This window comes from Tachysurus fulvidraco, chromosome 18 (assembly GCF_022655615.1).
Source record: "Tachysurus fulvidraco isolate hzauxx_2018 chromosome 18, HZAU_PFXX_2.0, whole genome shotgun sequence".
Taxonomy (NCBI): domain Eukaryota; kingdom Metazoa; phylum Chordata; class Actinopteri; order Siluriformes; family Bagridae; genus Tachysurus; species Tachysurus fulvidraco.
In genome coordinates, this window is record NC_062535.1 from 11,925,297 (window position 1) to 12,059,397 (window position 134,101).

At 40.5% G+C, this 134,101-nt stretch overlaps 5 protein-coding genes and 1 non-coding gene across 8 annotated transcripts in view; 5 read left to right on the top strand and 1 right to left on the bottom strand.

Annotated features, from left to right (window-relative positions):
* Positions 1–8,753, top strand: part of zc3h13 (zinc finger CCCH-type containing 13) — a 17,518-nt gene extending 8,765 nt beyond the window's left edge. For 2 of the 3 annotated variants that reach the window (XM_027179247.2, XM_027179246.2), the window contains exons 8-21: positions 199–401; positions 839–1,039; positions 1,141–1,296; positions 2,624–2,964; positions 3,061–3,495; positions 3,594–3,821; positions 3,949–4,465; positions 4,574–4,686; positions 4,818–6,020; positions 6,156–6,719; positions 6,841–6,981; positions 7,172–7,372; positions 7,561–7,724; positions 8,274–8,753. In XM_027179247.2, coding sequence (XP_027035048.1) covers positions 199–401; positions 839–1,039; positions 1,141–1,296; positions 2,624–2,964; positions 3,061–3,495; positions 3,594–3,821; positions 3,949–4,465; positions 4,574–4,686; positions 4,818–6,020; positions 6,156–6,719; positions 6,841–6,981; positions 7,172–7,372; positions 7,561–7,724; positions 8,274–8,426 — 4,620 coding nt within the window. In that variant the 3' untranslated portion in view covers positions 8,427–8,753. The remainder of the gene's footprint in view (positions 1–198; positions 402–838; positions 1,040–1,140; positions 1,297–2,623; positions 2,965–3,060; positions 3,496–3,593; positions 3,822–3,948; positions 4,466–4,573; positions 4,687–4,817; positions 6,021–6,155; positions 6,720–6,840; positions 6,982–7,171; positions 7,373–7,560; positions 7,725–8,273) is intronic. The other variant, XM_027179248.2, reaches the window with a different exon arrangement.
* A 506-nt stretch (positions 8,754–9,259) lies between these two features.
* Positions 9,260–24,766, top strand: tm9sf2 (transmembrane 9 superfamily member 2). Its single transcript, XM_027179249.2, has 17 exons — positions 9,260–9,577; positions 12,245–12,312; positions 14,087–14,180; positions 14,787–14,914; positions 15,026–15,155; positions 15,700–15,824; positions 16,208–16,319; positions 16,473–16,552; positions 18,264–18,372; positions 18,908–19,040; positions 19,562–19,681; positions 20,004–20,061; positions 20,216–20,375; positions 20,684–20,835; positions 20,988–21,099; positions 21,457–21,628; positions 23,457–24,766. Exons 1-17 carry the CDS (start codon positions 9,407–9,409, stop codon positions 23,522–23,524), a joined length of 1,992 nt encoding a protein of 663 aa, XP_027035050.1. The 5' UTR covers positions 9,260–9,406; the 3' UTR covers positions 23,525–24,766.
* Positions 24,767–43,217: 18,451 nt separating this feature from the next.
* On the top strand, positions 43,218–45,758 carry zic2b (zic family member 2 (odd-paired homolog, Drosophila) b). Its single transcript, XM_027179256.2, has 3 exons — positions 43,218–44,325; positions 44,834–44,997; positions 45,106–45,758. The coding sequence occupies exons 1-3, from the start codon at positions 43,503–43,505 to the stop codon at positions 45,286–45,288; spliced, it is 1,170 nt and encodes a 389-aa protein (XP_027035057.2). The 5' UTR covers positions 43,218–43,502; the 3' UTR covers positions 45,289–45,758.
* Positions 45,759–46,886: 1,128 nt separating this feature from the next.
* On the top strand, positions 46,887–89,383 carry pcca (propionyl-CoA carboxylase subunit alpha). Its single transcript, XM_027179300.2, has 23 exons — positions 46,887–47,021; positions 49,103–49,180; positions 50,553–50,600; positions 51,418–51,486; positions 54,887–55,000; positions 55,173–55,226; positions 61,416–61,547; positions 63,994–64,030; positions 66,339–66,417; positions 67,702–67,804; positions 68,406–68,500; positions 68,725–68,875; positions 69,017–69,160; positions 69,711–69,785; positions 72,927–72,995; positions 73,081–73,156; positions 73,913–74,126; positions 75,957–76,059; positions 79,718–79,816; positions 79,945–79,998; positions 84,301–84,441; positions 86,873–86,950; positions 88,519–89,383. Exons 1-23 carry the CDS (start codon positions 46,968–46,970, stop codon positions 88,585–88,587), a joined length of 2,136 nt encoding a protein of 711 aa, XP_027035101.1. The 5' UTR covers positions 46,887–46,967; the 3' UTR covers positions 88,588–89,383.
* Positions 89,384–89,388: 5 nt separating this feature from the next.
* marchf4l (membrane-associated ring finger (C3HC4) 4, like) lies at positions 89,389–114,466 on the bottom strand. Its single transcript, XM_027179302.2, has 4 exons — positions 112,591–114,466; positions 98,926–99,081; positions 97,850–98,042; positions 89,389–91,109 (listed from the first exon to the last, which is right to left on the bottom strand). The coding sequence occupies exons 1-4, from the start codon at positions 113,005–113,007 to the stop codon at positions 90,688–90,690; spliced, it is 1,188 nt and encodes a 395-aa protein (XP_027035103.2). The 5' UTR covers positions 113,008–114,466; the 3' UTR covers positions 89,389–90,687.
* A 7,062-nt stretch (positions 114,467–121,528) lies between these two features.
* trnat-agu lies at positions 121,529–121,602 on the top strand. Its single transcript has one exon. It is a non-coding gene; the product is annotated as a tRNA-Thr (tRNA).
* The last annotated feature ends 12,499 nt before the right edge of the window (positions 121,603–134,101 follow it).

Below are 134,101 nucleotides of genomic sequence, written 5' to 3' on the forward strand. Positions count from 1 at the left end.
GCATTAATTAAAAATTCAAATTTTATGCAAATTTAGCTCGCATCCATTCGTCGGAAACTCGTATCCTGATCTGAGGCCTGGAGTTTTGTTTGAATGGCACTTTTACGCATTTCTTAACATTAAGCCCCGTGTCTTTTAGTGGATCAGCATGTGCTTCTTGAGGTTATTTTGTGTACTACAGAGTGTCTTGATTTTTAGGGGTCTCCTGATCACTCCAGCTCCAAGAATTCCCCCCTGTCCCGCAAGTCCAGCGGCTCACCGAAACGAAAACCTAGTGGTTCTCCAAAACGAAAATCCATTGGGAAAGGCAGCAGCTCTGGCAAGAAGGAGAAGAAATCTTCCTCCTCAGTCATCTCCTCCCCAGTGGCGGAGCAGAACAGAGCAGAGGAGGCTGAGAGCAGGTACGTTTTTATCTCTGATCCTCACACGGATGTGAGGATGAAGGTTCCTTGGATAACTCTTTAGTTCGGATAAGACAGTGTGTGAAAACGACATATTGCTTATAAATTAGACGTAGTTAAAAAGTCCAGCGTTGTACATGGTTTCCAGTGAAACAAAGTTTTGGCCAAATTGGCTAAGCAAGAAACAATAACTGTGTTCTAGCTGTTGTCAAAACATGACTCTCGTTTTATGTCGTTCCAGAGTTCTGTGAGTACGTAGCGAAGTGTAATAGCACATAAAAATGTTGTTTATTCTAAATACAGCAATTAAACAAAAAGTGTTTCATTCCTGGCTCCAGCCTGCAGCAGCCCTGATTCACGTCCATGATGAAAGTCATCCTCCTAAAGCTTCGGTTGATCAATTGAATAGAATTAATTTGACACTAATCTTTTATCAGATCGTCTAAGAGTGGACACAGCAAGAAGAAAGGCCCACGCACGCCAAGCCCCCCTCCCCCCGTACCCTTGGATCTGCCCGTAGGGGGGAAAAAGCACAAGGGTAAACACAAGAATAAAGAGAAGAGTGAAGATAAGCAGAAAGAGGCCAAGGAAAGGGGCAGGGACAGCGATAAGCACAAGGAGAAGAAAGAGAAGCGCAGGTATAAAAATCTAACTTGTAATGGTTGTTGCGGAAAAAATAAATGGCCCTTAAATAAGGTTTAATAGAATTTAATTCTTAAGAACTTGGTGTGTATTGTAGGGACCGCTCAGACAGTTCCCACAAGGCGAAGCGATCAATGACGTCAGAGGAACGTTCTGGAAGTGTGTCGTCTCCCGGGAGAGAGGTGTCACCTCAGACTAGGAGGAAGTCCTCATCCCCCAAGGCAGCCACCCAAAAACAAAGCTCACCACAGAGGTAAAAGAAAATGACTGCAGTGTAACCAGGCTGAAGGTTTGGCTATACTAACTGTTTTACTTTGCATTTAGAATATCTAAACATTTCTAACACATTTAAACGTTCGACATTTGTTGGATACGTTTTCCCCAAAAATATTATAATGAAAAGTGGAGCTCCTCGTTAGACTACACCAGGGGTATTCAATTAAAATTCCAAGATGTCCAGTTACTAACATTTCCTCCCAGCAAAGGTCCGAATCTTATATTGTCACTTAAAATAGTGTCCCCTCATGTTAATAAAATCAATAACGCACATACGTTACTATATAATTTATTGTTAAATTTCAAGTGTTTTCAGTCTGAACTTGTATGGCACTTGAATGGAAAACAATCCTGTAATTGTCTTTACTACATGTCAAGTAACAGACAACAGACACTGAATTTCCTCTGAATAAAATAAATAAAAAGTACAAACACACTTTGCTTTGAGCAGCCTGAACTTAGGGCCTATATTTCAAGTAATGTAAAACATTCAGAATCTTCTGAATAAAATAAGTGCTTTTAATCTTTAAGAAAAAAATTAAACAAAAGACTTTTGAGCTGCCCCTTTTTTTAAACATTAACTACATTAATAACACAGGAACCTTGGGCAAAAGGACATTTCAGGTCAAATAGAACAGGGCAGAATTTACTGAATAAAAGAAAAGTGCAGAGCTTTGAGCAGCTCCCTTTTTCCTCTCTCCTTTCCACCTCTCCTTACTCCCTTTCCATCTTCTGTTCCTAGTGAGAGAAATGGGCATGTAACTGTCCTGCCAGCAGTTTGAATCTTAATTGTCCTGATAGCATAATTAGGTGCATTACTGCCACCTTCTGCTCTGGAGTATGGAACAGAAACAATCTGTTTTTGGCTTGGCTTTTGATGACGCTCCTGTCGTAATAGCTAGATTAACTGCGCATGAACGAAAGATTTATCTTTTTATTAATATCAAAGATATATATATATATATATATATATATATATATATATATATATATATATATATATATATATATATATATTATATAATCTTATAATATTAGATTATAATAAGGAGATGCTTAATATGATAATATTAGAATTTTAACGGGTTCCGGGCAGACCAGTCACTCGGTCCGGATCCAGACCGTGGTCCGCCATTTGGTGATGCCCAGACTACATGAATGTGGCATATTTCTAAAAACACAAACCCTACAGGAGATGAATTAAGTGTGTGTTTGCAGGTTGAATTATGGAATTAAATCTGGAAAAGATATTTCACTTTCAAAGGTAATATATTTTATTTTTTTGTTTGTTTGTTCCCTTCTAGGTCTCGTACCCCACCACGTCACCTCCGGAGCCCCTCTCCTACGTCCCGCACACATCACTCCCCCTCATCTCACTCGGGGTCTTCCCACCAACGAAACTCTCCATCTCCTCGGCGTCGCCGTGGTTCTACCTCCCCGTCCTACCAGCGGGACCTGCTCCCCCCCTTGGCTTCTTCGCCCACAACTGCACAGGCCTCACGTCGTTCCCGTTCACCCCCCACGCCGCAGAGGTCAAGCCCTGCCTCCCGCAACCACTCGCAGGGCCGCGATCGGGAAAAAGAAAGAGGACGGGGAGAGAGGGAGAGGAGCCTCACCCACGACAGGCGTCATGAACGCAGAGATGGTATGAGTTTAACATACTTTCTAATCTATAAAGCTTAAACCCCAGACATGTAATCTAATAGATCACCATCATTCTCTCTCTGTCTTTGGGATCCAGAGAGCCGCGGGAAGAGGGAGAAAGACAGCGGTCGGGATGATCGCAGCTATGAGGCTGATCAGAGCTCCTCGCGGGATGAACGCGAAAGCCGTGATCGAGACCGGCGCTTCGATCGAGACCGCCGAGACACTCGTGATGATCGCCAACACCGCAGCAGTGATGCAAAGGACGTGCGGGACACCAGAGAACGTTCCGGCCGGGAGTCAGTGGAGCACAGGGAGCGAGAACGGGACAGGGAGAGAGATCGTGAAAGAGATCGGGACCGAGAGAGGGAAAGAAACGATGTACACAGAAAAGATGATTCATCAGCGCAGGACGAGAGAGGTTACGGAAGGGGACATGGAAGAGAAGAGGGGCGGAGCGAGAGCAGGAACGAATCACGTACAGAGAGAATGGGAAGAGGAAGGGGACGTGCATTGGACAATGCTGAGAAAGGTAGGGATATGGATCTGCAATGTTAGACTTTTCAGTTTTCAGATGCGCTTAATAATCATGTATCATGACAGTTATATCATGTTAACCCTCCTGCACAGGATCAGCTCGAGGGTCTCGTACGACACAGGCAGACAGCGGGGGCCACGATGGATGGGAGTCTCGTGGCAGTGGCCTAAGAGAAAGGAGCTCTGAGAGGAACACAGAGAGGGGGACAGACCGTGATCGCTATGATGGTGACCGGCAGCGTGGAGAGCAGGCCCGAGATTCCTCTTACGACCGCCGTGGCAGTCAGGCAGACAGAGATCGACGGGACCACAGGGACAGAGGTTAGAGTACATCTCCGTCCAGGAAGGTTTTCAAACCGAAGACCCTTAATGGCATTTAAAAATCCCCATCTGGTTGATTGTACGGCTTTTTTACTAATTAGAAATTTGTCCATGCTTTTATGTTCAGCAGAGCAGAGGGCGTCCTCACCCGGTCGACACCATAGCCGAAGTGAGGACACAGAACGTGAGGAGAGGAGAGACGAGAGGAGGAACGACAGAGGCGACGACAGACGTGAGGACAGGGGTCGTGAGCGAGAAGGCCGTGAACGAGAGAGAGAAAGGGACAGGGAGAGGGAAAGGGAGAAAGAGAGGGAGAGAGAGGCCGAGCGGGAAAGGGTCAGGGAGCGAGAACGTGAGCGGGAAAGGGAGAGGGAGGAAAGAGAGAGGGAGCGAGAGAGAGAACGGGAGAGGGAGGAGCGTGAGAGGGAGCGAGAACGAGAGGAGCGGGAGAGGGAGCGAGAACGGGAGAGAGAGGAGAGGGAACGGGAGAGGAAGGAGAGGGAACGTGAGAGGGAGCTCCGAGAGAGGGAGAGGCAGAGAGAATGGGAGGAGAGGGAGAAAGGCAGGGAGGAGAGGCGGGAGAGAAGAGAGGATGTGCGAGAAGATCGCCCGGCCAGAGATTCTCATGAAGAGCGAAAGAACAGGTTAGTTTCAAAGCTTTTGCTAACAGCTGCTGCCAAACATTTATTCATCATGTTCAAGTATGTTTATCATCACTGAACACTTAAAGTAAAACTTTACATCTGTGTTAGTGGGCGCAAGAGGCACCGTGTTGAGAACACTCCCAGCCCTCGGCCCTCTCCTAAAAAAGTGCGGGAAGGTAGCCCTGCAGACAGCGATGGCTACAATAGTACAGAGGAGAAAGGTAACTACTAGTAAAAGGTAGTAAATACAGTATGTAAAAGATACCATAGAGTAAAATCGGACAGATGCAAAGAACCACAAAGCATCCTTAATTTCCTGATTTTCTCACTGTGTGCGCTTTGTTTTGCACAGGTGATAAACACAAACTCCTGAGTCAGGTTGTCCGTCCCAAGGAGCCAAGCCGCTCCCCTCCCCGCGTCTGCACCGAGGACACGAAGCCCATTCGCTGGAGGGACAATGAACGTCGCAGTGACAAGAAGGATGGGCGGGGTCGGCATGAAGAAGCAGAGCCTCGGAGCGAGGGAGCTGCAGGTAGAGGGATGGAGCGACGTGGGGATCATTCATCAGAGAGTTCTCTGAGTACACAAGCATCCGAGTCTCGAAGGGGTAAAGAGCAGAGAGACGCCATTACGCCACCTGTCGCCTCTGCTGGTGTCCCTGACGGACGAGATTCTGCGTCGTCCATCCATGAGGAAGGCAAGAAGAAAACAAAGTCTCAGAAAAAGAACCTGAAGAAAAACAGGAAAGAGGACGAGAACACTAGTGCTGGTGGTGACCGTTTTAACCCTGAGCCCCCACCACCACCACCTTCTTCAGTACCCTCTGAAGCTCCACGTCTAATTCTCTCACCCCCTAAGATGGCCAAAAAGAAAGTATTGGATCGGAGGCGGAAACGCTCCCGGGGCGCCGAGTCCGACCAGTCTGAAGATGAGCAACCCATTAGCAAGAGACGCCGTGGACCTCAGACACCTCCACCGATCAACAAAGAAGACTTGCCTTCTCAGCGTGCGCTGCTATCAGGCCATACTATAGTGGCACCGACACGTGAAGACACTAACTTTAGTGACTGGTCTGATGAGGAGGTCCCTGAACGCAACGAAGCTTCATCCGAGCGAGCTCCAGAGCCGCTGCAGCCCCGCAGAAACCCACCCTTAGCCCCGCTGCTCCCAGACCCACCCATGGGCATCCATGTACTCCCACTGCAGCCACTGCTCCCGCTGCACATGTTGCGCAAAACGCAGTCGGCCGACCAAAGCCAGCAACGCAGTAGCAGCATGGGTAGCAATCCAAGCCGGGCAGGATCGCGCCGGCTCCGGTCACCCTCCAATGACTCAGCTCAGCGCACCGAAGACACTCAGCAGGGGTCAAGAGTACGCAGAGCACGTGGACAGGGTGCCAATTCCCGGGACCGTGACAGAGAGAGGGACAGGGAGAGAGAACGGGAACGAGAAAGAGAGAGAGCGGTAGCCGCTGAACCGATCGGAGGAAGGGAGGAAAGGAAGTCGAGGATCGACCAATTAAGGAGAGGAGAGCCGAGTCGCAGTACTTCATCAGGTACCAAGTTCCTGTTGAAAAATAAAATATGCCTACATTACCTGCAAAAATGTTTGGTTATAAATATAATTCTGCATGAATTCGTCTTCTGATGGGTGATTTTAGAGCAACTGCGTATCGTTTGTTATTTTTCAGACCGGCAGGACTCTCGTAGTCACAGTTCTCGTCGCAGTTCTCCAGAGTCAGAGCGGCAGGCGCGCTCTCGTGCTGGTTCACATGACAGCCGTGAGCGTGACCAGTTTGAGCGTGACCGGAAGGAGTACCGGCAACCGCAGAACCAGCCGTTATCACAGCAGCGTGATTGGGAACCAGAACCCCGTGAATGGGGTGTTCGAGGTCGTGAACCGCTTCTTCTCCGGCCTAACAGGGATCCCATTAGGGAGCGGGACTTGCGTGAGATGCGTGAGAGGGAGAGACTGCTGCCTGAAGGACTGCTATCACACGAGCGCCTTGAACGTGATCGTGGTGATAGGGAGCGAGACCGGGACAGAGACAAGGTAGAACGAGAGCGCATGCTGCCCTTTGACCCCTCGCCAGTGGGGGAACTCAAGAGCCGAGCCGAGTTGCGGATGGATCGAGGAGATTACGAGCCCCTGCTGCCTAGAGAAGCCCTAGTGGACATGGACAAACCCAGTACTACAGATGAGCCACATGTACAGATAGAACGCTGCGAGACAGAGAAGATAGACAGCCTTGACGGTAACCCCTTTTTATATTGTACACTATTTTGGACCTGGTACATTTCTAAACCCGGGCTTAGGTGGGTTTCACACTGAACATGTTAGCTGCAGTCTGAATCAGAATGTAATTGTTTCCATAGAGGATGAAGGGAAGGGTGAGGATGCTCAGTCGGCAGTGTCTGGTGGGGAGGAATATGAGCCTATCAGCGATGATGAGCTGGATGAGATTTTGGCAGACAGCCAGAAAAGAGATGATCAACAGGATGAAGAAAAAATCCCAGGTAAAATTTGTGCTATTGGCTGCAGTTAGTACTTTATGACTATAAAATCTTGATAATAAGATATAAAATGATCAGAAAATGATCAGAAAATCTTGTAGCTGATATCCTTTAAAAAATCTAAGAATAAATAGTTATTCACTATAGATATCCTTGTTCACAAATTGGGACCTGTAATATTTCGGCCCTGCAGGACCATTGGATGTGATTGACGTAGACTGGTCCAGCCTGATGCCCAAGCAGAAACAGGAAACCCGGGCTCCTGGGGCTGCACTGCTTAGATTCACACCCGGAGCCATGCTGCTGCGCTCGGGCGTCTCTCGACGTCTGGCTGGTCCGCAGCTCCTTGCACGTGTGAAAGACGTCTGTGCTAAAGAGCTAGAGGATTCTAAAGGTGAGGAAACCGCACTGATGCCTCATTGTAAAGGGATTTTATGGGAGTAGATGATGTTCGAAACACTTGTCAGTGTATGGATATCTAAAGAGGCTTAAAAGCCATAACCCCTTTCCTTAAATCCATGCTTCATTTTTAGCCTGGTGCCCAGCTTTATAAGTTAATCTCAATCCTACTGCTGTTTTCAGATACAGAGAAGCTGTTCGAGCATGACCTTGGTGCCCTGAACATGGCCACCTTCAACAGGAGGACAGAGAGAACAAACCTGCTGAGAAACCTGGGGCCATGTGGCAAGGCTCTCTGTGCACGTCGAGACCTAGCCATCCGTAGGCAACTCCTCAAAAACGATAAGGTGAAATAAATAACCTGTGACAACCTGAGTTCAATTCAGTTTAATTAGTATAGAGCTTTTAACTGTAAGCATTGTCACAAATTAGCTTTACAGACATCTGGATGCAGAATCCTAATGAGAGAGCCAGAGGTGACGGGAGAGGAAAAGTTTAAGGATAAAGCCACAAAGTTGTACCTGTATTATAGAGTTTAGAGTTTTATCAGTTACTTCACCATGATTTAAAACCTGATGCACTTCTTGGTTTGCTGGAGTGATCCGAGCTGAGGGGTGCAGTTACGTCAGCAGTGTTTGTGTTTATACTCTTAACGATGCAATAGTCATTCTATGCTGTTATACAGTACCTACAGCCTCAGAACAAACACTTTTTTGTTTACACGTGTTCATTAACTCCTTGTTTGCATAATAACTCTTCTAGGTATGTTATTTTAACTATGTATCAGTATATCATTTGTCAAATGCTGCATTCTAAACAAAATTAACATTTCCAGACAAAGTCATCCTTCTTTCTTTTTTTTCCTATTACCATATGAACGCTTGTCTTGGTCTTAGGGGACGACTAAGCAAATCTACACCAGTGCTCCTGTGGTGGACCAGGAACTGCTGCAGCTCAGCATACGTCTCTTCAAGAAGAAAACGGCCACCGGGCAGAAAACCGACCCGGTGCCCACGGCTAACACCCCAGCTGAGGTGTGTGTGTCTTGAAACACCCCTGTAAGTTCAGTGCATGGATACCGATCACCCGGACTTTACAGTATTGTGCTGTGAAACACTGAAACTGTTTATGAGGTACCGGAGATGCAGGACTGAGAGATAAGGATCATAGAGACTGGAGATACGCTAGCCTATGAAGATACTGTATAAATTACTACAGCCAATGAACTTTCTATTCTGTGTGGCAGAAAGCTGTTGATGAGAACTGGCTCATTTCATTTAGTTTTAGAGAAACTGTTTTTGTTTTGTTTTTTGTAATGTCAGTTTATTTGATGTACTACATATTAGAGTCGTGCATTAAAATGGTCTTTGTCATTTTGTCATGAGTCTTTTTTCTTTCTTTTTTTTTTGCTTTAATTGCTTTAGTATTTCAGTGACCTGATCACGGGGTTTCTAATAAATAAATAAATAAAATGCCTCTAAGTAACAAAGTGAACAGTTCAAAGTTGTCATTTGACCTTAGGACATTTTTCCAAAAAAAAATAGCTAATTAGAATTTTTAAAAATAAATCAAGCAAAATTTAAAATAACTTCGTGTTAAGTTATTAACAAAAACAAAAAACGTGCTTTGAACTCTAGTTCATATCTAAAAGCTGTCCCAGAATTCCACCGTGTTCCAGATGACGTGTCTCTCCGCTCGTTCTTTTTTATCATGCCCGTTTTGAGGAAAATCCCGCCCCTTTCCCCCTAGTTAGACTCGCTTCCCGTATCCTCATTGGCTGCTACTTCATCTAACTGTCCAATCGCTGTTCTGCGTGTGAGTACGAGAGACGTTTTAGCCAATCACAGTGCTGCGATCGAAGCTAAGACGTATTACAGGTAGGAAAACGAGTACAGCAGGCGTCGAGCTAGAAAAAGTAGGTTACGCACGCAGGCAAGTTCGCGCTGCTGTAGGACGATCACAAATGATCCGTTTGTGATCTCGGCGTTGTGTTTTATTTTCCTTTTACACGTAATACACGATACACCGAATGATGTCGGTGTATTTGCGCGTCCGTTTGGTGGCGATGATATCCGTGTTTTTGTGCGGATCCCCGCTGCTTTTCCTTCAGGATGCTGCGGCTTTCTATCTTCCGGGTTTAGCTCCGGTCAGCTTCTGTGAAAAACCCAAAGACGCTAAAGATCCTCAGAGGGAGTGCCAGGTAACACGTTATACACCATTCAGGCTTTCGCGTTTGCGTGTTCTGGCTGGATGTTAAACGTGTGGCGTGTTTGTTATTCACAGAAACCCGCTTGCTAGCCTCTTGCTAGCTAACATGCTAACATGCTAATCTGCTAAAAGCTAATATCGGTTTAAATGGCGCTAATAAACATCACGGGATGTATTTTCGTGTCCACGGCGGTTTAGCACCACTGTTCATGTCTGAAATGTTAATAGTTTGATGTTTGTTTAAACCGAAGTCTTTAAGAGTTAAATTTTTTTGTTGCCAACGTTAGCTTACGTTACGTCGCTAAGCTCAATGGAAGAAACCTTCGGGTCTGTTTACTGACTGCTGTGATTCCTATTCGTCTTCCTGTTACAGTCTGTGTGTAGTCAGGATATTAGTTTATCTTATTTGTTATGTAGTGATTCAATGCGCAGCTTTGTGCCTGAGGTACTGATAAGTACTGTGTATATGATATTAATCATTTCCTTACATTATCTTATTTTTATATAAGGGCCTTGCTCAGGGGCCCAATAGAGGACCTGGGATAACATTTACAGCATTTGGCAGACGTCCTTACGTGCTCGTTTTTATACAGCTGAGCAATTGAGGGTTAAGGGCCTTGCACAGGGGCCCAACAGTGGCAGCTTGTTGGACCTAGGATTGAACTCACAACCTTCCGATTGGTAGCCTGACAAGACAGACGAGAGAGTTTGGGACAAGACAAACGAGACAGACGAGAGAGTTTGGGACAAGACAAACGAGACAGACGAGAGAGTTTGGGACAAGACAAACGAGACAGACGAGAGCGTGCAGGACAAAAAATATACAAAAGACAATACACAAACAGCGCTGACCAGCGTAAACACTGTATGTTCAAACATTATTTCGTGTGCAGTAATACGTGAATGAACACAGTGTCATAGCAGCAGGTCCCTGAGATAACGTAAAGGATTGTGAAACCAGTTTTTATAAAGCGCGCTAAAATGAACTACCGGTAGTGCAGGTTCAGGAAATAGACATGAATGAACATGGTATAGTTACGGAAGAAATGTCATACTTTCAGTAGCCAAGATTAGAAACACGGGTCTGTTGGGCGTTTTGCTTCATGCTTATTGTCGATTTAACTAATCCCGCTTTCTCAACTTCCATAACCAGCAGCTGTGATGTGATCAGTGAACTTTTCCTATATACTACATGTGGACATCTGACCTTCACATCCATATGTGTTTGTTTCTCCCCTGTTGTCTTCGTATTATGTAGAATTACAATTTCACCCACTGGAATTAAAGGACACAAAGTGAGCTCCATGTCAACATGGTCAACTCTGGTGTCCTTCAAAGCCCTGACTCTGACTGAACCCCTTTGGGATGAACACTGACTAAACCCCAGACATGCTCACTCATATAACATCAGTCTGATCTCCTGTAGCTGAATGATCACAAGTCCCCACAGTCACGCTCTAACATCTATTGGAAAGCCTTCCCAGATGAGTGGAGCGCATTATAACAACAGTCGGGGATTGAATCAAGCATGAGTTTGATAGTCAGCTGTCCAAAAACAGGTTGTGTCTGTGTGTAAGATTTGTGTCCGGCTCATCCCCATCACGCTTATGCGTTAGTTTGGAGACGATATCCTTCTAGTGCCTTAGGCCAATATTTGATCAGTGCATCCTTATGATCCTTAAAACACGCTATGCCTGTTGTATACTGTAACGGCTTGGAAAACTGTGACTAATTAAAATAAACAACATATATCATCTTGGGTCATGCACTGAGATGGGGGTTTAAAACGTATAACGTGACCTGCTCGCTGTCAGCCACTTTAGCAGCCAGTGTGTCACAGAATCTAAATATATTTGAATAAAACCTCTGTAGTAACTCTTGTCCCAAAGCCATGCAGAAGATGAAGAACTGATAGGGCAGTAGAGACAAGGCTGAAATGTAAAGCAGCTGTTCGGGGTTTTTTTTTATTTTCGGGGGGGGTTTTTATTTATTTATTTTTAAATAAATAAAAAAAAAATTTTTTTTTATCCCCCCCCCCCCCCCATTAAAGGCTAAAAAAAATTTCACTCACACATCTCTACATAATCAGTTACCATCCCAAAATATTAATTTACCAGCAATTCATGAGTGTAATTATTTCCAATGATTTACAAACCATTCTTTTTCATGAAATGCTGAAATTAATATTTTGGGATATATATATAACAAAGTTGATTGGCATTTTTTTAATCCTTCCGTATTTAATTTTAACAAGTTCCTGTTTTCACGTAGGTCATAGCAGCTTTAACCGTCTTTAATTCACCAGACTTTACTTCATCTCTCTCTGAATGAATAAGACAAAAAAATGCAGCTTGCTGTGTTAGCAAACCCATGAATTTCTCTGTCCTGAAGAATTTCCTGTCTCGGAAAACTTAAGGCTATAGCTTAAGTCCTAAAAAAATGTTAACTAAATTTCTGACAGAACCCTTACTATGATTGTCAAATCATTTGAGTCCTCTTAATAATAATAATAATAATAATAATAATAATAATATTACTTATAATTCATCTATAAATGCGATAAATTGTGTCTGGGACCTTCACCCATCTTGTTCTCACAGCATTTGTGTTTTTTCTTGTCTGGGTAACATGTGACATGGACTTTTGTTTTATTTTGCAGGACAAAATTGAGCTCTTTGTGAACAGACTGGATTCGGTGGAGTCAGTTTTGCCGTACGAATACACAGCGTGAGTAGAATAAAAAAAGAAACCTCTGACCTGTTCTGTAACATTGCTGATGTTTCGCCCATGCATTGTGTCACTTGCTTGTAAAGAAGTCCTGGTTTGTAAAACATTCGGACACCGTTGTCTCAGTCATTAAACTGTGAAATGGTGACCAAATGTTTCCTTCAAATCTGACACCGGAAAAACCTGCCAAACTGCTCGCCGGTTGATCTGTTGACTCTTTTATGCACCAGTAAGCAATTATTAAGGTGTGTTTGGACCAGAGTCAGGGGCAGAAAAGTGATTTGTCAAGGTGTGTGTGGGTGAATGAGGAGGTTGGTATGAGGTCTTACTGAAGGACCGACGCTCTGTGTAACCCACCAGCATGTGTGATGTACCACACACACTACACACAAAGGATGAACCAGATACCTTTTACCGCTGTAACCTCAGGCCTCGTTCCAGTGCCAAGTGAAAATAAATCCTGACACTTTATGGCATTCAGGCGAATATGTCGTGTAATAAACAATAAACTCTCCTGGGAGAAACTACAGCACAGAAGCAGTGAGATTTTATAGTAAGCATCTATAAAAGGAAGAAAAAAAAAGAAGAAACGACGTCATTTACTACTTTAACCAACGCCGAAGTGTGAAGTCTCATCACAGGGACTCGCTCGGCAGTTTGAGTGCAGGTTCGGAGCTTAAATTAGAACCAATTCTTTCTTTTTCAACCGCCAAAGCACTGGCTCTGACGCAGGAAAAGTGGCTCTTATGTAGAACCAAAACTTTGTTGGTCTAGACTTCAGAACCGCTTGTGTAAGGGGCTGTGGGCGGGGCTACTGTTAGCACCTGTGGGCGGGGCTACTGTTAGCACATTTGATAATGTACCTTAAGTATACTAATGTTTAATACACTTTTACTTTACTGCGATATGATACATTATCAGCACACATGATAGAAGGTAGCTACATTCTAAGGCTTTCTGTGTTAACGATAAAATAACGTTATGTACTTTATCGATTACAACCTCCGTTTATACCGATTACATGGAGCTGCACGTACACGTTGGATACGCCGCGTTTGGATGCCGATGTCGGTTCACAAAGCCATGAGTATTAACAGTAAAGCGACATCCGCCATTGTTGTTGTGTTTGGGTTTGTCGCTGCTGCTCTAACGTTGCTGTGTAACTTGACACGTATACAGTGACGTCACACTCGACTCTGTGATGCTCTCTGACCGATGGAAAGGCAAACCATTTCGCCAGTGGAACCAACTTTGAGCCAGCACTAGCTCTGAACCAGCACCCGGTACTTTCTGGTGGAAAAGGGGTATCTGAGGAGGGGAGGGACGAGTGTTCCTGAGGTGATCTGATAGTTAAGGCATGTCAGCAGTGTGCTGCAGAGCATTGTGTTTCAACATGGAATGGAAAAAATAATAATAAAATTCGGTTAAATTATTATTATTTTTTTATTTAAAAAAAAAAAGTAACTCCAAAAGTATTGGAACACTTTTCTGTTTCGTGTTGAAAACGGATATTACACCCCGAATAAGCCTTCTGTTATGACTTGATCCAAAGAGTCAGGAATGACATGTCTGTAGTATAAGCGTAATAACATTGTATTTTTTCCTTATGAAGCTTTATTGAATACGTGCTTGGGTTTCTTTACACAATAATCAATTTCTAGGAAATATAGTGCAGCTTGAACATGTTGGAAAGATCATAACACACACAAACATAAAAGGAACGCACAAAAATATTTAGATGAATTACTGGTCTCTTAATTATTTTTGGTTTCAGGTTTGATTTCTGCACTGTGGATGCAGAGAAGCGGCCGTCAGAAAACTTGGGCCAGGTTCTGTTCGGAGAGAGAATTGAGCCATCGCCTTACAAGGTAACACACGCACACACAAAACACCCCTTATCTTTAAGGGTTGTGATGTGTATATCTTGCTCTCATACACAGATTGACACACAGCACTACAAATCCAGATTTCAGCATCATCCCGTCAGTTTTTCAGTCACTATCATGCATTTTTCTTCTATTGCTCTTAATCTCTATTTAGATTTGTTATTACTGGCAGATTTTATTGTCATTAATATATATGATGTCATATCCTAGTTTATATCCTCAGTACACTCAGACCGCAGTAAGTTCTCTATAGATAAAAGCTACAACAAATCGTTTTAACACAAAGTCTATTAAATCAGCGCGTGTGTTTATACGTGGATGCTTCGTGAAGACGTTTACCATCTCTGCGGTTTATACAGAGCTCATTATTCTCCTCCTACAGTCGTCTAGCTTTTTATTTTTATTTTTTTTTAGCGATGTCGTTTTCTGAGCTAAACGTGAATAGAGAAATAATTCAGTTTAATAAATGTTATTAATTATTAAATGTGCATGGATGAGTCGGCCACAGGTAGCATAGCGTTGGGTCAAATTAAGTTGCGGATTTTTATTAATTATTTTGTTTGTTTGTTTGTTTGTTTTTTGTTACAGTTTTCCTTCAAGCAAAAAGAGACATGTAAGCATGTGTGCACTAAAAAGTACAGCACCAGTAAAACACAGGACAAAGCCAACCTGGATTTCCTAAAGAAAGGCATGCTCCTTAACTACCAGCATCACTGGTGAGTCGTCCTTTTATCTGCCTTTCTTTCTCACCCGCGTTGGGAAGCACAGCAAAATGACAGCTACCAGGTTCTTGTCTTCTTCATGTTTCTCTTTTGTGCTGACTACAGGATTGTGGATAACATGCCTGTGACCTGGTGCTACGACGTGGAGGACAATCAGAAGTTCTGTAATCCCGGCTTCCCCATCGGATGCTACGTCACGGAAACCGGCTTGGCCAAAGACGCTTGCGTCGTCAACGTGAGCTCCTTTTTGCCTTTTTAGATGCTCGCCGATCGTTGGTACTCGTCACTGAACTTCGCCACGTCGTCATTCGGTTTTAAGTCAAGAAGCTTTTATCGTCATTTCAACCATATATAGCTGTTACAGTACATAGCGAAATGAGACAACGTTTCTCCAGGATTATGGTGCTACATAAAACAAAGACAGGGCTAAGTGGTCCTAGCCATATAAAGTGCAACCTGGTGCAAACAGTGCAGAACAAGACAAACAAGACAGACAAGACAGTGCAGGACAAAAGACAGTGTTGACAAAACGTTACAAGACAAACAAAAAGTACAAAAAATACAATACACAAAAAGAAAATAAACAGTAACAGGAACAGCCAGTGTATATACTGTATGTGAATACTGAATGTACAAACAATATTCCGTGCAGTAACATTAGAATGAACAGAGTTTCTTAGCAGCAGGTCCGTCCTGTGTTTAGTTAGTAAACGGTCAGAGAGCTTTTTCATCACTGCAGTCGATTCTGCCTGTTCATTCGGTTTCTCTTCCTCACGCAGTCTGAGTTCAATGAGAAAGATTCCTTCTACATCTTCAACCACGTGGACATCACTATCTTTTACCACAACGTGGAGAACGAGGCCCCGGACTCCAGACTGGTCGCTGCCAAGATGGAGCCGAAAAGGTACCAGAGCTGTTTGTAGCACTGATGTAATAACCGCCTCGAAACGATCCTGATCCTTACTGTGGGCTTAAAATACCTTACAATCAGTATTTAATTTCTATTGCACGTTATAACAAAAAGTAGTGTTTCTGTTTACATCAGGGTCTTTTTCTATTCTCGTAAATATACAACGTTATACAATTTGTTAGCAATATTCTGATAAAAATGATAACCGTCCTGTTTGCATTACATACACACTGTAGTATCGATCTGCTTCTTGTTTCATCCATGATTTCCATCCGCTCGATCCGTTTAGTATAAAGATAGACCCTCGTGTGAACTCCCATCATGCTCAGCGTCTAGCCTCGTGTATTCGCTGCTAATGGATGTTTCTGGTGTCTTAGCTATAAAAATACCAATCCGGATGCTCCAGACTGCACAGGAGTGCCCATGAGGCTCGGCAACAAGGACACCGGAGATATCGTCATCCCCTATACCTACAGTGTACAGTTCAAGGTCAGTCACTTTACCCCAGATTAATCCAGATTCTGATGTCGAGACTTTTTAATTAAAAAAAAGTAATAGAAAGCAGGTCAAGTAAGGAATTCATTTTGCTTTTGTTTGACTTTAGTGTGTAATCAGTTGTTTTTTTTCCTGTGGTGTCTGTAGGAGGAGCCAAACATCCGATGGGCCTCTCGGTGGGATTATATTCTGGAGTCCATGCCTCATACCAACATCCAGTGGTTTAGGTGAACATGCATGTACACACACACACACACACACACACACACATGCACACACACAATGTTATGCAATACCATTCTGCTTGTATATGCATGTACACACACACACACACACACACATAGTATGTCGGGCGATACCATTCTATTTGTTTATGCATGTACACACACACACACATACACACAATGTTATGCAATACCATTCTGCTTGTATATGCATGTACACACACACACACACACACACACACAGTATGTCGGGCGATACCATTCTATTGGTTTATGCACACACACACACACACACACACACACACACACACACACAGAATGTTATGCAATACAATTCTGCTTGTATATGCATGTACACACACACACACACACACACACACACACAGTATGTCGGGCGATTCCATTCTATTTGTTTATGCATCTACACACACACACAGAATGTCATGCAATAGCATTCTATTTGTTTATGCATCTACACACACACACACACAGTATGTCGGGCGATACCATTCTATTTGTTTATGCATCTACACACACACACACACAAACACACACACACACACACACACACACAGAGTATGTCGGGCGATACCATTCTATTGGTTTATGCATGTACACACACACACACACACACACAGAGTATGTCGGGCGATACCATTCTATTTGTTTATGCATGTACACACACACACACACACACACACACACACACACATAGTATGTCGGGCGATACCATTCTATTTGTTTATGCATGTACACACACACACACACACACACAGAGTATGTCGGGCGATACCATTCTATTTGTTTATGCATGTACACACACACACACACACACACACACACACATAGTATGTCGGGCGATACCATTCTATTTGTTTATGCATGTACACACACACACACACACACACACAGATAGTATGTCGGGCGATACCATTCTATTTGTTTATGCATGTACACACACACACACACACACACACACACACACACAAACAGTATGTCGGGCGATACCATTCTATTTGTTTATGCATCTACACACACACAAACACACACACACACACACACACACACACACAGAGTATGTCGGGCGATACCATTCTATTGGTTTATGCATGTACACACACACACACACACACACACATAGTATGTCGGGCGATACCATTCTATTTGTTTATGCATGTACACACACACACACACACACACACAGATAGTATGTCGGGCGATACCATTCTATTTGTTTATGCATGTACACACACACACACACACACACACACACAGATAGTATGTCGGGCGATACCATTCTATTTGTTTATGCATGTACACACACACACACACACACACACACACAGATAGTATGTCGGGCGATACCATTCTATTTGTTTATGCATGTACACACACACACACACACACACACAGATAGTATGTCGGGCGATACCATTCTATTTGTTTATGCATGTACACACACACACACACAGAGTATGTCGGGCCATACCATTCTATTTGTTTATGCATGTACACACACACACACACACACACACACACACACACACAGAGTATATTGGGCGATACCATTCTATTTGTTTATGCATGTACACACACACAATATTGTACCCATGTTGTTCCTATACAAGATGCATAAACTAATCATTAGCAGAAGTAACTAGTTTGTATTTACAGGCTGTTTGTTGCTCTCTTGTTCCCATGTGTTTGGCTGCAGTATAATGAACTCCCTGGTCATCGTGCTCTTCCTCTCCGGTATGGTGGCTATGATCATGCTGCGCACGCTGCACAAAGACATCGCCCGTTATAACCAGATGGACTCTGTGGTGAGTCTAGCACCTAAAAACAATAACCGTCCAACAGTGAGACATTAATCCCTCACTGTGTATTACAGTAACAGAGCTAATATCTCTTCATTAAACCATAACTACTGCCACGGCGTCTGACCCACACAGAACCGTGAACGATTCTTTACTACAAATATAAAGATGTATTATTTTTGCCTAAACATCTGTCCTGTACAAACCACTTCATTTTCCTTTTGCTCATTTTTCTTGTTATTTCCGTGTCTAGTTGTTTTAAGGATCCTGTCTCTCTGATATTAAGACTCTCTCTCTTTCTTTTACACACATGCATGCTTCATACTCATTAACCAAACTTGGGGCTGATGCAGAGTGACAGCATGCATTCTATTTTTTTTTCCCTTTCATCCCAATTAAACTCTATTAGACGTGTGAACCACAAACCATCTCTGAAGGCCACATCCAGATCTCTCAGCCCTTTTGTGTGTGTGTGTGTGTGTGTGTGTGTGTGTGTGTGTGTGTGTGTGTGTGTGTGTGTGTGTGTGTGTTTGTTCTATAGGAGGATGCTCAGGAGGAGTTTGGCTGGAAGCTGGTGCACGGTGACGTGTTCCGACCGCCGAGGAAAGGAATGCTGCTGTCCGTTTTCCTCGGCTCGGGAACACAGATCTTCATCATGACGTTCGTCACTCTCTGTAAGTGCCACATCTGATACACACCTGCTTTTACTCTCACACACGGCTATATCGTGAAGGAGTATTCCTTATTTCGGGGCATGTGGTAGCCTAGTGGTTGAGGTGTCGGGCTACCAATCGGAAGGTTGTGAGTTCGATCCCAGGTCCACCAAGCTGCCACCATTGGGCCCCTGAGCAAGGCCCTTAATTGCTCAGCTGTACAAAAATGAGCTATTGTACAGTAAGTTGTTCTGGATATAAGGGAGTCTGCTAAATGCTGTAAATGTAAATTTCATAATTATTAGATCAACACTCAACATAATTATACATAATTATAACACATAATTATTATATCAACACAAGCATAACTATATATATATATATATATATATAAACCATAAAATAATGTAGTACAGGTGTGTCTCATCTTTGTGCTCCTCTCTTATGGAGGATCTTTTAGTGTATAAAGGCTTTATAAAGAATGCTTCAGGTTCAGTCACCTGAATGAGTCACACACTTTGTCTCTCTCTGTCTCTATGTAGTCTTTGCGTGTCTGGGCTTCCTGTCCCCAGCTAACCGTGGTGCTCTGATGACGTGTGCCGTGGTGCTGTGGGTGCTGCTGGGAACTCCAGCTGGTTACATTGCTGCCCGATTCTACAAGTGTGAGTACGCTGCTGAGACATTAATCCCTCACCTCTGACCCCAGGGTTCTGTTAGAGCCTCATGCAGGTCGTTAGTCCTAATCAGTGTCCGAAAGGGGAACGTTCTAGCTTCATACACACTGCTGGTGTTATAAGCAACGTGTGAAGTTAAGATATACAAAAAGGTGTTTTTGAGAAGTACTTTGTGTTCTTTTGTTTGTTTGTTTATTTAATAAATTTGTAAGCAACTGCATGGTTTACTAAATGGATTTTCCCATGATGCCTATTTGTAAGTAATCTTCACATGTGTTGATGTGAGCTTCTGTGTGTTTGATGTGTGCAGCGTTTGGAGGAGAGAAATGGAAGACCAATGTGCTACTGACAGCATTCCTCTGCCCCGGGTGAGTTTTACACCTCTTGTTTCTTTCACACATCAAGCTTTTTTTTTCATGTTGGATCGGTTAGACACGTGTATACATTTCTTCTGTATAAATCCACATCACGCTTTGTCGTTTGTTTATGACCTTGTTGTTAAAGCCTCTGTTCTTCCTGCAGTGTGGTGTTCGCTGATTTCTTCCTGATGAACCTGATCCTGTGGGGTGAGGGATCATCCGCTGCCATGCCCTTCGGCACTCTGGTGGCCATCTTGGCTCTGTGGTTCTGCATCTCCGTCCCTCTCACCTTCGTCGGAGCCTACTTTGGCTTTAAGAAATCTGTGAGTGCTTGTAATACTAGATCAGGAATATTTATGCGTTTAAAGACGCTCGAACGTTAGCGGTCCCATGTGTAGTCTATGGTGGATGTGGTAGCCTAGTGGGTAAGGCGTTGGATTACTGACCGGAGGGTCATGAGTTCGAATCCCAGGTCCATCAAGCAGCCGCTGCTGGGCCCCTGAGCAAGGCCCTTAACCCTTAATTGCTCAGTTGTATAAATTGAAATAAATTGTAAGTCATGGATAAGGGTGTCTGCTAAATGCTATAAATTGTGTGTGTGTTAATTGTTTGTTGCTTCTGTGTGATTCAGGGCATCGAACACCCAGTGCGCACCAATCAGATACCTCGACAGATTCCAGAACAGTCTTTCTACACCAAACCTCTCCCAGGCATTGTGATGGGTGGGATCCTGCCCTTTGGATGCATCTTCATCCAGCTGTTCTTCATCCTCAACAGCATCTGGTAAGTTCTGTTTTATTAAGGTCTGTTATGTGCTGTAGTATTAAAGATGTGTGTTAGTTTGGAGGAAGCACTGAATAACTGAACTGTGTTATTATAGCTTCTAGAGTTTTATAATAATATAAAGATTGTGTGTGTGTGTGTGTGGTCTTTAGGTCCCATCAAATGTACTACATGTTTGGGTTCCTCTTCCTCGTCTTCATCATCCTGGTGATCACTTGCTCTGAGGCCACCATCCTGCTCTGTTATTTCCACCTGTGTGCTGAGGTTATTAAAACACACACACACACACACACACACACGCACACACAAGAGAATTATGACATTGGTGAATCCCATGGGTGAAGATTATTATTTACTAGTCTCCAAAAAATTCCCATTAAATTCCATTTTCCTTTTAGGAATAATATTGGATTCATTCTTGAGATTCAAAAGAAAAGAAAAACTACAGCCTCCTTTTTTCCTGTGGTTACTAGATTTTAATCAAAAGTATGTTACTGTAGATGACCCCTAACAATAAAAACCATACTGTCACCATTTTGGTGTAGGATTGACTTTAGGTACAGCTCCTCTCGCTGTTCAGTCCAAGGGATGCTGACACTGGGCTTTGTTTTGTATCATCAGGACTACCACTGGCAGTGGCGCTCCTTCCTTACCAGTGGCTTCACGGCTGCATATTTCCTTGTGTACGCTGTGCATTATTTCTTCTCCAAGCTGCAGATCACCGGCCTGGCTAGCACCATCCTTTACTTTGGCTACACCACGATCATGGCTTTGATCTTCTTCCTCTTCACAGGTGTGTCTGTGTGTGTGTCTGTCTGTGTGTGTGTCTGTCTGTGTGTGTGTCTGTCTGTGTGTGTGTCTGTCTGTGTGTGTCTGTCTGTGTGTGTGTCTGTCTGTGTGTGTCTCTGTCTGTGTGTGTGTGTCTGTCTGTGTGTGTGTCTGTCTGTGTGTGTGTCTGTCTGTGTGTGTGTCTGTCTGTGTGTGTGTCTGTCTGTGTGTGTGTCTGTCTGTGTGTGTGTCTGTCTGTGTGTGTCTCTGTCTGTGTGTGTGTGTCTGTCTGTGTGTGTGTCTGTCTGTGTGTGTGTCTGTCTGTGTGTGTGTCTGTCTGTGTGTGTGTCTGTCTGTGTGTGTGTCTGTCTGTGTGTGTGTCTGTCTGTGTGTGTGTCTGTCTGTGTGTGTGTCTGTCTGTGTGTGTGTCTGTCTGTGTGTGTGTGTGTCTGTCTGTGTGTGTGTCTGTCTGTGTGTGTGTCTGTCTGTGTGTGTGTCTGTCTGTGTGTGTGTCTGTCTGTGTGTGTGTCTGTCTGTGTGTGTGTCTGTGTGTGTGTGTGCCTGTCTGTGTGTGTGTGTGCCTGTCTGTGTGTGTGTGTGCCTGTCTGTGTGTGTGTGTGCCTGTCTGTGTGTGTGTGTGCCTGTCTGTGTGTGTGTGTGCCTGTCTGTGTGTGTGTGTGCCTGTCTGTGTGTGTGTGTGCCTGTCTGTGTGTGTGTGTGCCTGTCTGTGTGTGTGTGTGCCTGTCTGTGTGTGTGTGTGCCTGTCTGTGTGTGTGTGTGCCTGTCTGTGTGTGTGTGTGCCTGTCTGTGTGTGTGTGTGCCTGTCTGTGTGTCTGTCTGTGTGTGTGTCTGTCTGTGTGTGTGTGTCTGTCTGTGTGTGTGTGTCTGTCTGTGTGTGTGTGTGCCTGTCTGTGTGTGTGTGTGCCTGTCTGTGTGTGTGTGTGCCTGTCTGTGTGTGTGTGTGCCTGTCTGTGTGTGTGTGTGCCTGTCTGTGTGTGTGTGTGCCTGTCTGTGTGTGTGTGTGCCTGTCTGTGTGTGTGTGTGCCTGTCTGTGTGTGTGTGTGCCTGTCTGTGTGTGTGTGTGTGTCTGTCTGTGTGTCTGTCTGTCTGTGTGTGTGTCTGTCTGTGTGTGTGTCTGTCTGTGTGTGTGTCTGTCTGTGTGTGTGTCTGTCTGTGTGTGTCTCTGTCTGTGTGTGTCTCTGTCTGTGTGTGTGTCTGTCTGTGTGTGTGTCTGTCTGTGTGTGTGTCTGTCTGTGTGTGTGTCTGTCTGTCTGTGTGTGTCTGTCTGTGTGTGTGTGCCTGTCTGCGTGTGTCTCTGTCTGTGTGTGTCTGTCTGTGTGTGTGTCTGTCTGTGTGTGTGTCTGTCTGTGTGTGTGTCTGTCTGTCTGTGTGTGTCTGTCTGTGTGTGTGTGCCTGTCTGCGTGTGTGTGCCTGTCTGCGTGTGTGTGTCTGTCTGCGTGTGTGTGTCTGTCTGTCTGTGTGTGTGTGTGTGTGTATCTGACTGTCTGTGTGTGTGTGTGTGTCTGTGTGTGTGTGTGTGTCTGTCTGTGTGTGTGTGTGTGTGTGTCTGTCTGTGTGTGTGTGTGTGTGTGTGTCTGTCTGTGTGTGTGTGTGTGTGTGTCTGTCAGTGTGTGTGTGTGTGTGTGTGTGTGTGTGTGTGTGTGTGTGATGAAGATTTAGCTTTGAATTACATCACTGATTATGTTCCTATACCATCACACTCAGGGCTTTAGTCACCAATAAGCCAAAATGAAATGCACATCAAATTCAGTATTGATTGTGAAAGTCTCTGTATGTTTGAGTCATTTTTTTTCTTTTCAATTAAACTCCAATTCGACGTTTTCTCTTCACAGGAACGATTGGATTCTTTGCCTGTTTCTGGTTCGTTACCAAAATCTACAGCGTTGTGAAGGTAGACTGAAATCGACCAATCAGAGCCTGGACTAAACTCTCCTCTGCTGAACAAGATGTCTTTAAGGGAGGCATAAGAGCACTGTCAAAGATGCCGTTTGTTGCCCCAGTTAACCAACAACTCGAAATACATTCTTCAGATCTTAAGCTTCCATTGAAGTGTATGTGTTTAAAAAAAAAAAAAGTGCTTTTTTAATTTTATTTGTGCGTGTTCTTTCACATACATGTATAAAAGAGCACTCATATATAAATAGCAACACGCTGCAGCCCAGAACACACAAACCACAGCTACGTCATAACCTTAATCTCAAGCTCACATTTGTAAATATCAAATTTTTCCTTTTCACTGATATTAAAGTGCATCCAGTCCATGTGTAGCTCACTGACGTATGTTGCGGTGTTTGAAGGATGAATTTGTAAATATCCCCCCCCTTTTTTTTTTTTTTTGCAAGTGCTGAAACATCCAACAAAAAAAACCCTTGAATGCGATAATATAGCCGAAGCTCTATCGAGTTGTTTTTGTTTGGGGGGAGGGGGTGGTGTATTCCTCTTAGTGTTGTTGTGGTGTTTTTTTCTTTGTTTGTTTGTTTCTGTGTGTGTATCATCAACCAGCCATCTTTCCTTGCTTTTATTTATCTTTAATCATTTTTAATTCGCACCTCACTGCTTTGTTTGTGCCTCGTCGTTAAGAGGGAAGAATAAAGACGTGCTTCACCTTAAAAATCCAGCGCTGCTACAGATTAGCGAAAGCTGGTACGTTCTGTTTCGCAAACATCGCTAGATTTTTGGTGTGAAATATTTCTTTAAAAATCCTGAATGCGGATGTGTAAAAGAGCTGATCTTCTGTTTGCTCCTGTCTGTCCAACTCGGTTTGATGCATGCGCAGGAGCTGATCGGAGATCAGCAGTCTAACAGATGTTTTTCTTCTTATTAACTTCTTTGATTCTTGCTTATTTCTTTTCTTTTCATAAGCTTTTGAGTGGGAGGTTATTTGGAGGGGGTTCAGGGAATCCACTGGTATGTAGGAATACATGGACCGAACGGTTTCTAGAGCAAGGACCATGTACTTAGTGACACTATGTAAGCTGATACATGTGTACATTATGTATAAGTTAATGGTTTGATTTACACTGATCAAGGCTTTTTCTTCACTGATTTAAGGTAATGAGAGTGCAAGGCGTGGGATGAATAATGAAAATAAAATAAAAAAAAGGATTTTCCTGTCCCAAATAAAATATGACTTTTTCAATTATTCGGTGTATCTTTTAAGTTAAAAAGGTGTCGTACACTCGTCACTCGGTTTGCCTCAAAGTTTTTGCCACGTGTCTGAACTCCAGACTGGCTTTAGTCTTTAGATCTCCAACAAGGGTCTTCTAGATGCCTTTAGAGGTTCTGAAGTGGTACTGAAATTCTTTTATTTAAAAAAAAAAAAGCAGTAAAAAAAAATCTTACACACACAGCTATTGCCTTAAATCACTCCAGTATAAAAGAGTTCTGTGGGCAGTTTGGTAATTGCATCCAATCACATGGAAACCTGAATCGAGGATGTTCAATGAAATGCATTGCACCTTCCTGAGACGGTAATGCTGTAATCTATAAACATGAACAAAACACTTAGTTATCCAATGAACTTCTTCATTGTTTATAGCACTTTTACACGATGAAAAATACCACTGGTAAATGTTTGTTTTGTTGTAATCTCTGACCGCCACGTGCATAAAAAACAATACTATAATCATTTTACAATTTTTGTAAAGCGTTAGTTTAGCCGCTGTGGCGCCGTGTTGTCAATAGATGGCGCAATGTTTACCTTGTTTCACAGGTCTTCTGTCTCAGATACAGCTGATTACTTTAGTCTTAGGCTGATAAATGTTTATCTAGACACCTACATCTCTATAATTATATTTTTATATTATAATTTATATATATTTTTTCTGTTAGCTCAGTTAACACTGCTCTGTTAGCAACATACGCTAAGTCTACTTCAAGTGTAATTCATATAAAGGCTTAGCTTAATATTTTACTAACATATCTGAGGAAAATGTTGGTATTCCTGACAGTTTAGTCTTATTTCCACATATAACAGGTTTAGCAGCAACATGCTAGTTAGCTAAATCATTATTGTCTTGTAATCTACAATGCAAAGGTTGCCTGGCAACAATGTTTTCATGACTTTAACAACTTAAACAGGCTTCATGAATAATTTTTTTTGTTCCACATGTTTATGGTTGTGTAGCTATGAATGTAAATAGCAGTTTAGTTCTGTGTTTAAATGATAATTATTACATGGATTAGGGTGATTCTGGTGGACTAAGAAAGAGTTGTTAGATTGCTATATGGTTTAGACTGGGAAGCGTCTCGGACATGAAGCAAACAGTTGTAGCTTTCTAAACAGAACCTTTAAGAGTATTGAATTTAGCTTTTTTAAGTTTGTGTAAGTGAAATGATATGCGAATCCATATTAGAAAATAACATATTTAGCAGAGAAATCATATAGCTTTGCATCATGTTCTTCATATCATCTATGATTATGATTTTTCTTACACCATGCCACACTGTTGGACGTCTTAAATAAATAGCACACGGTTTTAAGAGTGTGATGTAGAGGTTGTCCTGCTCAGGATGGTGTATGATACCGAGTCATTTGTGAGTAGAAGTTGAGTGTGTGTTCAAGAAAGTGACGACACAATCTCAGTGCTGTTTCAAGCATTTTTTGTCCTCTCTGACCCTTTACAGCCAGAAGAGCTGGTAGGATCAGAAGACCAGCTCTTTACTCGCTAAACTTTAATGATCTCTTCAAGCAGTCATGATGAACACAGCTGATCCCGCAGAGCAAAAAAAAAAAACCTTATTATTCTCTTTTAAACACCTCAGCTCTGAGTCACTATGCTGAGTGTGTGTGTGTGTGTGTGTGTGTGTGTGTGTGTGTGTGTGTGTGTGTGTTCCCTGTTGAAGTTCCAGATGGCAACTTCACTCACTCTTTTGTTGTGTGGCCTTCCTTTCAAAAATAAAAGAGAAAGAAAAAAAGAGTTTTACTGCTTCCCTTAAATTGGCTTGCCCTGTATCTGGATGAAATGGGAACAGCCTTTGAAAATCCACTGCTAGCTGTCTGTCCATAGCAATAACATTCCTTCAGCATCGCAATATATACAATAGCAAAAGAGATACCAGCCTTATTGATGTGACTCATGAATTAACACTGATTAGCAACAAAATTAGCAGTGTTTGACATTGTGTATGAACGCTTGCTTTACATACTTTGGAGATCACATGCTTGCATTGGGGGGAAATCTATCTATCTATCTATATCTATGTGTGTGTGTGTGTGTGTGTGTTTGTGTGTGTGTGTGTGTGTGTGTGTGTGTGTGTGTGTGTGTGTGTGTGTACACACAAATACATATATTTGGATAGTTTTTCCAATTATAATTATTGATTTGATTCAAGCTTCAGAACTTACCTGTATTTTTATTATATTTAATACTATTAATGAAATCGATTGTTGAGATCGATTAAAAGAGATCATTGTGGTATCATTGCAAAACTAACAAACTAAACATTACCTCAAACTTGTTTGATGTGGAGGGAAAATTGTGTACATGTCTTTCTACCTTTCATTCCTGCTAAGAGTTTAAATGACAATCTAAAGCATATTTACGAGCTTGTTTCGTTTCACAGTGTTTGAGGATTGTATCTATTGCTTTCTTCATCTCCATCATCCCGCCATTCTATAGACTCATCCTATTGTGTGTGAGTCAGCTGCTGCTGGGAAATGAAGGAGGAGGACAGGCATTAAGACACCCCCACACACTCCTATTCACTACAAATGAGCATCTGGAGCATTTTTTTTTTACTCTGATCTGGAACTCTTAAGTAGCTACTAAAGCTGATTTCAGATCAGCTGTGAGAGTTTCTTCAGCTAAACCTCAGTTTGAATGTTTTTTTTTTCAGTGACTGAGTCACTTGTGTGTGTGTGTGTGTGGGTGTGTATGTGTGTGTGTGTGTGTGTGTGTGTGTGTGTGTGTGTGCGTGTGTGTGTGTGTGTGTGTGTGTGTGGTAATCCTTCCTATTAACGCCGTGTTTGGCCTGGGATTCTTGTACCCACACACTTGAATGAGTGCGAAACTATTCATTGGATCAAAGGAATGAGCGATTTCCTTTAAGTGAAGCTCAATAGAGGAGGACCTGTGCGGAAGCATCAGCAAGCAAGGGCAGTCGGGTCAGGGGCTCTGGTTCACATGGAGCTAGTTCACTGCATTCAGATTTATTCATTTGGGGATTGCATTCATCTGAGGCAGCTAACAAGTGACACAGAATCCAACCCAAGCATGTTACACTTCTGCACCATGGTTACAGTTCTGTGAAGGTTCTGCCACCAAGACTATAAACAATAACCACTGTTCATTAAGGTGAACTTTGGGAAGCTTGAGCAAGACCATTAAGACTTTCATCCTAAACAGTTGAACAGTTAAAGGTTAAGAGTTTTGAGCAGCTGCTTCCTTGAGCGACTTATCTAACATTTCTCTAGTAGTCCTGGGACCTTCCAGCGACTAGCCCTGCAGCTCCCACTGTTTGATAAAACCCTTGAGGACCACTTGAGCAAAACCTTTAATCCAACTTTGCAGCTAGGCAGCCAGCTTACATTGAATTCTGCTTAAGCACCTAGCTAAACAGTTGAGCATTTACGGTCTTGCTGAAGTGGTTCCTCAAGAGGCTTTTTAAACAGTGATTAGGATGATAGTACTGGGACTTGAAGCTTCTGGTGACTTTCACAGAACTACAGCTACCAGTGCTTGTGATTATCATGATCTGGTGGAAACATGAAACTGTCTTCAATCAGCAGCAGGAAATGATGCTCAAATATCTGACCTAGCATTAAAGGGGGGGTACACGGTGGCTTAGTGGTTAACACGTTTGCCTCACACCTCCAGGGTTGGGGGTTTGATTCCCGCCTCCGCCTTGTGTGTGTGGAGTTTGCATGTTCTCCCTGTGCCTCGAGGGTTTCCTCCGGGTACTCCAATTTCCTCCCCCGGTCCAAAGACATGCATGGTAGGTTGATTGGCATCTCTGGAAAATTGTCCATAGTGTGTGAGTGTGTGTGTGTGTGAGTGAATGAGAGTGTGTGTGTCCTGCGATGGGTTGGCACTTCCTCCAGGGTGTATCCTGCCTTGATGCCCGAAGATGCCTGAGATAGGCACAGGCTCCCCGTGACCTGAGAAGTTCGGATATGCGGTAGAAAATGAGTGAGTGAGTGAGAGAGTTTTTAAAGGGGAACACAACACAACCCAGAAAATAGGTGTGTGCCAGCTAACAAAGATGTGTACTGTCAACTATTCAAATAGATGGTCATATATTTTCCAACCAACTTCAGGGATACTCCAGGTGGTATTCTGACAGGCAGTTTATCTTATCTCTTTGGTTGTGCTGAGTTACTGCTGTTCAGTCTTCATGTTCACTCTATTAGAGTCAGTAAGATCATCCCAAGGGTGGCCAGATTTATCCACAGTGGCCAGTCTAGTGGCCTGTCCTGTCCCACAGTGCCCCAGAGTCATTAATGGATCTGCCAGTCAGGAGCCTGGAGCCACCTGTTTAATCAGTTCCTCTCTGCCTTGAATTATTTTTAAGTGTTGCTTGGTTGGAATGAAAATGACCTTTGTTTTATCCCTTCCCAATTTATTTTTAAATAAATAAACATGTGGTCATGCTGTAAAATTGGGACTTATCTAAGGGAAGCTAACAGAGATGACATGGATTATAGAATTGGTGCAGGTTGTTTATTAACCGAACAGAAGCCTTATGAGATGGCACTTAATTCTCAGCTGCCTTTATAATAATAATAATAATAATAATAATAATAATAATAATAATAATAATAATAATAATAATGAGTGTGAGTGTGTGTGTCCTGCGATGGGTTGGCACTCCGTCCAGGGTGTATCTTACCTCGATGCCCGATGACACCTGAGATAGGCACAGGCTCCCCGTGACCCGAGAAGTTCGGATAAGCGGTAGAAAATGAATGAATGAATGAATGAATGAATTATAATAATAAAATCAACAGTCAGTTAGAATCCTATTTCCTTCGTGTGGGGGTATTGTAGTGACTGCCAAAAACATTTCAAATGTTGTTTTTTTCTGTTTTTTTTTCTAGTTCAGCAAAGGCACATTGCTCATTCCCTTTTCCTATCCATCATAACTCTCTAGCTTTCCTGTCTCTCTGCCAGGTGTTTGGATCCCATGAGGCACAGTTACTCAACCCCCACTAACTTAATCACTTACTCCACTCAGCCATGATTCATGTTTGAGTGTGTAACGGTTCTACGTGACTCAGTGGATGTGTCATACTCTGATAAATAATTCCACAATATTTAAAGAAAGTAATGTGTATGATCTGTATGCGGAATGCTCTGGAATTGAAAGAAGATAAACTGCAACTGTTCTCCATCTCATTTTTCAAGTTTGGAATGTAAAGTGTGGCATGATGAACAAACATGTCCTCCCTCCTTCTTACAATTTCTTTTGTACTTTCGTCTGCTTCCAACAATTGCTCATTCGTTTTTTTTCCGGTCTCACAGCCTTCTGGAGCTTTTGTTTCCGACAAAGTTCACCAACACACCCATCAATCCATCCTCTCTCTCTCTCTCTCTCTCTCTCTCTCTCTCTCTCTCTCTCTCTCTCTCTCTCTCTCTCTCTCTCCATCTTTTCCTTCGTCTTTTACCCCCGTTCACCTGGGCAGAGGGGGCAGTTCTGTCAGATTTTCCCCAGCGAGGGGTCTCTTTGTCCCCTTTCTCTTGCTCCCAGTGGGGGCAGGGAATGGCGGCGGCTCTGTGTCCGAGCTCGTCCTGTCCCACAATGCCCCCGTGTCCATAACGGATCGGCCAATCTGCTTATTTGGCTTGCTTGGAGTCAATAAAGAAAGCAAAGCCCCTTCGAAAAAAGTGACCCCTCATGGGCGACGGGCCCCTCCCAAACACGTGTTTGCCCCTCCCTCAGATTGGTGCTTTCTTTCTTTTTCCTTTCTTCCTCTCCGTTGTTCTTTCTCTCTGTGTCAATAGGGAAGGCTGGGTAACGGTTATATACTGATGAAGAGGATGTGTTGGCTAATGTTGATTAGTACTGACACACCACATCTGTTAGGGATGGGTCAGCGTGTCCACTGCTAGAGAAAAAAACATAATAAAAAATACTATTACAATGTCAAGCTTTCTTCTGCTTTTCTGTCTTTAACATTAAAAACACTTAATCAAGGAGCAGGATTGTAAGTAACATGCTGCAGTTGATAAAAGTTGCCTTTAAGAAGGATCAGATTGGACTAAGACTCCTGAAGCTAATTAATCTGGTTTAATCCCGTTTTGAGCAGTGACGTGCCATAATCCAGCCTAATGATCCCTCTTTGAGAAGGCTGTGGAGGAGCTGGATCTAGCCCTCAAGATATAAGTTGTTTTTGATTACTCTTTGGTTATAACAGAATAGAGATTTCTCCGAATCGATCATGCCGGAGTAAAACTGCTGATCCGAGATCATACCACCATCATCCTCAATTCATTCTGGATTATTAAATGGTCACATGATGTGAAACATAATAAAGACATACAAAGATGTGTCCAAGATCATAACATATATCAGATTTGTGTTAGATTGTTACACGTTTGTTTCATTTCCAGCTTTTCTTTAAGAATCGTGGGATTTTTTTATACAATTTTCCCAATTGCTTGTTCTGATGCTTGACATTAAAATACAGTAAGACAAACTCGTTCATGCCACCATAGTCATAATCATAGCTAGAGTAAGGATTGCTTGTTAGATTGTAAATATAATATTATTATAATGTTAGTTGAATTAAAATGAAACAGAAAGTGAAGCTAATTTTCAAGAACAAGTTAGCTGACGTGTATCAGACCTCATCCTAGTTCTAGTATTTTAATGGCAGTAAAATTTAGATAAACTGAGGATCTGGATATTTTTTATGTAAATCAGGAAGGTTGGTTGGCTTCATTAGTGTCATTGATTTCTTTGTTCTGGAATTAGATTACTAAATATTATTGTTCTAAAATAGGAAAGCTAACGTTTTATTGGGTTGAAAAGATTTTTAGAATGAAAAGATGTGTGTATATATATATATATGATTTAGTTTGCTTATTATATTTTATTTTACTTTAATTTTGTTTTATAATATTTATTTATAAATATGTTATGTTTGGTGTGTTTTTAATTGTAAGCTTAAAATGTATTTATTTTTAATAAATAAAAAAGTCAAAAATAATACATTGAATTTATTTATTTAATTAAGTATTTAATAGTTAGGTTATGTCCCGGTCAATTGTTAGGAATTTTAATTAGTCATAACTAAGTCTAGTGAAGCAGGAATAATAATAATAATAATAATAATAATAATAATAATAATAATAATGAGTGAAGAAAGGATAGGAGAATAGTTTGGTAAGGAAAAGACTAAGGAATTACAGGATGTTCTTTAACATTAAAATAAAAAAGTATGACATTTATGTCACTCCATTCTCTCATAAATAAAAATATATTTGTGTTGTGGTATAAGAGGAATAAATCTCTTCAAGACGTGCAATTGTAGGAAAAATTGTTTTTATAAGAATATGTGAGCAGTTTTTCTCTCTCTCTCCCTCTCTCTCTCTCTCTCTCTCTCCCACACATGGAAATATGGCAATGTATACTGCTAATCAATACCTCAGCACACTAATAGCTTCCTGGCATTTCCTCCATGATCTTAAATGCGCAAAATTCCAGCACTATAATATCAGCAGGATTCCCAGTTTGCCTTCATTCTTTACTATCATTCATCGTTAGGCTGGCGTACTTGCTGAAACTATCCCTTTAATTACAGAGTGAGGGTGAGTGAGCGAGCTCTGATTGACTCGGTGGCCTGGTAGGGAGCGTGGCTGATGGGATTTGAGCTCCATTCAGGAGACCACGGCTTCTTCTCTCCGCACAAAAGGAACAAAGGAACAAGAGGCCACGGAGGACTTCATTTAAACCCTCTTAGAAGCTGGATGACACACACACACACACACACACACACACACATGCGCAGACACACACTTAACTGGGCGTTTCTGCATTTGAAGCGTGTCGAAAACATCTAATCTTAGGGCAGTTCAAATAAAAGAACATTTGGTTTACGTTTTATTAAGTTTTAAAGTTCATTCAATTTAGTTTGAACATAGATGTCGTTTTTTTTTTTGCACCCTAAAGTACAAATAATGTCATTGTAAACCTGTTGAAATGTATAATAATTATGTGTATGTACATAAAGGCTAATTACTCCTGAAGTCTAAGCAGATGAACTGAGAAATGTGTAAAACTTTTCGTAAAATGTTAGACATTTAGATCTAACTGGAGAATCCTGAACCGGATCACTGGATTTAGGAACCTGTAGCACATCTCATGTAATCTCTAATATCTAACATCTAACATCTGTCTACTGTAAACTAGAAGACAAACTATGAGTCTGCTTTAGTAGACAAGTGTACTTTAAAGTCTCATTATAAAATGACAAATTCAACCTATTTTTTGACATGAATGTGTACAATCCCGATGTTTCCTTCATTAAATATTTTATAAGCCCCTTGGTGAGTTGTGGAACATAGAACATTCTGGAGATATTCCTGACCTGAAAAACTAAAGAGATATTCCTATATTATCCTAATATCTCCAATATAGTGGAACTTCCTCTACAAAACTTTTGTGCAATATCAGACTCACTGTACTCACTGTTTTAGCTTATGCATGTACATTATGCTGTTGTTGTTTTTTACCGTTCTCTTTTGCTATTTATCTTTAAGCTGTCCTGCGTTCGGCCGAACCAAAGGTTGGAAATACTATTAATACACAAACATGCCTTAAAGCAAACAGTGGAACAATGAAAGCATGATTATGGACTTCCTCTCAGGACAAGGCTTTGATCTTTAACAATATGAGCAGTAAACACCCACACAGACACATCCCTGTTTCTAACACTTGTTATGGTGGAACATAAAAAACAGCTAGAGCTACAAGTGTGGTCGTGTGATACCTGTGTGATTAGCTTATATGGTATATACACTCACTGGCCACTTTAATAGGAACACCTGTACCCCTGTTAGTTTATGCAAGTATGCAATCAGCTAATCCTGTGGTAAAATTGTACAGATACATGCCAAGAGCTTCAATTAGGGGTTTATTAGATAGATAGATAGATAGATAGATAGATAGATAGATAGATAGATAGATAGATAGATAGATAGATAGATAGATATACTGCTAAATAGATAGATAGATAGATAGATAGATAGATAGATAGATAGATAGATAGATAGATAGATAGATAGATAGATAGATAGATAGATAGATAGATAGATAGATATACTGGTAGATAGATAGATAGATAGATAGATAGATAGATAGATAGATAGATAGATAGATAGATAGATAGATAGATAGATAGATACTTTATTGATCCTGGGAGAAATTCAAGCATCCAGTAACAGCATACGTATGACACTTACATGGCATGGTTGCTGGTGCAAGATGGACCAGTTTGTAGATTTCAGTATCTGACAATTTCCTGGGATTTCACACCATTTTATTCAAACAGACTGGGATTGTATTGAGTTCAGCAGGTAAAACACCTTGTAAATAGGAAAGGTCAGAGATGAATAAATAGCCTTTTTTAAACTGACAGGAAGTCTACAGTCATTCCAATAAGCAGTCTTTAGAACCGTGGTAAGCGAAATTGTTAGCAGGTGGGACAAATGTAGAAGGCCACATCAGGTCCCACATCTGTCAGCCAAAAACAGGAATCACTCTGAACCCAGGCAGTCCAGATATTTGAAAAACATCACCTGGACATTTGTCCAATTTTCAAGTCTAGCATGTGATATTTTCATGCCATCATTGCTTTGGAATAGTTTGACCTTCATGACACTTTACATTTCACACAGTATAGATTGAATTTATTGAAGTTCAACAACATTGTTAATACACAGGGGTCAAAAATTTTTTGTCAGAAGCTACATGGGGTGTGGTGGCTTAGAGGCAAGTATGCTTGCCTTGAACCTTCAGGGTTCAATTCCCAACCACCACAGAGTATGCATGTGTTCTTTGGATGGTACCTTATCCAGGGTGTCATCTTTCTTGTGCCACAACATCCTTGGGTTAGACTGCAGGTTCCTTGCAATGGAAACGGATGGATGGATGATGGATGATGAATGGATGGAGGAAAGATACCCAGAAGTTCTATAATTAAGTTATTTTTCCTTGAAATAAATATATTATTATTATTATTATTATTATTATTATTATTATTATTATTATTATTATTATTATTATTATTATTATTATTTGAAAAAAATCCTTCTTTAATATTTAAAACCTTTAATAGTGTTAGCAAATGATATGTTGTAATGCACCATGATCCAGCTATCCTCAATTATTTGCTCAGTTTGGGATGTAAATGTTTTACATGTTATTGTTCTAACATTATAAGTCATGTGACCAGCCATAAGAACTTATTTACCAGCTATAAGCTTTGACTGGATTATGTCCTTGTAAATATCAATTACTCTATCCTATTACTTTACGAATATTATTATGTTTACATAGATATGTAAAACCATTGCTTTGGGTGTGTATTTTACCAGTTTCTCCAGCGAGAGCGTGATGCTTTAGTGAGCAGCTTGGCTTAAGCGTGCAGTATTGATTGTTAACACAGGCGTTATGTGTGGATAATGGTGCTCTGAAAACTGTGAAACTCTTTTGTCCTTCTCCTCCATCACCTGTTAGTTGGAGATGCCTGGCGGACGAGGGCCTCCGCTGCTACAAAGTGCCCCGGGCCGTGTGTCGTCCATCTTGGTAAATCCTGTCTCTGTAGGCATTGTTCTCTGACCTTCGACCTTCTCAGACCCGTTTCGAACGAGGCAGCGAGGAGGGAAGGGGAATGCCTGGGAAAAGGTGGATGTCGTGGGCGTCCTGGTTGGGGTGGGTTGCCAGGGGGTGTTTGTTGGTTTGACCAGGGTTAAGTAGCAACAAGGTATGAAGCCATGATGTACAGAAATACAAAAAGGTGATTTGGAAAAGAAACCTCTATAAGATAGTGTGAAGAGGAAACATGGCATGAGGAAGCCTTTGTCATTTTGTCCTTCATTTCTCAATTCCTCAGTCAGATGTGCTGATGTGGAATAATAACACGGACGTCTGAACAAACATTTGTGTGTTATACAAAATCATGCCAATGTTTTTAAATAAAATCTCACCTCCAAATACTGATAAAACTTCTATTTAGAACTGGCTGAAAAGGCAGCCGAGGGCTCAGCATGCAGGAAATTCTTCAAGAACTTGTTGTAAAAGCATCCCAGGTGGTTCTTGATGAAACTCCATAACAAGCATGCAGAGAATGTGCAGAGCTGTCATCACGTCTACTCAGAAATATCAAGTCATTGATTACTTCCATACATTTTTATTTGTGGAACGGTTTTCTTTTCTAAAATGTATAAAAAAATAAAAAAATAAAAAAATAAAAAAGAATAGATGTAGCTAGAAAGAAATAGCTATTTGGAAATGTCAGTAATACAAAAAATATTTATTATTATTATTATTATTATTATTATTTAGTTATTATTTAGTTATTATTTAGTTATTATTTAGTTATTTATTTAATTTATTTTTTTATTTTATTTATTTATTTATTTATTTTATTATTTTTTTAATCTCAATTAATCTCTGGTCTTCCCTTGTAAAATAAAGGTTCTGTATAAAAAATAGATGATTAAGTGAAACAGTTTGATAGAAAGACATTAAAAATAAACTTTCATTCGCTTCTTAAATAATTTTGAGATTCGTTATATATTACATTATAGAATTTCTTCATTTTTGGAAATAAATTGGAAATAAGAATCTACATTGCTAACAATTAATTAAAGCTAATAAAATTCATTCAATCATTCATTCATTTTCTACCGCTTATCCGAACTTCTCGGGTCACGGGCGTCATCGGGCATCAAGGCAGGATACACCCTGGACGGAGTGCCAACCCATCACAGGGCACACACACACTCTTATTCACTCACGCAATCACACACTACGGACAGTTTTCCAGAGATGCCAATCAACCTACCATGCATGTCTTTGGACCGTGGGAGGAAACCGGAGTACCCAGAGGAAACTCCCAAGGCACTGGGATTACATGCAAACTCCACACACACAAGGCGGAGGCGGGAATCGAACCCCCAACCCTGGAGGTGTGAGGCAAACGTGCTACCCACTAAGCCACCGTTATTAAGATTAAAAAATAGGACAATACGTCATAACCGATATTGCTAACTATAACAATTAGATTGGAGCTAGGGGCATGGTGGCTTAGTGGTTAGCATGTTTGCATCACCTCTCTAGGATCAGCTTTGGAGGCATCCTCTTGGTACACCGGTGTCCTCCACCAGGAGGCTGATCATCATCTGGATGTGTGTGATTGTGCCATGCGATGAGTTGGCACCTCATCCAGGTTGTCCCCAGAGACAGACTCCAGGCTCCTTGAGACCAAGCTTTGCTTTAGTAAATGGGTTAATTGTCACCTTCACATTACTTCTAATATTCAAAGGTTCCTGATTAACACTAGTGCTTAATTATGACTTAGTGCAGTAACTATACATAATTAGAACAAATCAAACATATCTAAGAATAATCTTTTTTTTTAGGATATCAGGAAACAATGTAGATGTCAACTAATTGGTTGACATATAATTAATCATTTATATTTTCCAAAATTTAAAAAATCATACAAACAAAATCCAAATATTCAGCCTTTGATCAACATGTTTTTTTTGTGTAGCTTTGGAAAGAAACATTGGATAGAATTTGTCCCCTTTTTCATTTCTCACTGTTGACAACTAGATTAGGACGAGTCCTAAGTGTCTTTTCTCTCGGACTTTGAGAGCACAATGACAGAGAAGCATTACGCCTGAGTGCTCTCTTGTGGATGCCGAAAAGCCTGAGCTCGTCCTCGCTCTCGTATCACTTGTCTTTTCCTCCTCTTTGTGTCTAATAGAAGATTTTTTAGACCTATAATCTCTGTCTAATGTATAAGTTTAAATACCACATACAGAAGAAGAAGAAGAACTTGACCTGTTCTGAAAAGATGACAGTTAGACAGACAGACAGCTAGATAGATAGATAGATAGATAGATAGATAGATAGATAGATAGATAGATAGATAGATAGATAGATAGATAGATAGATAGATAGATAAATATAAAAGAGTATAAACATTAACATAGACATAATTAATACAATAAAATACTATTTAGTTGAAGAAGTAAACAGCTGAGATATTGCACTTAACATATTGCACATGTGAACAGTATATTATAAAATGTAACTACAACTATAAAAGTTAAAGTAATATTAAGATCTTGCACATTTAATGTCGTCTGTTCAGGTTTGTGGTTGGAACTAAATACATATGAGCTATGAAATGTGTAGAGGTGAGTGTGAGTGTTATGGAATCGTGTATATGAATAATATATTAATAACATATTATACTGTGTATGATTGTGTATGTGACAAATGTGGCATGTGAGTTTGGATTTAATATATGAATTAAAACAACCCTTAGGCTACAAGTGTAACTTTTGTGTTTCGCGGTTATATGTTTGTTTCTCGGTACAGGAAAAGCGTGTAAAGTTTTTGTTTATGGTAATCGTATATATATATATAAAGATCTAGATTAGGTTGAAACACTCTTGGGTATTCAATTAATTTAATTTTTAATTGAATTAATAAAGATTCCACCAGAACTGTAGCAAAACATTTATGATTATTAGTCAGTGTGGTGCACAAAACACTCCATGGACTCCAGAAAACAAACTGTTGCTCTTATATCTTAGCAGAAAGCAATGCTTTCTTTTCTGATCAAACCCCTTCAAGGGACCAGCGCTGACAGGAGCACCCCATGCTAACTGTCATTAACTTCACATCGGTTGTGTTTCTCGCTTTCAGGCTAAACTGAAGTAATTACTCTGAAGCTGGCTGCATTCCTACCGTGGCCCCCTGGTTTTCTCAGCTATGTCCCGATTCACCACCCTGTGGAGAAATGACCTCTACATTGCTCCAAAAAACCCACATCTGCCCCCATCAGCTGATATAATTAAAGTAAAGATGACTAAAGATAGTTTAGAGACAGTAATATAGCATACTGGCTTAGGCTGAAATGTGATTACGCTCTTCTCTCTTTCTCTCTCGCTCTCTCTCTTTCTCTCTCTCTCTCTCTTTATGTGTGTGTGAGAGAGAGATGAAGGTTTGAACTCCTGCTGCTGTTCTGAATGGAGTCCATCATGATCCCCCTCACTGTTTTATTCCTGCCTGCTGGTGCAGACATTATGCTAATCCAGCTCTCTTTCTGAATCACTTCAAGTTTTATGGAAAAACAAATCTCATATGAGTATGTTAGGTTCATCTCAAAACATAAGAAAAAGAGAAAGACAGAGAGAGGGATGGGAGTGTTAATTAAAGGAATACTCATGCATTTGTCAGATAATATTTATTCTGCACAAATTTAAACTTTCCCCTGTACTCAAAAAAAGAAAAAAATAGTCTCTCTAAATAACTTTTAAGGTGGAAGTTTAACTGCAGGTGTTGGACACAATTATGGTAAAATTTAATGTCTGCAATGGTTTAGAATGTAAACTTTCCATTTCTGGAGCAATAAAGAAATTATATATAAACTCAGCAAGGCTGAGCTGTTGAGGAAGAGGATGTGGAGTGAGAGATGAGACGATGACGTTGTTGAACACATGCAGTGACAGGTGAATGTTGTAGTTATTTTTCTCCTTCACTCTGTATGAGTCCTTTTTCATGTTCTGTCACATGAAGGGAGCCAGTGAGGAAGGGAGGAAGGAAGGGAGAGAGGGAGGGAGAGAGAGAGAGAGAGAGAGAGAGAGAGAGAGAGAGAGAGTGAGAGAGAGTGAGAGAGAAATAACTTAACTGAAGCCTCCATAGAAGAAGGAAGAGCCTGAGAAAGAAAACTTCCACAAAGAGACAGGATGAAGGGACACAGATGCTGTCATACAACTAAAATTATGCTTCGTTTTTAAGCCAACCACTAAAACACATGCGCGCACACACACACACACACACACACACACACACACACACACACACACACACACACACACACACACACACACACACACACACACACACACACACACACACACACACACACAGCAGAAACATCAATAAAGCATGTACTACAACAAAAATGGAAACCCTCACGGCACCTGCCAGTCCTTCCTTCCTTAAGACAAAAATAAAAGATGTCACCATTAAAAAAAATTAAACCAACAAACCTACAAGTCGTTGCCTTATTACTAACAGAAAACAAAAAAACAAAGCTTCTGGAAATATTTTTTGTTTCTCACGTCTAGACATCATAAAAGACTGGAAATGGGGAAAACCTGTAAACAATAGCTTTCTTGAATATGTGAATTATATGAATATATTCAGCAAATTTATATACTTTATCCCTACATCATTTTTCTTTATATAGCACGTGGGACAGAAATACAATTGATCCATATTACCTCTTCTGTAGCAATCAGGCACTTTACATTTAAATGTAAATATTAAGCCATTTTCTAAGTATAACACGAGCAAAACTCAAAGTAAACTTTAATGAACAACCCGAACAGAAACAAGTTGATTTGATCAGCCCGTTCATGGAGCCACCTGATGATCCTGATCCCAACTGCAATACTTAATAACTAGTATTCCCTGTGTATTAAAGCCTAAAAACTTTTAATCTGTACACGTACATATATTATATTCAAGCTGGAAAATTATAAACAAAATAATAAATAAGATAATGATGTATTGTGAGTAATTAGATTAATTAAACAGGTATATTAAAAGTAGACAACTACTCAAATGGATCTAAATGTATTATATTTTAGATATATTTTTTGTAATGCGCATGGTCAGTCTTAGGTATTATGAATAATAATAATAATAATAATAATAATAATAATAATAATAATAATAATAATACTTTGTTTATAAAGCAATTTTAACACAGTTTGTTTATTTATTTATTTGTTCATTTATTTATTTATTTATTTATTTATTTATTTATTTATTTATTTATTTATTTATTTTGGCAGCTAGTCTGTGACAGTTATTTATAGTATATCTGTAATTTAGTCAGACTAATAGCCCTGAAGACTGTTAAAAATGTCCGGGGTCGTTAAAAGGTGAGAAAACCAGACACTCTGGTTTCTTTTTAACAAACTGGAATTGATGATTTTTTTTTCAGTGCATGTGGCGTCTGAGAGTCTGAGTATTATAGTCGTTTAAAAGGAAAACTCTGCCCACGGGTTTGGGGGTAACTTTATTGTAGAGAGGGCAAAAAATCACCGACTCACCGCCGTCACCAGGGCAACCGGGTGGCATCCGAGCGCATAATACCGGCTGACTTCAAAGCGCGCGCCTGCGCCTGTTTACTGCGAGCTCATGTCTCCTGTCTTCCTCTGTCCAAAGCCCTTGTCCAAACAAACTCGACAAAAAATGTTGGTTTTCGGAGGAAGTTTTGTCCTCGGACAAGAGAAAAGAGGAAGAGAGTGTGTTGTGTACAAATGTTAAGTCCGTGGTGCTTATTAGAAACATATCCTGCTAATTAAGTGCCATTTCTATAATTGCCCTTTACTTAACGCGCAATTGGCACATTCACATCATGTGGGGGAAAAATGCTATCAGGTTATTACTTGTTTTAATCGCTAATAACCTCTTCTATTTTAATTTCGTTGTTATTTTAAACTTTGGTACATTCAGACTCATTCCGTCAGTTCCCCGTAATCCATTTAATAAATAAAATAATAATTACACAACTTTTTTTGTTCTTTTTAACACAATGATACGTTTAAATAGGTTTTGTAACTTTTTGCTAGCTTTTTTGTTTTACACGTTTTTTATTATTATACTCAGGAGTTGAAAAACAGCTTTGGGATAATCTCCTCTTTCTAAATTGGCTGCTGTGTGGAAATAACCAGCACCAAATGTCTTAATGTTTACATCATTTCGTTCACTGGGTTACTAAATAAACCGTTAAATTATAGTTTACATCTTTAAACTTTCTTCAAAACTAATTTAACATAAATAAATATAAAAACTTTGCTAATACGGAAGAACAGTCGCGGTAATAAATAGTAGCGGTAATAAATAGCTAATTTTAGCCTTTCACTTCCTAGTGTTAAATCTAAAGAATTAGGCTACATTTAAAAACGAATTTAACCCGAGAATCAATTCATTATGTCTTGTTAAATTTGTTTAATTCACTGTTCTATCTATCTATCTATCTATCTATCTATCTATCTATCTATCTATCTATCTGTCTGTCTGTCTGTCTGTCTGTCTGTCTGTCTGTCTGTCTGTCTGTCTGTCTGTCTGTCTGTCTGTCTGTCTGTCTGTCTGTCTGTCTGTCTGTCTGTCCGTCCGTCCGTCCGTCCGTCCGTCCGTCCGTCCGTCCGTCTATCTATCTATCTATCTATCTATCTATCTATCTATCTATCTATCTATCTATCTATCTATCCACAAAGATACTAATTAACCTGTTCCGACTTTTAACGACTGTTCAGAAGCCTACAGTAAAAAAGACAAAAGGGATTTAGAAACGATAATCAGTTATCCCTATGCCAATCGCTGTAAAATGAAATGCTTGAAGTTTATACTATTGTTTTCTTATTTCTCAGCACACTGTCCAAGACATTCTCATCGTTTCTCAAGACATGGAAGCTATTACACTGGAAACCCTTTTGCACCGCTGCAGCTGAGCGCGCGCTCCTCAAGGTCAACTTCAGCAGCGCGCGCGGGATTCCAGCTGTGGCTCTGGATTCTGCACAGCTGCCAAAACAAAAATTTTAAATGCTTGTAATGTGTTTTGGAATGTAAAACAAAAACAAAAACAAACAAACAAACAAACAAAAAAAAACCCCGAAGGGCTGGGGTACAATGCATCTTGTGAACCTGCGGTGTATTGTACAGCCTCGTTCCTGGTGTAACAGCTGGTTGTCTCACAAATTCTTTTGCTAGTTGAGAGTCTGATACAGTCCAGATGCGTGTGTAACCCTAGCAACAAACCCGTTATTATTGTTATTATTATTATTATTATTATTATTATTATTATTAGTAGTAGTAGTAGTAGTAGTAGTAGTGTTGTTGTTATTATTATTATTATTATTATTATTATTATTATTATTATTATTATTATTATTATTATTTCTGAGACTCTGGGTACTCCAAGATACCAGCCCTAATAAAAGATTTACATTTTACGTGCACATTTCTGCCTCATATTATTTTTTAAATAAAAAATAAATGCCAGGTTTACAGATAAACACATGTAGACTATATAAACGCGCAGCTCTTTATACCTAGATATCATATTGGCAATCATATAATCTCTTAGCGGTTTTGTATAAACAAATGCTGGTCATACGTTTGTAAACGCCACCAAGCATCACCTAAAATCTACTGGGGCAATAGACGCTGAGCAACAGTGAGCACGCATTAGTCACGGTGACTTGGCGTCTGATTGGACAAGGGTGACGGATTAGGGATTCACAGCAGCCAATCGGACCACAGCGGGGCTCCTGTAGTAAAGGGGGCGTGGGGGATCTAGGAGGGAGATAAACACAGCCAAACCCGAAAAAGTAGCACATTTACGGACAGGCGTGAGTACAAGTGTGTTTAGGCTTTTGACTGCAATTTTTGCGCATAATTCTGTGAGTGCAGAGATCGTATTTAAACCTCTACCAAGAGGACTTTGGTTTTGTTTGTTGGATTTTTGAAGCCAACTTTAGAAATAGCTGTATGATGATCAGAATTTGAGCACATATTTGTTTTGGTCATGCAGATTTCCTTTTGTTCATTTTGATTGAGTTTTACGCACGGGCTTCTTTTACGCACCGTATTTAAGAGAAACCAAAAAGTTAGCAGCGATGTTACTGGACGCGGGTCACCTGGGTCCATTCGCCCGGCATCACCACGCGGGTGAGTCACACGACAGGGACGCGAGTTTTGCAGAAGCAGCGCATGTGGGTGCCTTTAAGCTGAGTCATGGTGAGCTGTCTCCGGGTCAGGGAGCGGCCTTTGGATCGCAGGCTTCAGGCTACGCGGCTTTAGGCGCCTCATACGGAGGCTCCGCGTTCGGCTCGGCCCGAGACTTTCTGTTGCGCGGACGCGGATTTGCAGATCCAGAGCGCGGCCTCTTCAGCCCGGCGACCGGAGCGCTTCATCCTTCCCATGCGGACGCACAGAGTCATCTGCTATTCCCCGGCTTTCACGAGCAGCATAGCTCAACTAACAACGCGCTGTTTGCACGACCGGACCAGTACCACCACCAGGTATCCAACACGCGGCCTGACCCGTACGGCCAGTACGGCTTGAACGTAGCAGCTGCGCATCACCATCACCCGGCAGCCTTTTTCCGCTACGTGCGGCAGCAGTGCGTCAAGCAGGAGCTCGTGTGCAAATGGCTCGAGCCGGATCGCGAGAAGCGCCGCTGCGGCAGAACCTTCGGCACCATGCACGAGCTGGTAGCGCACGTCTCCGCGGAGCACGTCGGCGGACCCGAGCAATGCAACCACGTGTGCTTTTGGGAAGAATGTCCTCGAGAGGGAAAGGCATTCAAGGCCAAATACAAACTGGTGAACCACATCCGCGTGCACACAGGGGAGAAGCCCTTTGCGTGTCCGTTCCCGGGATGCGGCAAAGTGTTTGCGCGCTCCGAGAATCTGAAAATACATAAAAGAACGCATACAGGTGAATACACATCTCTGAACTTTTACATTTTATATATAGACACATTGAGTCTTAATTGTGCGCTGAAACGTAAAATTACGAGTTTTCGTTGCAACTTGTTTGAAATATATTAAACAGGCCCCATGTAAAGTCATTTCCAAGATTGGCACTTGCAACTAGCATCATTTCCATTACTTTCCATGTAACTGAGTATATAGACTTGTAATGAGAGCCACTTCACAAGCTTTTGACCTGTGCGCTTTTCCGGTCATCAATAAGCGCTAGTCGACGTGTTAATACTCTATTTCCATGGCTACGTGATGACAATGTTGTGTTTAGATGCGTATGTGCGGTACAGCAGGTCTAAAGATAGGAAGTAGGTGTGAATTGCGCTTTTTTTTATTGAGGACTTAGTGCTGGCAATAAAATGTGACTCAGGGTGCATGGGTGCGGGGGCTCGCTGTTAGCCCATTCGCACGTGATTTCCTCACTTAACCCACTTTAAAGGTTTTATTAATGGTGTGTTCAGGGGAGAAGCCGTTTCTCTGCGAGTTTGAGGGATGTGACAGACGCTTCGCCAACAGCAGCGACAGGAAGAAACACATGCATGTGCACACATCCGACAAGCCATACTTGTGCAAACTGTGCGACAAGTCGTACACTCATCCGAGTTCGCTGAGAAAACACATGAAGGTGAGTTAGACAAGTTGTGAGCACTGCTGTGCGTCATGCCATGCGTGCTAGTATCCCAGTAAAGGCTTCTCAAACTGATTCTAATGCCAGGGCGGTTTCTCCCGACAGGTTCACGACGAGCAGAGTCCAGTTGACGAGTCTTCACCTATCGGAAGCTCCGGTTACGAGTCATCCAGTTTGGTGTCGCCGTGTTCAGAGACTCAGAGCACCACCATGTCACCAGACTCCGCCGTAATGAACAGCAGCAGTCACAGCAGCATAGCGTCTAACTTCAGCGAGTGGTACGTTTAGGAAATGTGAACTTCACACAGATTGTGTCCAAAAACTGTCTAGAACTAAATGATGGAGCGGTTTGGGACGCAACGGGACTTCAATCATCAGCAATGTAGACAATCTTTTAAAATATACTAATATTGTTTCTTAAATAAACGCATACAGTGATATGTTATGGACAATTACAGGATCCATTGCTTACTCACACTTTAATGTTTTAATGCGTCTTGTGTTGATTAACCCTCCAGATCCTCCACTCAATGAAACTGTCCAGCTATTAATTTCTGTTGATTTAAAATGTTCCCTGTAAAAACTCCGACCCTACTAGAGTTAAATGTATATATTAAATAAATGAAGGTTTATCTTTTTTTCCTTTTTTCTTTATCAGTATTGCACTGTGAAAAAAAAATGCTATTATCCACTGTGTATTATAAACAATGAAGGATGTATTTCTCGTATTAATTAAATAAATATTTGGTTTTCTCTAATAATGTCTATAATGTTTATGTGGCTGTTTGGGTCTTGTGTTATAAATCCAAGAAGTTTTCTGTGCCATGAACATCTGACTGAAGACTTCAGTTAGGGAAAAAAAACTTCCTTGAAATTCATAACAATAAATCACACCAAAGGAAAAAAGTTTGCTTATGTTTACGGTTGTATTGTTAATGTTTTCTTGTAGGATGATTATTATAAATCATACTACATTTGAAACATACTTCATTTGAAACATACTTTGAAAAGCAGTTTATATTCTTATGAAAATACAACAGACATTTGTGGAAAGACTTAATCTTTCAGGGGAGGGAATTAGCTTTCAGTTGGAAATTGCATTTTGTTATATTTGAAACATTTGTACGAGAAAACTTTTACTAAAAGAAAATCTTATGAGTAAAGTGCTATAAAAATAATTTGTTTTCATTCTGTCCCAAATGACTAAAAACAACGGTATAACATTAGTGGGTACTTATAAATAGGCAAGAAAATACTTTTGTATGTTTATGCTGGAATACAGATATAAAGTTTCTTTAGAGAAGTCCTTATTACAGAGTATTAAATAAAAAGCATTTCAGTGTTCACACCTATATGTAGTTTTACACAAACAAGTCAAGCACAAAACACTGATCCAGCAAAAATGTTCATGATACTTACAAGATCATTTATAAACAGGTTAAGCACATGTTACATCCTGAAAACACTAGCAGTATAACTGCATACACTCTGCAGTAAAATGACTTTAAAGTAGAACATCATAATAGTCATTTATTTTATTTTCTTTTTTTCTTTGTTTGTTTGTTTGTAGGAATAATCGAAAAAAATCCTACATCAAATCTAAAAGTAAGGTGCATACGACTTCTAACTAATGTACATTAATATTATGATTTGGTATAAAATATCATATTAGCATAGAATATGCATAAATATAATATTAGCATAAAATATAATTATATTTTATTATATAACATTTATAAAAAAAATATAAAAATATACATGGACATACAACATATGAATTCCTTTTTATTAAATATTTATGAAATGTAATATAGAGTATTAGTATTATTTGTATATAATCATAAAACATCATTAAAACATATTGACCTGACATCTGCATCGTGATTGGCTCAAAGGGAAACACCTCTGATCGCTCCTAGATACGTCTTCGTTTTGCGCATGCGCAGTAACCTCTGGCACCGGTCGTCATGGCGGCTTACAGGATAACGCCAACCTTTCAAAGAGTTTTGCACGCCGTAAAGGTGAGAATGTGATCCTCGTTCTTCTAAACACACACCGTGATGTTGAAAGGATGCTTTTAAAACGAATAAAAACGCACATTTTCAATAACACGACTTAGTAGAGAGGAAAAACTGTCTGCTAACTAGTTAGCAAATTTCAGACGAACGTTAGGGTTGTGTCCCAAATACCACTTCGTTCCCTTTTGAAGTGCACTTCAAAGGCTATGACGTAACGGGATCGTGTACGTACTACATAGTGTACAAGAAGGTATTTGGTACTCGTCCGTTATTCACTGTCTCAGCACAAAGCCCTTTAAGAAATTCAATGCAAATGCTATAGATATATAGATCATTTGCTTACAGAAAGTCGAATTTAGACGTGTTTAAATAGCAGCTGGTGTGTCAAAAGTGTCTCAGCAGGTAGATAACTGGAAACAACATGAGTTAAAATAAGTATTTTACTTGTCTTTGGTTAGATAATAACCTTGACCAGTTTTTACAACTTACCTGCCTTTCTTTATGGTCATTTCAATTATAAGGTTATTTAATACACAAATCCAGCAGGTAAAACAACACAGAACTAAGTTCAATTCAATTCAAGTTTATTTCTGTAGCGCTTTTAACAATTGACATTGTCTCAAAGCAGCTTTTACAGAACATAGACATAGAACAAAAGGTTCATATAAAGATTAATATAATACAAATATTCAAGAATAATATTAGATATATTTAAATGTGTTTGTATTTATCTCCAATGAGCAAGCCTGAGGTGACTCGAGTGACTGTGGGGAGGAAAAACTCCCTTGAACGGTAAAGGAAGAAACCTTGAGAGGAACCAGACACAAAGTGGAACCTCATCCTCAATTGGGTGACACGGAAGGGTGTGATTATAAATATACAGTCTGATAAATGTTGTATTGATGCTAAAGATCACATGGAGTTCACATCTCCTCTTTAGTATCGCGGAGTCCGACTGGAGCTGGTAGATCTCAAGATGCCTCAGGATTCTCAGAGTCGGCCTTGTCGGTCCAAACCGAATCTTAAGTGCACTACACAGTACTACATAAAGTGCATGTGTGCGATCAATGCAAGACAGACGGTACAATGCAATATAATCGTTTTATAGCTGACTGTGAAACTAGTGAGTAAAGTGTGACAGTAAAAGTGTTATGAATGTGAACGTAAAACCCAGTGAGCAGCAAAAAGAACACAGAGAGGTGGATCGTACAGCACTTTAAAAAAAATATATATATTTTATTTTTATATTATATTATATATTATATATTTAATATTTATTTTTACAGCTAGCTTTTAAGATCACACCAATGACTTGAAACAAAAAAAAAAACAGTAAATTAGTTCTGACCCAGGATTAGTGTTTAAAACCAAACAGGGATTAGAATTCAACCGAAGTCGTGAAGTCGTTTCCCAGATATCAAAAAATGAATTGTGTGCATTTTTTTTTCAGCTTGCTCAAATTCTAGTTGTTTTTTTCATGATTTGAAGACGATGTTTTGTGATGAAGCTCGATTCGAAGTGTTCCTCTTATACCACTAACGCTTATACACAAGTTATGCAGTTTATCTGTTTCTAGTTCTGTTAAATGTTATTAGAAAAGTTACTCGCTGTTACTTGTATGTCATAGCAGCTATAAACAGTCTGCCTATCAGCAGCACTCACTTATTTTTGTTGAAGTTGACAACAAATAAAATATCACTGGTTATCTTCCAGAGCAACCCGAATCCTGAAGACTTCCCGAAGAGACTCCTTCCAAAAATGTTAGAAGGACCTGTTTCATATACACCTGTAAACGGAATTACAGTCGTTACAGCTGTTCGAGATGATGTTATAGAAAATTAACTTACAGTGTCTGACCAATCCGATTTAAGTATTCACCTGCACTGTGGTATAAAGTAGAAATATCTCATTTAGTACTTTTCTTTAACCACACTGGAAATTTTGAAACTAATAGTATTTAATGAAGAGTGGTGGTATGGAATAAAGCAGATATTCAAGAGGAGTCACACACTGAATAGTTCCTGTGTTGTACATATTGTACTGAAATGAATATAGTTAAGAAATCTCGGCTCTGTCTGTTTCAGCACGCCTCTCTGCGGCCCACGTGCTGGCTTATAAGCCGCCAAGCCTGGTACTCCACTGTGTATGACCCCAATGAGAAGGTGAGTGCCAGCACCTCTGCTGTACTTAGCAGAGACCCAGGTTTGGTACTTAGCTCTTTCGTATGTTTAAGTATATGGGCTGGGGAAAAGAAACTGCTGAACATAAGAGCACACCCTCATGACACAGGTTCTGTTTTTGAGAGGAACATCTGCAGCAGCATCCAAGTCTCCAATACAAACATGGCAGCATCTTAGTGCTTTGATCTGCCTCCTTCAAACAGCCAGTGCCCAGAGGCTGTGTGTGTGTGTGTGTGTGTGTGTGTGTGTGTGTGTGTGAGAAAGAGAGAGAGAGAGAGATGGTAAAAACTTAGGAATGCAAAACACACATTTCTGCATACTGTGGAGTAACACTGCTGGAATCCTCTGTGTGTGTTTGTGTGTGTGTGTGTGTGTGTGTGTGTGTGTGTGTGTGTGTGTGTGTGTGTGTGTGTGTGTGTGTGTGTGTGTGTGTGTGTTTACTCAGGCGGTTACAGCAAACAGCTCAGATTAGTGGGATTAGTGGCCTGGATTTGTAAATAAGTCTAAACTGTGATTGTATTGAGACCGATTTTTATATAAAAACTGGAACTAGTATAAATACAGAGATGGTGATGATGATTGGATATGATAGGGAAAGATAGATAGATTGATGGATAGATGGATGAATAGATGCACAGTTTGGTTGGATACATGATGTATGAAGGGATGTATAAAAATAGATAAAAGAGTACCAGTATTTAGGTGGATGGATGGATAGATTGCCAATTGGATACATCATGGATAATATAAATGGATGGATGGATGGATAGATGGAGCGATGTCTATATAAGAATATTTAAATTGAAATGGAATGATAGCCGGATAGAAGGATAGACATACTGTAGAGTATATGAGTGGATGGACTGATGTTAGATGGATGGATACATACATAGATACATAGATAGGAGGGAGGATTGACAGACAGACAGATGGCGTGATGGAAATATGGATCGGCAGATGGACCAATGGAATGGAAGAATAGATTGGATAAAGGGATTTGCAGTTGAAACGAATAAACAGATGAACAGAAACATGCTGTATAAACGGATGAAACAGTGAAAGGACGTAAAGAGAGACGGAGCACTGTCTGGATATCGATGGAGTGACGTATCGACAAAGCGACGGATGGATAGAGTGTGGTATAATAGACAGATAGATGGATTTGTCATTAGACACAAAATTTGCTCAGCAAACTTCATACTAAAATGTATTACTGAATATTTACTAAGATTCAGTGTGGAGAAGAGAAAGTGTTACACACACACACACACACACACACACACACACATTGGCAAATGACTTGTTGTCAAAACGAATGTCCTAATGGCTCTGTGTTCTGACTCTTTTCCTGCAGACCTTTGATAAGATCCTCATCGCAAACAGAGGAGAGATCGCCTGCAGGGTGAGTGGAGTGTGTTTGTGTGGGAATTATCAGATGGAAAGTGTGTGTCGTTCACCTCCTCAGGCACTTACAGGGTGCGAGGTCACTTCAACAGGCGGTCTGATGATACATTCATATAGAATGCACACGGTTTTAGTCAGAAAGTTAACATATGATTCTGTCAGTGTGTACTGTAGCCACCACTGTCCACTGACATGTACCCCGGCATGGCACCAAACTCATGCTTCTCTGATAATATGGAGAATTTCTGCAGAGAAAAACTAACAAACACTCTTCATGCTTCATGTGGTATTGAGACGTGTTTAAAGACAGTAGAAAAGCAGCAAAGGAATTCGTTTCCGATGTGATTTCATTCTGGGGGTTTTTTCTACTTGGCTTGAGATCTTTTTTTTCATTTGAGAATAATAAAAGATTTGAATTTAGATTCACAGAAATTTCAACTGGTTGAATTACAATGGCAATAAATAAATAAATAAATAAATAATATAATATAAATTGAACACTCTGTAAACTCAATCTGAAAGAATTAAACAACAAATTTATTTTGAAAAGATTTATGATAATTTATTGTAGAAACATTTCGTTAAAAGATACCGTGGCACAAATATTAAGTTTAAGATTATAATTTAATTTATAATATAACTTTCTCTGATAAATGGATGGATTGAAGATAATGAAACATTAGTAGTTGACTATTATCATCTGTTACTTTTGCTTGTTTTAGATCTGAGCCCAGATGTTCCAGTTGTGCTGTTTGCACTTGTTTCTAAGTGAATCTCAGCTGTTTAACTCCTTTCACTCCTCTTCTTGCCCCCAGGTGATTAAAACATGTAAGAAGATGGGGATCAGGACAGTCGCAGTGCATAGTGACGTGGACTCGAGTGCGGTGAGTGACTTGTACGTTGTGGCTTTAGCGTTAGTGTTAAAGTTGTTGTACTTATTAACTGCACTGTACTGTACTTACTGCCCCGTCCTCCCTTCATCAGTTCACTCTTTTCCACCCCCGTGACTGATGGCTGTCACTCATCCCCCTCTTCCATATGCATGTGAAGGCTTTTTCACACAAAGTCCCCCCTGCTGTCTGAGTCCGAATTGGGGGAGGGGCCGTGGTTTGGGGTGAAAGAAGAGGGGGATGGAGTGATGTTGTGCATTTGATTGGATGCTTTTAAAGAGCTTTTAAATAAAGATCTCCTTAAACAGAACCGCAGGGGAGCGGCTGATACGCATACGAGTGGAGTTGGGATAGAAGTCCATATTTGCTGGCTTTAGGGTTGGTCTTTTGGACTTTTTGTAAACCAGGGGGTTGGTAATCCGTATTAAAGTGCGTATTAATGTTTATTTGTCTTGTAAACATGGTTTCTCACTTCGACCCGAGCAGGATTTTGACTTTAGGATATTCTGCAGGTCATGTTATCCAATCAAAGCACACTTCTTATAACCATCATATAACTACCGTGTTTTCAGTTAAATAGACCTATTTATCATGCTGAGAAATCTTAACAGATATAAAGTATTTGTTAACAGCTTCTAGTGCTCCACCTATTGCCAAACATTAAAAGATAAATACCCCCAATTTTTTTCATTATTTTAAAACCAATTCTACACATTTATTTTAACAGAGTATATATATATATATATATATATATATATATATATATATATATATAGGGGTTTTAGAGTATATATAGAGTAAAACAAAATGTAGGCTAAAACAACATAAAAATAAGCAAATAATAATAATAATAATACTGACCAAAAAAACCCCTATATATATATATATATATATATATATATATATATATATATATATATATATATATATATATATATATATAGGGGTTTTAGAGTATATATAGAGTGTATATATATATATATATATATATATATATATATATATATATATATATATATAGGGGTTTTTTTGGTCAGTATTATTATTATTATTATTATTTGCTTATTTTTATGTTGTTTTAGCCTACATTTTGTTTTTCTTTAATTCTTCCCTTTACGTTTTAAAATGTATAAAATGTGCTTTAAAAAGTCTATATTATTATTATGAGTTTTATTAGTAGGAATATTTGTCTTTAGGTTAATCCCTGCTTGTGTTCACATCTTTGTTACATATAATAAAATCAAACTGCTACTCAAAATCTAAAGGCTAAAAACGATAAAATTGCACTAACCTGTATTGAAATAGTTTGCTTCCTTTTCCTTAAGTATTAGTGAACATTCAGAGAGTTTAATGTCAAACACTTATCTGATCTTTCTGTGATATTGTCACTGCACCTAACCTCTAATATATTTACATATTTTCATGACTGTGTTTGTTAACGTTTGGGAAGGGAAACTCTAGCTTCCTCCTGCCTCAGGACGATCCTTCACTGCCTGAGGTGAACTTTCCCCATGCTGCCAGATGGAGAAAAGTTTATTGAGACAAATGGTGTGAGAGAACGAAGCCCTTATGCGGAGAGGACACAGACAGAGCACATGTCTTAAAGTGGTCTGTAAAAATCACTGACCATGCAGATGGTGGAAAACCCGAGGCAAGAAAGACTGTGTCCTAGAGTTTTGTCTGTGATTAATCTAAAGTCAAGTCAAGAAGCTTTTATTGTCATTTCAACCATATATAGCTGTTGCAGTACACAGTGAAATGAGACAACATTTCTCCAGTATCAAGGTGCTACATAAAACAAAGACAGGGCTAAGGACATGTAAGTAGTTTTAGCCACATAAAGTGCAACTGTGCAAACTGGTGCAAACAGTGCAGGACAAGACAAACAAGACGGTGCAGGACAAAAGACAGTGCAGGACAAAAAACAATGCAGACATAAAGTTACAAGACAATACAAAAAGTACAAAAAATGCAATACACAAAAGACAATAAACAGTAACAGAAACAGTGCCGACCGACCGGTGTAAATACTGTATGTAAATACTGAGTGTTCAAACAATATTTCGTGCAGTAACAGTAGAATGAGCACAGTTTCTTAGCAGCAGGTCCTTTGGATTATATAGAGTTGTACAAAAAACAGCAGATGACTGAAATATTGTATAGTATGTGCATAATGGCTGAGATATTGTACAATATGTGCAAAAAACGCTGAAATGTTGGACAGTATGTGCAAAAACAGCAGAAAAGTGTGCAATAACAGTGTGTGTGTGTTTTGAAAGGATGTAAAATGTAGAAACTCGAAGCACAATATGAGTGGAAGAGCACTGGACATTAATAAAGGAGAATTTCTGAGCAAATGGTTTGATAGTAACTGCGCGTTTTGTATTTAGTTCCTAATTTGTTGATTTGTCCGGTTTTGTTGAAATTCAGTGATGCAGCAGGTGATGGGTCAGAAATGCATTCTGATATCCAGTGCTTGGGATGGACGAAGGAAATTCGTGGCAAAGCTGTTTTGTGTCATCAGCATAGAAAAGATCTGATCACTGAGCTTTAGAAATGTAGTATATAAGAAAAGAAAGGTGGGCCGAGTACTGACTCTTGGGGAACTCCTTGGGGCTCTAGAGACTGTTCTTGAAGCTGAACTTCTCGCTTTCCCGTGGTGGGAATGATCCTCTGGATCTGATGACAAATAATTGTTTAAAAGGTTGTTTAAAATGTGTTGATGTGAGGATCGCCTGTTTGCTGTTATACTTTTTGTTTTTTGGCCAATGCTGTGTTTGTGATGGAAAATTGAACAATGGGTCATATCCAATTCCAACAGCAGGCAAAGTATAATGGTGAATTCTCACGTTCTCTCTAATAACAACTCTCTGCGTCAGCCCCCTCAGACACCCGGCTCTATCCCGAGTGGCCTCCTGTTTTCACTGTACTAACACTCAGACTAGCTCGTTGCAGGGTTTAATATCTGGGTTTAATATCTGTTAAAGATGAGCCAGTTGTGTTGGTGCTGAGAACCTGATTGTCCTTGGAGGCCTGAGAGATCACCGCTCTTGACCCCGTCTTGCAGCACGACTCGTGAAAAGTGCAGGAGCGGAGCGCCTCAGCGTCTCTTTCCTAGCGTTTGTGTGTTAAGTGAAGTGGCGTGAAAGACAACAGCTGGTTAGTGAGTGTTTTCTGACGCTCTCCTGTTGATGCAGTTGACATTGTTAATGCTACCTATGGGCGACGTCTGTCACTTCATTACCCAGGCACGAGGTCTAAAGGGCTATGTCTCTGTCTTTCTCTCTCTCTCTCTCTCTCTCTCTCTCTCTCTCTCTCTCTCTCTCTCTCTCTCTCTCTCTCTCTCTCTGTAAACTTTGTTTATTACAGGTGTGTGTTTGTGGTTTTTCCTCAGGTTCACGTGAAGATGGCAGATGAGGCCGTGTGTGTAGGTCCAGCCCCGACCAGTAAGAGCTACCTCAACATGGACGCCATCATGGATGCCGTCCGAAACACAGGAGCACAAGCTGTACGTGTTTGTGTGTGTGTGTGTGTGTGTGTGTGTGTTAGCTGAATAAAACATAACTTGGCATTTCTCTCTCTGTATGTGGTTAATCTTTTTGATTATATCTCTATAATGAAACGATGTGTTTTTTTCTCTCTCTCTCCCTCCCTCTCCCTCTCCCCACCCGTTTCTCCAGGTGCACCCGGGCTACGGTTTCCTCTCGGAGAATAAAGAGTTTGCTCGGAGGCTGGTGAGTAGTTCTCCCTCTATAACTCCCAGAAAAAAACGGAATAAAAGAAAGAATGAATGAAAGAGAGAGGGCTTAAGAGCCGAATATTCAAACGACCTTGTCATACAGTTGGGGTTAGAATGACCCACTTGTATGCTGATCTTAAGCACACACACACACACACACACACACACACACACACACACACACACACACACTGTGTTTTTGTAATTAACACCTCATGGCCCCCTGCGGTAATTTAATTAAAGGTATGAGGGTTAAGGTGAGATAATGATTTGCAAGCCAAATAGCAGCAGAAAGGCCAAAAGGGTCAGTAGATGAAGTCGTTCATTCAGGAACACTTTACACCTCGATCGCTTATGTCCACTTTCTCACCATCGATTTCTACAGTCAGTCATTTACACATGTGTACTACTGACTTCAACATTCGCAGTGGACTCAGTATTTAAAGTAAAACAGCTCGGATCAAAAGATATGACGGTCTTTTATCTATCTATCTATCTGTCTGTCTGTCTGTCTGTCTGTCTGTCTGTCTGTCTGTCTGTCTGTCTGTCTGTCTGTCTGTCTGTCTGTCTGTCTATCTATCTATCTAAAACAAGACGTAAATGTTGTGTGGCTAATGTGTGAAATCAGTAAAACAATAGAAGTGCACGTTAAGATTTGTTATAAATTTGTCTAAACGGACAGGGATGTAATCTCGCCCTGTGATGTCAGTCTTAGGTTTTATTTTTTGCATCCTAAATATGTATGTTACCAAGGCAACCGCTCCGACTCCTTGTGCCAACTTGATGTCTTTATTCTTCTATCTTGGGTTTTCAGTGTGCCAGGATTTGACACTTTCTAGTGAAATGCAGCAGCAGTCACTGTAGCTATTTATTTCTGTATGCATTTATTTATTTATTTTACATTTTGAATTCTCTTGCTGTCCTATTGATCCCAGAAATAACGCCTCTGTTCAATCGGTCGGGTTTACTAATGCGGATTCACACACACACTTATGCGCATGCTCACACACACACACACACACACACACACACACACACACACACACACACACACACCACGCTGCAGGAGGCTTCTTTGCAGTGCTCTGGAGGACGATGAGAAGGAAAATGTAGAAAGTGCCCTTGATCCATCACTTCTCGAATACACACACACACACACACACAGATTGTCATATCATTTGCACACTGATGTGAGTGGTGTGTGAGAATGATTTCTTAGTCACGTGTCTCTGAATCGTTACTAAGATAGGTGAGTGTTTTTTTTTTTACTTGACCAATGGCAGTGCAGTCTGATGATGATGTCATAGCAGCTGAACGTAGCGGGGTTCCTCGAAAAACTGCTTTGATCTCAATCTGGCTCAGGCAGGAGGCATGGCACACACACACACACACACACACACACACACACACACACACACCCTTGGTTTCACCTTCATGCACAAAATACTAATGCTGCTTCCAGCTGCTTTTCTAATGACATTACTCAAACATTTCATTAACTTTTTCACATCTCTTATCTTTTGAACAGCCTTTGTTTACTCTCATTTCTATCGTAAAAAAAAGTTAAAAACAATGTCCAGTATTAAAAATGTTTGCTGTATGTTTGCTTAGTGGAACCCTGAAGATTAAAATCTAAAGGCAAGCAGCAGCTTAAACCCCAGCTGATCAGACCCGCTTTAGTGGGTGTGGCCTAATATGTATATGTTCTTGCATGATTGACATGAGACCTGCGAGCTTAACTAAACACAGCAGCACAGCTGATGAACATCAGGAGGGTTACAACACCGATACACTCAGCCACAACATTCAGAAACTGTACTAGAAAAATCAGCGCCGTGTTTCTGTAATCTTCAGCCATTCCTCTGTTCTCTTCATTAACCTCGCTGTTTCACACGCTGAACTCATTTCCATCCACAAAATTGAACACTCTGTATATATCAGTAAATAGCTTAAACCCAGCGTGTCAGCTTTCTGTGTTAATGTCTCTTCTCTAGGTTGTTTCTAACTTGCGAGGTTTGTGCTTTATATCTGGGTTAGCTTTGGCTGTGTATTAACATTTGCTGCTAATTTTAGCTTTAGACTTTAACCCTAGCTTTCATTCTCTAAATTAGATTTCTCTCCTAGTTAACTTTTGTTCTGTAGGAAAGTTTTTTCTTTTTAGGTTAACATTTTTTTCTGTTAGCTTTTTTTCACCAGGTTAGCTTATGTTTACCAGGTTAGCTTATGTTTACCAGGTTAGCTTTTTCCACAAGGTTAGCTTTTTCCACCTGGTTAGCTTTTTTTCACCAGGTTAGCTTATGTTTACCAGGTTAGCTTATGTTTACCAGGTTAGCTTATGTTTACCAGGTTAGCTTTTTCCACAAGGTTAGCTTATGTTTACCAGGTTAGCTTATGTTTACCAGGTTAGCTTTTTCCACAAGGTTAGCTTTTTCCACCTGGTTAGCTTTTTTCACCAGGTTAGCTTATGTTTACCAGGTTAGCTTTTTTTCACAGAGTTAGCTTTTTTTCACCAGGTTAGCTTATGTTTACCAGGTTAGCTTTTTTCCACCAGGTTAGCTTTTTCCACCTGGTTAGCTTTTTTTCCACCAGGTTAGCTTATATTTACCAGGTTAGCTTATGTTTACCAGGTCAGCTTTTTTTTCACCAAGTTTAGCTTATGTTTACCAGGTCAGCTTTTTTTCACCAAGTTTAGCTTATGTTTACCAGGTTAGCTTTTGCTGTCTAGGCTAGCCCTAGACTCGAACTCTAGCTTTTGTTCTCTACATTAACGCTCTATAGGTTAGCTGTTCACTTACTGGGTGTATATTTATTCCCTAGGTTAGCTTTCATGATCCCTAAAAACAGGCCAAGCTTCAGAAGAGACTAGATTTCTCTAATGAAGCTGTTGACACTGATTCATTGACACTGAAGGATCTAATGAATAAACCTGTGAAAACATTCTTACACAATTCTCTCTGAGACTCCGTTTTTCCCCTCTCTGTCTGTGTCTGTGCAGCGTGTTTGATGGCTTTCATTTCTGTAATCTACTCTCAAACCTCTGTACAGCATTCCTCAAATCCCCGTCCATACACACAGATGAGTGGGCCGTCCACTGCCTGTGTGTGTGTGTGTGTGTGTGTGTGTGTGTGTGTGTGTGTGTGTCTGTGTGTGTGTGTGTGTGTGTGTGTGTGGAAATGAAGATGTCATTACATTAGCAGTTGAATAGTGACACTCCCCCTTCCCATGCACATGCACACACACATATGAATACAAGGTGAATGAGCCCCCTCATTGTGAATGGAAGCCCCCTCTGCCTGACAGTTAGTACACTTTTATGCAGTGCAAACGACGGACCGAGGCCTCAGGCCAGACCACGGCCGCCCCAAAGGACCTGTTAGCATTCCCTCTATAGCCTCTTTACCATGGCAAAGGCACATCGCTTCTGAATAGAGCAGAGGAGATTGACTTCACTTCAAGTGGCCTTTCGAGGGATTAGGAAAGTGTGTGTGTGTGCGTGCGCATGTGTGTGTGTGTGTGTGTGTGGTCAAGTCCCTGTACTTTTAGACAAGATGTTGGAATTTTAGTTTATTTTTTTATTAATCACTTTACATTTTACACAATATATGTATGTATACCACAACAACATAAAAATAATGTAATAATTCTAAGAAAAAAATTAATTATTTTTTAAATTTTTTTTTAAATTAAAGACTTTTGTTGTTGAAATGAATGACAGGAATTTATGCTTGAATTTTTTTGCCTCCAATCTGTGATCCTTCTGCCTCCATAAACTCCTTAATGAGAGAGATATGCAGTTGCATGCAAAAAAAAAAGTTTGAACTCTACATTTTTTCACTGGAGAAACTCAAAATATCATCTATTTTTGCAAAGAAAAAAAACAACAAAGTTCTCTCATGAGTGATATCTGATCATGTGGACGTTTGAGGTGGTGGATTTTATTGGTGGATGATAAGTCCTGAATTGTTTATTTGTGCAACACGTCACGCTTTATACATAATTATAGTTACATTCGATGTTCATGTTACAGCAGCTTTAAGAGTTCACTCTTTAAACTGTTAATCTTTTTCTCTTGAAGTTGAATAGAGAAGAAAAAAAACAAATGATTCCTAGTGATTTGGGTTTGTTTTAAGATTTGCACTTACTATTGATTAGACATCTGAGTAAAGTGAAACACACACACACACACACACACACACACACACACACACACACACACACACACACACACACACTTGGAGGTGTGAAGGAGGGAGGGAGTGTGTGAGTGACAGCTGAATAGACAGAGATGCTTTATTAGATTTGATTAGTCGAGTCCTACAGAGAACTTTTAGTCAACAATGTGTTCGCAACTCAACTGAAGCTTCTCAGATCAGCCCAGTAATGAGCAGAGACTGAGCCACGCTGCGCTTCACACTCACTCACTGTGTTCTTTCCTTTCTCCGTAGACTACGCGTTACAGCGGAACGGTCAAAGTAACGTCTAATTAAATTGAATTGAATTTAATTTAAAAGCTTAAAAAGAATAATTGTTTATTATAATTTAGAATTGTTCTCATCTTATTTAAAGGGTTCGATCTTTTCATAATGGGAAAAATACTTTCCAAATATTTCGCATTTTTATTATTAATGAAGTGCTAAAGTTAAAAAATATTTCAAATTTAAATATTTAAATGATCTGTTATTTATTGAATAGTAATGTTTTAAGCAGTTCCTTTAAAAAACCTTTTTTATTTATTTATTTTTTTTTAAATTTTCTTAATAAACGTGGTCACGGTGGGATAAATGGGACACGGTGGTTTAGTGGTTAGCACGTTCGCATCACACCGACAGGATCGGGGGTTCGATTCCCACCTCCGCCTTGTGTGTGTGGAGTTTACATGTTCTCGCCGTGCCTCGGGGTTTCCTTCGGGTACTCTGGTTTCCTCCCCCGGTCCAAAGACATGCATGGTAGGTTGATTGGCATCCCTGGAAAATTGTCCGTAGTGTGTGTGAGTGAATGAGAGTGTGTGTGTGCCCTGCGATGGGTTGGCACTCCGCCCAGGGTGTATCCTGCCTCGATGCCCGATGACGCCTGAGATGGGCACAGGCTTCCCGTGACCCGAGTAGTTCTGATAAGCGGTAGAAAATGAGTGAGTAATAAAACATCAAAAGCTTAATTTGAGAAAACGAGCTTTCGTTTTTTGTTTCTAAATTAATTTTTTATTTTACAAATTGTTTGACAGGTAGACATTTAATAGGTTAAGATATTTCCTTTTTGATTTTTTCTTATATATTTATTAGGTTTTTGTAGGTTTTGTAGGTTTACATGTTGGATTGGTTCATAATGAATTTTAATTTTAATTTTAATATTTACTTATAAAGAAAATCGAAACGTTCACGACCCAATTATTTTTTTCCTCTCAGTAGTGGACACAAATTGACTGTAATGTTAATGATTGTAGTTTATTATAGTTGGGAAGATGTTAGATGTTGTTTTTATTGTGTGATAAATCAGGTTTAACTGTCAGTTTGGATCGATATTTTTCATGAATTGCTGTCGTTAATGATGGTTTAATGATGTTTTGTGTGAAAAATCCAGATTCCAAACTCTTAGATGTTGTGATTCTGGATACAGATTCTGTTACTTCAGCTGTAAGAGTAGCTAAATATTTAGCAGGAGGATTTAGTCAACAGCTGGATTTTTCTTCTTTTTCTTCCATCTACTTTTCCTCTTCTTTTTTCTCATGACACTAATTGCATTGTTTTGCAGGAGTCATGGGGTCAGATCTGTCTCCTAATTACAGACTCCTCTCTGTGCTGATGAGCGCCCCAGGCCTTTCTATCTGTAGTATATTAGCCAGGAAGCAATAATCTCCCGATTCTCGAACGGGACAAAGCCTAAAAAGTGGATCCCATCTTCCCGTGCCGCGTGAGGGCAGGGGTTTTCGGGCAGCTCGCGTCCTCGGGCATCGCTCCAGGCTACGCTGAGCCACACTACAAAGTCCAAAGCGTCAGGGTGCATTAGTGAGGAGGATTTAGTTTGTAATGATGAAGCAGTGGGGTACCTGCTGCATCCTTTATTTTTCCACCAACACTTTAGTTTGAAGTTGAATGAGCTTTTCCAAATGCTTACATTACATTTTGTTTATGAAGATTTGAAGGAAGCTTTTGTTTTAGTTAACCAGGCATTTTATTTCTTTAAACAGGCAGCTGATGGAGTCGCCTTCATCGGCCCTGACACACACGCCATCCAGGCCATGGGGGACAAGATCGAGAGCAAACTCATCGCCAAGGCGGCCAAAGTCAACACCATTCCGGGCTACGACGGAGTCGTAAAGGTTCGTATACTTCAAGTCAAGCTGAATCCAGTCCGCTATTTATCCAGACTTACATTTATCTCATTTATACATCTCAGCAATTGATGGTTAAAGGCCTTGCTCAGCTCGATGGCCCTGGGATTCAAACCCATGACCTTCTAATCTGTAGTTCAACACCATAACCACTAGGCTGACACATCTACATTCATCTGCCAAATGCCATAAATGTAAAGAATCCAATCCAAAAGTCATTCTCAAGCATGAAATGTGGGTAGAACACACTGCTGTTTAGCGATCGATAAACTTACAGAACCTTTCGGAAACGTTTAATATCATCCAGTAGAATTCATTCCCAAAACCTTTCTATTGTCAGCCTTACCCCAGCCACGCTCCAGTATTTCCTCTTCCAGTAGATATACAATACACATTCACATGAACTTTTATTTCACATACACAATCTGAATTTGAATGGAAAGCAAGTGATCAAATATAGAAATACAAGGCAACATACACACACACACACACACACACTCTCAGTGATTCGTTTGGAAAATAATCTGTGTCTGTGTTTATTCAATTCAAACACTCAAATTCAACAAAAAAACGCATCTTTAAGAAAATGAAACATGGCTAATTCACTAGTTTGCAAGGTTGCCAGGACAAGATTTCTTCACCAGTTGCATCTTAAAAAGTGCATGAATGAAAAGACCTGAAGATTCTGGCAAAATAAGTTCACTGTATTTTTGACTTGTTGCTGTGAGACTTAACCAATGTGTGGATGAGAAATTAACTTTGGCAGCTGGTGTGACTCACGGTGGGGCAGGTTTGAAGCTCGGGACATATTCTGCTTTTAGCCAGATGTGCTGTAAATGTCTCACAGCTGTCTGTAGCTTGAATGAACTTTAATATTAACGTCTCAGTCGCCATGGTGATTTCTAACCAAAACTGAATCGCCCATGTGGTGTGTGTGTGTGTGTGTGTGTGTGTGGGGGGGGTCTATTCATGTTATCTAGTACGCTTAATGCATTCAGCTCGTTAAATTTAGAGATACACCGAATTTGCTCTATTTTATAGCATTAAAAAGTTTTTTTGAATAGAGTTTATCAATAGAATTATTGCCAAAGACAAATTAGTGTTTAAAAAGTGTATGGAACATGTTGATCAAAGTAAACCATCTAAAGCAATGTTCGATGTCTGCAGATGACATGAGTGACTGTGCATGACAAAAACTATTCCACATTTAATGAGATGATGCAGGTGAAGACATTGCACAATTCAATCCTGTAAAACTCCCAAAGCGACGTGTTCCTCTGCAGCTCTGCGTCTCGGCCTCTGCGTCCATCCCCCCTCTCTGTTCTAAACGTGCTTTAACGACCTCGTGTAGTGGCCGTTTTGACACTTCCTGGCCTTATTGGCTCCATAAAGGGGAGCTGCGGTGCTCAGCACGGCAGACAAAGACAGCAGGTCGGAGCGTCCATTACCATATGAGAGACAGCAGTAACGACCAGCGTGCCATCAGCCAGATCGCTATCGAACCCTCACACACACGCTAAAACACGACTCGTTTAGCTTAGGCCGTATCCACGCTGTGGGGTTTCTCACCTCACTCTGATTACATACTGTTTGTGGAAGGAGAATAAATGGAGGAGAGAGGGAGAGAGGGAGAGAGGGAGGGAAGGAGGGAGAGAAAGAGGGAGGGAAAGAGGGAGGGAAAGAGGGAGGGAGAGAGAGAGAGATGATGAAACTTTCAAGAAATGACAAATAACATCACAGGATATTTTTCCAAGGCAAGAAAATTATAAAAAAAAAAACACAATAAAATGTTGCAACTAAGTTGTTCAGCTGAAGGAAGATGAGTGCAGAAGATGAGTGCAAATGCCCAGAACATGCCCTCTGTTGGTTGTGATGAGAAACTGCATCACTTAATTAGTCTAATGGAAACTGCTTATTAAAGCTGGACACATGGCAGAATCGTAACACGATCCTATTGACGATGCCCAACAATCACAACAATCATTTCATGAGAGTTTGACACTTTTATGTATTTATAGATATTTATAAAAGTGCACTTTTTACCTGTCTGTTTTTCGGAAAATCCCTGTCCTGGATACGGATATGTACGAACAGTACAGAGCACATAGACGTGTTCCAAAATGTCTCAAATTCTAGAATCCGTATTAAATATTCACCCGAAGGATCCATTCACTTTAATTTGGCTGTTATTAATTATGTTGAAACCTTTTCTTAGATTACTGACACTGTTTTTTTTACTTTATTTTTCAACTTATTTTTATTTTATTTCTTTTTTACAAATTTTTTTCATTAAATTCCCTCCATAAGTATACAGGATTGATTTTTCTGAATTTAGCGGACATGAAAATAATTAATACAATTCCTCAGACGCTCATTTTAATATAAATCCTTTTCTTCTATGATGAAATTATTATTATTATTTTTTTTTTTGTAGAATGCAGACGAGGCGGTGAAGATTGCACAAGAAATTGGTATGTAACAGTTAAGCCCTTATGGATAACTAAAACATTTGTATTAGAAAAGCCAGGTTCATCTCCAACATGACTCCAGATGACTTTGTGTCAGGGGTCGATTCACTTCACTCCTTTTTTATTTACATGAAAAGAAATAAGACTCATAATCTCCGCTTTGTAATCATCTGATACTTGTCAAAGGAGCAGTTCATCTAAAATGTCGTTGTCATTTATCAGTCGTAATCCCTCTAGTCTCAACCCCTCCCTCAGGTTTGCTAATATCACTATGAGAACAAGGAGACCTGTTGATAAATATCTGGATTCTGTATCCAAAAAAAAATAAAAAATTCTTTCTTAAAACACATCCAGTCCTTCCTTAGTGCTCAGTGAGCTGTACTGCTCACACGACACAACGTTTATCACTCGCAATCTGTTGACCTCTCAGACGAGCCTTGCACAGATCTTTCATGTGGAGAGATGCCCACTGAAGCGTGTCTGATCCATAAATCTAGCTTTGTTGTGTAAATAAATGTGACAGATGTCTATCCTGTGGCTTTGTGGCTTTGGCTGGTTGGTGTTGGTTGATTCTGCCTCTTTTTGGAATGAAGTTATTTCATAAATAAAGAGGATTGCTCTGCAAAGAGAAGTTCGACTTAGCTTTATTGTCAACTTAGCTTTATTGTCAAGTTAGCCTTATTGTCAAGTTAGCCTTATTGTCAAGTTAGCTTTATTGTCAAGTTAGCCTTATTGTCAAGTTAGCCTTATTGTCAAGTTAGCCTTATTGTCAAGTTAGCCTTATTGTCAAGTTAGCTTTATTGTCAAGTTAGCCTTATTGTCAAGTTAGCCTTATTGTCAAGTTAGCCTTATTGTCAAGTTAGCCTTATTGTCAAGTTAGCCTTATTGTCAAGTTAGCCTTATTGTCAAGTTAGCCTTATTGTCAAGTTAGCTTTATTGTCAAGTTAGCCTTATTGTCAAGTTAGCCTTATTGTCAAGTTAGCCTTATTGTCAAGTTAGCCTTATTGTGATTCTGCTACATGGACAAGATGTCGTGTCTCACAGGTCAACGGTGCTACATACATACAGACATAAACATAAAACAACAACGAAGCAGGGGGCAGGTACGGACTATGCAATAAGAAAAAAAAATACATCCAAGAAATAAATATAAATATGTAGACTATAGAACCACGGCTACAGTGTCAAGAAGTAGCTATTTGTATACTGTATGCCGTGAGGAGTTAACAGCTGTCCGGTTCGTACCATCGAGGCATTATAGAAGTGTTACGATGTGAGAATGGTGGATGAATTTAAATACTTGGGTTCATCTGTCCAAAGTAATGGAGAGTGTGATAGAGAAGTGAAGAAAAAGGGAAAGTCTATAAGATCATGGTGAGATCAGCTATGTTTGTATGGCATGGAGACCGCGGTGCCGATTCAAAGACAGGAAGCAGAGCCGAAGATGCTTTGGAGAAAAAGCGAGTGAGAGTTGAGATTGAGATAGTTTGGCCTTGTACAGAGGAGGGATACAGGGTTTATTGGAAGAGAAATGTATGGAGTATGGAGACACCGGGCAAGAGAAGAAGAGGAAGTCCAAACAGGACGTTTATGGATGTGGTGAGAGAAGACATACAGGTGGTTGGTGTGACAGCAGAAGATGCAGAGGACAGATCGAGATGGAGGAAAGTGATCCGCCGTGACATCCCGTAACAGGAGCAGTCGAAAACAGAAGAACAAAATTGTTGTTGTTAAATTTTTCTCTTTGCTTTTCCACACTGGTTGACGGAACCTGAAACCGGATCCAGGAACCTGCTGCTCATGACAGCAGTCGATTTTGTGTTCTCTTGGAATTTCACTTGATGCTTCTTAGTGCTGTTTTTGCTTTTCCTATCAGAGCAGCTCACAGCACACGAGTCATTCCTGCAAAGATCAAATATGACAGTAAATATCAGAGCATCTACGATAGTGAAGGAGTCTCAGCCCCAAAATGTGTGCTGGGTTTGTAACTCAAACTGTAACACAGCTTACCATGTCGCCAAAAACCGTCCTTCTGGGACATCTTTCTTTAGCACAATTTGGTATGAATTTATTTGTTACATTTCTATTTATTTATTTATTAGATTTTTTTAAAAATGAATTTATTTGATTACATTTACATTTATTTGATTACATTTACATTTGATTTATTTGTTACATTTTATTTATTTATTTATTTATTTGTTTATCTATCTATTTATTTATTTATTTATTTATTTATTTGTAAAGCAGCCTGTTTTTTTGTTTTGTTTTTTCTTTAATATATAAATGTTATTAATTTGGTCTCTTTCAGGTTATCCAGTTATGATCAAAGCGTCTGCAGGTGGTGGAGGTAAAGGCATGAGGATCGCCTGGAACGATGAGGAGACCAGGTAAGGGATCAGTATACGCTTTTGTAAAAGTTTTTATACAACTGCTGAGAATGGAAAGCTGATACGAATAAAGAGGCGACACAAAGGTGATGAAAAGTCTTAACAGTGTCAAGTTTTCATGTTGGGGTTTTTTTTGCTGAAAGTTTAGAAATTCACTTAAAATGTGTTAAATATTTATGCCTAATTCATGACCAAACGGGAAATGGAAAGTCCCTAAAAAATTAATCAATTTAGATCTAAAAACTTCAAGCTTTTAGGGAATATAGGCTTTTAATTTTTAAACTAATTTTAAAATGATTAAATGCTGTGAAATTAATTTAAGATTAAAAGCCGCATGAAAATAGAATAAATAATTGTGATTTTAAATATTGTGTAAATAAAGTGATCGTTTTATTGATTGATTGCAGTTTGTTTTATTGTAATTGTATTTACAATTTTCCTTTAATTATCTATATAAGAAACAGCTTTATATTAGCTAACTATTTATATTTAGTCATTTATTTATATATTATTTCTGATTCCTCTCCGAGTACTCTGATTTTAAATTTAGCGTTAAATTAAAATGTATCGCAAAAACAAACAAACAAAAAAAAAAACGTCTGGGTTACTCAGTTAAAAGGGTTAAAAGTGATACGTTTTTTATTATTAGAAGAAAAAATAGATTTTGTTCTTATATGAATAAAAATGGGACCTCTGTAACATAAAAAAACTTTTGTGTGTGAACATGAACCAGTGGCTCATAGGTTAACTGTATCCCACAGTGTATGAACATCCTGTAAAGATCTCTGTCATGTTTGATCTTCCATAAAAGGGAATAATTACGTTTATACAGTCGGCTCCTTTCAGACCTGTTGTTAGAAAAACCATGACACCTTCCTCTTATATTCTGCTGACTCTGGAGACAGTCGCTGATAAAACGCTTAGCAAACGAGGACACCTCTAATTAGCGTTCCTTATCTCTGAGGTGAAGTCAGCTTTTGTTTGATTTGTAATTGGATTTTATCTCAAGCCAAGAAAGTGTGACAAAAGGTGAGAGTGAGGTGAGAGTAAAGAGATCCCTAACTGATAAGAGGAAGCTTTGATACGGCCACAGCGTCGACCCTTCCATCACCACTCCGCCTGACCAATCAGAAGAGGTGTGAGGAAACCCAACCAGTACAGACTCCGTGTCTGCTCAGTCAAAATACCACTCCTTATTTATTATGATGTCATTTATTATTGCTTCAGATCAATAGAAACGTCAGAGCATCGTCAAAACTTTGCATTGTGTTTTGTCTCCTTTAGGGAAGGGTTTCGTTTTTCCTCACAAGAAGCCGCGTCCAGTTTCGGGGACGATCGACTCCTTATTGAGAAGTACATCGATAACCCTAGACACATCGAGATCCAGGTGATCTTGTGATGAGAGCAAAGCTATTTCTGGATCTCCTCCCCCTTGTTCTACTGAAGTCTGTTTAGTTTCTCAAATGTTTCCCTTCAGTTGATCAGCTGAGACTGAATTACTGCTTGTTTCCTTATTTAGGGTTGTAGTAGAGCCATGAGACTAACAAGTAATGGGTCTATATATGTTTTCTGCCTCAAACCACATTGAGGTCTTTTGTTAATGCCACCCAAATGAGCTAGTGTATTTTAGTCCACGTTCTGATTTAGCCTCATCCATAAACAGGCATAAAATTACACAGTGTAGCTGAGCACTGTATGTTATAGTGGCAGCCATTTTGGACATCTGTTCCTGTCATTCATGTTTGCTATCATTCAGATGCCTTCCTAAAGTCCCTGCTGTTCATTTACAAAGTGATAAAGCAACATGTGTACATTATGTGTTAGAGGAAATGTGTTGATTTTTGCTCTCTCACTCACTCTCTCACTCAACTCTCTCACTCAACTCTCTCACTCAACTCTCTCACTCAACGTACTCAACTCACTTTGTATTTAATCAAACTCTTTCTTATCAGGTTTTTAATGTTGTGTGTGTGTGTGTGCATGAGCAGGTCTTGGCAGATAAGCATGGAAATGCCCTGTGGCTGAACGAGAGAGAGTGCTCCATCCAGAGACGCAACCAGAAAGTGGTGGAGGAGGCACCCAGGTGTGTGTGTGAGAGAGAGAGCGTCGTTTGGCTCGACACTTATTTTACTAGACACTCCCCAGTACTAATATTGATAGTAGTAGGGGAGGAGCCAGCTGCATTGTGTAATACTGATTGTTTGCACATATTGTATCACTTTAGACACCATGACAAATCCTAATATATATATATATATATATATGTTTATTCTGTGTGTGTGTGTGTGTGTGTTTGTGCACATGCAGCACATTTTTAGACTCGGGCACTCGGCGTGCGATGGGAGAACAGGCTGTGTCTCTGGCTAAAGCTGTAAAATACTCCTCAGCAGGCACTGTCGAGTTCTTGGTCGACTCCAAAAAGAACTTCTATTTTCTAGAGATGAACACACGCCTCCAGGTGTGTTTCTGTGATGAGACATTAAACTAAAACACGTACACACACTCAAAGAACTCCTATAAACTGGGTTTAATTTGAATCATTAGTGAGAGACTTTAGAATAGTTTTGATAGGTGTGTGTGTGTGTGTGTTCTGTATCAGGTGGAACACCCTATTACCGAGTGCATCACAGGGTTAGACCTGGTGCAGCAGATGATCCGAGTTGCTAAAGGTTATGAGCTCAAGCACAAACAAGACGACATCCCTATTAATGGCTGGGCCATCGAGAGCAGAGTCTACGCTGAGGTAAATAAACATACCGCACCTCCATCCCTGGAACTGACAGATACGAAGTGTCTGGCAGTGACAGATACATTGGCCATGCCTCCTACTAATTTACTGTCGAATATATTGGCCACACCCACTTTAATGGAAATGACAAATACATCGGCCACGCCTCCTTCAGTGATAATGACAGACATCGGCCACGCCTCCTTCAATGATAATGACAGACACATCGGCCATGCCTCCTTCAATGATAATGACAGATACATCGGCCACGCCTCCTTCAATGATAATGACAGACACATCGGCCACGCCTCCTTCAATGATAATGACAGATACATCGGCCACGCCTCCTTCAATGATAATGACAGACACATCGGCCACGCCTCCTTCAATGATAATGACAGATACATCGGCCACGCCTCCTTCAATGATAATGACAGACACATCGGCCATGCCTCCTTCAATGATAATGACAGATACATCGGCCACGCCAATGATAATGACAGATACATCGGCCACGCCTCCTTCAATGATAATGACAGATACAGGATTCTGTTTTCTTTTTCAGGATCCCTACAAATCATTCGGCCTTCCCTCCATTGGTCGACTCTCTCAGTACCAGGAGCCAGTGAACCTCGCCGGTGTGAGTATTCCGTTTATTAGCGACATTTACATTTACATTTACATTTACGGCATTTGGCAGATGCCCTTATCCAGAGCGACGTACATAAGTGCTGAAATCTCTAACATTGAATACATTAATGCTGGTTCACTAGGTTACATACTTAAGATACCATGAGTTTAAAACATTTGTTCAAAGTTACAATGAAAAAGTGTCAAAGTTTTTTTTTTTTTTTTTAATGCAAAAGATAAGGAAAGAAGTGCTAGTTGAAGTGTTTCCTGAATAAGTTGGTCTTCAATCGCTGCTTGAAAATAACCAGCTGTCCGGACCTCTAGGGGAAGTTCATTCCACCACCTTGGTGCCAGTACAGAGAAGAGTCTTGTAGTATACGTGCCTCTTACCCTAAGAGATGGTGAAACCAGTCGAACAGTGCTGGTAGATCGGAGGTTGCGGGGTGCAGTGCGACGAATGATTAGGGCTTTCAGGTAAGAGGGAGCTGGTCCATTTTTGGCTTTGTAGGCCAGCATCAGTGTTTTGAATCAGATGCGTGCAGCTACCGGAAGCCAGTGGAGGGATCGCAGCAGCGGGGTGGTATGCGAGAACTTTGGCAGGTTGAAAACAAGCCGGGCAGCTGCCTTTTGGATCATTTGCAGAGGACGGATTGCGTACATAGGTAGACCTGCCAGCAGTGCGTTGCAGTAATCCAGTCTAGAAATGACAAGAGACTGAACAAGTACCTGAGCAGTCTGTGTGGACAAAAATGGCCGAATCCTTCTAATGTTGTAGAGAAGAAACCGACATGAGCGAATCACATTAGCAACATGAGAGGAAAAGGACAGTTGATTGTCCATGGTTACAACAAGGTTGCGAGCTGTGGCTGAAGGGGAGATCAGATCGTTGTGCAAGGATATAGCAAGATCATGACCTGGGGATGAATCACCTGGGATGAACAGCAGTTCAGTTTTGCTAGGATTGAGCTTTAACTGATGAGCAGTCATCCATGATGAAATATACAGAACATATACAGAACACTGCTAGTAGCTACTATACCTTTACTGTACAACTGTACTGACCTCGGCCATATTATTAAGTACACAGGTTGCAGACATGCACTTAGCTTCTACTTCATTTAAATTGTTTTCTAAATATAGCTTTGTATTTTTCCTATAATATTATAATAACACGTATGTCACGTATCAATCTTTTGGTGGAAGAGTGAAGGTCGAGTGAAATTTTTGGAAACTGCAAAAGATCAACTGGATAATAAACTGGAGTAAAAGAAAAAACCCTCATCATCTTCAAGAGCACTTGTGTCTTTTCAGGCTTTTAGCTTTGTGTGTGTGTGTGTGTTTGGGCTGGTGTGTTTGGTCAGGATGCTCATGGTTCAGATGTGCTTTGAAGCCCAGACTGTGGGGGGTTTGCCTCTTTACAGCTTTCCTGCCTCAAAAGTAAACATGTAATTGATACCAGAGCTCAGGCCATCCTGTGTGTGTGTGTGTGTGTGTGTGTGTGTGTGTGTTTCATCTGTGTTTATACTCATTAACTACAAAAGTGCCCTATTAATATTTCTGAGTTTGAAGGTATTTATTGTGCACCCATGTGACTGACGCCTCCGCATCTTGTCGCAGGTACAGCAGAATATTTAACTCTGGTTAGTGTGAAGAAAGCAAATGTAGGCGAGGAGATTAACACTCATCTTCTATCTTATAATTTCAGTACGCACAACACACACACACACACACGGTTTACTAGCGTTGCATTGTGGTGCTGCAAGGCCTAAAATAGCACAGCTTTAGAATACGCTATTGTCCTTCTCATCTGTTTGTTGTTCTCGACAATAAAGGCCAAAATATGCATTTAATATAACCATATTGTATAAAACTGGACTTCCTCAGGATGTTGTAAAAGTCTTTGATCGGGACGTGGGTCTGTTCCGTCACAGATAAATTCAGTCGCTGTCTCAGAGAGTGCTGATTGTGTTACATTTGGGTTGCGTAACGCTGGCCTACGTTGCATCATGGTATTCTTTCAGGAGGCATGTTTCTGTTTTCGAGGCCACATTTGCACACCGCAACCACAAACTGCCTTCGTTATTGACATTGTGGCAGTCTGTAATTATCACAAAGATTATCATCTAGCTGTTAGCTTTATGCAGCAGCTCTTATTTCCTCTGTTTCAAATTCAAAATCCACTCAAAGACACGAATAGTTTCACAATAAAAAAAAATATACTCCCAAGTGGCCTAACAGGAAAGTTCCTATAATTGGAAGATATTAGCCATGCTGTCTGGGAGGGACAGAGGGAAGCTCTCTCTCCTGTCAATCATAACGACACTAACCAATCGCAGGTGTCTGTGAGCTCGTGTATGCAGCATAGAGCTGATTCACTGCTGTGCTTCTCTGCGATGAAGCAGTAGCTAAATTTAGGAAACATGTGGTGGCAAGCACATGTAGCTGTTGTATGGTAGAGAGTGCTGGCTGGTGGCTGGGAACTGGCCCTGAGAAAATGTGGGAGGAAAAAAAAACATACGCTGAATTTGTTTATGAATAATTTTTACGTGTCACAGAGAAGATCAAAGCTTTTAAATCATTTACATCTGATATGCAAATGATCCAAGGATGAAAGCACGGCACATGTAAAGCATAAACCACACCTACTTAATAAGTGTGATTAATTAAATAAATTTTTTTTTCTATATTTTTGATAAATAAATCCATGAAAACATGACGATACAAATCGCTGTAACTGAAATGTTTCTCGTGACAATCTGTAACAAACCCAAGCTACATTATTAAACTGTCATTATTGGGAACAGCAATAAATAAATTGAAGCAAATAGTAAATGTCTAATTTGCATATTCATACATATTCATAGATCCTGGCAGTTTTATGGAGGGAAAATATGTGAAGATGATCAATAGCTTTTTATTTAAAAAATTTCAGTCATTAAAATTTTAGTCAATAAAATGAGTAAAAGTAACATGTTATAATAGGAGATAATATTAAATATACTTAAGAAATCTCAGGATCTTTTATTGGATCTTAAATTATAACAGGGGTAAATGATGCTGGTTTTTCTTCGCCACTTAGATGTATATCTTTGTGTTATATATGTTAAACTTAATCTGCCCCCCCCCCACCCCCCCCGCTTTTCCTCTCAAGGTGCGTGTGGACAGTGGCATTCAAGAAGGCAGTGACATCAGCATCTACTACGACCCCATGATCTCCAAAGTAAGAAGGTTTATTCAGTCTGTAGTGAGTTTGATGAATTCCGACGCTGTGGATTTGAGGTTAAACTGTTGATGTGTGCATGTAGTTGGTCACTTATGGAGCCACCAGAGCCGAGGCACTGAAGAAAATGGAGGATGCGCTCGATAACTACGTCATCAGAGGTGACACACGTGAACACGGACACAGACACAGACACACGGACACACACACGCGGACACAGACATACACACGGACATGGACACAGACAGACACACACGGACACAGACAGACACACACACACACACGGAGACAGACACACACACACACACGGACATGGACACACATACACTTGGACACACACACACATGGACACAGACACACACACATGGACACAGACACACACACACACGGACATGAACACACACACACATGGACACAGACATACACACACACACACACACACACATGGACACAGACATACACACACACACACACACACACACACACAAATGGACACACACACGGACATGGACACAGACACACACACACACGGACATGGGACATGGACACAGTCACACACACACACGGACATGGGACATGGACACAGACATACACACACACACACACACACAAATGGACACACACACGGACATGGACACAGACACACACACACACACACACGGACATGGGACATGGACACAGTCACACACACACACACGGACATGGGACATGGACACAGTCGTACACACACACACGGACACAAGAATCTTTACTGTGTCACAACATGTATCAGTCACTCTATAACACAATAAAGAGATCTTTTACTTTTAAATCCCTCTCTCTCTCTCTCTCTTTCTCTCTCTCTCTCTCTCTCTCTCTCTCTCTCTCTCTCTCTCTCTCTCTCTCTCTCTCTCTCTCTCTCTCTCTGTCTCTCTCAGGTGTGACCCATAACATTCCTCTTCTGAGGGAAATTATTGTTCACCCACGTTTCATATCAGGCGAAATCAGCACCAACTTCCTGCCTGAGGTTTACCCCGAGGGTTTCAAAGGCCACCCTTTGACGGCCAGTGAGAGGCGTGAGCTCCTGGCTGCAGCTTCTGCTCTCTATGTAGCCTCACAGCTCCGCTCACAAAGGTTTCTGGGACAGCAGAGGTTAGTGACAGGAAGTCAGTTAATAAAGAAGATATTCCCATCCTGCAGCCGATTGTTTAAGAATAACCATCTTTTAATCAGTTAACCATCAGTTAATGTTGCGTAACATCTGCTACTGATGGTTTACTTACTTATAGCAGCTATAAACAGTCATTCCCTCACCAACCTCATTTATTACATTTCTCTTGAATACAATAAAACAGTAACGCAGCCTGTCATTGTGGAGAAAAGTCGCACTGACTCTGGAGACTCCTCCTTAACAAAGCCGAGTACAAGATCTTCACAAAACACTTAATAATAATAATATTATTATACAGAAAAGCGTAAACTACTGAAATACGGAAACTTTGCCAATATCAATAATCACAGACTTTGTATCGTATCACTTCCTCTGTACAAGCTGATATGTTTGTGATCAATGCTTCTGACCAATCAGAATCAGGCAATCAACAAAGCCTGATGTGATAGGATCTATTATTTAATCGAGCATAAGCTTTCTACACATCATCTTAGTTGTGATTTTCATGCATGGTCCATGACTCTAAACATCATTGGTGTGTGTGTGTGTGTGTGTGTGTGTGTGTGTGTGTGTGTGTTGGGGGACGGACGGGGGACGGACGGACTCCTGATCCCTTTAATAAGGATAAAAATGTGAACAATGACAACAGAAGGAAATGAACGATTTTTCAAGAGCCTAACTCTACTAATAGTTTCATTATTTTCTTTGAGATCTGTAGCACTGACCAAAAAAAACACGCACTTCACCAAGCCATCTGTCAAAACATCTCTCCACTGCCTCCACTTTTTTGATTGCTTTCTAAAGTTATTCATGTGTGTGTGTGTGTGTGTGTGTGTGTGTGTGTGTGTGTGTGTGAGAGAGAGAGGCTGTAGAGTGGCTCTCTTTGTAGTGACTGCAGCCCACCATAGTGGAAAAAAACTGTGCCACTAATTGATTTACTTTAGATCTTGTAACAGAGGAGCTGTCAATCAAACCTTGTCCTCTGTGTCTGCAGGGAGTGTGTGTGTGTGTGTGTGTGTGTGTGTGTGTGTGTGTGTGTGTGTGTGTGTGTGTGTGTGTGTGTGTGTGTGTGTGTGTGTGTGTGTGTGTGTGTGTGTGTGTGTGTGTGTGTGTGTGTTTTGTGGCTCTACATGTGCCCAGCATCAGTAAGGTTGCTGTTCTGTAAGCAGGAAGTCAGGGAGGAAGGATTAGGCAGGGGACAGACACTGTTTTGTTTTTTGTATGCTGCTCCTTTTGTAATTCAGTTAATCAAGTGAAAGTTTTTCCTGCATCTTATGTCTCAGTTCTGAGCTTTCTCCAAAATTATTGGCACCCTTCATTTAAACGATAAGACATGAGCTTAAATGCTGATTATTTTGAGTGTAAACAAATGATCCGGTGTTTAGTTTTACTTTAACAATGCACAAAACAGTTACATTAATAATGTAATGTAATGTTCCCCAGTGAGAAGACAACATGTACAACATGAAGCTTGGATGTTTGGAGAGACTTTTTAAGGATGTTGAGTTGTTTTTTTTTAATTCAGAAGAGACGATAAAGGGTGCCAATATTTTTAACTATACCTTATGTTAATTTATGTATATTTTATCTTCATTTTATGTAAGTAAAATTGACATCATAAAGCAACAAAATCTTCTAGTGAGACTTCGATATGTATTTGTCACGCAGTACACTGTTTTCTGTTAGCTCTTACAAACAGCAGTACCAGTTTATAATGATGTTTATCTCTGTGCTAGTGTTTGTGTCAGAAGTGTTAGTGTGTTTATGATGGGGTGTGTGTGTGTGTGTGTGTGTGTGTGTGTGTTTGGCAGAGTCTCTAACACCACTCAGGAGAGGAAGAGCTGGGAGCTGTGTGTGGAGCTGGACAAAGAAGCTCACATGTTGTGTGTGACTCGCTCTGGATCCAGCTACACAGTGAGTGTCATAAGTGGGTTACATGTAGTCATGCTCTAAACTAGGAGCTGTTTATTTATCTGTTATAGCACTACACTGTGGTGGTGATGAAGCTTTATTATCGGCTGCTCTGTACGTCACAGGTTTATATTAATGTTGTTCTGAATCGTTCTCGTTTCTGTAGTAACACGCGCACACACACACTCAAACACTTACACGCGCACACACACACTAACGCACTCTCACACACACACACAACATTAACACGTACACACACACGCACAAACACACACTTAAACACTAACACGCACACATACACACTAACGCACTCTCACACACACACACACACACAACATTAACACGTACACACACACGCACAAACACACACTTAAACACTAACACGCACACATACACACTAACGCACTCTCACACACACACACACAAACACACACTCAAACACTAACGCACACATACACACTAAAGCACTCTCACACACACGCAAACACTCAAACACTAACACACGCACACACTCAAACACTAACACGCACACATACACACTAATGCACTCTCACACACACGCAAACACTCAAACACTAACACACGCACACACTCAAACACTAGCACGCACACATACACACTAACGCACTCTCACACACAAACACTAACAAGTGCACACACAAATACACACTCAAACACTAACACCCACACATACACACTAACGCACTCTCGCACACACACACCCACACACACAAACACGTGCACACACACGCACAAATACACACTCAAACACTAACACCCACACATACACACTAACGCACTCTCGCACACACACACCCACACACACAAACACGTGCACACACACGCACAAATACACACTCAAACACTAACACGCACACATACACACCAACGCACTCTCACACACACACACACACACACACACACACACACACACACACACACACACACACACACACACACACAAACACTAACACGTGCACACACACGCACAAATACACACTCAAACACTAACACGCACACATACACACTAACGCACTCTCACACACACATACACAAACACACTAACACACACACACCCACACACACTAACACGCACACACACACACTAACATACACACATGCACACACATACAGACACACTCACAAACACTAACACACACACACTCAAACACTAACACACAAACACTATTTCACACACACACACACACACACACACACACACACGCACGCATGCACACACACACAAACACTAACACATACGCACACACACAATACATTATTGTTACTACAGTAACAACTTACACTGGGAAATCTGTACATCCCCATCACAGTCAGGTGATTAACATGAACTAAGTGTTGCTATGGTGACGCTTTCCCTATGGATATGTTGTAAACACTTTAGGGAAGGAGTCTCCAGTGTCAGAAGCTGGTGAAAGAACTGCTCTTATTACCAGTTATAATCAGAAAGAATATAACATGATGTTTTTAAGCGAGATAATGTTAGTGTAGACTGATATTGCATACGGAGGCGATCCTCTTCATGGAGGGAAAAGCTGCTTCACACCACCACAGGAATTTTACAACAGCATTTACGTGTCCTCTTAAAACGTATGTAGTTGATCAAGTTGTTGTCATGGCAACAAAATGACACCCTCTCCCCAGTCCATTAATCACCTATTGGATCCAGTCGCAGCCTCACGCTTTGTTTCTTTATTTTTTTCCTAATTTGTAGTTTCTTGTTTTGAACCCTTAGTCTGTTCTGTTCTGTTCTGTTCGATCAGCTGAAGAAGGAATAAGAAAGCGGAGCTCGGCCTGTCACTCAGTCACTGTGTGTTTGTACACCTGTGGACGTTCTCTCTGGGATGCCTTCAGGGGTCCATAAGGATCAGGGTGCTCACAGGACCTGTGCCGATCTGGGATCATTGCCCCTTCGTCCGTGTAATCAGATTAAGCAGGGTTTAAAGGCAGACTCTGATCCTAGATCAGCTCTTCACAGTTGACCCATCGAAATGTCATTTCCGCTGAGGCCTATCATTTCTCCCAGCTGTGGGTCGACGCTCCTGTGCTCACGTCCATCAAAGTGGAGTGAGAGAGGTCTGATCTGGGGCCAGTTCCTTGCCTTGTCAATTATACATACTTACGAGTAAAGTATATATGATGAGAGCTTAAAGAATTTTTCTTTTATTTAATTTATTTTACAATTGATTTAGGAGCACAAATTGTTTGTTTGTTGGAATTTTTTTACTTCATCACATTCTCGTAGCTCTGCTCATCGGTATCATAGTCCGTTACCGTCGAAGCCAACAATAAATCAGTCGTGCTCAATCACACAATGCTGAACATCGTAATCGAGCGGAACGAATACGGCGAGTCTGAGGAGACCCGATCCCACCTCACCTCTGTCCTCCTGAGACGTGTAACGTTCAGTGGAGCTGTAATGTTCGCCGCAGGACGCCACTTCAAACTCGGACCCCCTGCCTCCGAAGGCTCGGGGGTCTTGAGGGGTTTAGATGGCCACTGACAGGGAAAGATCTGTACTCTTGTTTAGACAAGTGGTTCTGGGTTGAAAGTGAGCCCTCCTCCTCTTCTGTTACTGTTTTCAAGTTTGCTTTGTGTGTGTGAGAAGGTGCAGATGGGACGGGATTGGGTTTAAACCAGAGCTTGTGGTTTTTATTTTTTTCTTCTTAAAGGCATCAGGTGGACTGGGGAGAATGTGCTCGTGCTCCAGATGTCCATCATTCATTCATTCTTTTGTAGCACACACATACACACACACACACACACACACACACACACACACACACACACACACACGGTCTGTCAGAATAAATGTATTTTAATCAAATGATTATGTACTGCAGCTACACAAAATGTTACATTAATAAACCAGGGAGCGAGCAGCAGTTCTGTGGGATGAAATACTCTGGTAATGAGCGAGTTCAGAGACAAGACTATGGTAACTCAATTAATCAATTAACTGCGGTGAGCAGAACATGATCTCAAAATGCAAATAAATGCCCACATTTTAAGACCGATCTGTTCTAGCCACTGACGACATGATCAGGTCTCTCACATGTGTGCAGGAATCTGAGGCCACAGTGAGCACAGGTCAGCTGAAGCTTAATGGTGGAACATGTTGTCTTTGAATTTTCTGACCTGTTACAGTCTAGTTTATTTACTGTGGGTACAGTTTTTATTTTGACTGAATTATGATGTAAATCCTCGTGATTTGCTCAAGAAAGTTAAAAAGGTTCCTCTTCAGTGCTTTGTGGTTTAAGTGACATTAACACAGTGTCGCTTTACTGCTGCTGTTTGTTCTCATCAGGCTCAAATACATCTGAATGCTAAAACTGTTAATACACACACACACACACACACACACACACACACACACACACACACACACACACACACACACACACACACACACACACACACTTACTTTACTGTTGATGCTGATACTGAATTTCATTCTAGTACCACATGCTGAACCCCTATTGCTCCCTGTCTCTCTCTCGCGCGTGTGTGTGTGTGTGTGTGTGTGTGTGTGTGTGTGTGTGTGTGTGTGTGTGTGTGTGTGTGTGTGTGTGTGTGTGTGTGTGTGTGTGTGTGTGTGTGTGTGTGTGTGTGTGTGTGTGTGCGTGCGTGCGTGCGTGTGTAGGTTGAGATTGATGGAGAGAAAGTGGATGTGTCTGGAGAGTGGAATCTGGCCTCTACACTTCTTCCCCTCACCATTAACAACACCCACAGAGTTCTGCAGGTAAACACACACACACACACACGCACACGCACACACACACACGCTTCCATTATAAATGTATACATGCTTGTCATATCCTTAATGGTGTGTGACTGTGTGTGAGATTTCCAACTGTCTGTTTCTTTCAGTGTCTGTCGCGTAGCGCTGCAGGCGAGATCACACTGCAGTATCTCGGCACGTCGGTAAGTTCCGCTGATTAATATCTTTATGGTGAGATTATTAAAATAAACACTACTATGTAGGTCACAGATTCCCAGGTCTGGTCCTTGTAGAACCAGCAGTCCATTACAACCCTCAGAAACATGACTAAATTATCGCTAAGTAAGGAATAAAACATGATAGGACATGACGTTAGACAAAAGTCATCCACGATGGGATTATACCGGTGTTATTATAATTGAGCTGCTGACCAATCAGATTTAAGAATTCAAGACAGACTGGAATGTTCAGTATGTCTTATAACAGCATCTTTATTTGAGCGTTAACCTTAGTTATGATCGGATATTTAATTGAAGACCTGTGCTTTGTAGATATAGGTATTAACAATGTCACAATGGTTTCTATAGTAACAGCTCATATGAAAGGACTTGTATTAGCAGACTGTTGTTATTTATCCATGTAATCTGACTGTAAGTTGATGCTTCTGACATTTATGGAAGGTATCAGCAGTACAAGCACATTGGAGAGCGTTCAGGACCAGGTCTCTGTTGTAGGATGTGTATTGTGTGTCTCACTGGGGTGTGTATCCTGTCCTCATACACACACACATAACTGTCATACACTCAACACCCTGTACACAGTACACACATCTACTCAGCTAGTCCAGGTGTCCACAACACTTCCACAAATCCCCCATGCCACCCGTGATGCCCCGCTCCGATCTGACACAAACAATAACCGGCATCGCGTTTAAGCGGCCTGAAGCCTAAACAAACAAACAGCGTTAAAAACACTGCACCGTGCAGGAAGAACCTAGAGGTGCTGCGCATGTGTGCGCTCAGCATGTGGGACACTCTTTAAAGACGCCGCTAGTCGTAAGCGACTCTAGTCAAAGCTCTAGCGTGCTAAATGCTACCACAGGAGCGGCTTCCGGTCATTCTGTGCGGTCTGAGGTCACTCAGGCCGCGCTTGTTGCCTTCTGTCTGCTGACAATTTAACAGTTTTTAAGGTTTCCCCTTGTCACACATGGGACTTCCACTCCCACTCAGGTGCCCGTGTGACCCCTACAAGAATGGAAACGGTTGTAAAAGTAGGCCAGTGCTAGAAAAAGGACAAAATGATACTTCCTTTGTGTTTTTAGGGGCCAGTAAGGATGTTTTTGGCAAAATGAGTTGAATACTGTATCAATTCTGAGAAAGATCAGGTCAGTTCTGTGTGGAACTGTAACTAAACCAAGGTGCTGTGGTGTAATCACACGGGACACAGAGATCATGCTATTGTGATTATTTCTGACACCGTCGTGGTTTCTTCATTACTTCTTTCAACGATTAACTCCATTGTTAGTCAGAGTGTAGCATGTGGTAATATTTCTGAATGTAAGACATGAACCATCTTCTGGTATGCAGCAGTGTTTTTGCCTCCACAGCAGATGTGGGACATGTGATCCGGATCTCAAACTGATTCACTAATAGTGATGATGAACTGCTGCTGTAGTGCAGGAACCGTGACCCAGCGGTCATGTACAGGTCTAACTTTATGACCTGGCGTGACCTGTCATACAGGACGATACAAGACTTCCTCGCTTAACTTTGTGGAGAATAGGGCACTTCCCTCCCCACACGACCCCTCCGGATGTTTCTCCACGAGCTGTGATTAACGAGAAAGTGTCAAACTCAGCTAAATTTAGTCTCATTAGAGGATGACATCATTGTTAGTGGAGCCTGGGAGTGGAGCCTCTCTATACACACACACACACACACACACACACACACACACACACACACACTCTGACACTCTCACACATACACACACTTTCACACACACAAACACTCACTCACACACACACACAGTCACACATATACTCTCTCTCTCTCTCTCTCTCTCTCTCTCTCTCTCTCTCTCTCTCACACACACACACACACATTCACACATATACACTCTCTCTATCTCTCTCTCTCACACACACACACACACTCTGACACTCTCACACATACACACACTTTCACACACACAAACACTCACTCACACACACACACACACACATTCACACATATACTCTCTCTCTCTCTCTCTCTCTCTCTCTCACACACACACACACACACTCACACATATACACTCTCTCACACACACACACACACACATTCACACATATACACTCTCTCTCACACACACACACTCTCTCTCTCACACACACACACACACACACACACACACACACACACACACACACACACACACACACACACACACACTTTCACACATACACTCACTCACACATACACTCACTCACACACACACATTCACACATATACACTCTCTCTCACACACACACACTCTCTCTCTCACACACACACACACACACACACACACACACACACACACACACACACACACACACACACACTTTCACACATACACTCACTCACACACACACATTCACACATATACACTCTCTCTCTCTCTCACACACACACACACACACACACACACACACACACACACACACTTTCACACATACACACACTTTCACACACACACACACACACACACACACACACACACACACTCTCTCTCTCTCTCTCTCTCACACATACACACATTTACTCACACACACACACACACACACACACACACACACACACACACACACACACACACACAGGGTCAGCAAAGTGTAATAAAAGCCTGCAGATAAAGAGCTTGTGTTCTCTGTTTAAGGACATTTCCATTCACCTGATTGGAAACTTTGGACAATTCTAAAAAAAGATCCTAATGTTTTAGCTGTGATGAGGTAACAGGTGCTGAGAACAGATTTTTAAGCGCGAGTGATGACTCAGAGAGTGTGTATTTGTCTCTCTATTACTTCTGTCACCGCTGTTTTCCTGACATCATCTGTTTGCTCATCATCAAACTCTTCACTTATGAGTAACCGATGGAAATTTGGCTTAACCAAAAATTAGTATAAAAAAATTCTATTTGTCCGTCCGTCCGTCCGTCCGTCTGTCTGTCTTTATGACAACCAAAAAAATATAAAAAGCCACAGAAGACTTGCACCCTTGACCTCACCCAAAAACTTAAACCCTATGAATATGTAAATTAGACACCCATCACAATGCTAACCTGCTTCTATAGGAGCGTAACTTACATACTGTAACCTGAGCTGCTCCTATATTTGAGGCCACTGTAGCAGTAAAAGAAGTGAATATTTCCATTCTCAATCTTACAGAAACAGGCTTCTGATGGGTTTTATATTTGAATGAATAAAAACATGTAAACAGTTAAATAATTCTTTAACTAAAAAAAGTGGACATTAAGTACTGAAATCCTGAAACAATGAACATGGCGAAGTATCATATTGTACATATAAATTAGTATAATGTGTATATTTGGATATATTAGTATTTACTTCGGTGCCAGTCTTTATAATGTCATAACTCTAACTCACCTTGCTCTCTCTCTCTCTCTCTCTCTCTCTCTCTCTCTCTCTCTCTCTCTCTCTCTCTCTCTCTCTCTCTGCCTATCATAGTTAATAGCTCTGCATTAAATACTATTTTGAGTTTTCTGTGTGTGTCTTTGTGGAAGGAGGGGGGGTGAGAGAGAGAGGGAGAGTGCGATAGAGGGAGGGGGGAGTAAGGGAGAGAGAGATAGAGAGAGAGAGGGTGGGGGAGAGTGAGAGAGAGCGATAAAGAGAGAGGGATGGGGGGAGTGAGGGAGAGAGGGAGAGAGTGGGACTAAGAGAGAGAGTGGGAGTAAGGGTGTGAGAGAGAGAGAGAGAGAGAGAGAGAGAGCGATAGAGGGAGGGGGGAGAGTGTGAGGGAGAGAGTGAGAGAGCGTTCATCTGAGTGTGGAGAACTGAGCTGTTGTCAGTCTAATTGAATCAGAGCCTCACCTGACTGTGATGGTGTGTGCAGATGCTGAGCTGTGTGTAGAGTGAATGAAGAGAGCGCCTTCTAGAGGCACAAAAAAGCACTGCAGCAGGACACTGGAGACCGCAGGAGACATGCTCTATAATTCGTGTCAGATGTCCTGCAGATTTAAGTCACTGAGGATGTCTTCATTGTGTGTGTTTGTGTGTGTGTGTGTGAGCGAGAGAAAGATGCCGACTTTCCAAATTATTCATTAATTTACAATTTTTGTAGTTATTTTGTTTATTTTATTTCCATGTTTTTTTTTTGACATGTTGATTCTAAAAATTTGCAATTTCTATATTTATGCCCATTATTTAACAGATTTCTGGAAATATTTTGTCCAGATACTCATGTCTAAAGCAAGTGTGTGTGTGTTTTTGTGTGGGTGTGTTTAATGTGCACTTTCTGTGTGTTCAGTTTAAGGTGCGTGTGTTGAGTAAGCTGGCAGCATCCCTCAGTAAGCACATGCCTGAGAAGGTTCCAGAAGACTCCAGCAGCATCCTGAGATCTCCGATGCCCGGAACCGTAGTTGCTGTTTCTGTCAAAGCCGGAGACACGGTAAAGAGAGAGGTTTACACTGATACACCGAGTGTGTGATACAGCATGATAGGTTTACACCGAGTGTGTGATACAGCATGATAGGTTTACACTGATACACTCAGTGTGTGTGATACAGCATGATAGGTTTACACTGATACACCGAGTGTGTGATACAGCATGATAGGTTTACACTGATACACTCAGTGTGTGTGATACAGCATGATAGGTTTACACTGATACACCGAGTGTGTGATACAGCATGATAGGTTTACACTGATACACCGAGTGTGTGATACAGCATGATAGGTTTACACCGATACACCGAGTGTGTGATACAGCATGATAGGTTTACACTGATACACTCAGTGTGTGATACAGCATGATAGGTTTACACCGATACACCGAGTGTGTGATACAGCATGATAGGTTTACACTGATACACCGAGTGTGTGATACAGCATGATAGGTTTACACTGATACACTCAGTGTGTGTGATACAGCATGATAGGTTTACACTGATACACTCAGTGTGTGATACAGCATGATAGGTTTACACCGATACACTCAGTGTGTGATACAGCATGATAGGTTTACACTGAGTGTGTGATACAGCATGATAGGTTTACACTGAGTGTGTGATACAGCATGATAGGTTTACACTGATACACTCAGTGTGTGATACAGCATGATAGGTTTACACTGATACACCGAGTGTGTGATGCAGCATGATAGGTTTACACTGATACACCGAGTGTGTGATACAGCATGATAGGTCAGACCAATCATATTAACAGGCTGAAGCTTGTCCACAAGGTGGTGCTATTGATCGTTATTTCTTTTTTTTCTCCATTTATCAGTTCAAATATCCACAGCAGCTCAAATTTCTGCAGAAAAACCTCAGGACTCTGAGAAGTCATGGTGCACGGAGCTTTTGAACAGGACAGAATTCTATTACACATCCATTAATAACAGCTCCTTAGTGTATTTTATCCAAAGTGCAGTCAGCCGGACAGTTTGACAGACACACACGCTGACACTGCAGCATTGTGAGTAAGCTGCACAGGGTTAAATGTGTGTGTGACATGTCAGACAGGCATGATGAAACACTGCCACAGTGTGACTGGCCACCAAAATAACAGCAGGTGAAAAACTGAAATAGACTAAAATATGGAGCTGAGATGCAGCCGGCGGGAGAGTCGACTGAAATGACCAGAAACTATCACAATACACTGCTGCCATCTGTTTATGATGAGAACCAGGAATTGGAGAAGAAATGATCCATAGAATTATTTATTTGTGTGTGTGTGTGTTTGTGTGTGTGTGTGTGTGTAAATAATTACATCATGAGAATGTAAGCTTTAACATGAAGACGTGTGTGTGTGTCTGTGTGTGTGTGTGTGTTTGATATTAGCATACATAATGCATACCCAGTCTGTGTGTGTGTGTGTGTGTGTGTGTGTGTGTGTGTGTGTGTGTGTGTGTGTGTGTGTGTGTGTGTGAGGGCTGTCAGATTGGATTGAATGCTCAAAGGAACTATGTCATCTATATGCTGGATTCAGACTTCTTGGCTCCACTTAATACATTATAGCCTGGCTCTACCCTCTTACAGTAAAATTGCCCTCATGTAGCTGCAGCCACACACACACACACACACACATACACACACACAGCTTCTAAGTGCTCACTCAAAGGCTTCCTCTTACACAAGAATGGTGATGTATAGATACTGTAAATACAGCACAGTCTACATTTAAAATACAGATACATGATAAACACACACACACACACACACACACACACACACACACACATATACACACACACACCATCTTGCTCATCTGAAGAAAGTCTAATTTAACACTGACATTTATTTGATGGAGCTGAGGAGAAAGTTATTAATGCTTTCTTTCCCTCAGACAAAGATGGAGAGTTTATCGACCAACAATTCTTAGACCCCTTGATGTGTGTGTGTGTGTGTGTGTGAACAGAACACAACAATGTGTTACTTCATGTACTTCAGCACTGATTATAAAGGTAGTTATACAGTTTAGGACATTGCCTAGTTAACTAACTACATTTTTACTCCACTGTACATCACACCCTCCTTCAGTAACCTCTGATAACAATCTGATCACATATAATAATGAAAATAAAAAATATTCTCTCTAAATTATGTTTGGTTTTCTGCTTGAAGTGATTAAAAAGTACAGATTAAAAGATACATAGAAGCTTGAAGCATCCACAAGCTCCTCCTACTGAGTATTATGCACAAATTATTAGGAAAAGTGCAGATGTACTCGATTAGGATATGGGATAAAATCTGTACTGCATTACACCTCATTGTTACCTGCATTACACTGAGTAGTAGCTAGATTGATGGCTACTAAAAATCTTGCTATGTAAACTGTCAGGCTGATTTCTGTGTGTGTGTATGTGTGTGTGTTTGCAGGTCGCAGAGGGTCAGGAGATCTGTGTGATTGAAGCGATGAAGATGCAGAACAGCATGACCGCTGCCAAAACTGCCAAGGTGAGCACGCACATACACTCTTTCACTAACACACACACACACACACACACACACACACACACACACACACACACACACACACACACACACACACACACACACACTCCCAGTTAGTCACTCACACACTTACTCACACCCTCCAGCACCCAGATCATGATACATGATCCACCTGAGTACCGGTCTGCTCGATTAATCAGCATGACATTTAGAACATCCTCTTCTTCTGAGCCACACTGAACTACCTTACAGAGACGGAAAGACAAAGGAATGCTCCATCTGCGCTCCTCCATCTGCTGTTGTGTGAAGTTATATCTCTCCAATTGTGTGATGCGTGTCAGTATGTAATGTGTTATCTGATGCATGAACTGTGTTTAAAAGGACAGAGTCTCAGTGAAATGTTCCTCCTGTTTTGGACCCGAAATACACAGAGGCCACGCCCCCTTCAGAGACTGACTCAGACACAGGCCACGCCTCCTTCCCTGAGACTGAAAAAGACAAACGCCGCACCTTCTTCACTGAGACTGACAAAGACAAAGGCCATGCCTCCTTCACACCCTGAGGTCACACCTACGTCACTTAGACTGACACACACTAAGGCCACACTTTCACTGAAACTGACACATGCAGAGGACTAACAGAACCAACACACACACACACACACACATTAACAGCCCAAATCGATACACACAATCAGACAGACTGGGTATGCATTATGTATGCTAAAATCAACCACAATCAACCTTACATTCTCACTAATGATTCTTACACACACACACACACACACACACACACAAACTCAGACCGACACACTCAGAGGCCACGCCTCCTTCACTTAGACAGACACACTCGGAGGCCACGCCTCCTTCACTTAGACACACTCAGAGGCCACGCCTCCTTCACTTAGACCGACACACTCGGAGGCCACGCCTCCTTCACTTAGACCGACACACTCGGAGGCCACGCCTCCTTCACTTAGACACACTCAGAGGCCACGCCTCCTTTACTTAGACAGACACACTCGGAGGCCACACCTCCCTCACTTAGACAGACATACTCAGAGGCCACGCCTCCTTTACTTAGACAGACACACTCAGAGGCCACGCCTAATTTACTTAGACAGACACACTCAGAGGCCACGCCTCCTTTACTTAGACAGACACACTCGGAGGCCACACCTCCCTCACTTAGACAGACATACTCAGAGGCCACGCCTCCTTTACTTAGACAGACACACTCAGAGGCCACGCCTAATTTACTTAGACAGACATACTCAGAGGCCACATCTCCTTCACCAAGACCGCCACAGAGGCCACGCCTTGTTCACTGCAACTGACTCCGACAGAGGCCACGCCTCCTTTACTAGGAATGACAGATACAGTGGTCATTCACACACATACTTAATGCTGTCTGATTACGTATAGATCAGACAGGACACATGGTACAAAAAAGTATACATTTGAAAAAATTGAATTTTATTGTTTTTGCGATTGTAATCTTGAGGCTGTTTAAGGTCGAAGGGGTTTAATTGGCCAAGAAGCACAAATGTGTGTGTGTTTCTCTCCCCTCAGGTTAAGAGTGTACACTGTAAAGCTGGGGAGACGGTTGGTGAAGGAGATCTGCTGGTGGAGCTGGAGTAAACACACACCTGCACTCTGCGTCTGATCCGATATTCACTCTGTGGACACACAGACTAAGACACTATTAACCTGGAGCGAACATCCTCATATCTGTAGTATTTGTCTCCTCTTTGTTTGTTTTTTCTGGTGATTGTTTTAGCATATATGTGGGATTTCCTGGTCTGATTTCAGCAAAGTAAATTCAAAACCATGACCACTCCTGTGTCATTCGCATCACAGCGTTTCATCACCGACGATTCAGTACTGCATCACAGTAGATTTCTTCATAAGATGGTGCTTCATGCTCCTAAAGGCCTGGATTTGTAGGCGGTGGCTTTGTTTATGTAGCAACACTGTCATATTGTTAAAGAATTGAAGAAGGGGCTTGTGAGGATGTCACCTGAGCGAGAAGGAATTAGCTCCGCCCATTCTGACCCTGAACGTCTGTCAGTCAGCAAACCCAGGACATGCACTCGCTCTGTGTGTGTTAGTTACAATCACAATTAAATGAATCGTAGCATCATTTTACTTTCCAGTTTAATTATTTTGAGGTATTCTTACCATTTTGTTTTTGGGCGATTAAGGTTAGGTTTATATTGGGATGACCTAGACTTCTGAAAGGACCAGAAACTCCAAACCCCAACCTACAGTGTGTGTTTTCATGATTAAATCAAGGCAAAGAAAGAATTTCAGAAATACGCCGGATCAAAGAGAACACTCATCAGATATACACAACTCACCATGGAGCCATGTTCTAAATGTAAATGTTTATAAAACGTAATTTTTCTTATAATAAAAGCAGGTCTCATGGTGTAAATTTGTGCGTGTCACTGAGTCGGAGACAGACGCATCGTCCTGCGTGAATGTGTGTCCTGGATGGCCAATCAGTGAGAGTGCATGAGAGCGTGTGCACCAGATTGATCTACGGCAGAAACGATGATGTCATCGCTTTTCCCACTCTTCGTCAATCATTTCCTTCCTTCCTCCGTCCTGCTCTCTCTCTCCATCTCCCTCCCTCCCGAGAGAAATGACAAATCCATCTTTTTATATTGCACTCATTCTTCATTTTTTAATGTAGCAATGTATTTTCTTTTCTGACATTTTAACAAATGTAAACAAAATGAGTCCAAACAGGAGACTCAGGCCATGTTAGTTCAATGTGGCTGCAGGTCGTCTCCATGGAAACCGGTCTCTCGTTGAATAAAGAGTCCATTAACAGCGTTACTGACCGTTCTTCATGCAGCCAGTTTGTTTTACATGTAAACTTAAAAATGTAGTTGGGCAGAAAAACTTTTTTTGGCTATTTTCCACTCACCCTTAATAGAGTCACTGATCTGCGACTGACTCTGTTGCTTCAAAATGACTTTTATACAGGAACTACAAGACTAATATAGTTAACAAATAATCAGTCCACCTTACTCATAAACCTTTCTGTAAATTCAAGCACACATCTATGTATTCTCCTGTAAAGGCTGTATGAGCCAGCATAGTGTTAGAGTACAACTGTATTATCATTGAAATAGACCTTCTGTACCCGTTAGCTACATTAATCTTGTAGTGCAAAGAAAACTGGATATAAAACACACGTTTAGGATTAAAGAAAAATTGGACCTCTTTTTGCCCACAATATTTCATTTAGGTGTGTGTGCGTGTGTGTGTGTATATATATATATATTTTACCTAGTGATGTCTCATAGCAGACAACTTTGACCTTGTGAATGTTTTTAGTGTGTGTTACATATTATCACTGCATTGCATTGTTGGAGCTTGTGCTTGAAAAAACACCACTTTGTGTGGCCATGTATTAACATCAGCCCTAATGAGCCTCTTGTTTAAAAAAGACAAAGAAAAAACACTTCACTCTGAACTTGACCTTTAGCGCTGTTGTAACACCGGAACAGACCGCATCACAAGGCCTTGAAGGTGTACTAGACACCTCCTAAAATATTTAAACAAACCTTTCTGTTTTACTCTCAAAAATGTATTACTTTCATGAATGCTAAAGTGTACCAGAAGGACCTTGAGCACATTTGCTAGCAAACGTCTCTTTCCTCTGGATCCAACTCTCACTCTTCCCTTCGCAAGCTGTCGTATATCTCCAGGTTGTCTTCACTCACAGTCTCAGACGGTGGTGACTCTCATGACCAGCTCACGGTTGTCATTTCTGGGCTGCGTCATGGCATTTCTGGGCTCCTGGTTTCGGAGGTTGAGGCTGAGGAGCTGCAGCAGGCTGTATGCACAGTGACGCTCCGCCTCAGAGGAGTCCTCTGGAGCATCGGTGACCGCTGGCACGGTCGTGCCGGGGGTGATGGTGACCGTGGCAGCTGAAGTGAGGGCAGAGCTAGAGGGAGAAGGCGAAGTGGGTGGGGCCACCCCTCCCCGAATACTCAGGGGCAGTGTGAGGGAGCGGAGGGTGCTGCTGCCCTTCTGAGGGTCCTCTGAGTCCTTCACCTTGTCGTAATTGAGCACCTTCCATTGCTGATTCACAGCCTGCCAGCGGTGGAAGATGCGAAACACAGACGGTCCCTCGTGCACGATCAGAGCTGAAAGACAGTGTTAGTCAGTACTTTCTGTCACCTGTACAGAGATTCAGCAGCAATAATACTTTTTAAACATTGCTTAAATGTACTGGAACGGATAATAAACATAACTGTCGGCAGTTTCTAAACATAGAAATTAGTTCCTGTAGCACATCACCTGTTGCTTCTTACCCAGCGACACACGTTTATGTAATTTCCTGAAGGTAGCTCATTGGTCCAGAGTCAAGCTTCAAGACCAGAGACATTCAGTTAGAAAGGGGAGAGTTTTCACATAGTCAAAGATTTTTCATTATATTTGCCCTTTCTGGAGAATCAAACCAGCAACACGAATTGCTCAATAACGGTTGACAGAAACAAAGCGTTTCGATTGTAACAGAGAAGGTACAGCTTTATTCTCCCCAGGTCAAACTCAAATTCAGTACAGATGCCTTTCAGAGTCTGTGGTGCTAAGCAAAAGTGGTAACAAGAAGCGCCTCTACAAATCAAAATAGTGTCGTATTTATAAAGGTCTAATCATTAATCTGTAATCATAGTCAACAGAAACTAATAATATATCCAGGAGCTGTGTATAATTTGCTACCGTTTTTGATCGTAAGACAACGCTGGACTGGAGGCCACACCCACATATGACATCACTAGCCCTGTCCACACACCCACAAGAGACGAATGCAGATCAAATGCAGCTACTCAGCAATAGCGTGAAGCGAAAGTCAGTGTTGAAAACTTTGTTTTGCAATAAATTAGAAAGCAGTCGGTACACACAGGCCTCACCAGATTATTCTTATGAGAAAATGACAAAGTGATATATAAAGTAGCAGAGAGAGAGGGGGAGAGCGAGAGGAACGCTAGCATGCACTGCACACACATCACACACAGCCTGACTGATCCAGGTCAGCAAAATCACACACAAACACCACAAAGCTTTCGTTTGGACTTCATTTCGTTAGAACAATGTTCATCTTTCAAAACAGTACATTAGGTAGTTGGGAAGTTAAAGAAAGGGCATTAAAAGTAAATTAAAATATAAAATTTGTAACACACATTTGTGAAAGCTGCCACTGCTTTTTCCCCGCAGTTCTAATAAGATCCTGTAAACTGGAGAAACTGATAGCTTGTGGTCCATTATACAGTTTATACACAACACAATTTGTTTAAAATGTATTTAAGTCTGATTTACATGTTAGGTGCTAAGGTTTATGCTAGTTTACTGACAGATTAGCAAAGCAAACTAACTGCACTAGCTAATGTAAACTCCACAGAAGCACCACATCCTTCTCAGCTCTAGTTCTGTATAGATGTAGTGAAAGGTTTATTGGCAGGATATGATGAAATCCTGAATAGAACATGTCTATACAGTAAGTATCCGTGTTCATGTTATTCTATATATATAACCAGGTGTTTTCAAACTATTTTAGCTAGTGGCCCTTTAGCTGTAATAATTCCTCAGTATTTTAATGTATTAGCTTACTAATAAATTTGTACAACAATATTCTGGCTATTTATTTATTTATTTGTTTGTTTATTTATTTATTTATTTATTTATTTTTAATTCACACTTCAAGCCAGGTATTAGTCACTGTCTAGCCATTACTTGTTTCTCTGCATTTATTTAGTCGGAAGCATAAATTGTCTAAAAATATTGAAAAGAAAAATCAACCTAGACTTTATTACTCCTACTTATATAAGATATAAATTAATTTTGTCTTGGAAAAATAGAACCACAAATTTCTATCATTAAAAAAATTGTGTCCAAAATATGCTTGTTACGCTTTGTACTGAAGCTAAGAAGCTAATGATGCTAACACGCAGCGAACAAGATTTTAGCTTCCAGTTAAATATAGGACAGACTTTACAATGAACTCATCACACACTCGCCTCACTTTGTTAATATGGTTTCTGACATTTAGGAAATTGAACACAGGGATGACACAGAGCCAAAAACAGTAGCGACTGGGAATCTTGCAGCCTCAAACACTTCCTATTTCAGCTCATAGCTTGGTATGAAAGCAAACAACAGACATCATAGATGAATATGGAATTGGACGAATATAAAGTTTTTTTATGAAACTTTTCAGGTGCAAATGTTTATAGACATTTTATAGTTTATATACTAATAGTTTATATACATCATTTCAACGTGTGATGATTTATGCTAAACCAATGATGAGACGCTTCTTAGCATCATTAGCCTTGTATCTCCAGTACAATAAAAGACTAATAAAATATCATTTTTTTGTTCTTTTAATTCTTTCAAACTGGGTCAGAAATCAAAGCTATCAGGAAACATCTAAATCATCAGTTATCTATCAGTTAATCTCCTTCTCTCTCTATCACACTCCATCCTTCTAAATAAACAGCACAGAAAGAACTTCCTATCTATCAGGTAATCTCACTCTCTCTCTCTCTCTCTCTCTCTCTCTCTCTCTCTCTCTCTCTCTCTCTCTCTCTCTCTCTCTCTCTCTCTCTCTTTTCTTCTCTCTGCACACTGGACTGTAGTCTTTCTCATTACCGGTGGAGAATTTGAGCTGTGTATTGATTTAACAAACACACTTTGTCCACTAGAGCTGGGAAAATGGAAAATGAAGCCGACTGAAGGAAGCTCTGGAGGCGATGCTTGAATTTTGATTAGCGAGTCATTTCCAGAGTCTGGCAGCTTCACGACTTTCTTTTCTGTCTATCACTTGCTTCTCTCCCCCCTATGATAACCATAAATTATTTCTCGCTTGTGGTGAACCAAATTAAAATGATATGCCTGGGGTACAATCAGGTTGATAATATTAAATGGGATCCATATTTAGAGGTGTGCTGTCTCAGCAGGTCCTGTTATACAGAGCGCCATGCTTTCTTTACCTTTCCAAATAAAGAGCCGGTTCTCCTGAGAACCTTCATTATGGCTTCCACGGTTATTATCGTATAGCTTTTTTAACTCTTTGACAGAGTGATATTGGATTAAACAGCATTTCACACAAGCGGGTGTTGGTATTTTCTCTACTCTAACAGCTCAACCCCAATCGTCTGTCATTTTTTGGCACCGCAGGCAATGTGGCTGAGATTCAGGGAATCATCCCACGCTTCCTACCCATGCCTTTGAAATCCCACACCTTTATTTTATTTCTACTGTCTCGTCTCGTTTGATCTCATGTAAATGTAAATGCTAGCTGACGTACAGTACCTGAGCCACTAAATAATACAGCATAGTTGTGCTTTTCCCTCTTTTTTTATAATCATGACTCATCACTTTTAACACTCCCTTGATGTCTTTGCATTGGGGTTTCCTGGGAGTGGATTCCAATGTCAATTTCCATCTTGAGGTCTGTTCTAATGCTATTCAATAATTGTCACTTTGGCCTAGTTTGGGTTTCTGTGGATCTGGAGTTTATCCAGAGAACGCTGGATGTGAGCCAGGAATATACCCAAAATGGGATGCCAGTCTTGTGCAGCGTATCATGCACACACATTCACATTCACGTCTATGGGAAATTTAGCGTAAACAATCCACCGACTGGCATGTTTATGGAAACCAGAGAACCCAACATGATAACACACTGAGAATCTCAGTACAGTGAGGATCTTGGAGCTACAGTACCTGCTCCAACACAATACCTCCCTGAAAGCTCACATAAACACTAAATGTAAATGCTAGGCAGTGTATTATTTTGTAATATAGCAAATTGTGCTTCCCCACTTGTCTCTTTTTTGTAGAGTGCAATACTGATTCACCAGGATGTCAATCATCTGCCAATAAGATGACTCAGGAGGTATTCCAGTGCAGTTTGTACAGGGTCGCCACAGAGGCTCATCCGAGACGCTTTTTTTGATTTAACGTGAGGTTCCTAACACAACTGTCCCATTTTCTCTTGGCTTGGGAGCGGCACTGAGGATGAACCCCTCAGTGGCTGGGTCGGTTCCCTGCCAGGGATCCAGCTGCTGGACCAGTGCATACAAAAGATGCTAATTTATATAAACTATTTGGAGATAATAGAAAATAGACGTCTTGTGGTTCAGTGCAATTTCGAACAAATAATTTTGACACACATTTATGCAGCCGTTCTCATGCCCTCTTTATGTAGGAATAATGTACTAGTTTACTCACAACACAATCCGACTGCAGACAGTTCAGTACTGCTGTAAAATACAGCCTTTGTTAATCTCATTTCTCCTCTCTCTCTGTTATGAATTGTCCCAGAAAAGACCCCTAAAGCACCAGGACATCAATCTCCCGTCTCACATACATGTCCACACAGATCATTCACAGAAGCGATCCAGACAGTGCCCTGTTTGGCGTCTCACTGCCTGTCTCCCATCAGCAGTAATAAAAAAATATTATTCTCTTTAATCTGCCAAAAGAGTGTGTAACAGCTTCCACTCTCAACCCAAAAGCTTTGCCTGCTCTATTCGGGTGTGTCTGTCATCATAATAGAGGGAGACTCTTTCCCCTCCATCAAAGCCTGGGTATTATTGCCTCGGCCTCTCAAGCCCTCGCCGTATTTCTCATCTGTTTTTATGGACCATCTGTGACACGACGTTACAGAACAGTGAGTCTGTCAAAGTCTCGTATTTCACACTGCTGTCAGACAAGAGCATGGTGCTGGGGAAGCCATCAAACGCGTGCCAGTTTCTTTATAGTGGCCCAAGAATTATGGGGCGGCCTTTTATTGTAGCGATTATGTTCGAGGAAATCTTCTCCATGCTCCGGTTGAGCTGTTTGTCACTCTTTCTTAAGTCTATCAAGTGTTTTCCTCTGGCTTATCCTCGCTTCCTGTTTATCTCTCGCTCTATAAGTGTGCGAGTCGAGCTTTTCTCACGGATCTCACATCGAAGCAGATTCACAATTATCATCTGACACTTCGTTAATAAACATTCTATCCTTTTAATTAGGAGTGAAGAGTCTCGGAGAAGCGGAGAATAGCAAGACTTTGCTCTCATTTACACCCAGGTTGTGTCTGCTTAACGTTATCACGGCCAAATTCTGAGGTGGTTTTAGAGCAAATTTTTTTTTTTTTTTTTTACAGTTATATAAATATTCTTTAGCGGTGTCAATTATTTTTGAGAGAAATATTTTTTTCCTTAGAACAAATAGTTTATCCTTTTGTTCGAGTCAAAAATGTGTTATTTGTTATCAGTTTGTTTATTCTGTACAATTTCTGCTATTTTTTTTCTTTTTCTTTTCATGGAAAGTGACATACTGCTGGACGTCTTCTCTGCCGCTCTGAGAGAAGTCAGAGATCAATTAGCTTTAGTGTTCCTTTAAACTTTAATGTGCAGACAGAGAAGATCTGACCAAGCAGTGGAAAATTCAAGCTCTGCACAGTCTAGACGAGTCTGTCTGCACATTTAAATACTGAGATGAGAGAATCTGGCAGCTTTTATGTATAAATATCTCAATTATCCATAGCCAAGAATGAGACTGCTCAATAACGCCCACGGCCTTGTCGTCTTCTCTTGCTTTTTTTCCCCCAGTTGTATCATAAATGAGCTTTGAGTATATAAGTGGTGTTGCCATCCCTGTGCTTCTCCAGGGGACAGTTGGACCAACGCGTCTTAATTAAGGTGGTTTTAACTGAGAAACAGCTGAGACGAGACTTTATACTAACACTGTGTTTGGGGTAAATATTACAGAATGTTACCACCAATTTGCAGTTTGGTCCTACATCCTGCTCAGGATGATTTTATTTCTGAAAGAAAGTCATAAGCTCCTGGAAGATGCAATCAAGTTTAAGGGGAAAAATATATATTGGGCAAAAAATGCAATTTGCTCCTGTTTTGTTGTTTCCATGTTCAGTATTGAATGTCTTTGTCATGTCCTACTCCACAGTGGTGCTTAATATAAAGCTCACAGGAAAGTAAACACTCACGGCTTTAAGAATTTGTAGTCTTTCATAAGTATTTAAGTTCCAAAAAATACAAAACTGGTAAGTTTTTTTTCTTCACACAAATGTTCAAATCTTCTCTACAGTAAACAGTGATATCAAACCCGTTCAAAAGCCCATATCAATCCTCTCTGAAGTGCTTGTATCTAAAATTTGAAGTTGTTGATCTTCAACCACTAAATTCTTTAAGGTTATCCAACAGAGGGTAAAACACACGTCTCACACTGAAAGCCAACAGAGTTCTGCTTCCTGAGTCCTTAGGTTCGGAGACTTTTCCTTGTATGCATTTTTTTGTATGCAAAATAAAAAATACCAAGAAATGAAGAGACGGTGAAGTACCTCAGCTTTCTAGACACTAGACTCTTCTTTCTGTTGCATTCAGAAAAGCTTCTGCTACCTGAAGTCTAACTGGGAGAGAATGAGGAAGAAGTTCTTCTCACTGGCTCTCAATCAGGGACCAATTTCTGGACTCCATATACTTTTCTAACTGTATTGTTAATTCCACTTTTATTGAATTGTATTATACGTATTTATTTTATTCTTATTGATTCATCAATAAGAATCAATAAGAATAAAATAAATACGTAATAGCCAGTAAGACTGTAATGTCAGCTGACAGTTGAGTTATGAGGCTTAACTTGTGCGAATCTAGTCTAAAACTGCTGTCTCATCCCTAAGCTATTTCCAGGGAAATACTTCAATTCAGTTCAATTCAGCTTTATTTGTATAGTGCTTTTTAACGATGGACAGTGTCACAAAGCAGCTTTTATGGTGGTGCGGAAAAACGTTTGCGTTTCATTCTAGATATAACATGAAGTCTGTTCACTTAGTTTCCCCGTGGTGAAGGAAAACAGGTGTGAGTCCTGGACTTACCGATGCACACCAGGTCCATGAAGCCATACATGGCGTAGCAGATCTGGAAGAGCAGGTCCTGGCGCTGCCACTTAGCCGAGGGACTGAGTGAAGACCACACGAGCCACGAGATGCTGGCGATGAGGAAGAGCGAACCGAGCACCGCCGCTGCAATCTGCACCTTCTCGATAACTGTCAGAGAGATCGCCTGCCACTGCACGCATGGAAAAACAAACACATGCAGAGGTTATAAATAACAACCCGAGCAGACTTTTACAAACAGCTACTAAAAGACGGCGAGGTAAGTGTGTGTCTGCAGATATATCAATGAATGATAGCGTACTTTTAACAAGCTCGTCTCATCTCAGCTTGTCTTTAGTTATATTTTATTTAAAGAGGTTGATACGCAATCATGTCTGTTGCTTAATCTCTTTAAATGGTGTCAAATAATTTTGAATTCTGAATATAGTCAATCAGTTGTTCACAATTTGTGCTTTCTTCTTCCTCTGTGTGCACACACACACACACACACACACACACACACACACACACACACACACACACACACACACACACATAGCCTACAGCTCTGCCTCAAACCTCTAATTACTGTATCACAAACACTATGTCTGTACAAAGAGTTTGATTCTTCTTTGGCTAGGAGCTGGATATGAACTGTGATATGATCTAGATATGAACTGGTTATGAACTGGATATGAACTGAATATGAACTGGATATGATCTACATATGAACTGGATATGATCTGGATATTAACTGGATATGATCTAGATATGAACTGGATATGATCTGGATATGAACTGGTTATGATCTGGATATGAGCTAGATATGAACTGGATATGATCTGGATATGAACTGGTTATAAACTGGATATGAACTCGATATGAGCTGGTGATGAGCTGGCTATAAACTGGATATGAGCTGGATATGAACTGGTTATTAGCTAGTTATGAACTCGATATGAGCTGGTGATGAGCTGGCTATAAACTGGATACGAGCTGGTTATAAACTGGATATGAGCTGGATATGAGCTGAATATAAAAATAAAATGAGCTGTCTCTGGTGTGTAGCATATCACCTGTAGCGGGTTCTTGGTGCTGATGGCGATGACTTGGTACTTGTAGTAGCACAGCTCACAGCTCCACGAGCCTCTCTCGCTGATCCACTTTATCAGGCACGGCTCATGTGTGCAGCGCACCGAGCCACTACAGCGACACGGACTCAACAGCTCACCCTGCAGGACCCAACACACACATACACAGAACACACTCATCAGCACTCCTCTATGGTTATGTAGTATTTTAATTCAATTTTATTTGTGTAGCACTTTTAACAATGGACATTGTTGCAAAGCAGCTTTACAGAAATATAGAAATTCAAGACACAACTTGTACATTTTGAACTTAAATTCTTCCATAATAAGCAACACTGGATTGTGGATTAAAACACTGATTGTTTTAATTTTAAATCTTTGTTTTAATCGTACTTTATTACATGTTTAAATGCTAATTTGTCATCTTTAACCCTTTACACTGCAGTTGCTCCCATTTAAAATAGTTCGGCTCAAGCCCAGGCATTTTTAGGGTCATGATTGAGGACAATGTCCCATCCAGAGACAAGCTGTTTTGTGTTGAGGTTTTGTTCAAACCGACCATAGAAAATACTCTCTCTAATGAATGTTTTTTTTTTCCATTGGTTGTAATCTTACCCAGATACAATAGTGCTATTTTCTGATTGGCTATTGTGTAGCCTCTTTTTTTGATTGGCTGATAAGTGTCAGGCTCGACTAAGATGTGAGTCACGCTTTGATTCCTGCCCGGTTCCATAGAGACAGCGGTGCGGACTGTTACATTTTGGGTGCTGCGTCTTATTAAATATATGATAAATAGTCAAAAAGTTTTTCTGCGTGAGAAATATAATGTGTGGCGGGAGAACGTGATAAAAGACCCAAATGCGTGACTGTCACTCTCAATGTGTGACACATGACCGCCCTGTTTAAATATTCATGTAGTATCAGGATAAATACTCAACAGAACCTAACTTACCTGGTATCAGGACTCAGGACATGAAATCTCATCACTCATGGCTTGAAAATATGTTTTAGGGAGGTGAGAGGAAAGTCAGGGACCCTGCTGCTGTGAGGGGGAAGTTTTGCAGCATTTTATACTGCATACAGTTTCTCATAAAGCCTATTTTTAACCTCATTAACAGCCAGTTTTGTATCACTGTCATGTACGATTGTATTCAGACCATCCTCTTTCGCTAAGAGGTTAATAGTCTGCGTTAAATCAGAGTTCTGCTACTGATGTGGTTACGGCGAGTGTGGCTACACTGACAGTTTCCTGAAAAGCTCCATCCGTGCAATGCAAAGCAGTTCAGAAACACACGCGATCTCCGTTATTCAGCAGCTGTATTCAGAGGAGCCGCGGGACTGCACTGCACAGCTTGAAAGTGCCTTTAGTAAACTGTGTGTGGGTGGCAGACACAAAAACACTCATGAGAAAGGATGCCGTGTTTTCATGAAGCTCTTTTAGCCAATTTGCTGAATGACTGTACATCCTTCTGTCACTGCCATTATTATGAGAACACAAATGGTCCTTCTGGAGAAACTTTGTCTCCGCACACATTGCTTATTGTGAGCAGTAACCAGAGACAATGATTGTGCTGAAATCCTTTTGTCTAATATCTTCATTGTTCACAGACTTTGATGTAATATATGAAGTCACTCTCACTCACTCATTCATTCATTCATTTTCTACCGCTTATCCGAACTTTTCGGGTCACGGGGAGCCTGTGCGTCATTGGGCATCGAGGCAGGATACACCCTGGACGGAGTGTCAACCCATCACAGGGCACACACACACACTCATTCACTCACACACTATGGACAATTTTCCAGAGATGCCAATCAACCTACCATGCATGTCTTTGGACCGGGGAGGAAACCGGAGTACCCGGAGGAAACCCCCGAGGCACGGGGAGAACATGCAAACTCCACACACACAAGGCGGAGGCAGGAATCGAATAAATCCATGGTGTATAAAATAAATCCATGGTGGTTTAGCTGAAGAACTCAATATAGCCAGTTAGTGACTAACAAGAGCTACTACATGAATATGCTACACTACTTTACTTTACTGATACATCGACGTCACACCCAAATACGGCTCTTCACTGTTCCATAAAGTTTTAAAGCACACAATTGCATACGATGTATGATACGACTTTGTATGTTGTAGTGTGAATTTTCTATTCACTGAGACTAACAGGCCCAAACCTGTTCCAGCATGACAATGCACCTGAGCTCTGTGAAGACGTGGCTTGAGAAGGTTGGTGTGTACTGTACAGAGCCCTGAATGACTGCACCCCAGATCTCATCACCCAACATCAGCTCTCGTAGCTGAATGATCACAAATCCACACAGGCACGCTAGAATGGAGCTTATTATAACAGCAAAGCAGGACAAACTACATATTTATGTCCATTGTTCTGGAATTGGAGGTCCAGCAAGCACATATCAGTATGATGGTCAACCATCCATGTACTTTTGGCTATATAGTTCAGCTAGAGATAGCAGGCTAGTAGCTAGTAGCATTTGTAATCCTTTGAGATTTGTAGAGCCTTGTAGAAATTTCTTACATTCAAGTTTTTCTTTTCAATCAGAGCTTACATTTTACCTAGCAAACAGTAGCCATATAGTAGGAATATGATATACATTCATTACTATTTATTCATACTACTTAATCATGTGGTTTGGGACAGAAAATTGAATTCTAGCCAAATGTGTATGGATACTTGTAAGTTTAAGTCCCAATGATGCCACAGCCATCTGTACCTGGGAGTCCAGGACATACAGTATGTCTGTGAGCTTGTGTATGTGCAAGATGGTGAATATCTGCTTTCCTCTTATACCTGTAGCTGCTGTATAATGAAGGAGACTTGGCTGCAAAGAAAGAAAGAAAGAAAGAAAGAAAGAAAGAAAGAAAGAAAGAAAGAAAGAAAGAAAGAAAGAACAAAAGGAAGGATGGATAAGAAGAAAGAAAGAAAGAAAGAAAGGATGACTAATCACTAATGATTCACCAACAAGTCCTGCACATGACAACTACAGGTAAAAAGGAGGTTTTAATACCAGTTCCAGCTGAATTTGAGAGTGAAAGTGACGTGACATACGGCTAAGTACAGTGACCCATACTCAGAATTCGTTCTCTGCATTTTGACCCATCCAAAGTGCACACACACAGCAGTGAACACACACACACCGTGAACACACACAGCGTGAACACACACCCGGAGCAGTGGGCAGTCATTTATGCTGCGGCGCCCGGGGAGCAGTTGGGGGATTCGGTGCCTTGCTCAAGGGCACCTCAGTCGTGGCTGGCCCGAGAACCCACAACCTTCAGATTACGAGTCAGACTCTCTAACCATTAGGCCACTACTTGCCCCAATTTAATCACAAATGTACATCTTACATGACCAATGACCATCCTACATGTTTTGTTTTGTTATTATTTATTGTTTTGTACGTTTCTTCATCATTGTGCGACTTGTTTTGAGACTTGTTTGCATACGGTGTGTATCTTACAATCTCATGGGTAACCAGACGATTCTACATGGGGTCATTACCTGCTGGGGTCATTTCACAAGCCCTGATTTCACACTATGTCAAACTATTACTTTTCCTTGACTGTTAAGCACTAGCATTGCTGTCTGGGCCTTTTGTGCCTTCAACTTGATAACAGCTTGGTTATCATTAAGTATTAACAAAGGAGACCAAATGCTACTGCATTCTTTTCACCGCAGATGTACACTACACTAAAGTCTAGACTGTCCAGACTGTTCAAGGCTACTTTGCTCAGAGCAGTTTGTCTCTTACTTTCTGTTGGATCAGTAGAAAAACTAACTTCTTTTAAGTCATGAGATGAGTATAAAACATTAATGCTGACTGGGTCTCACCTAAAGCAACTGAAGTTTGGGGCTTTTGGACACTATTGGTCTTTTGGAGGTTATTAAAAATCTCAGAGTGGTAACATTTCTGCCTTGGGGAAGCCCTGTACTGCAGATTCGGATTCGTTTCTCTGATCTAAGATGCCTGGCTCACTCATCAATACCCGATGAGCAGCTCAACCATACATAACTTATACATACAGACTTGTATGGCTAGTATGCCTATGGTATTTGTCGTCTATGTTTATTGATTTGCGAGGGCATTAGGCTTCCCACATTGGGATATGAGCAATTGGGAGATTGGGATCTGGAAAACTGACATACAAACAAGCACAGGAAAAGATTTCATCATATTTAAGAAGCGCTCATTTAAATGGGTTTCCACCACTTATCCATGTTACCGCTGTCAATGCTGACGGCTTTTTGAGGCTGCATGCGATAGCTTCAGAACTTCTGCAGTTGGATGACTTGGAGCTGATTGGTGTCTGAATGCTGAGCACCCAAGAGCTGATGAGCATATTTTGTCCTTTTTCAGATGTTTGAGAGAAGAAGGATTTGGAGATTATGGCATATGACAGACTTTAAAAGCAACTCTCTGCTGTCTAACATCACGCTATGAACCACAGTTAAAGCTGGCTTACACTGTATGATTTCATGACAAGTGACATTCCTGAATTTAACAAGTTTGCAAACTAGTTTATGACTGAGAGAAGAAAATGATCCGACCGCACAGTTCTAGGGTTCCATGTTCCATCCTGGTTTTATCAGCTCTGGTGGTTTCCTCTGAATCCACTGTTTTTCTTCCATCTTCAAAAATATGCTGCTAGCTCCCCTAGCTATGTTTCTTGCGCCTAGGTATGAATGAATGCGTATTCTCACGTCGCGCTATAATGGACTGGAATATCAGCCACGGTGGATTCCTTCTTCCTGCCATCTGTTATGTCATCCACTGCATCCGTGACCAGGATAAATCGTTTCCTGAAGATGAATGAAACACTTAATGGAAGCAGCACTAATTGACCGGTAATATTGTTCTCTGGATCCATATTATTTGATGACTCCTTTTATTTCTGAAGCTGATGAGTTTTGTGCCATCAGATGCCAGAGGACAAGATTTCACAGTGTAACTGTGTAAACCTGCTGAATCTGAACCATTATCCATTCAAAACCTCTGTATGTATAAATATACTACAGTTCCCCAAAGATCTCTGAGCGGTTACTAGGTCTAGCTTCTGAAAGGCGATGGAACTTTTTTGAAAGTTTTTAGATCCTACATAAACTTTTAAAGGTTTCCCAAAAAGAGATAGTGTAAGAATGACCCTGTATTTATTTACTTTTTATAAACAAAGTGAAGATAGAAATTTAGAAGTGAAGAAAGGAAGGAAGGATAATAAAACACTTGCAGGGGCATGTTTTGCAAATCTGCCCTTGTTACCTAGTCCATGTGGTGACATCGATGGTTAAATAATTATTCTAATCATTACAGATTCATTACAATATAGACTCTTTGTTTATACTTCAGGTCTTTCTTCGTGCCTCAAGCAGACTATGAGTCATATTAAATGATGGTCATGAGGTTGCTCATTATCGATCCCTGCTTTTGTATTTTAAAAGTGCAGGAAAATTCCAGGACCTTTTAGAAGCTAATGTTCATATGTTCTGTTAATGTTTGTGATTGTGGCATTGAGCGATGCAGCGAATACGTCATTAAATTTCAATTTAATTCTATTTATTTGGATAGCCCTTTTTTTTTTAGTGGACATTGTCTCAAAACAGCTTTAGAGAAGTATAGAAACAGAATTTGTGTCTAACATTTATCCTTAATGAGCAAGCCTGGCAAAGAAAAAAACACAATGAGAAGATACTAGGAGGAAACTTTGAGAGGAACCATCCTCATTTGGGTGACACTGGAGAGTAAATAATGTAATAGTATATTTACAGTCGAGTGGAATTGTGTAACTAAGAGCTTCTGAGGAACCAATAGGTCAGCATCATTTCTGAGTTCATTATAGACTTAGCACTAATTCCATCCTACTGAAGTCTTCAAATGCTCACGGATGAAGACGCTGAGAACCAGCTGACAGCAGTTCAAAGACGAAGTCATAGTCTCCGAGTGGTTCTAAATGATGAACGGCTCGGGTAAGGTTTGCTTGCGTTGTTTTGGTGCGTTAACTCTAAGCACAAAGACGTTTATAACGCACAGGGAAAGCAAGTTGAAGAGTGTTAGAATACCTCCTGTTCAGCTCTCTTCTGAGAGGATTAGAGATTTCAGTAGGCTCTTTAATTTCACAGGCTGGCAGTGCATATAGAGAATACTAAGGATGCATTTGTATGTGTGAAGGACAACATTTCTTACAGGAACATGCTTCACTTAAGAGGATTATGGTATAAGGGTCTTAAACTGAGAACTGGTCCCCTGCGCTGTACAGATTACATCTGATTTGAGGAAATCTCACTTTTCTATTCAGCGCTGCTTTATATACTGTACCTGCCTCATCTGATTATCTGCTCTCAAAAATCCTCAAACCTGAAATATCACTATACGGCCAAAGGTTTGTGGACTCGTGCGCAGAACACAAATATGTGATGATCATGTGTCAACAAACCTTTGGTCACAGAGTCTATAGTTATTGAAAATTAGATGGTAGGTACTTTGTGAGTCTGGCATCTGTTTGTTAGCCAGTGCTGTAACCTTCTTATTCCCATGACAAGGTGGTGGTGGTGTGGCATTCTGATGTATTATTAGATTAAGTTATTATTGCTAGCATTAATCATACAAACAATGGCCTAGTGGTTAGCACGATAGCCTCAGCATGTACCATGTTCTGTGCCACAAGGGGCCTGTGATAGACTCCAGGTTCCCTGTGACCAGTAGGATGAGTGGTGAAAAGAATGGATGGATGGATGGATGGATAATAATAATACACTGACGTTTAATAGTAAAACCTCAGAGAAGTATGGTGGCCAAGAAGTGCAAAACACATTAACAGATCATAAAACACATGAACAAATCCGGATTTTTAAAGTGTTTTCATATTTGTTAATTTGTTTTCGGATTCGTTGATGTGTTTTTGCACTTCACGGCCACCGTAGATAAGTCTAATTTTGTTGTTTGCTCCTAAAAACAAAACAGCATCTTTTATCACTCATAATTCTGACATTCAGACATCGGGGACATTGGTGCAAAAGAACTCAGTTTCTGAAAGCAATGCAATTATATTATGATTTTAAGAAAGAGACTTTACTTAGCTGGTTAGTGATATATGAGATGAGCATGATGACGGTTTTAGCACGAAAGTTCAATCTTTGGAACCTGATCTGTTTGAACGAGTGATGAGAGAGCTGGAAAATCTAAAGTGCCAGTGCATCACTCTCTTTAAGTAAAGATGCAGCGAGAGCTAAATTGCACTGGTCCCAGTATTAACAGGTAGTTGAACAGCATTGTGGGTAATGCAGGAAAATGTTACTTTAAACCAAAAAAAAGGAATTATTACAGAATACACCTAAACATGCTATCATGCTAACATGCTATTATACTGTGTTACTGTCGAATAATATAGGTATATTATCAGGATTATCTGTAAAGCTTTATATCTGATCCACTTGACAATAATTATTCATTTGATTTTGCTTTTAACATTAACAGTAAGTGTTGTTTCGTGGTGTGTGTAGGACCTGTTTGATGGAACACTTGATGCAGCATATTGGAGCAGGAAATGAGGCCAATTTATCTAATTGAGTCAAGAGAGACAATCGGTCAATCTGTTGGACTCACCTACAGGCTGTTTTCCGCACTCTAACCTGATGATTATATTCCTCTAGATTTACATCCTACAGCTAAGTCCTGTTTCATTTATATGTGTGTGTGAGTGAGAGTGTGTGGAAAGGCTGCCTGCAGTGTGTATACAAACGTCAGCTACTGCGACAGGGGCACAGAGTGAAGGCTGTCAGAAACAGCACATGAACATGCTTATTAGTCTTTATGTATCAGTCAGATGAGGACTGACAACTGAAGACTTCGGAAATGTCAAAATGTGAGAATCGTCCTAAAACTTACAAGAGGCAATGAAAAGTGACATCTGATCAAACCACCAAGGATTTAAAGCATTATGCTAATCCAGTTTTCTTGTTCAAATTTGTTATTGTTTCAGCATTTGCTTCAAATAGATGTATTAGCTCTAAATTTAGCAATCGTGAAAAATAAAATTCTAGTACACATGATGTTTTTGAGTCTGCACAACAAAAGAACGGTTTAAATGATAAACAGTCATCTGATTAACACAGCCGAAATAAAATAGCTCCGTTTTTGCGAAATGTGTGTCGTGTTGGCGCTCGGCGTAATCTTCTTTGCAGGGCTCCCTATAGTGTTTAGATTGCTTCTGTGGCAATTATTAACTTGCTACACTACACATTAATAAACTTGAAATTATGATATTATGACAATCACATTTATCTCTTCTCTTTATGAACCTATTCGTCTCCGAACAGCGACACAAAGCCGATGTCAGTTAGAATTAATAAAGCAACATGAAGCGATAAGAAGAACTGTCTGCTTCAGTCCTAGAAGGCCCTTCGGCAACACATCACAAAGCTTAATAACTGTGTTGCTGCACGAAGCTGAATCTTACATAAGAAGTTCACCGAGGGCAGGAGTGTGTGTGTCGGAGAACATTAATGTCTCTTTCTGTCTCTTCAATACCTTTTTTTTCCTGGCCTTAGTTTCTGTGTCCCACACAAGTAGACTGAGCATGAATGAAGCTGACTGGAGAACAGTGGGTGGAGTGTGTGTGTGCGTGTGTGTGCGTGCATGTGTGTGTGTGTGTGTGTGTGTGTGTGTGTACGTGTGCGTGTGTATTGTCCTGAAATGTTAACCAATGCCGCGAGTACAGTAGGAATCCGTACACGTAGAGAGAAGGGTGTGATGAGATGGAGGCCTTTCATGCACCATTGAGATTGTCTAAAACAAAGTGAGCCCTGAGAGTAAAGAAAGAGATATTTAGTTTGATATATTCTACAGTACCTGACAAAACGTATTCCCCTGATCCTAACAGCAAAGCATGATAGTGGTACTGTAGCATCATGGCTGTGTGGATGCTTTTTATCAACAGCGACTGGGAAACCGGTATGGTTTTAAGGGCAAGATGGATGGAGTTAGATGAATGCTGCTAATGCCTCAAAACCAGCCATGTGTTCGAATCTGTGGCACAAAAAATACAGTTCGCTGATGAGCTCCCTGCGATCTGACTTGGCCGAGAGGAACGAGCGAGAATATCAGGATCCAAACCTTCAAACATGACGGAGACACCGTGAGACATATCCAAGAAGACTCGCAGCTTCGATGGAAGCCAAATCAACAGCATCGCTGACGTTCATTAAAGCCAGTCAGATCTGATCTTTTCTCTGCATGCACAATGTAAAAAAACACAGATGACCTCTGGCTATCCACTAGACCAGAAAAGATGATCGTGAATGGGCTCAACACTGTTGCTCAGTGAACCAGCTTGGTGAAGGAGGAAGTGGAGGATTAGTGAAACAAACAAACAAACAAACAAACAAACAAACAAACATTCTCAATATATTTCTACTTCATTCTTGCATGCACGGTGATGTTACAACCTTATTTTAATATTAAGCAACTTGTAGACTTTCAGACTACACGACAACAACCTTTTTTGGAAGTTGATCTAAAGAGACAGTTGAGTTATGAGTACATAATTTAACACGGACTGCGTTTTCTTACCTCCGATACTAATAGCACAAAAGATGTCACCATGCCAGTGATAAGCGTTTCTGCTGTGAAAGATAAGAGTACCTTATTCCTGACAGCGTCCTACAGACTTCAACCCTAACCCAAGGTGTTTTTATGGCACAGTAGGTGTTCAATAGCAGTCACCTCGTGAGGTAAATAAACACCAACCACATCATGAAGAACCCCACAGTCTGAGACAAAAGCTGCTTATTGTTAACCAGGTTTAAACATTGATAAAAATGACTTCATTGTTAATAAAAATAACTCCGCTCAATAAAGGATGCAGTACTAAACTGCAGCAAATCTAATGAGACAAAAACTAAACGAGGCTATAGACCTGTTGATTTAGAGGCAATACATCGACGAGGTCAAATAAAAAAGCCTGGTCCTCTAATGCAATCTCTACAACAAAGCAATGTTTATATTGATTTTTCCCCCAAAGCAAACATAAGTCATAGTTGCATTTAAAAAATTTCTGAGAGACTTATAGCATGGAAAATATCATGCTTCACCTCAAACACAAGCAAGAAGACATCATCCAGCCCGGACCATGCTAACTGGATTCCTAACGACCTTTCATTCACAAGCAGTTTGGCATTGAAGTATTTCTTAATCCCCAGGTTCTGAGCTGCTTTTTCCGAACTCCCATGCAGTCAGGACTTGGTGGTTAATTTGTGCCGGACATGTCCTGCTGGTCTCTGCACATCATGTCTAACGACAAGGCTAATTAATCAACACAGCGTGACTCGAATTGTGCAGAGGTGATGGTCTTCCAGTGAGACTGCTCTGTGGATTTCCACTTATTCTTTATTAAAGAACTCAATCGTCTCTCTCTCTCTCTCTATATCTTCTCTATATATATATCCTCTCTTCTCTGATTGTCTCTTCCTCTCTTCTAGTGTCTCTCTCTCTCTATGTCTCTCCTGTCTCTTCTCTCTGTCTCTCTCTCTCTCTCTCTCTCCTCTCTGTCTCTCTCTGTCTCGCTCTGTCTCTATCTCTCTATTATTCTTTTTTATCTGTATATATATATCTATTCTCTATGTTTATCTATTATTTTTATATTTATATGTTGTATATATATATCTGTACTCTCTCTGTTTTCTATATTATCTGTCAATATCTATGTTTCTATATATTCTATCTCTATTTATATCTGAGATTATTAACTCTATATTTTATATCTCTAGTGATTATCTCGATCTATTATATTGAGATCTCTCACTCTCTCTCTCTTTCTCTGTTTCTCTCTCTTTTTCTCTCTCTGTCTCTCTCTATCTCTCTCTCTGTCTCTCTCTGTTTCTCTCTCTTTCTCTCTCTCTTTCTTTGTCTGTCTCTCTCTCTCTGTCACTCTCTCTCTGTCACTCTCTGTTTCTCTCTCTCTCTCTCTCTCTCTCTCTCTCTCTCTCTCTCGTGCTCTCTCTCTCGTGTGCTCTCTCTCTCTCTTTCTATCTTGCGCTCTCTCTCTCTCTTTCTCTCTCTCTCGTGCTCTCTCTCTCTATCTTGTGCTCTCCCACTCTCTCTCTCTCTCTCTCTCTCTTTCTCTCTCTCTCTCTTTCTTTCTTGCGCTCTCTCACTCTCTCTTTCTCTCACCCTCCCCTTCTCTCTTGTTTTTCTGTCACTTATTAAAATCATGACTGGAGTGAGCCCAAGGTGGAATTCTCGTCATGATGAGCAGAAGGAAGGAGAGAAAAAGGAAAGCTTTATTCTTTTTCTGTAGCATGTAACTGGTCCCGGGTGTGTCACGCAGACAGCAGAGGACCTTTCTGTATATTCCTGCCCCTGTTTGGGTTTGGGTGGTGGACCATTTATAAAGAGCTCGTCCTTGTTTGAACTGTGGCCGCTCAAGGAGAGATAGAGAAAGAAAGATAGAGATATAGGAAATGGAGTGACTCAAGGTCTAACAAATGCACACACACACGTACAGACACACACACACACCTCTGTTAGTCAGAGAGCGTCTTCTCACAGACCCATCTGCTTCCTGCACTGCTCTCATTATAGACAAAGAACCATCCATCAGCCGCCAGCCAGACCTCCATAACACACTTCACACACTGATGGATACCAGAGTGAAATATCCTGCCGGTGCAAGGAGTGGGATATCATATGGCCATATAATATTAATATCGCAATGAACTGTCACGATACACTTTTCTGTGAGTACCACAGGTAGGGGATAAGCTTCATGGCATGATACGTTATCATTATACGTTATCATTATAAATGTCATTATAACGTTTAAATGACAGATACTTCCCCTTTTTTTAGTTCAGATGACAATTCATAGAAGCCAAAATATAAATCAGTAGCTACTTATAACATTTATGCAACATTCCATAAAAAAGAATGTAGCTATACTCAGCGTTTGGCTTCGTGTCAACACCCAAAATCACAGCCGTTCTTATATTCAGTTAAACAGCACAATTACATGAAAAAACTGTGACATTTCAGACACGTTTTGACAGTTTATGATGAAATGTAGTGTTTGTTTGTTTATTTATTTGTTTGTTTGTTTGTTTATTTCATAACTATCCTTATTTAAAATGTATTGTCTGGCATTTCCGCTAATGATGTCACTAACACTATCATAGTAACCGTTCTGAACTAGGAAGTGAATTTTTTGTGGTGAACACAGACGAGTGAAGTGATAGACACAAAGTACCGTCCCGGCGAGGTTAAAGGAAATATAAGCACTCTTACAATGCTACGCCACTCGATCAATCAAATTACAACAAAATTAACTGTTGGAATTAATCAGTGTGGAAACTGGTTGTTTGGTGTACATGCTACATGCCTATGCTTCGTATGAGCTTCCTTGACAGATTAGCAAAGCAAGCTAACTTCTCCAGATACATAAACTCACCAGAAGCACCAAGAATCTCTGGTACTTCCTTACAAGCTTTCTATAAATGTTTAATAAAAGGTTGTAGCTATGACGGTATAAGATAAAATCATAGTCGAGCAGATAGTGGAATGTAACTTCAGCAAAGCTGTGAGAGGGTAACTAATAAAGTGTCGCACCACACGTTATAGGAGTTCTGGGTGGTAGTTGGATATGTGTCTTGCTGCTCTGTGGCTTTGACGTTAAGCTTCTGGGTGTCTGTTGTTTTGTTATTTGAAGGAATGTCTCAACGGTGATGGCACATGATCAGTGTGTTATTTTAATGTGCACTAATATAAAACATTATAAGCATCCATACTTAATTACCAATGCAGTGTGCTAGACAAAGTGTGTTTATCATCTGACACATATGCTACAGAATCCAGTGAGCTAACCATTACATAATGACATACATATTCAGCGTCTCCCCGGCACGTGGCAGAGGTTAAGGACAAATATCAGTTGCATAAAACAGTTTGTTGTGGAATTTTACAGCAAGAGGACATCAGATAGAGAGAAGATCTCATTATTGTGCTTGTGTAATAGCACAGATACCCCACTGTTCATTACTTCAGTGTAGGATGGTGCTTGAAAGGTTCTATAGTTTGTTTCCCTGCCACTCTTTATGGTCAGGTCCTCCTCTTTACTTCAAATTAGAAACAGCATTAGCGGCCGATATCGACACTGTTTCTCATTAAACTCAGTAGGACACTAAAGGATTAGAGTGAAAACCTGCAGATGTCTTTGGAAATCATCTAAATCTTTTGTTCTCTACTTGCCTCCTAATCCTATTTCCAGCACAACCAAAATATCAGATCAGATAATTTTGGAGCTCTTTTTTGGTTTGGCTTTACCTTCAGAACTGTACAAAGCTATGTCTATGTTGCTTTCTGTGTAGACTTATATATACATGTTCTGTGTGAGTTTCCTCAGGGTTGTCTGGTTTCCTCCTGTCTCCCAAAAACATGACAAGCCACACTAAATTGCCCCTGTGAGTGAGTGAGTGAGTGAGTGAGTGAGTGAGTGAGAAACCGCCATCCCTTTCAGAGGGTTTTCCCACCCCATGATCCCGGTGTTCCCAGGTTAGGCTCCAGATCCACCATGTCACTAACCACAATGAGGTGCACACTGTAGACCGCAATGTGTGTGTTTGTTTAAGGCCCTCTTACCTGATCTGCGCCCTGAAAACAGATCCGGCACAGCGGCGTCCGCGCTCCGCTCTCCGTGCAGCTCTCCAGACTTGCTCTCTCGTCGAACTTCTCTTTGGTGCAGTCCTCGCTCGAGCTGCCGGCGTCCGGACTCTCTGTGCCACTCCGCTGCGCTTCTCCAGCCCACTCGGCTGCGGTGGCGGCGTCATGGGAATCCTCGTCCCGCGTCCGCTCCGTCGGAGAAGCACCGTGAGCGTTTGGCGCTCCGTTCATGGCCGACGGTGCCGGTGGCGGTGGTGGCCTGAGCAACAAAGCCTTCAGGTCACTGAACAAGACGCGACAGCGGCGGCCTCTCTGCTTTCCCTCGCGCCGCAGCATCGGTAAACGGCTCAGCGAACTCCGGCACCATCCAACACCGACACCGACAGCGCACCACATGTGCCCGTTTTTTCTCACTTAACGATGTACGAGGTGCAGAGGGAAAACACCTTACCGCTTAGCGTAGCAAACTATCTCTTCTAGTCAAATTATTAGCCGCAAATCGGTTAACCACAATCACTGTTCGCACCCCGACGGCTAAAGCTAACAAATATATAAAGGTTTGTCATGAGAATGTTTCTGCTCAAACCGCGCTACACAATCTACAGACATAACGGTCCACTGTCGTGTCGCCTAGTCCTGGGATATTCGATTCCGGGCATTTTAGAGTCGACTCTAATTCTCAGCCTAGGGTTTTGGTAATCAATGGAGTCGATTCCAGGTATTGATTCCTCACAATACAGCAATGTTGCTCAATTTTCTAATCTAAAACATGGGACATGAGAACATGTCTGTTTAAAATGCACTATTAATTAATAATGCTTATTTTAAAAAACATTTGAACTACAAGATTTCTTGAAATTTACTGACTTTACTGCCCTCATTTGAACAGTCATGATGAGTAAACGACACTTTGATTCGGAACCTAATTTACAGCCCTTAGCTCATTCGAGTGGATTGTTTTTAAATTGCTATCCCATTGTTCCTTTCGAACCGTATGAAATCTACTCCAAAGAATGCACTCGGAGAATCGACTCTTTGTGATTCGACTCCCTACCCAGCTAATTATACACTGACACAGGATGCGAGCTCTCATAAAGACTCCTGTGTGGCACGTTGACATTTGTAACTTTAATAAAAACCTACAATATGGGTTGGCTGTATTCCAGCGAGCTGTTGTGCTCTTCCGTATAGTGTCCTTCAGAAAAAACCCAGCAAAATTCTAATTAGCCACACAAAAAGAGATCAGATTCTTGGTCAGGCTTAAAGTGCACGAGCTGACCCAGGCAACGGTCCAGTTCGGTGCCACGCAGGTAACAGAATAGGAATCCCAGGCTGGTGATCTGATCCTCCACACCCATTGTACAATTGTTTGCCTCTGTCGTGCCATGATAAGCGTAGGTCCTGATATCCGTAAAGGTCTTCCCTCAAACGCTTGTCCGTTCGTGCAGGGACTCGCGAGCGCTGGAGAGAGCAGGCTCGCGCAGTCCAAAGCATATCAGATATCAATCAGTCAAGACCAGCGCTCTAGCGCGTGAGGTATCTACCATCTTCAAAGTAAGATGGAGGATTTTTGTTGTGGGGGGTGGGGGTTTGGTGGAGGGGAAAACCACCGTTACCTTCCGTTCCTCCCTGTCGTCGTCGTGTATCTGTAGATGCGTCCAGAAATGTGTGCGTTGTGGTCAGCGCCTTCCCCCTTACTTCGCCCTGGAACCGGTGATACACACAATTCACCGGACGGATTTATGTAGATCGTTTAACACGCGCGGTGTTTAGGTCGGTGCAGGTTTCAGCACCATGTTTTCCTGGAACAGCTCCCAGCTCCAGGCGCGAGCCCGTTCTCAGCTTCTCAGCTTCTCTGTGCGAGACGGGAGCGCGCTGAGAAACCAACGTTTTTGTGTGTTGAGATCGAGGCATCATAAATAAATAAATAAATAAATAAATAGATAGATAGATAAATAAATAAATAAATAATATTTGTCACTTTTTTTTGTAGTCGTGCTCTAATCCTTTGCTCCTTTAATATGCATCCCTTCCATCTGGAAATGTCGATTTAGTGTACCTTTAAATAAAGATTTAAGGTATATTTGAAGCCTAATTTACTTTTAAAGCGTTATAGGTAAATATACATACTACATTTACCTTTATGGCGTTTTGCAGATGGCCCTTATCCAGAGAGACTTGCTGAAGTGCTTTTAATTCTCTAACTAAATACAGCGATGCTGGTTCAATAGACTTAGAATAGTGTAAAACTCTGCTTGGAAGAAATATAGCACAAAAAGCACACCGTATTTTAAGTTAGTTTGTAATTGCTAGTCTAAGTATTTCAAGAAGAGGTAGGTTTCTAGGCTATGTTTGAAGACAGCCAGTACCTCGGCTGTTTGGACATCTTGGGGAAGTTCATCCCACCACCTAGATGCCAGAAGAGAGAAGACTCTTGATGCATGTCTACCTTTTACTCTGAGAGTTGTGAGTTGTGAGAAGGGATAAAGAGAGACAGGAAAAATACTACACTTATTTATCCAGTCAAAGGTAATTATATACGAGTGTATTTTTTAATTAGCTGCAAATCCTTAAGCCTAGTTGATTTTTGACTTGTTTCTCATATCTCATATGTGTTTCTTGTGTGACATTTTTGATCATATTCCTACACTTTGTCATCAGCAGGATTGTATAATACAGAGACAGCATCTGCTTCTCTCTGCAGCAGAGTCTATATTTGGACACATTAAAATATGTAGTGTTGAATTTGTTGTTACAATGTGCCCTTGTCTCTAATAAGACTTACAAGATAGGTAAATGCTGTAGCTTTTGCCAGGAGATCTGAAAAGCTTCTTCCTCCTCCTGCGTACCAGCAAAATGACTCACAAGTAAAACACCTTGTCTTATAAGTTGTATAAAAAGCTACTGTATATCAGGTGTGGATTAGAATTCCTATTTAACTTAAGTACACTATATGGTTACTAAAGTGTGTGTAGCCCCAAAGTGTTACCACAAAGCACACAACTGTGTAGAATATCTTTGTATGCTGTACCATTACAATGTCCATTTACTGGAATGAGAAGTGAAGAGCCGTTCAAACATGACAATGCCCCCGTGCACAAAGCGAGCTCCATGAAGACATGGTTTTTGAAGGTTAGAGTAGAAGAATTGCGAGTTTTGCACTGATCCCTAATCTCCACCCCACTGAACAACTTTGGGATGAACTAGAACACTGACTGCACCACAGAACTCCTCACTTAACATCAGTTTCTGATCTCAGTAACGTATCTTATTAGAAATCCCCACAGACATTCTCTAACTTTTATTGTGAAGCCTTCCCCGAAGAATGGAGCACATTATAACAGCAATGGATGAATAAATTTAGAATGTGAACATATAGTTGTAATGGTCATGAAAGATTTGGCCATATATTGTATGTAGATTAATGGTTGGTAATTCAGGCTGATAAAATCTGTCCTTCACTGATTAACATATCAGTTCTGCTATTGCACTTCATATTGCCCACCAGCAAACTCGGTGAACTCATGCTAAAAATATCCTGAGCATGGAGCTTCCTTCTTTAAATGTTCACAGCTCACAAATTCTCCATGGGCCATTTCTTTTTATGGCCTTCAATTACAGGGAAAACAAAGACAAAGTGTTTGTTTCTCAACTGAACTGTGGTTATGCTGTGGTCTAAAAGTTCATGTTTGAGGGTTTCATTACAGAGAGGTTCGGATCCTAGATCCGTACTTGAGGATAAGGATGAGCAAAACAGGACAAGGGAGCACTGGGAATTTATTAAGAGGACTAAAATGTTCTGCTTATATCCGACTGAAAAAGTAACTAATTTGCTCAAGTGGGAAAACGTACTTTCTGTAACCTGTCACATTATTCTGTGCTGAATATTCCCTGTATAGAACAAGGAGCAATGCTTCAGGTGATTTTGCACACTTCTACACCTGGATAATAATGTGGAGCCTTCAAATGGTAACCGAGTCAAATGACGACTTGCAGCCACCATCATATTGAGTTATTTCCAATATAAAATAGAAATATACAGTACAGACCAAAAGTTTGGACACACCTTCTCATTCAAAGAGTTTTCTCTATTTTCATGACTATGAAAATTGTAGATTCACGCTGAAGGAATCAAAACTATGAATTAACACATGTGGAATTATATACGTACATAACAAAAAAGTGTGAAACAACTGAAAATATGTCATATTCTAGGTTCTTCAAAGTAGCCACCTTCTGCTTTGATTACTGCTTTGCACACTCTTGGCATTTTCTTGATGAGCTTCAAGAGGTCGTCACCTGAAATGGTCTTCCAACAGTCTTGAAGGAGTTCCCAGAGATGCTTAGCACTTGTTGGCCCTTTTGCCTTCACTCTGCGGTCCAGCTCACCCCAAACCATCTCGATTGGGTTCAGGTCCGGTGACTGTGGAGGCCAGGTCATCTGGCGCAGCACCCCATCACTCTCCTTCATGGTCAAATAGCCCTTACACAGCCTGGATGTGTGTTTGGGGTCATTGTCCTGTTGAAAAGGTGGTGTGTCCAAACTTTTGGAAGGTGTGTCCAAACTTTTGGTCTGTACTGTATGTGTAAATGGAAATGTTTGTTTTGTGTGCTAATTGTTTGGTGCTGCATTTCATTATTCCAATAGTTGTTGTGTGCTGTGCTGATGTCACAGGGAGGAGTTTCCTGGTAGAGTTCCCTTTCTCACTCATATTTTCCACTTGTCATTCATTGTTTCTAATATTAATGAGAAATCCAACCTAGACGTAGAGGAGACAGCAAAAGTTAGACTCAAACTACAAACTACTTACTGATCTATGAGATGATAAGTACGATGATGGTGTGTGAATATAGCGCCATTATCATGACAGTCAAATTATGTTAAAATGTCGATAGATAAAATGTAAGTCGCTCTGTATAAGTGTGTCTGCCAAATGCTGTAAATGTGTGCCAATGCATCGACATATTTATTGGCACCTCTATAAGAAGACAGTCGAACAGAATTGTGGGCAATATAGGAAAGTGAAAATAGACCAACATGTTGATGAAAGAACATTAGAGGAGAAACGGTCATCAGATGGAGCTATTCATGACCTGATGGAGAATATGAAAATATTTTAAAAATGAATTGTACACTAAAGCTAGGTGAGCAAAAGAAGTCAACCGGATCTTGTCCTGAAACATCTGCCTGAAAATGCCATTCACTTATTTATAAAGCAATGGCAGCGTGGTTGGATCGAAGTTTCCTCCAGACCTTAATCTAAGCCGACAACATTTTGTTTATAAATATGAATGAGTTTTGCAAGTTGCTACAAATTTACATCTTGCTTATCTTTGATTAATTCCTGGTTGTCAGGCGACGATCTCTCAGTTGTATCCAAAAGTTTCTTCTTTCACTCCTACAGTACTTGTGAAGATGGGAATGAATCCAGTGCCTCAGTGAAAGTGTTAATGCTTCTGACTAGTTAACAATCCCACACTGACGACAACAATATTACATAAGCATTGTCATGGAGGAAAAGAGCACAGGAAGAAGAGGAGACATTTGGATGCTAACAGTCTCTGACAGCCCGGGCTCTATGTTTCACTTGCGTTTGCTCTGCATTAGCACATGAACCAAGATTTTGGAACCACAAAATGTACAATGCTGTAAGTGAAAAATTTTCAACGTATTAGCAAACAGTATGGAAACAGTACAAAAGAAAAAAAAAAGGTTTAGCTGGTGATTTGTCTTAATAAGTGTATTAAGCTGCTCCAGTTTTGGCTGTGAGTCCGGGGATTTTTCTGAGCCATTAGGGATTTTTTGTTGGCTCTTGGGATGAGGTGAAAAAGCTGAGGCTGTAAGATATACACATATTCCACCAGTTTTGCACGAGAATAAACATCAATTCATCTGACCTGAAAACCTCCCCTTCCCCCCATTGGTACTTTTCTTGATGCGAAGCAGAATCGTCTTCGCTTTACCACCCAGATGTTTTCCAGTCACAGCATGAGCTGAAGTGTTATATTCCTTTTATATACCACAGCGATGTGTCAACAAATACAATTTGTCATTTATTCCTGAATGACACTTCAAACTTTTATATGTTTATACATTTCTATGCGTGGAACAATTTAGTTCTGCTGAACACATACAGTACGTTACTGCAAGTAAAAAAGTCTTTTGTTTTTCATTTTCTTCAGCTTATCCTCTGTACTAAAGACTTTCTGTTACAAATAACTAAACCGGAGACTTCTTCGATAAACATCCCCATACAAAAATGTCTTTAGAATTTCAAAATTCTAATAATTTTCTTTAAGAGAACAAAATTTGAACCTTTCACCTGTCAATCAAAGCAAACACTATCCAATCAGAGGTGTCTGTGAGCTCATGTATGTGGAAGAGGGAGCATAGACGACTGCTCTGAGTGTGTTAAACTTCCTGCATGAGCTCCAGTCCAAAAATGCTGCTGATTCACGTTATGTGTGTTAGAGTTGGAGGAAACATGTGTTTACATTCATTTTCCCAAATCGGTGGCTTTCATATGAAAGCAGGCTGGTGGGGCAAAAGTCTGGGGTAAAGATCTGGAAAACCAACAACACTGTGCTAGACTATGGAATAAGTGATTCTGTGGTTATTCCGTCCTCTCTGTCACACACTCACATATAGAGAGCCATGCGAATTTCCACACTTCCACATGAACAATCAGCTCATCTTACAGAAGGGTTTCATATATATATATATATATATATATATATATATATATATATATATATATATATATATATATATATATATATATATATATGTTCTGAGTGGTTTTGTGCCATCACCTCCCACGGCCTCATTTGTATTCGTGTGAATCTAAGCCGGAGAGACACAAGAAATTCGACCGGAAATAATACGGCACAGTATCAGAATTCCTGCCATGCAGAAACCAACGTCCTGCTCTGATTGGCTAGATGAGATCGACAACCACTCACAGGACTGAAACCCAGGGAAGTCTCTGTATTTGCAATCTGTGAGAATTGGGCTGTAACTGTACACCAATAACATTCAGTGCTCAGTAAATGTATGAGGTCAGAACAGTTTGCACTCGCAATATTCCCAGTTAAATTTAAGTTTGTGGGGAAGACACATGTTTTCGCCTGTGTTAGTTGAGCAGTATTACTAGTACATTTATTTAGATTTGGTACATGTAGTGCTTAGTAAAACTCTTTCACCATTTGGTCGCCATTTTATCGTTTTCAGCTCTCATGAGTTTTGCCTCTTATGAAGCTTTTTTGGGCGTCACAAAATGTAAATAATCTCCCGTTAAACTGCTTTAGGATTTACAGGTAAATGGTGTTTATCAACGTACACACATGAGGACAAAGACAATCAAGTGCGTGTTATAAATTTCATAAAAAATTGTTTTGGTTGGCTTCATCTGTGAAACTTTCCCAAACAAGTTGATTTATAAATGAAACACGAGTAATGTGATCGGCTCTTAGTCTGTGGAAATGAGGATTTAAACTTTATTTTACCAGGAAAAATGCAAACATCATACAAGTTCAGATCAAATCACACAAACGTCATAAAGGTTTAATTAAATGAAAATGTAATAAAGCATATCGATATCGGTGCATAACTGAACCTAAAGCATTTACAGCCAGTTATTTCTGTCTGCAAGTCATTTAAAATATCTTCAGCTGTGTTAATAATTTGCTCATGTGACATTTTGTTTGTTGTCATTAATGTTCCTTCATTTTAAAATGGATTTTAAATTTTTTTTAAAGAACGTTCAGATAAAATGTTTAAAACAAACACACACACACACACACACACACACACACACACACACACACACACACACACACACACACATATATATATATATATATATATATATATATATATATATATATATATATATAATTCATTTTTATTTAAAATATATATTTTATTTTATTTTATTATAACACCCAGAATACGACCGTGTCAAAGAATAAAGTAATGAAAAAAAAAAAAGAAGTTGTAACAGCGGCATGTTAACATTTATATTGTTGTTAGCTATGATTATAACTCGCTTTTAACATGCTCTGTGTTTGAAATCAGGCACGACCTCCTTTTGTGTCACTTAATTTCCATTTCCCTCAAAAAGGACTGAAAAGTATCATGAGAGAGTTTAGATCAGACACACATAATAGATCAGACACCCTGCTGAGAGCCAGGCTGCTGCTTTAAGGTTTTATGAGGTGCTCGCTGACATTTCCGCACTGCTGTCCACACCTACAAAGATATACACACTTTTTATATTTAATGACATGCTGTTGAATTGAAGTGCTCTGGCTCTACTCCTGCTTGTCGATAAGATGTGGTTTTCTTTGTCATGCTTCTCTATTTGAAGCTACTGTAAGTAGTTCTAGCCACGCTGGATATATTCTGACCTCCTGACCCTCATGAATCATCTTTGTCTGTTACGGAGGCAGAATAGAGGCTCATTCATAGCAGAATGGATTTAAAGTGAAAGCTGTCTTTTTCCTAGTTCTGTGTGGTCGAGGAAGCTAAGCGTCTCTTTTTCTCCAAACTAGAGGAGTCATTCTGTGTTAAGAATAAAGACCAGAGTTTCATGTACAGTATCTATGGTTTCTATTTAGTATCTATTTATTTGGACTTTAAGAGGTCTCTTGTTCTGTCATCCACTCAGTTCTAACACACTATGTGTATAAATAAAAGGGGTGAGTTTAGCATCCAATCATTGTTGTAAAATCTATCGTGTATCGTGTCAGTTCATCACGTGCTGTGGTGGCCTCATGCTACACAGTGAAGTCAGTGCTTTAGCTGCTTTAATGTGTGCCCTGAATTTGGAATTTGCCTTTTTGCTGCATCTAATTTGATAAGGCGTCTTGAGGGATGGTTCACTACAAGTATCTGTTTCTAACTAAACCAGCCCATGGCGCTGTGGCTTAGTTGGTTAAAGTGCCTGTCTAGTAAACAGGAGATCCTGGGTTCAAATCCCAGCAGTGCCTGATTTGTCCACTGGTGTAAACACAATGCCAAGGGGCCAGTTGTACAAAAAAATTTGATCTGGATCAAAATGATTTGGAAATCCCATTTTTTCCTGATCAGGTGATCCGTCTTACTTTTACACCGGTTTTTCAAAGCAACATTGGATTGGATCACCCTGATGCACATATACCGTTTTCAATATTACCAAATCCGGATTGTTCTCTGAATGGGACAACATATCACAACGTGGGCTACCAGCTATGTAAAGAACAGGTAGAAGAGCTAACATGGGGTCTAAAGAGTTTTTTATTTTGAGACAAAACCCAAAAATAACAAACCTCCACTTCCATTCATAATTTCTTTTATTACCCCTCATCTGAGTCATAAAAAATAAATATACATTAACAAATACATTGTGGATATTTTGAAAAAGTCTTAAAAAAATAAAATGGCTAAATGTCCAATAGTTAACAAAATAAAGAATGTTCAGGGTTCTTTTTCATCTGAGGAGGAGAGACCAGCATTTCCAAGCTCTTAGGAGACGGATCTGATGTTTTGTTTTGAAGTTTCGCTTCAATAAAAGTATATACACTAAATGATACAAATGTATTGTTTGACCCATTTTACTACATTTTCCTCCTGGAATCCACCTTGAAATCCTACCCTCTGTTGGGTTCAGGATAATCCTGTTTTTTTTTTAAATCAAAGTTATCCAAATCCTACTGACAAGTTTTGAACAACACAAACTGAAGGTTTGATCCAGATTAAAACTAGGATTGGATTTCGTAATCTAATCAGATTTCAGATTCCATCTTTCCCTTTTGAACAACCCATTTTCAAGATTTGCACCAATCCGATAACCAAAATCTGATCAGCTTACCTTTGAACAACTGGATTTAAGGTTAATTCATATTGTTTGTGAGTTTAAATCCCAGGTCCACCAACCTGACACTGTTGTGCCCCTGAGCAACGCCCTTACCCCTTAATTGCTCACTTGTATAAAATGAGATTAAATGTAAGTTACTCTTAAGCACATTTGCCTAACGCTGTAGAACAGAGCTGTTTGTTTTTTTTGTTTTTTTGTTAATAACATCTTTGACGTAATTCCTGCAAATACAAATGTCAGTTGATTTACTCAAGTTTCGGTACAACTAACTTCCATCAATTCTGTTCACATTTCCTTCTCTCAGATTTATTAAAGTGGTTAAGAGGAAATCGTTACGTACAGTATGTCGTTACTGCTGACTTTACTGCTGGGACGCTCCTCAGTTCGGTAAACGCACTTGTTCTTTGGTTCCGTCCTCCTCGGATGTAATGTATCATCGTGCCATCTGTTTTCTGCCTGCTTAGTAAGTCGCTTTGAAGAAGAGCAGCTGCTAAATGAGTGAATGTAAATATGACTGCTTCATTTTTCCATGAATAATGATGGCGAGGAATTTCTAACAGAAACAGACATTATAACAAGCAAAGACTAAAGAGAGAAAAGCATTTTTCACAGGAAAGCACATAAAAAACATATATATGTAGATAGATAGATAGATAGATAGATAGATAGATAGATAGATAGATAGATAGATAGATAGATAGATAGATAGATAGATAGATAGATAGATAGATAGATAAATCATACAATGAATGAATAAATCCTAGGGTGTGTCTTCTCATTATTTGTTTTCTTTTATTCAATTTAAATAATTACATGAAATAATGTTAACAAGAGTTGTAGTAATCAATCAGTCAATCCTAAGATGTATCTTTGCATCTTTTTTAATTTTAGAAAATAATAACATAAATAAATTAACAACAGCAATAATAAAAATAAGCTGGCAAATAAATAAATAAATAAATAAATAATGAACAAATAAGCCCCAATTGTGTGTGACCCAATAGTTTATTGTAAAAGATCCAATAATATAAATAGGATTTAATGCATCACGGCTCAGAATCCGTGATATCTAACTATTACCTCATCACCCTGATCCCATGATCCTGCCATTAATTAGGTTAATTTAACAGAGGAAGTGAAAAATAATGATAATTTATTTTTTTTTGACAGAATATTCAGCACTTAATTTAAATATTTTATCGGGAAGAAGAGTTCTCGTTTAAGAATCATTTTATACACCCCATTTAGTGTAATGAGACCTGAAGTGATCTGAGATATCGGTGTTGATATGAAAAAGTGACTGATGAGATATAATATAAGGGTTAGAATTGTAATCGGCTTTGCAGACACGCAACACACACGTTGACTCCCTCGGAGACTCCAGCGTGCCAATTAGCTGTGCTCACCTGCTACGTTTCCCTTCTTCGCCTGCCAGGTGAGAGCTCACTTCCTTTTCCCTGCTCTTCTATATCATTGTTATTTCTTTAATTGCAGCTTTTAATTTTCTCTATTTCCATAATTTTTGGCATTACAAGTCAAGAAGATTTTATTGTCATTTCCACCATACACCAGTACATAGTGAAATGAGACAACGTTTCTCCAGGAAGCCTTTATTATTGTTCACATATACATTACAGCATAGGAGGTTAGGGTCAGAGCACAGAGGCAGCCATGATACAGCGCCCCTGAAGAAGGGAGGGTTAAGGGCCTTGCTCAAAAGCCCAACAGTGCTGGGGCTTGGACCCTGATCCTCCCAGCAGCAACACAGTGCCTTAACCACTTGAGCCATCACTGCCCATGGCGCTCCATCACATAACATAAAGCTACATAAAACAACACAGAGCTAAGGACTGAAAGCATGATGTCCTGGAGAAGAGAGGGTTAAGGGCCTTGCTCAAAAGCCTAACAGTGCTGGGGCTTGAACCCTGATCCTCCAAGCTAAAGCTACATAAAACAACACAGAGCTAAGAACTGAAAGCATGTTGTCCTGGCCACATAATGTGCATCGTGTGCAACCGAGTGCGGACAGTGCAAGACAAAAGACAGTGCAAACAGACAATAAAAACCATTACAGGACAAAAACAAAATAACACACACCAGCATGCAAACTGAAAATTATTGGAAACATATAAACACTTATGTTATAGAAGCAGTTAGATGAAGTATTGGTGTATAACAGTATGTGGTAATTCCTAATATAACACGTGTATTAGGAAATGAACCCAGTGCACATCAGTGTGTCTGAACTCTATGTTGTTATTGTTATTGTAGTTATTCAATAAATCACAGTAGTTGGTTAATAGTCCCTGGTGATCCAGCAGCAGGATAACTGCACTCTCACTGCCTTGGCCTGGGTTCAGTCTCCGGGATGAGATACAACCCAGCCATTGAGGGGGTAACTCTCAGTGCTGGTCCCAATCCCTGATAAAAAGGAGAGTTGCATTAGGATGGGCATCCGGCATACAACCTGCACTAAAATAAATGGTCTGCTGTGGCGACCCTGAACAGAGAGCACCTGAAGGACGACAACATAAAGTGGACCTTAATGACAGTTTATAATTGTATTATACTATATATATATATATATTATCACTTTCTCTCTGTAATACTTAGCAAACTTCTTTTCGATCCCAGCTTGTAGCTTGTTCTTGTATAATGCAGTTGGCAGTACACTTATTGGTCATACTGTACTAGCAGATTTTAGACTGTTTTTACTTCTATTAGTCACGTCGTAGTACACAGATTTATAATGTTACTCTGAAGGACCACTACGGGAAAATATTCAGCACAATTACACTGATATTGTCATCATGAATAGACATTTTAAGCACTGCTGGGTTGAGAAATCCAAAATTATTCTACCAACAATGATCAGAAAAGGTTTAAAGGTGAAACTGGAATCTGATTAGTCAGACAATTCAAATCAATTTCTAAAATGTTATTGTTTCTACAGCGCTTCATTCGCTGGGACATGTATGTTGGATGATCTGCATTATCTTAACCTACGGATGAATAAATGGTGTTGGGTGACGAAGATATACACTGATCAGCCATAACATTAAAACCACTGAGAGGTGAAGTGAATAACATTCTGTTACAGTTCCATCTGTCTAACGTTGGGATTATTAGACTGCAAGTGAACAGTGAGTTGATCACACAAAAGTGATCCAAGGAAGAAAAAATGGTGAACCAGTGACAGGCTCACGGACGCACAAGGCTCACTGATGCATATGGGGAGTTAAGACTATCCTGTCTGGTCCAGTCCCACAGAATATCTAAAAATCTGTATAAAAATGAGCTGGTGAGGGAACGATTATTGATAGCTGCTATAATGTAATCAACCTAACTTGTCTTGTGGAAGGTCTAAAACATTCAACATAAGTAGATATGGATAGATGTCTTTAAGTAATACATTCTTCATTCATTCACTTCTCAGCTCCATATTTCCCAATTGGCTAGATTGTGTGTCTGTATAAGTTCAGAGCTCATGAACGATGAGCGTATTGTCTTTTCAATCCTGCACTGAATGCAAAACTCTGTAACGTCCATTTCAACGTGTGTCCTTAATCTAAAAAATGAATTAGCAATGTTCTGGTGTGTAATAACGTGGTCGGTGAGTGCATTTGTGTCATTGTAGCTTAGTTAATTAGTTTAATTGGACTTACATATGGATTAACTTTAAAAAAACAACCAAAGGAAAGATTTTACTGGTTTGCTTAAGACCTACCTTGGGTACATAAAGGAAATACAAGCTAATATGACTGTGATACAGTAAAAATGTGGCATTTTAGAGACTTGCTTAAAGTATGAATTATCTGCGTTAATAAGTACATCAATGAAAAACCCACATATCCACAAGGATAGTAACTTCTGCGTATTTATATTTGTATTGTTGTTTATACAACCTGAATGAGTGCACAAATATTAAAGGCACTTTAATTCACAGCCAATGTCTCTCCTACGCCCTTCATCTGTTCCTTTTTATTTTTTATCTGTTTTTATTATTTTGTCTGTTATCCGGATCCGATATAGCTAATTTAACACCTCGCTCATGCTGATTCTCTCATACTCTCTCTTTTTATTTAAATAGCCACATTTCAATCAGCATATAAAGTAGGAGTATTACCAAAACCTTCAAATCAGTGTCACTGAAATCACTATCAGTATTCAGTGCCTTGTATGAATATTCACCGCCTTTGTACTTGTCCATAATTTCAGTGTTTATGACCTGAAATTAAAATGATTGTAATTTGGCATTTTCATTATTTAATGTGCACACTGTTAATGTGCACACTGTCCCTCTGATGATGCTGAGATGCTTGTTGGCTTACCATGGTTGTAAAGAGTAATAATTAGTGTTATCATAATCCATCCTGGCAGCTCTAGCCATTTTTCTCTCTTATACCTCTCTTACAGAAACAAACCGTTTCCACCTACAGAATGTTGTGTGATATTTTCAGGAGATCGATAGTTTATGAAACATTCTGCTAGAAACAACCATGCTGTGATCAACGTGACAGAGATCAGGTTTTATATTTTTTCTTTCTGATGTTTCATGTGAACACAAACTGATCTCTTGGCCTGTATCTGTATAATTTGTTGCATTGCTCTGCTGCCGTGATTAGCTGATTAGCATCAACATGCCAGTGGGATATGGTTAATGCGGTTGGCTATTGATCGGAAGGTCATGGGTTCAAATCCCATGCCCACCAAGATGCTACTGCTGGGCCCCTGAGCAAGGCCCTTAACCTGCAATTGCTCAGTTGTATAAATTGAAATAAAAATGTTAGTCACTCTGGATAAGGGTGTCTGCTAAATGTGTACAGGAATGCCATATTCTGTGGACAGTGAGTATATATACTAAACTTTGTGGTGATTCTTTCTGAAACACCCTCACACATACTGGATGGGTGTGATAGCCAGGGGTACATACTTTTGGCCATATAGTGTCAATTTACAGGTGTAAATCGGTCAATTTACAGGTGTTTTTTTCTTTTTAGGAAAATAAACACGATCACGTGACATGATCTACACGTGACTACAGTTCCATGAACAGAGATCGCACGTATGTTACGTCACAGACTTTCGACGTGCATTCGATGAGAACGCGTTCTTTGAAGTCACGTAGCATATACGTCATGTTACCATTCAATATAGACATGTGTATATATGTATAACATATATAGAGAGGGTCTGAGCAGACGCACGCCACACACGCTTGTGTCGGGGCTTTTTGTCGTCGGACACGTGATCTTTACAACGAAACGATGCACTGTATCGCACAATACAAACGTTCAAGCCGATATGAACAATGGCTCCATGCCGCCGGAGAGCCTGTACAAAATCTCGATCCCGTTCAGATTCGTCTTCTTCCTCATGATAGTCTTCATTTTGGTGTTGTTCATTGGGATGTGTGATTTGTTCTGGCCTTACTTTTACGCGTGCTTCAGCCACAGGACGCTTTGTAATCGCAGGGCAGGAAGAAACAGAGGTCCTCTGCTGCCGACCGTCAGTCTATATCAAGCCTCTCAAGCATCTCCTGCATCGCATCGCACTACCTTTGTAAGAAGGACGTCTCTACCTAAGCGGGATCCATCTGATTTCTCCACCCTGTCTCCACCTACTTATTGATGGATTGATGGATGCTGCGGTGCCGCCGGTCCTGGAAGCGCACTTGCGCGCAAATGACTGCCAGTTTGTGCAAACGGCAGCGCTGTCATTCTTTATTGTTTTCTTTTTTTTACATTCAGGATAAATCATCAAAACAAATAAATGACAGAATCGTCTTCCTGATCATATTAAGTACAATTTACCTTCAAACAACCATCTCACATTAATTACGTTGCTTTAAAAAAAAAAACCCAGCATCTTTACGCAGTCACAACATCTTTATGCAGGTATAAATCCAAGTCAGGTTACAAGTTAAGTTACTTAACTAAAGTACTTATCTTTAAGTTTTGAATGCTAAACAAATGATCAGGATCAGAATTAGAAGGATTTATTGCCCAGGATGCTTGCGCGTAAAAGGAATTGGTTTTAATGTCATAAGTTTCCAGTATACAGACAATAACAATAAGATGCGAATAAAAAATACACATATAAAAACTGAAAAATAAGTATAAATTGCATGTACATGTGATCAGACGGGATCCATAGTGATTTTCTGAGCCCTTTTCCCCTCACTCTGGATATATACAGTTCTTGAATGATGGGCGGAGGTTCCCATATAGACCAATACTCTTTTCAGCAGCTCCTGTGGCAGGTTAAACTTCCTCAACTGGCTAAGGAGGTACATCCTTAGTTGGGTCTTTTTTACAATGGTGTTTATGTGAGTGTCCTACAGTACTTCCTTGGGAGATGGTAGTTTATCTTATTTATCTTTACTCTAAATAAACACACCACTATCTTACCACTAGATGGCGCTAGAGCTCTTTCTTTAACTGATATTATTTTACAGTGTGTACTAGAGAATGTACTGCACAGTGAATAATCACAGATCACAGATTGTTTTAATGAATACAGTTTCATTAGACCACAGGAGATGTGGAAGCCTAGTGGTTAAGGTGGTTAAGGTGTTGAACTACCAATGTTGGGAAGGTTGTGAGTTTGATCCCATTTCCGCCAAGATGTCACTGTTGGGCCCCTGAGCAAGGCCCTTAACCATCAATTGCTCAGTTGCATAAAAATGAGATAATGTAAGTCGATCTGGATAAGGATGTCTGCTAAATGCTGTAAATGTAGATTGAATCTTTGATAGCACATTTGTGTACATCCTAGTTACACTACTGATACATGTATGCTAGCATTTCATGCATACTACTACAAGTGTCTTTGCAACTGTACCAACACTTTCGTTCTTTATACTTACATAATAGTTTATGTAGCTGCATGTACATATGCATGCTAGAGATTCTAGTTTGTGTTCAATATTAGTATATTTACTGAAGTATGCTAGTGTCCATGATGCTATACATTTGAGTGTATGCAAGTATGTGGAATCCGTGTCCATGTTTGTTTTATGATGGTCTAATACACGACTTGGGTGTGTGTAGGTCATTATTGTCTCTCGGGTGTTAGCCATTATTATGCTAGAATGCTAGGCATCTTTAGCTACACAATGCTGGCATGCATATCCAATTGTGGCAAACTACAGTAGCATACTATAAAACCTGTCTTTATGCATACAGTAGACATAGCACCGCTATACGTGACCCCGACCTGCATACACTAAATAAGGAAATGGCAGCAGAGAGGTTGTGTGTGTTCTCTGTTGGACCACACTTTCCTCCCTGAGCTAGTCATCTATTAGGCACATATGGAAAACCCCTGTTCACGAGCTTGTTTGTAAGCTACATTACATGACTGGATAACAATCTATCGATTCTTCCAAGCTGTTTTCTGGAACAGTTCCAACTGGATGAACATTTATTGATTGGATGGCAGGGAGGTAAAATGCACCAAATGGGGGTTGCCATTAGCACCACGTGAAGAGATTTGTCCATGTACAAATCTATAATCTCAATCTCACTGATTTATTAGTAAGTAAGTAGCGTGCTGAAAAGTTGTTCTTAATCATATTTACAAAAAGTGAAATGAAATCCAAATCAAATGTTTCGTCGATCCAATTCTGTTTTATTACAAATCACACAGCACATAATGCTTGTCTTTGGGATTTTCACACACAATAGACTCTAGAGTTTAGACAGAATGGTGCAAAGAGTGGATCTGCAGTTTGAAACACCTTGTACGATGTGAGAGACCAAAGGAGAATGCCAGACCAGTCTGAGCTGACTGAAAGTATATAGTAACGCATCAAACCTTGAGGTGAAAGAGCTACAGCAGAAGAAGATCAAATCAGGTTTCACTTCTGACAGACAAGAATAAGTATCTGAGAAAGTCTAGGTTCCTGATAGTGCAGGTTTGTGTACTTTCTCAACACAACGTAAGGGTGTTAACCTTTATACAACGCCATGTATCTAATATTCACTAAATCTCGGTTCTGCTAACTGAAATGATGACTATACTGTAGATCAACACTAAAAGCTCTTTTGATAGAAATTAAAAGACTTTATGGGAATTATTATTTCCCAGTAAGTGAGTGAAAATGTTCTCTTAATATGAAATATATTTTCCACAGAAGGAAAGACAAGGACGTTTTTCCCCACAATGTTGCATACTATGTATGTTATAACTGTAAAAGTCTGTTATTTACACATACACAGCGGTTCGATTTGAGCGGGTCAGAGTCATCGCTCCTATTTCACTTAACCCCAGTTACAGTGAAAATATCAAATTGATTTGGAGTTTATAAAGTAAACTAAAACTCTATCACTCAACACTCACTGAAATGGAATATATAACATTAGCCCACACAGGGCCCAGTTAACTTATAGTTGTCCATTTAATTCCAATCTTGGTCCCACTAAATCCTAAATCCTATCTTAAACCTGTATGTTTAAGCAGGTGTGTTAGATATCATAAAGAAATAAATAAATCTGGATTGGAAGGTAGAAAGACTTGTAGTGCTGGTAAGAAACACAATATAAACTGACTTTTAAACCAGTTAAATTAGTGCTACAACTCTTCTATTCATGTTGTGCAATTCATCACAGGTTCAGAATATCTACATTATCTACATTATAAAATCACACACACACACACACACACACACACACACACACACACACACACACACACACACACACACACACACACACACACAGAGAGACTGTACACACACATACACACACACACACACACACACACACACACACACACACACACACACACACACACACACACACACACACACACACACAGAGACTGTACACACACACACACACACACACACACACACACACAGACTGTACGCACACGCACACGCACACACACACACACACACACACACACACACACACACAGACTGTATACACACACACACACACACACACATACACACATACACACACACACATACAGAGACTGTACACACATAAAACACACACACACACACACACACACACACACACACACACACACACACACACACACACACACACACACACACACACACACACACACACAAGTATACAAAGTATGAATCATATTATACAGAAAGTTGTAACCCTCTGATTTTCCTTGTAATTTGTATCTTGACAGAACGCTGCATGCTGACATGCTGAACTACGATGTAATCACACAGCACTTCTGTCAGTCATAGACTGCATCAATCTATTGCCTAGGCTACAAAGTAATCATCCCGAGCCACACTTCTTCATATCATTGTTCATACCCTTCTTTTGTGCTGTTGTTCTCCATTCCAAAATAAACTCTGCTTTATATCATTTATTACAAGTAAATAATCTGATGCGAAGGCCAGGATTGAAACCTTATATTGATGTCTGTTTATCTTTGCTGAACAAAACCGGTTTTGGAGAAAGCCAGACTTCAGTATGTCATAAGAAAAGCATTAATGCTAACGGTTACATCATGCTGTTCAGCCCTGAGGGAACAGGACAAAAGGATTTAGCAGAGCAGTTAAATCCCCACAGCACTCTGGGAAAATTTCTGGTGATTTTAGAGAGACAGAGTGAGAGCGAAGTGGTGAGAGAAAATGTAGAAGGTGAAGGGTTAAAATGAGAGAGAGCGAGAACGGGGATGAAAAGTGGGATGGTTTAAGGCATAAAGCAGCTTATGTCTGATTAGATGAAGAGAAATGTTCTCTAAACATCACTTTTTTAGGGATTGCTGAGTGTGTGTGTGTGTGTGTGTGTGTGAGTGTGTGTTTGTGTGTGTATGTGTGTGTGTGTTTGTGGATTAGGATTGGAAAAAGAAGACCGTACCCAGAGTAAGGAAGCAGAACTAATCTAATTACAGATATAAGTCCTATTTTATGTTTGGATTTAGGAATTTAACACACATTTGAGTGCATTTCTTATTTCACAATGAATTTAATCACCTTTATATCTTATTTCCTGATACACAATCCCACCTTATTAAGCGTCCATGTTACTTCTTCGTCAAGTGCACTGGCATTAGATACAAAAGTAATTGAAAGCATTCAAGGTGAGTGAAAGTCTTTTACATTGTGATGGAAGAACCTAAAGAGAACAGTCTCTACTGTACTATACAATGTTCTGTAGATTTAAGGTAGATTTAGGGTTAACACGGGATTTTATATGTTGTGTTTGTATAGTCAATCCAAAGCATCCATCTGTCCCAAGGCTGCAACATGTATCTACATTTGAATCTTTCTGAATCAGCACATATATCATATTAAGTAAAACATCATATTTCTCTGTTCAGGAGGAAGAGAAAAATCAGCCTGTTATTCCATATATCAGCGCTCTACAGAAAATTACAATCCGACATCCACAATAAAAAAGTTGTTCCCCAGTGTTGCCGAGGGGGGGTGGGGGTGGGGGTGGGGTTGGGTTGTCGGTTTGCACGGTGGCTTAGTGGTTAGCACATTCGCCTCACACCTCCAGGGCCTTACCACACGCCTCCGCCTTGTGTGTGTGGAGTTTGCATGTTCTCCCCGTGCCTCTGGGTTTCCTCCGGGTACTCCGGTTTCCTCCCCAGTCCAAAGACATGCATGGTAGGTCGATTGGCATCTCTGGAAAAATTGTCTGTAGTGTGTGAGTGTGTGAGTGAATTAGAGTGTGTGTGTGTCCTGCGATGGGTTGGGACTCCGTCCAGGGTGTATCCTGCCTTGATGCCCGATGACGCCTGAGATAGGCACAGGCTCCCCGTGACCCCGTATAAGCGGTAGAAAATGAGTGAGTGAGTGTTGCTGGGTTTAGAAAGAGGAAAAATGGCAAGTGAAAAAAAATCACCATGGGATATGTATTTCAGGGACTGAGCAGAGCTGTGGCATTTCTCCCTCCGGCTCATATACGAACGTCTCCAACTTCCAGAACCTTCAGCACTACTTTAGTTGCCTGATCATATCTACCAGTGTGAGATATAAGCAGCTACAGTAACAGCATAAAATGTTCACACACAGACATTATTTTCAACTCACTGAGGGACAGAAACATCTGGAGCATCATCTGCCAATCCCTGCCTTGATTCCTTATTCCACTAATGTAGTGTACAATGAGACACAGCATGTGATTCACCAGTGCTCTCATCAGCGGGTTCATCTGTAGCCTGGAAGAGACCTACTAAATAAAGCTGGCGAATTATTTACTACTAAAATACACAATAATACACAAGCAGTGAAGCATAAACAACTCTGGATGTGATGCCAGTCCAGGAAACTCACCACTCTAGTTAAGTGCAAAAGTTTGCAACCCCCATGATGTCTTGAGTGGAAGAACTAAAACTAATGAAAGTGTAGGCGTCTCTTGCAGTAGCTCTTAAGGGTCCTGAATGACCAACACCGAGCATATTATTTTACATGCAAGAATGAACAGATTTAATACTTCCTTATTGTGGATCAGTCAAGAAGCTGATATTGGCTTTAGATAGCAATAATGAGCCTAACACTTCTTACTCCAGATGCTAGCTAGCAAGCTAGGCAGCTTTCTAAAGTTTTTTTTATAAAGTAATTATTTAGCATTATTTTCTCACCAAGCTGCATTTTCCTCTAGATATGAAAGTTTCCTGATCGCAGGTTTATTATGATCTTA

What these genes read in the sequence shown, in the direction of transcription:
- zic2b (XM_027179256.2), top strand. Translation starts at nt 43,503, where the DNA reads ATGTTACTGGACGCGGGTCACCTGGGTCCATTCGCCCGGCATCACCAC. An exon ending in ACATAAAAGAACGCATACAG is followed by an intron (nt 44,326 to 44,833) that starts GTGAATACACAT and finishes TGGTGTGTTCAG; the next exon opens with GGGAGAAGCCGTTTCTCTGC. An exon ending in CGCTGAGAAAACACATGAAG is followed by an intron (nt 44,998 to 45,105) that starts GTGAGTTAGACA and finishes TTCTCCCGACAG; the next exon opens with GTTCACGACGAGCAGAGTCC.
- tm9sf2 (XM_027179249.2), top strand. Translation starts at nt 9,407, where the DNA reads ATGATGTCGGTGTATTTGCGCGTCCGTTTGGTGGCGATGATATCCGTG. An exon ending in TTGAGCCATCGCCTTACAAG is followed by an intron (nt 14,181 to 14,786) that starts GTAACACACGCA and finishes TTTTTGTTACAG; the next exon opens with TTTTCCTTCAAGCAAAAAGA. An exon ending in CATGACGTTCGTCACTCTCT is followed by an intron (nt 19,041 to 19,561) that starts GTAAGTGCCACA and finishes GTCTCTATGTAG; the next exon opens with TCTTTGCGTGTCTGGGCTTC.
- marchf4l (XM_027179302.2), bottom strand. Translation starts at nt 113,007, where the DNA reads ATGTGGTGCGCTGTCGGTGTCGGTGTTGGATGGTGCCGGAGTTCGCTG. An exon ending in GTTTTCAGGGCGCAGATCAG is followed by an intron (nt 99,082 to 112,590) that starts GTAAGAGGGCCT and finishes TGGGTCCTGCAG; the next exon opens with GGTGAGCTGTTGAGTCCGTG. An exon ending in GCACCAAGAACCCGCTACAG is followed by an intron (nt 98,043 to 98,925) that starts GTGATATGCTAC and finishes CCATGCGTGCAG; the next exon opens with TGGCAGGCGATCTCTCTGAC.
- pcca (XM_027179300.2), top strand. Translation starts at nt 46,968, where the DNA reads ATGGCGGCTTACAGGATAACGCCAACCTTTCAAAGAGTTTTGCACGCC. An exon ending in AAGAGTTTGCTCGGAGGCTG is followed by an intron (nt 55,227 to 61,415) that starts GTGAGTAGTTCT and finishes TTCTTTAAACAG; the next exon opens with GCAGCTGATGGAGTCGCCTT. An exon ending in AGAGCAGAGTCTACGCTGAG is followed by an intron (nt 69,161 to 69,710) that starts GTAAATAAACAT and finishes TTTCTTTTTCAG; the next exon opens with GATCCCTACAAATCATTCGG.